Here is a 110,190-nt window from a genome sequence, read left to right as displayed (position 1 = left end):
AGTGAAAGGTAGGCCAGCTAACCTACCGTCATTGTCCACACTGTTAAGCTTGGGCTGAACAGAACAATTGTTTAAGCATAATTTGCATGCAGGCGATTCAATCTACAGCATTCAGCAAGACAACAAACATGTACTTGCAGAATTTACAATAAGGTATCACATTTTCCCTCTATAAAAGTTTGACATCTGCATACAACGCTCTTGAACAATATATGCACTTTACAAAGTAACTCAAAAAACAAATACCTTAACATAAAGCCTCGTGGGACAGCTGAAGTTGATGGATAAAGGAATTAATTGTGTGGGCCATCATGAACATAATTCACCCACGAGAAAACTTGTGTAGCAATTCTTCCAGTACTGCGAGCCGCAGGCACCCAAGCTCAGACACCTTGCCTGGGTCAGCAGAGTAACCATGATCCTGTAACATTGCTTCTGTGAGTGGTTCACTGGCTGCAGGGCTTCTCTGAGGGGCAGTGAGCTTAATTACATCGATGGAGTATGGTTTTTTCAGAGGAGCGTACAAAGAGAATTTCGATATGTTCCAATAGAAAGCAATTTCCGCCATCAATGTCCTTGACCTCATTACGAACTATCATACGCTTCAATGCTGCTGCAAACTGCTTTGCTGTTGGGTTGTCATTGCAGCCCCCAAATGATTTTATTGCAGCAAAAAAGTAACTCAAGGTGGTCCTGACTGAGCTTGGAAGTCGGAAGATATGCCAATAGGCCATTTTCTGTAACCAAGTGGTTGTATAGACGGTTGTCTAAGCACACCACAAAGCGAATGAAGCCTGTCTTTTGGTTGGTCCCTGTCATTAGTTTACCAGCTGCAGAGTCCCTAAGCGAGCAAAAGTAGGCCATAAGTTCTTTGACATACGCAGTGACAGGAGCCACATTTTCAGGACACAGAGGTCCTTTCTATTCTTCTTGCCTTGGATGTCTTGAATTTAAAATGTCAAATGCGTTGTTGACATGTCTGATAAACTCTTCTGTTGGCAAGGAATTTGAAAATTTTGAATTTTTTTTAGCTCTGCAGTCGCTAAGAGCATCTGCTACCGATTGACTAAACGTTTGAGCCAACAATGAGAGTTTCATGGGTTGGTTTTTCCAGGTAATATGTGCTTGTCTAAGTTTGTTTGCCAAATGTAGGCCCTCTGTGTACTGGATTTCATGCAGCTCATCAATGTGTTTCAACAATAAGAACTGTTTGTTCGTATCACAATAGCCTTTTTATCAAACAGGGTGTGCCGCAGTAGCGTCAACATGTGACAGGGATACAACATGGCAAAGGATGTTTCTTTTCCACATCACTGGATGTGGAAAAGAAGCATCCAGCTCAGTCAGGTCCATCTTGCAGCCAAGGGTGTGCAGCAATGACAAATTCGCTGCAGCGCCATCGCAGGTCAAACTCACAATGTGTGCACCTTTTTCGTGAGTGAAGCTAGCAGCTTGCAGCACCAAATTGCGCCTCTGCTCACCACCAAGGCCATGCACTAGAAAGTAGCCAACCGGCAGCTTCCATCTGCCATTGATTGCAACAAGCATTAAAACAAATGCATCTTTGGCAACTGGAAAGCTGTCATCATTGACATCAATGCCCATGTCAACATATCCATGGAAGCTTTTCCCATCCCACACTACTTCTCTGAATGGCCATCTCATCCACAACCAGATGGCATAATGTGGAGAGCCGTGCTTTACCTTGATAGCCAATGCAGTCATTGCCTCTTTTGAAAAGTCAGCAGCCCTATCAATGGGTTGATATCATTTACACAGTGTCTTTGGATGCGGGAGGCATGTGTTGAAAACAGCTCGTACATATCTGTATGCTCTAGGAGAATAAAAATGCAAAGTCAGTGCAAATGGCCTGAGCTCTGGCGAATAAGCGGGTGACATTGCTGGCACCAGACTTATGTGGCAGTTGCCACATGAGCAAGTCTTTTTTTGCTCCACCAAGACTGAAATATGGTGACATCCTCATTTCCTAGAATGCGATTGTCAGATAAATCTTCTATGACATTTTCGAGATGAGCAACCTTTTGAAAAAGCCGTAGATGGGATTGCCGTAGAGTCTTCATCTTCTTCTTGGTCGCAGTTTGTATTTGTTTAATGCCATACTTCATGCCTCAGAAAGGCCTTTTCAGGCGTGTCTTCTGCTGGCTGTGGATGCAAAATATCACGTGCTGTAGCAGGTGCATGAGCGACCAACATGACACAAAGCATGTACGCAGAACAAATTAATTGTTGTGGCATACACTCTTGTGCAAGCTATGAAGAATATAATGCTTAATTTTAGGTCATTACATTGCTCACGACGGTTTCCGTTTACACTTTTGTGAACTTAAAAACTGTGGGGGCATAAAACTGCCATCCACACGAGCTTGCTAGTGCCACTTAATTTTGTTTGTTTATTTATTTGCTAAATACTGCAGGCCCATCTGGGCCCAGGCAGGAAAGGTAGAAGTACAAAACAACTAACACAGAAGAGGCCAATGTAGCGTAGTTCAATGAGAGATGTTTTACAGAAGCCTTTTAGTTTGAGTGGGCAAAATATACTGAGCTCATATATCACGGCTCATTGTGACCGATCGAACATATAAAGAGCATAGAAAATTGTGAAAAACTTGTTGGTCTTCTAGTTATCATGTCATTTGAATGGAAAAGAAAAATTGAAAAAGGATTATTGGCCGATAATTGGTGTTTAATGCAAACCCTGAGGAAACTTATACCGCTGCGAACGAATATGAATGTTTCAGTATTTGATTAGATGGTTGCCATGATCATAAATGTTAGTGTCCAAGTGCAGTTCACTGAGTGACATTTATTATGCTTGAGCTATTAAACAGTTGCCACGAAAATATATGCCACTTCACTTGCAGCTACCTAAGGAAACAAGTATGTAAAAATTGTAGTGGTCGAGTATTATCCTCACCATAGTATGCCTTGCTGTTCGAGGTGTCGCTGGGTTGTGTGTAGGCAGTGCTGCAGAATCTTCACCCTTGAGCGTCCTGGAGGGCCTTGGACTGGGAGACTGGACAAAATACACCAAGTGCAATGAGGAGGGACTGCTTACTGCAACATAACTTGAAATTGCTGACCGTGCAAACGAAACACCAGATGGACAGTTGAAGCTAAAACCCGGGACTAATAGCGACACCATTGGCTTCATTTAAAATTTAAGCACAATAATGACCAGCAAGCAGGACATTGTTAGGGAGATCAGTGGCTGTGGCTATATACTGTATTTTTTATCTACTGTCCCAAAAAATGTTGATAAAGCTTACCAGCACAGTTGGCATGTTATAAATTTTATTACTGTTGTAAATGTTGGAGCCTAGCAAGGGTGTTAATTATGTGTGTAATGAGAGGACATCGCTGAAGTATAATTCAGAGAAGGAGTGTGTTTTCCTTATTCCAACTTAACTGAAAAAAAAAAGTGGTTTTTCATCTTACTTAACACTGCTTTGCTGCAGTTTGTTTTATTTTCCTTATCTTGTACTTATCCTAGATTGACTAAAATGAGATTATGATGTAGCATATATGATTTTCATTCATGAGCACTTGCTTTTGCCAGTGTTAACAATGAAATTTGAACGCAGTATGCTTGTCACCTGCGTCAAAAAAGGGCTGTAATGTAGCCAATGATAGGTTGAACAGTTCTATCTTTCTCTTCATTCTGAGCATTACTAATAGATCTTTTAAATCTGTCGAAAACATCTTACAAAAATCTGTATGACAGTCTCATATGCATTTTTTAAACTTAAATAATTACTTTAAACGTGAAATCCAAAATATATATTAAAGGGAAACACCAGATTTTTGCAAAGCAGATGAGAACATGAATGAACCAAGGCACACATGTGAGAAAATGTCTTAAGCAAGCTCTGTGATCATTACGACAATCAAACATGCCAGGACATGTTGGATTTCGGAAGGCTCATCAGCGATGTCTGAATCAGTCAAGGACGCGCTAGCAGATGTAGCAGTACCCTCTGCTAGCACATCAATCAGACAAGCCCTCAGAGATGTCCATATTCATTGTGGCTTGAGAGAGACCTGTCTGAATATAAGAAAAGCATATTTCACTTCAGGAATGCTGGGGGACATCTACCACAGTCATGAAAAAGGTATGATCAAACTGGAAACATGCATTATGGCTGCATACAGCTGTGCATCAACTTACTGGCTCAACTTGATGCTGTTATGTACAGCATCAAGTTACATACAGCTTATGCTGTATGTGTATTGATGCTGCTATGTACAGCATCAATACACATACAGCTAATTGAATCTCGGGGAAAATGGAGCTGTAGTAACTTTGCAGTGCATTTTTCACACAAAAATATCAAAGATATAGTTGTAACACATACATAATGTAACGTAATGCCCCCTCTGTAATGCCTCCAGGCCTTCAGGGTACTACTAATAAATGAATGAAAATGATGTTCACTCCTGTAATTTAAAGTAAAACTATGTTATTTCATCTCGACTGTCATTTACCTGTTGTTTAAAATATGTCAACCAACAACATATCTTCTGACAAAAAAAGAAAATGATATTTAGCCTCAACATGGGGAGTGATTGAACTTTGCAACATGATGTTTGAACTTTGCACTCACAAGCCAAGTTACTACGAGCAGAATATTCTCTACAAAATTATTGTTCTTGGCGACTATTGCAAAACTTGGTATGTTATGTGAAGACTAATCTTTCATGGTTTCTTCAATTAATTAGTTTTATTGCAATTTTGATTGTTTTCAGCCACAAGAAATACATACAAAATTCAGTCAATAATAATTCTTTTAGCAGGAAATGTAATTCTTCGACAATAAATAGTTTCACATCGTACCTTTTTAGGAGTGTACGCTAGCTGATAAAAGTACTTTAAAGAGAAAAAAATGTTTAACACTTAGTGGGAATTATGACAAAGTTGGAAAAAAAAAATGGCTTGAATAGTATTGCACCACTATTTCGTCAGTTATATAATTCACACGAGCACGTACCTAGTCACTAGCGATCGCGAATATTGCAGTTCCATTTTCATAAATAAAAGAAAAGTTAATTGTGCTTACCCATGGAAGGACAGACCATCCCGCCGATTTTCTGTTCGATTAGGGCATCCTGGCACACAACACTTCATCACGCATGTGCGCCTACTGCTGACGGGAGTTCTTGCCGGCCTGCTAAGAGGCCGAAGACTTTGAGCAGATCTCGAGCAACAGTGTCGACTGCGCTACCTTAACTACGGGCCGCCACGGCCCTAAATATGTTCGGAGTCTCCGGCTCGCCAGTCCATCCTTGGGCACAAGACGGGACGAATTTTTTTCCCGTAGGAAAACAGTCGCTTCGGACCCTGTACGCTCGCTTAATCGCGTGCACATTTTGCGGAGGCGAAAGGCATCATTGTTTCCCAAAAGACGTCGTCAAACGCAACGAATCGTCGTCGGAAGGGCGGCTTGGTTGCTTTCACACGTTTGCAGGGCGAAAGGGTCACTCGTTTCCCTGAAACCACACCGAAACGCAACCAGTCGTCCTTGAGGTGGTCCTCCCGGGTTGTTCGGCGCAATGCCGGTTAACCGACGCCTTCGTTCGCAACAGCCTTGGCGCCTGTCTGCCAATTAGGCGGCTAGACTCAACTGCTTCACACACTCGAATTCCTTCACTAACCTCGGCGCGCGTTTGCCACGCCGAGTATGTGCGCATATTCCGAAACCCCCGCAGCAGACGAAATCGAAGCCACCGAAGCGAGCCGAGTAAAATCTACCGCTTGCCTATCACGTGAGGGCCTATTTCCCATCATCCCATTCCTCTAAATTTTTTATGACTAGGCTTCAAGATTGTCACGTGACGCTCCCTCCTAGTTTTTTTCCTTCCTCCGTGCAATTAACCTTACCAGCCCTAATACACTTTCTTTGAGTGACAGCAACGGATATTCAATCTCTGATTTTGAAGTTGCTAACATGCTAAAAAAAATTGCCGTGGTTGAACGCGGTTAAACCAAGTTTGTCAGGCAATAGCACAGTTTTGCCTGCTTTGGGAAAGGACACAGACGCTGCTTGGCGCCATAAGCAACTACCGCATCGACAATTGCACCACAAGACAACACACAGACGCTGCTCGGCGCGGCAGCAGCAGGGAGCGAATTGACCTTCATGCTGCGCTTCAATGCCAACTAAGCGTCGAAAGCACGGCGCATACGAAGCTACCAGCGCTAGGCGCAATTTGTACACATCGCAGATCGCTTTGAAGATGAGGTCCACGCGACCGCGCACTTTGTCCACATCGCAGATCGCTTTATAGATATGGGTGCCCACGCAGCGTACGCAGCAGCCGCCGGCAGTGGCAGCCTAAGTCCCAGTTTGACCTTGGCTGAGCTTGAAGGTCAGATTTATGGAACCAGACACTTTCTGGGTTTGTACCTGGAGTAGTAGATTTATCACTGTAAAAGTCGCAGTTTTTAATGAAAGACGAAGCATCGATTGCGATAGTAAATTAGTGGACAGCTATAAGAAGGACAGGATAGTAGTTTTATCGGCCGTATGAACTTGTAGGCATAGGCATACTAACTTTATTAACGAGCATGGTGTCATGCGCACACAAGCAAACATGAACACATCTCACTTGATGACCATGGAAACTCACTGTCAAAATGGTTGAGTGAGGAAGCGCGGCAGCAGCAGGGAGCGAATTGACCTTTGTGCTACCCCCCGGAGTGTTGCGCGCAACGGAAGCCGGCGCGCTTCCTTCCTGCTTTCCTCCCTTGCATGCAAGAGATTGAGCTGGTGATGATGTGTCTGATCTGTCCTGATCTGCAATGTACGTGCCATGTTTACTACTCGTACTTACTCTAACACGAGACCTGTTGGCTTCTTATGCAAAACTACAACTTAGTGCCCCTAAAGAATGCCTTTATATTTGCACATTTCCTTACCGCACATCTTTTACTTGGAAATCAAACCACCTCGCAGCTTATGGCTGCTTAATAAAAGGTTTGGCATTGCACAGATGACTCCAATTTGCAAAGTTCGAACCCTAGATGACAAGAGCTCAGGTAAGAGCGACACACACACACAGGTGCCCTTCTGTGTACTTCGTTTGAGCACTTCTCCTCTGGAATTTGAACTATGCTACACCAACTGGCCCATGTTCCTACCCTACTGAAGTCCAATTTGCTCACCTGAACATAGACATGCAAGTGCAATAGATGTTACGCTGATGTCAATGTAATGAAAAGGTCAGATTTGACCTTGTCACAGCTAAAGAGAATGAAGAGGATATTGTGGAAACTGCCATGACTAAGAGAGGAAGGTGCCGTGCAGTTAGCACTTGCCTGGTTGCAGCAGCAGTGGAAAGAGCAGGTGCCAGCTGCTCTTCAGTTGTGTCCTTCGGCGCCTTGCGGGGAATGATGTCATCAAATGGGTTCACTAGAACCTGCAGACAAAATTCACAACTTATAGCAACTTACTTTAGTAAAAATATTTGGATCGGTGGCCACAAAAATTGATTAACAGCAGGTTAACAAAGAAAGACTTGGCTAAAGCCAACAAGAGCCTTCATCATCCAAGCTGATACTTGCTCACTGTCAATATTTAGGATGGTGTGGCCCTTGAGCAAGCACTCAAATTTTCCAAATGTCAATCTTCTACCAGAAAAAAAAACTGCTCTGCACTGGATCAGAACAGAAGCCACTGAGTGAATTCCAAAAACAGGGTTGCTCAGTGCGTTTCTATGGTTAGCGAAGTCCATAGTTAATGTGTTTTGAATGCATGACTTGTAGCCCCCGTGTGCTCAATGTAGGTGGTGAGTTTGCTAGAATCAGCACGGAAGTGCTTTTTTGGAACTGCCATGAACAGCGACTGCTATCAAGCTCGTTTTGCTCCTTCCACTCTCATCAACAGGCGGATGCACCCGCCCTTCAGGCCGAGGCCAAATCAGAGCAAGAGACAGTGCCGAGTGAGTTCATCCAAAACTACCACTGGAACATGTGAACCCACTCCAAATCTACCAGTACAATGTATGGGATATATGTGCCCTGAGATGTGCATCTAACAGTGGAATTCACACTGTTGCAGTGCTTCAGTCAAGCAGAACTCAACTTCTTCAGTTGCTCAATCATCATTGTAAGCCATCAAAGAGCTTTTTAGGCTGATTTTAACAAAAAGTTTGGTTCGCTTTCTGGCCAATGATGATCATGTGTGGCGTTTATTGATGCAAGGGCCAGATATGGGCAAAGAGCGCCATGCACGTGATGATGAGTTGACAATGAACGGTGACATGAAATGGAATAACGAAATGTGAATGATAGATGTAAGGTGGCTGTAAAAAGGCCTAAAGGCTATAAAAAAAGAATCACTTGCTGTTAACTGCATTATATATATAATTGTTAAGAAAATCACAATGATAAATTACCAACACATGGGTTTCATTATGAAGGCATGATGTAGCAAAATGCGTTGATGACACTAGCACTAGTGACTCAACAGGGCCTTTGAACGTAAGGGCTGGAAAGCAAGTGCTCTACAAAAGTGCTGTCGCAGCAGCAGCTTGATGTAGCAGCAGCAGCCTCTCGCAAGAAAAAGGGTATGCTACAAATACCTTGGTCTCATAACTCTTCATTTACCAATATCAGGTAAAAATTGTGGGGTCTCACACGTGCTCTTGGGACAAAGGAACGACAACACAGTAGTGTAAACAATCACAAGAGCATTTATTGCACCTTTCATAGACTAATACATGCTAGCCGAATTACTATGCATAGAACATTCACATGGGCGCGCGACAAATCAAGGAAGTCCGACTCACCGCGACCGGATAGCGAGCGAATATGTTCGCCCCATGCTATGACACCATCGCCTAGTCGTTCACGTGTAAGGTCACGCGAGCGGTGGCATGTTCGAACGATTCGTGTTCGTCCATACCGGTGCCCTGCTCCTAGCCACGTGAGACAGTCTCGCGAAGCATGGATCGGCGCACGCGTGGGGCATCCGCATCGCCCACCGATCCCAACCCGAAGAGGAAGCGCCTTCGACCTTTTTTTTCCCAAGTCACCCCACCGTTCTGTGGCGTTAGCATTGCAACACTCACGCCATCTCTCACAATGCGCCGCCACCACAATGACCGCCGGTGGCGCTTAGCCACGCAGAGAGGCTGAGCTATGCGAGCTAGGAGACGCGAGCTATGCGGAGAAAACAACATCAGGGGACGCGTGAGAGTCGCGCATCCCCACATCCCCCCCAACCTTAAATCACTACACATACTCCGGCGAAACATGTCACACACTGTCTAGCATCAACGCGTGCTTCGCAAACAAGAGGTAGTACGTGCCGCAGTGGCCGCACCGAGGAAATGTCCACGCGCTTTCCATAACATGTGAGCCGACATTGTGTCTGGGGTTCACCGCTGGCGTCCGTTGGTCACAGCACCAGGTCTGCAGATTCGATGGCACGACTCAAGCCCAGGACTCTGGAAACGGCTTCGCAGAAGTCGGCACGAGCAAGCGTCACAAACGCCGCCGCGCCTTGCTGGCGAGAGCCGCGGTAGTCGGTGACTGCCGGCTCTTTTCCCAGCCGCCGCGGATTGCGAGCCGGACATAGGCAACCGCCGCAGTCGCTGCGCCGAACTGGCCTCAGGCATATGATCTCCATCGCCTGGGGTAGCTCGTTCGTAGGCCGGGGCAGCAGCGCAGACATGAGCAGGTGACAGCAAACCAGGGGTGACTCTGCTCACGCTGCGTACACTCAACGCACTCGACAAACACTAAAGTAGTGCAAGAGAGAGGAATTCTGCATGCGCATCACCCACGTGGTACGATGTTCAATTTGGCTAGCGAAATTTCGGGCCTCTATTGAGATGCTAAGTTCACATGAACAAAGCTCGCTTGCTTGAGTCGAACGAGTAATTTCAATTCGTGCGAGGCGAACTAATGAGGGAAACAATGTGCGACACCTCAACACCACGGTCCACCAGGTTGTGCCCTCTAGTCAACGTGTGACAGGCGGCCTTGTAAAGCCTTAGGCCTAATGCATCGCTACTCTGACAACAACTGGCATCCCCCCCCCCAAAAAAAAACATCACCCAAAATGGGCACATCAGGCAGCCACAAGGAGATGTTAGCTCTGTGAGGTGGTCCTACCCCGCTCAGTGCACACAGCATCCGAGTTGACAGCGCCCAGCATACCAGATGGTGTCGGAGCGAACGGTGCCAGGCCGCAATACCAGTCAGTCCATAGCGGCACCCGTGGCTCGCGGCCACCGACTCCCTGAGCCGCGACTTCCGAAGTCAAAGAGATAGAAGAAGCTATTTACATAAGAAATTGGGACCACCCACGAGGCTTCCGTACTCACTCGCTTCGGGCTTGCCAATGCTCCGCGGAACCAAGGCTTCGCTTTCCCAGGATGCAGACCACGTCGCTCTCGTACCGATGAGTGTACTTCAAACACTCACGAAAAGGCTTAGTATGTTGAAAAGTTCAAACACGCTACAGCAACCGTCGCCTTGCTCAAGAAAGCACACCGCCGACGCTAGCGATCAAAATCCACGCTAAGAATACGTTTCGGTTCAAACAAATGTTGTCTCGAACCAAGCAAAACTGTCAACATTATCGTCCGATGTCCCAAGAGGTCCATGTTGGGCAGCCAGATGTGGGGTCTCACACGTCCCCTTGGGACAAAGGAACGACAACACAGCAGTGTAAACAAACACAAGGGCATTTATTGCACTTTTCATACACTAATACACGCTAACCGAATTGCTATGCATAGAACATTCACATGGGCGCGGACAAATCAAGGAAGTCCGACTAACCACGACCGGATAGCGAGCAAATATGTTCGCCCCATGCTATGACACCATCGCCTAGTCGTTCACGTATACGGTCACGGGAGCGGTGGCATGTTCGAATGATCCGTGTTCGTCCATACCGGTACCCTGCTCCTAGCCACGCGAGACGGTCTCGCGAAGCGTGGATCGGCGCATGCGCGGGACGTCCGCATCGCCCACTGATCCCAACCCGAAGAGGAAGCGCCTTCGACTTTTTTTTTTCCCAAGTCACCCCACTGTTCGGTGGCGTTAGCATCACGACATTCGCGCCATCTCTCGCAATGCGCCGCAACCACAACGACCGCCGCCAGCGCTTAGCCATGCGGAGAAGCCGGATTACAGGAGACGCGAGCTATGCGGGGAAAACAACATCAGGGGACGCGTGAGAGTCGCGCACCCCCGCAAACTCTCGAAACTACCTCAATGTCAAAAAACGGTTCTATGCCGAGAAACACTGCAGGGTGAAAGCGAATGTGTTGTCTATGCCGGTGCAAAATACATTTACTTTTGACCTTCTAATTGCCGACACTAACAAGATGTGAAGGACCACCAGCATCTTGCCCCATCTACCACAGGCAGGAGATGCATCACCGGTCAACAGGTAGGAGTGGCTGCCATGTGTGTGCCCTATCCTAAGACGACAGAAAATAACCTCAGTTCATTGTATTTTCGTTACAGGGGGGCAATTTCCTAAGTTTGGCTTAATAACATGGAGCTTATTAGTGTCCCAGGTGTGTTGCCCATAGCTCCTAATGTTTTTCCGTAGGAAAGGTTTCAAGTCTGTGGCAGAGGCCGCTATGGTAGAGCTGCTCGGCTTTGTTTTCATGGATGTCGCAATATGGTCAGCAAGCACTTTACCCTCGATGTTTCCGTGTCCAAGCACCCAGCATATGATGACACGCAGGTTAGACATACAAGTTGTGCACAGGACTAAATAAAGCTAATTGATTCTAGGATTCTTGAATTTATAAAATGTGATCAAGAATCTTAGGGAAAACATGGGGAAGGTGGGAGATGGAAATTCAAGACGATGAACAAAACGAGAACAAGGTGAAAGCAGGAGCCAACGTTTCTACAAGTGGACTTGTCTTTCTCAAGGCAACATATTGTGACGGAAGTGAGATGGAGGCAAAGGATATATTTACAAAATATATACAGAGGAGGCTAAGGCAAGAGATGTCCGATCTGGCCCAACTGCTAGCGTCTTCTTCGTCATCTTTGTCGCTCTTCCAAGCATCGCGTTGATCCATGCATGGATCGCTCCGTAACATCACTCTCTGGCGGCTGAAGCGCCGTCCTGGCGCTTGCTATGAAGACGAGGAGCTAGAAGAGCAGTATGGCTTCAGCCGGGAAACATGAACAACTTCAGTTGGCTGCGATGAGGTTGAAGAAGCAGGATCCAGGAGGACAATTTCGTAATTTACGTCACCGAGTTAACGAAGAACCTTGTAGGGCCCGGTGTAACGTGAGAGGAGCTTCTCTGTTAGGCGGCATGGCGACCATAGGAGGACCAGAGAGCCACGCATGAAGTGCGCACTTCTGTGTCGGATGTCGTAACGGGACTTCTGGATTGCTTGCGAAGCAGAAAGTAGATCGTGGGCAAGTTGACGAGCTGCACGGCTCAAGCTGCGGCGTCACTGGCGTATTCAGTAGGCGAGTGAGGAGCCGAAGGAAGGAGAGTCTCGAAGGACAATGCAGGATGTCGGCCAAACAGTAGATAGAACGGTGAATATCCAGAGGTGTCATGCCGCGAGGAATTCTACGCAAAGGTAACAAACGGTAACGTGCAGTCCCAGTCATGGTGATCTGGTGAAACATACATGGCCAGCATCTTGGTTCAGGCGCTCGGTCAATCCATTTGTCTGCGAATGATAAGCGGTGGTGAGTTCAGTGGAACAGGCACAAAGGATGTCATCTATCACTCATGATACGAAGTACCTCCCGCGATCGGTGAAGAGCTGCCGAGAGGCGCCATGATGTAGAATTACGTCGTGTAGGAGAAAATCAGCGACGTCTTTAGAACAGCTTGTCAGCAATGCCCTGGTAATTGCAAAGCGCGTGGCGTAGTCTGTCGCGACCGCAACCCATTTGTTTCCCGAGATGGACGTAGGGAGAGGGCCTAGAAGGTCAAGGCCGACGCGGAAGATTGGCTCTGCAGGGATATCAATAGGTTGTAGCTGGCCTGCAGGCAGCGCTGAAGGGCGTTTGCAACGTTGGCAGCGTTCACAAGAAAGCAGCGACGTAGCTGAGCACAGAACGGTACATGCAATGCCAGACAAACCAGCGTCGGATGCAGGCGTAAGTACGCGAGACACCTAGGTGACCAGCAGTTGGTACGTCGTGAAGCTTGTGAAGAACACTGGAGCATAGATGGCGAGGTAGGACAAGCAGAAGCTCTGGGCCACCTGAGCTGAGATTACAACGATACAGAACGTTGTCGTGTAGCTCAAACAGGCGAACAGAATGATCTGGTGATGGAGAGGTAAGACAGTCGATGATGAGCCATAAGGACACGTCTCGTCGCTGTTCGGTGGAGATATTGCCACATGCTATATCGTCGCCGCGGGTATGTGCCCGGCCATGGAAACGACGCTGAAGTAGCGCGCGGGTAGAAAAACAGAGACGACAACGACGTTGCGTTTCCTGCTCATATAAAGTACTTGTATACGTGCTGTACGCCTGCTTCCACGTCTCCAGCGAGGTCGTGACACTGGTGGAGGTGCTGGGTAGGATTGCCTCATGCTTAGCACCCCTTCGCGGAGCCATCCATCAAACGCGGAATCGCCTTGGCTCGTCGAAACTCCGGTTCACCGGTACAGCCGCCGCCTGCTAGGCCTGACGCCCGAGTTCAACCCCTTGCAGGATCCTGCCGGACCGCGTCTAAGTACTACCGCCATGGCCACTGCAACTCCATCGCAGGTGACGCTACAGCATCCTATGGTCCCAGAAAGTTTCCATGGTGACGCCATTGAAGATGCCCAAGATTGGCTGGACCAGTTCGAGCGTGTCGCCAGTCATAATGAATGGAGCTCCCGGCAAAAGCTGTCTTATGTCTATTTTGCTCTTCGAGACAGTGCGCGGACATGGTTTGTGAACCGGGAGAGGAGCCTGACCACATGGGATGCCTTCCGCACCCAGCTGCTAGACACATTCACTAGCAGCGACAGAAAAGACAATGCGCAGCGCCTTCTCGAATCTCGTGTTCAGAAGCCAAATGAGAGCGTTGCCATGTTTGCAGAAGATATGGCCCGCCTTTTCCACAGAGCAGATCCTGAGATGGCCGAAGAAAAGAAGTTGCGCTATCTCTTGCGGGGAGTGAAGGAGCAGCTGTTTGCCAGACTCGTGAGGAATCCACCGACGACAGTGGCCGAATTTACCAAGGAGGCTACCGCTATCGAAGGGGCACTACAGCAGCGGTACCGCCAATACGATCGCGCGAACTCGCCAACAAATGCTTCACTGCTACCTGAGGGCGGCGGCACATCTCTGCGTGAAGTTATCCGAGAGATTGTGCGAGAGGAGATCCGGCAGCTCGGAATTGCTCCCATGGCACCAGCGGTGGCTTCTGTCGCTGATGTCATCCGGGAGGAAGTTCGACAGGCCTTTTCTTCGCCAGACTGGCAAGCGGCGCCGCGACGATGCACATAAGCGGAAGCTCTTTGTCGTCCACCTCCCGCCACTTCGATGCTGCTGACACCGTCGACCACTCCGACGCAGCCACCGCCGCCATCCCCGACGCGCTATCTTCGACAGTCACAGCCGCCGCCAGCAATGCCGTATCGCCGACATCCGATCGCTGCGCCGCGGTCTTACGGAGAATTCCCTGGCGGCTATCCGCTACGAAAAACCGATTTGTGGCGCACCGCTGACCGCCGGCCGCTATGCTTTCATTGCGGTGAAGCAGGACATGTTTATCGAGCTTGCCACTACCGCGCAGCTGGGTTTCCCAGATTTCCCACCAACTATAGTTACCCTCGGTTTGACGCTCCACGTACATGCGACGACAATCCTTCCAACTTTCGACCGGAAGGTTCAACGACGCCTCGATCGCGTTCCCCATCACCGGCTCGTTACACCCAACCAACCCGTCGCGATTTTCCTGACGCCTCTAGGGGCAGGTCTCCTAGCCCGCGCCGGGGAAACTAGAGGCAGCGACCTCCGGGGGTGAGGTTGCAAACCGTCCAGCTTCCCAAGAACCCCCATCACCGACGATCGACGACTCTACGACTCCGACGATTCCAACCACACCACATGTAACAGACGCCGTCAGCGCCGATCTTGTCGTTAGCATTGACGGCCACCAAGTGGCCGCTCTCGTTGACACTGGTTCGCATTTTTCGATAATGAGTCTAAAGCTAGCCGACAGACTAAGAAAAGTGAAGACGCCCTGGACCGGGCCCAACATCAGAACTGCCGGGGGCCAGTTGATGACGCCGATTGGAAAATGCACAGCCAGAATCATAATCGCCGGTTCAGCCTTCGTTGCCACCCTCGTCATTCTCTTTGAGTGCTGTAAAGAACTTATTTTGGGAATGGATTTCTTGAGGGAGTACGGTGCAGTTATTAATGTCCGCGACCGCATGGTGACATTTGCTACGAGCTCCGAAGACGTCGACCCCGGTGGATAACCAGCGACCGCGTTTACGTATCGCCGACGACGACGTCACGCTTCCGCCGCGAAGTTGTTCCCTCGTGCCTGTCATCTGCGATAACTTGCACACCGGGCCTGGCGTCGCTGAACACATCAACGCACTAGTACTGAGTCAGGGCGTTTCCGTCGCCAGGGCCGTAATTAATGTACTCGACGGACATGCTGAACTCCTGCTGACGAATTTTAGCAGGGAACGTCGACAGATTGTTAAAGGCACTGCTGTTGCTTACTTCGACGAAATTGCCCCAATACAAAACTGCCTCTCAGTGCAGCACGCGGCGTCCACCGCGCCTATGCCTGCACCTGTGGTTGACGTCAGTCGAACTTTATCGTCCATCGAACGCAACAGCCTTCTTGAGCTCATCAATGAGTTTAACAGCTGCTTCGCATCAACGTCAAGAGTTAGCCAGACGCCGCTCACCAAGCACCGTATTATCACCGAAGACGACGCAAGACCCATCCGGCAGAATCCTTATCATGTAGCACCAAAAGAGCGGGAGGCAATCCAAAAACAAGTGAAGACGATGCTTGAGGACAGAGTTATTCGGCCATCTAAGAGTCCGTGGGCATCGCCTGTCGTATTGGTGAAAAAGAAGGACGGTAGTCTGCGCTTCTGCGTCGACTATCGAAAACTCAACCAGATCACAAAGAAAGATGTTTATCCGCTACCGCGTATCGATGATTCACTGGACCGGCTACGAAACGCACGTTACTTTTCGTCGATGGACTTGAAAAGCGGCTACTGGCAAATCGAAGTTGATGAGAGAGACCGTGAAAAGACCGCTTTTGTGACACCCGATGGACTTTATGAATTCAGGTGCTTCCCTTCGGTTTGTGTTCTGCGCCAGCAACGTTTCAACGACTCATGGACACGGTACTCTCAGGCCTCAAATGGCAAACCTGCCTAGTGTACCTCGACGACGTGATTGTTTTCTCCGCCACGTTCGACGAACACTTAAGTAGACTGAGGACGGTCTTTGAGGCAAAACGCTCAGCAGGCCTAACTTTGAAACCGGAAAAGTGCCATTTTGGTTTTGAGGAACTTCAATTCCTCGGTCACGTGGTTAGTCATGAAGGTGTTCGACCTGACCCTGATAAAATCGCTGCCGTCGCTAATTTCCCGACGCCATCTGATAAAAAGGCCGTGCGACGTTTTCTGGGCCTTTGCGCCTACTACCGGCGGTTTATTGCGGACTTTTCGCGCATCGCGTGTCCATTAACACATCTCACCCACGAAGATGTCCCCTTCGTGTGGGACGAAGAGCAGCAAAGGGCATTTGACGAGCTACGGCAGCGGCTGCAGACGCCTCCTGTGCTCGCACACTTTGACGAAGACGCCCCGACGATTCTTCATACCGATGCTAGCAATGTCGGCCTTGGCGCAGTGCTTCTTCAGCGGCAGGACGGCCCCGAAAGAGTGCTTGCGTACGCCAGCAGGACCCTATCCAGAACAGAGACTAACTACTCCACTACAGAAAAAGAGTGCCTCGCGGTAGTCTGGGCCATCCTCAAATTTCGCCCATATCTATACGGTCGCTGTTTCACCGTCGTCAGTGATCACCATGCACTTTGCTGGCTAACTAATTTAAAAGATCCAGCTGGTCGGCTAGCACGCTGGAGCCTTCGGCTCCAGGAGTTCGACTTCACTGTTGTCTACAAATCGGGGAAGCGGCACGCCGACGCCAACTGCCTGTCTCGGTCGCCTGTTGAGACTGCATTGCACGACGATGACGACGCGGCTTTTCTAGGCATGGTAGACGCTGTCGCCGTTTCACGCCTGCAACGCGAGGACGCAGAACTGGTTCCTCTTATTGATTACTTAGAGGGAAAAACAAGCTGCGTGCCGAGGTTATTCGCCAGAGCGCTGCCTTCATTTTTCTTGCGTCACGACGTTCTCTACAAAAAGAACTTTTCACCCAGTGGCAGCAGCTACCTACTTGTCGTTCCCGCATCTCTACGGAACGAAGTCCTACACGCCTGTCACAACGAGCTGACCGCTGGTCACTTGGGCTACTCCCGCACATTATCCTGAATTAGGCTAAAGTATTACTGGCCAAGACTTGCGCCGGTCGTGAAAAGTTATGTCCAGACATGCCTGGATTGCCAGCGCCGCAAAACCCCACCCCGTCAAGCCTGCTGGACTGCTGCATTCTGTTCAGATACCACAAGCGCCGTTCGCACAAGTTGGCCATGGACCTTTTAGGTCCATTTCCAGTGTCTTCTGCCGGCAATAGATGGATAATCGTCGTCACTGATTATTTTACCCGATACGCCGAAACAGGTGCTCTCCAGCGGGGAACAGCAGCCGAAGCAGCACGATTTTTCATCGAAGCCGTCGTCCTAAGGCATGGCGCCCCCGCAGTGGTCATTACCGACAGAGGTTCTGCTTTCACGGCTGCGCTTCTGGATACCGTGTTGCGATTAAGTGGTACAACTCACCGCAAGACAACCGCTTATCACCCTCAAACCAATGGGCTGACAGAACGTTTGAATAAGACTCTGGCAGACATGATGAGTATGTACATCGACGTCGACCACAAGAACTGGGACGCGATTTTACCATATGTTACATTTGCGTACAACACGGCTCGCCAAGAGACAACACGCGTGACACCTTTCAGCCTCGTCTATGGCCGGGAAGTAACAACACTCTTGGACGCGATGCTGCCACACGAGTGTGGTGATCACGAGACTGGTGCCGAGGAGTTTACGCAACGCGCCGAGGAAGCAAGGCAGCTTGCACGCTTGCGCATCCAAGCGCAACAGAACTACGATGCCAGACACTACAATCTTCGACACAGACCCGTCACGTACAACGTCGGCGATCAGGTGTGGGTTTGGACTCCTATTCGTCGGCGGGGACTATCTGAGAAGCTCCTGCGTACACAGTTCTACGCCGCATCAGTGACGTGAATTATGAAGTTGTGCCCGACAGTCCTTACTGCTCCAAACGCTGGCAGCATCTGCCCGAGGTTGTGCACGTGCTTCGTATGAAGCCATATTTTGCATCATGACCTCACTTTTGCACCATCACTGCACTTTCTTGGGCGCTTGGCGCATCGGGACGATGCTTCTTTCAAAGGAGGGGCAAATGCCATATGCTATATCGTCGCCGCGGGTACGTGCCCGGCCATGGAAACGACGCTGAAGTAGCGCGCAGGTAGAAAAACAGAGACGACAACGACGTTGCATTTGCTGCTCATATAAAGTACTTGTATACGTGCTGTAAGCCTGCTTCCACGTCTCCAGCGAGGTCGTGACAATATCATCCAAAGCAAGGATGGACAGTACGCAGGCGTCGGAGTGAGGGTCAATGAGGTCGGGAGCATCGACAGGGTGACATGATAAGCAATCTGCGTCTTGGTGCAATCGTCCAGACTTGTAGTGCACAGCAAACAGGTATTCTTGAAGCCGTAATGCCCAGCGGCCGAGACGTCCAGACGGATCCTTCAGCGACGAAACCAGCAGAGGGCATGATGGCCTGTAATTACAGAAAAAGTTCGGCCAAACAAGTAAGGTCTGAATTCGGTGACAGCCCACACTAAAGCCAGACAGTCGCGTTCAGTGATGGAAAAGTTTCGTTCGGACGAGGACAGAAGGCGATTGGCGTACGCGATAACACGTTCCTTGCCGTGCTGTGTTTGGCCAAGGACAGCCCCAATTCCATGACCACTGGCATCAGTGCAAAGTTCCGTAGGCGATGAGGGGTCGAAATGGGCCAGTATTGGTGGTGTAGTGAGTAGGCGGACGAGGGCAGTAAATGAAGCTGCTTGTTCGGGTCCCCACATGAAAGGTACGTCCTTCAAGGGTTCCGTAAGAGCACGGGTGATGTCGCCGAAGTTCCGGACAAAGCGACTAAAGTAGGAATGTAATCCTACGAAACTGCAGACGTCTTTGGCTGAACGCGGCACGGGAAATTGTTGCACTGCTCGCACTTTGTCGGGGTCTCATTGAACACCGGCAGCACTGACAAGGTGACCGAGCATAGTTATCTCGTGCCGCCCAAAACGGCACTTGGCGGAGTTCAGCTGAAGGGTGGCTCTTCGGAAGACGGCAAGAACGGCCGATAAACGGGTCAGGTGGCTCTCAAACGTAGGCGAGTAGACAATCAAATCGTCTAAATAGCATAGACAGATGGACCACTTATATCCCCACAGCAGAGAGTCCATCATACATTCGAAAGTTGCTGGGGCATTACACAGTCTCAATGGCATGACCTTGAATTGGTATAGGCCATTGGGCGTAATAAGGGCAGTTTTTCGCGGTCCATAGGGTCGACTGAAATTTGCCAATAGCCAGACCGAAGGTCGATGGAAGAAAAATATTGGGCTCCATGAAGGCAGTCGAGGGCGTCATCGATACGAGGCAAAGGGTAGATGTCTTTATGAGTGACTTTGTTCAAATTCCGATAATCAACGCAGAAATGCCAGCTGCCGTCCTTTTTCACGAGAACAACAGGGGAGGCCCACGAGCTAGATGAAGGTTCTATGACGTCTTTTGTAATCATTTTGTCGACCTCGTTCTAGAAGACTTGACGTTCGTGATGCGATACGTGATACGGATGTCGGTGTATAGGAGTGGCGTCACCAGTGTTGATTCGATGAGCCACGACAGATGTTTGGCCTAGAGGGCGACCGCCGAATTCAAAGATGTCACGATAGGATGCCAGGACCCGGTAGAGATCTTCGGCTTGCACCTGGGTCAGATTGGGAGCAATCATCTCGTTAATGTCGTCGAGAGATGAAGGCGCGAAGTTGGTGGAGCAAGAAGGTGGCGAAACATCGGCATCCAAAGCGGCAATCTTGCAGGGGTCAAGCGAGGAAATGGTGGCCAGCGACATGCCTTGCGGGATAACATGAGTCAACAGGCTGACGTTGAGAAGCGGCACGACCACCGTATTGTCGGCAACGGAAACAATGGTGTGAGCCAGGGCAACATCGCGGGCTAACAGGAAGTCGATAATCGGAAACAAGACATAGTCGCCATCGGGAATGTCGCGTGCTGACGTCAAAGTAACGTATGTAGCAGCTTCAGGCAGCAAGCGTACGTGGTGGCGAGAGCATAAGCGTGGCGTTATGTCAGCTGAACTGTCGGGAGGATGGGGCAGCTCAAGCTGAAGAGCACCGGTCGCACAATCAATGAGGGCAGAATGAGTGGACAAAAATCTAAGCCGAGGATAAGGTCATGGGGGCACTTCTCGATGACGGCAAATTCGACGGAAGTGGGATGACCAGCAACACAGATGCGGGCGGTGCTCATCCCAAGAACGGCAGGAGTCCCTCCATCAGCGACGCGGAGGATGTGGGAGGCAGCAGGCGTGAGCACTTTATGAAGGCATCGATGAAAATCTTCACTCATTACAGAGATGTGCGCTCCAGTCGATGAGTGCAGGAACAGCTACGCCATCAACATCAACGTCTAACAAGCTTCCTCTTGTCGGCAGCGTCAGAAGAGGATTTGTGGTGGCAGTCGTCAATGCAGCATCACCTCTGGGTGCTGCATTGCTTAGTTTTCCTGATAGGCCCGAGCAGGGCTGAAGGAGGGACGACGGGCGGCGAGTCTGTGGTGAGCGAGACGACGGGCGACAGCCTGTCGTCTCGCTCGCGACAGCCGGGGTTGCACGAGCACGACCGTTGACGTGGCGGGCGCTGATGTAGACACTGTGTCTTCTGCCATTGCAGACAAATGTCCGAAACGACGGCCACTGAGAAGTTCCGTTGCGAAGTGAGACGTACCCCGCACCTCCACCAAAGTGTGATGGAAGCGAGATGGAGGCGAAGGATATATTTACAAAATATATACAGAGGAGGCTAGGGCAGGAGATGTCCGATCCGGCCCAAGTGCTAGCGTCTTCTTCGTCATCTTTGTCGCTGTCATGAGCCAACAAAGGAAGAAAGAAAGAAGAAAAAGCAGAAGATAAAAAGAGAACAAGAAGACATGAGGAGTCGGTGGCAGAAATAAAGAAGAAAGAAGTTAGAAAATAAGACCGCCCGAATAAGAATACAATATGAAAGCAGAAGAAGCGCAAAAGTGCAGGCGCAGCTACGTGGCCAACGGGAGAAAGGACATGTAGCAGAAGAGAGCAGCCAAGCTACGCTCTGGGACGAAGGCAGGCAGAAGGAGCTGGAGGCCGAACAGGAAGGGTGGATCGCGGAGACGGCGGCAACCCAATGGAAGCTGTGCTTCAGCTGCCGCGGCTACGACCCGTGAGCTGAGCAAACGCCCCACCGGAAGCCGCAGCTACAGGCTGATGGCGCCGCTTCCCAGATTCCCTGCGGCTACGATCCGCAGGCTAGCGGAGTTGACCAGGCGATCCAGGCGCCTCGGTCACCCCACCATCCTGACCGCCTGACCAGGCCAAACGGGGACCGAACGTCGGACACAGCGACTTCGAGTCTATGACGAATCGGCGGGCCCAACGACGTGTTGTCAGAAGCCGCGACGACGACGTGACGTCGCCACGTCGAGGGACGCAATGCAAATATTTTGGACTTATCAATTCAAGATAGCTGAGGACTTTGGGGAACTTGTAGAATTAACTTGTGCTGTAAATTGTTTATTTTGTGTTGTTGTCTTTGCCGTTTGTTTTTACGATAAATGTTTGTCTTAAACGTGCGACTTGTCCCTGCCTGTCTTTAGTCTACCGAAATCCATGACAATTTGGCGAGCCTGCCAGGACATTCCAGCATTTGCGGCCCTGTCACATATTTTGGTGGTCTGGAGATGGATTGGGACAGCATATTAGCTACTGTTCACGAGAAAAAGCTTAGCAAGGAGCAGGGCCTCAAACTAATTGAGGATAAAATGAACCGTGTCCATGCCGCTTGATCTTTAGAACTTGAGACACTTCGGCAAGCATATGAGAAGAGAGGACAGTTCCAGGGGAGGAAGACAGAGATGCCAGAGGCAGTCAAAATAATGCATAGCAATCATAGTATAACTGAAGAGGGGCCTCGCACAGGTGAAATGTTGCGACAGTATAGTTGTCACTATAAGACTATCGATAGCTGCGCCACCGAGCTCTATTGTGCTGGGGAGAAAGTGGTACAACACCCGAATGATGAGTGTGGTGTCGGTAGTGCAGTGTACGCGCCGGAGGGTCGTGCTCATGAGGGCGAACGGTCCGCAGAAACAACGATCCAGGGGGACACTGACGAGAGGGGGAATAGCGCACCGCTGCATACGGTGTGTGTTGAGAGCAGAGCAATTGACGATGTCATGCAGGAAGGGAGAGTACTCAACCGCGGCAAGGCTTTTGAAGAGATGGGGACTTTCGACTGCAGAAACCCCTGTGAACACAGGCTAGTGACCTGCAAGCAAGACGTTGCTGATCCAGACGACCACACGTGCACAAGTTTTACGAGTGACGAGATAGTAGTGTGCATTAAGCAGGCGATGACAGCAGACAGAGGGATAGAGCGAGGAGAGAAAACAGAGAAAGAGAAAAGAAAGAAGCATAAGAGAAAGAACAGATCGAAAAAAATGTCACAGTTTCGCCCTAAGGGCGAAGCAATGAATGCGATAGCAACACAGCAATGTCATACGAAGTAAGGTGAGCGGCTTTGGTAGCAATATGAATTATAGTAAACATGAGCTGATTAAGTAAGCAGGTGTGCTGCGGCGTAAGTAGACCGACATGAAGAGAGACTCGATGACCACGAGAAGGCGCGTGTGAAACGGTGATGTTGATGAGAAGCACTTCCCGTGGGCAGCGCGTGCAAAGGGACACACCTGTAGCGCTGCACTGCCGATCCGGGCAGCATTGCATGTGTAGCGTGCGTTGGAAAATGTGGCCCAACTATTACTAACTGAATGAACAAGCGTGGTGTGAGCGCGCACAAATAAACATGAATAGATCACACTGAATGACTGCAGACAACGACTGTCAAAACGCTGGCAGCAAGCGCATAGGCCGCAGCGGGCGAAGGTACGTACGTGCGGTCTATCGCTTCAACGGAAACTGAGCGGCGAATGCACAGCGCATACAAAGGTCAGAGCCGTGTGGAGATAAGAGACGGTGCGGGCGAGCGACGAGCACGGTTGTTGGCAGACTAGAAGTGCGCCCCCCCGCTCCCTCCGGCGCTGGCTTCCCACTTCCTTGCTTGCGCGTGGGAGATTGAGTGCGTTTGCTCTCCGTAATAGCACGCGTCCCCGCACGCTTCCGCTCGGGCATACGGCGCACGGCGAAGATTTTATCTATACGGAACCTTACGGCGACGCCGACGCCGACGGCAGAAATCCGGTTGAAGTGTCCATATAATTGCTATCGCAATAAAAGAAGAAATCACCACCCAAGAAGAAGACGCGAAGAAAGAACCGATGGGCGTTGCTTTATGGTATTGCTCATTGAAAAGCAACCATGAAAGCGACCTGAAAGAGGCTGCAATAAGCAGCACAAAGACCCTTTTGTTCACTGTACTACTAATGTAGTCTACAGTATCCCGCTAACATGTGGCAAGCAATACATAGGGCAGACGGGGAGGGAGATGTTTGAATGAACGTTTGAAGGAACACGCGCTAAACGTAAAGGAAACGGCACATGATGGTTGGTTGGCGATGCACTGCAGTTCCTGTCAATGTAGACCTCTTTTTGAAAAGTGTGCTGTTGTCAGCAGAAGTGACCATAGGCTCACCCGGGAGATAATAGAAGCTGAAAAGATATCTTCATTAGGTTCAGCCTGTCTCAGCACTCCTTCTGTACACCTGTCTGATAAAGAGCTGTCCTTTCTTAGAAGGCACTGTGCGCATGTGCAGCGGTAATGGGAACATAGTATAAACCCGTGTGGTGGTCAATAAACCTTGTTGGTAGTTTGCGCTCGTCTGTGTCTCATGTGCTCTTTTGTGTCTGTGTATTCGCGCTTCAAACTATTTCTGGTGTAGGATTGGTGTTGACATCTTCCAGTACACTGGGAAATTGTATCTTTGCGCGTATGATGCATTATCTAATTTTCCCGAGGTTGAGCAGTTGCAGTACACATCTGCAGCTGGTGTCATTGATAGACTAAGCGCAATATTTGCTAGATACGGCATACCAATGGAAGTATGCAGTGACAACGGACCGCAATTCTCCAGTCGTGAGTTTCTGCTATTCTCAAAAAGATACGATTTCCAGCATGTTACTTCGAGCCCGCGGTTTCCATGCTCAAATGGCTTAGCTGAGGAAGGGGTTCAGGTGGTTAAAAGAATCCTTAAAAAAAACGAAGGAAAAGACGACTTCTGGCTTGGATTGCTCAGTTACAGGTCATGTCCTCTGGAAGACGGCAGATCGCCAGGTGAACTGCTGTTTGGTCGACGGCTTCGAACGCCATTGCCAGATTTCGCGGAGGTGCCCAGCACGTCTGTGTGGAAGCATCGACAGACGGAACAGTCGAGACGCTCCCTGGCTTATTTGCGGAAAAAGGACAAGTCGTGCGAGTGCGCGGAAACCGATGGGATACGAAAGCCAGAGTGATGCGAGCGGAGCAAGCAAGGTCGTACCGAGTAGCGACAGAAGACGGCAAAATGCTGCGTCGGAACCGGCAGCACCTTCTTGTGACAGCCGAACCTTTCAGCATGGAGTCATCACGATTTCACGGACGACGAAAGCGACGACCACATTGTAAGCCAACATACGTCGTGAACCGGAGGTGCACCGGTGATATCAAATGAGACAAGTCTGCTTTTGAGGAGATCAACATGGCAAAGAAAACCGCCACAGTGCCTCCAATACAGCAGCAATTTTAAGCAATGTTCGTAAACCCTCGCAATGCCGTTCGATAATATTATCACTTTGGTGTTTGTACAGAAAGGAGGATGTATCGTGTTTGATAAGCGCATCATGTGAACATCTTTTCAACTCAGCATTATTGCGCATGCCCACAAACGATGGAATCAACAAACATGCCCTTGAAAGCCATCTTTAAACATGTTCCCTCTCCTACCCACAGCACATAAATAGTTGAGCAAATAAAGCAACGGCGTTGTGTGTTGACTGACACTTGGCTCGATCATATTCTTTGCGCGAGCGGCACGAAACAAGTTTTTCATCCCCTGAATACGAAAATTATAGTTTAACAGGCTAGAAGTTACCAGTAGACGCTTAATTTAGCAAAAACAAGCCACAGCGTTGTGGGAGACGCTGCAGGTTGGTTAACAGGCTCTGATGGCGAAGACGTCACCTTAGGTATCAGCGAGGTGCGTGATTCGATCAGAGCGCTCAGGTGACCCCTGTATTGACTGTCATCCTCGCACCCGGTCTATCACCACTACGCTCAGCGCGCAAGGGGGGCGGAGCTTCAACTAAAATTTAAACGGCAATTGCAGCGCTGCTACACGCATACTCGAGAAAATAACTGCAGGAGTTGAATTATACTGTGTCAGCTTTCCTTATCCCCATAAATCTTCCAATTATAAAGCCTTTCCAGCTTCCCTTTAAGGTCATTTAGGTGGTGGATATTATCGTTGTGTTCGCTACAGATTCTTCTTATTCGTTTCACTTGTCCGACAAGAATTCCTTGCTTGGGTGATGACTGGTGTAGTCTAAATATAGATGGCTATCCGTAGGCTTCCGGTAAAGTGTTGTTCTCAGTTTTCCCTTTTCTATGTAGACCTTCATATCGAGGAAGTTGATTTGACTAGAAGAGTGGTGAGCAGTAAATTTAATACTCGGGTGAAAGCAGTTGAAATTTTTATTTCAACTGCTTTTAACAATGGCAACAATGGCTAATTAGGTCAGTTAGCGCGCTCGTGCCGCGTTCCCATATCATAAGTATGTTGTCAATGTAACGCAGATTTGTGTGGGTAATCACCCAGTCTCACTATCGCTTCATGATGCCCAAGAACAAAGAAGCAGGGCTCTTTTATCTTCTTCCTGAAATACATAAGGTTCCCGTAGAAGAAATATTTACAGCAGAAGATTACTAGTGTAGATTGTAGATGATTACATAGAACGTAGATGATTACTTAGTGTTCGTTCATGCCTCAAGCATTCACAATTTTGACTATAATGTTTCAGTTATAATCTACAAATTTTCTTGAGCTTCTGGTGGTCTCAACTTCACTCATGAGAAGCCAGTTAACAGCAGCCTGCAATTCCTTCATTTGTGAGTATTTTATGCCCGGACACATGTGCTGGATCTACAGTCCAAGAACACGAAAGGATCTGCTACCGTATAGAATCGCCCATTCAAAGATTGCAAATAGGGCCATTGTGATGCTTTGTTGTCGTTCCGCAGTTGAAAAATTGTGCCCGCATATAGGGTAGATGAACGCCCAGGTAGCAACAGGTTGAGCACCTCAGTAATGCTAGCTACCCTTCACAAGTTCCTGTGAGCGTGTTTTGCCGAGCTTGAAAGAGATTGGAAAGAAAAAGCAGCTTGGCGCTGAGAAAAAGCCACTTTATGTAATGCCCTACATGCACCGTGTTTCACACAATGTTAAGTAGCCAATCGGTGTGGGGTTTTTACCACTCCATGCAAGTTGGCTAAAGTGTGTGTAATGATGCACAAAGAAAGGCACATTGCATGCAACAAACGGCATGCCAAACGCTTCACAAATTGTGCTTCAGGTGTCGTTTACAATATTCCCTTCTCCTGTGAAAGAGTATACATAGGGCAGATGGGATGCTGTTTTAATGAAAGGGCCCGAGAGTATAGCTTGGCTGTATGCAGCAAAACTGGTGGCCACCTCGATATTCATTACAGGCGTTATCATGGTTGCAAGGCAATTTTCGAAGACACAGTCTCCCTGTCCAGATCAAAGGACAAACTGGGAAGAGAGGTCATTGAAGCTTATTTTATTGCTAAGAATACTGACAAATGCATGAGCATGCCTTCTGCGAATTTACTTGCAAAGGAGCTGCAATTTTTAGATGGGTTGGTTTAGCTTACACACAGGAGAGTGAGTAAACGTATCATAGCTTCATGTCTGTTTTCCAGCCTCTCGCATTAGATCTGTTTTACGTATCCGCACATGTGAGTGATGCGATTAATTACGTGTTTTACCCCTTCTCAAGGAAGCGTTTCGCATATAAGATGTCAAGAAGTGCTGCTTTCCACGTTTGTATTTTGATTTAGGAGTGCTCAATTTCCCCGGAAAAACGCGTCACTGAGTGTCCAAAACAGTGACTGGCGCACTTGTTTACATCGGCATGGTACAGTGACTGCTCCTTGTTCACTTGAAATATAATGCAAGCCATGCATCAAATAATGTCAGAACATAGCAAAATACACAGATTCTGTGCATGTAAGCGCTATCCCATCACTCTGAGTTGCACTGGTATGAGCGACCGGAGATTTTCAAAACAACAAGTGGGAGACTGTAGTATGCTTTGTTAGTTATTCTGACTACTTATCTTTTCTCGTCCCGTTTTAGTGCACACAATTCATCTGTTTCATAAGGTAGACATAGATTAAGAATTTGCACGTAATATTTTTCATTTAGGGAATACATAGTTTTTTCGCAGAAACACCGATGCAGTACCAATACTGTTGGCAGCTAAACGAGGTGGTTATTTAGGCTGCGGTATCGAAGCTCTGCTTGCTCTCCATTTGGAATGGATGAGAGGCTCAACGGGTCAACGTGGCCTCAAACTGATTGTACGGCCGGCAAGGACTGAAGTTCGTGCCGCCAACAATGCAACACCACTTGCCCATCCCCACAGAACATAACTTATTGCAACAGAACCTTCTCGTGCCAAACACTAGCCGGCTCCTCGGAAGCGACTCCTCGGCAGCTCCTCGATGCTGTCATCTGCCATTCATTCCCAGCAATCTCTGCGTATGCCGCCCTTTACGTCGTGACACAATGTGGTCAGTAGCCGAGGAGCAGGCAAAGCAAGTCGTTCGAGGAAATCAACAAAATTAATTTGTAAAAAATCTGCCAGCTCTCCAGCCTGCTTTGTTTGAGGACATGACGGAAGTGTCAGCGAACTTTATTGACATCCATTGACATTGAAAAGTCGCCAGAGTTGCCCTTCAGCGTCATCTAAATTATGCATAAGCCCTCCGACATTCCACAGGATATTATTTGGGTGTCCATTTTCACAATAAATAAAGTTCTCTGCATACAAGGTTTACGAGTCTTTTTAGGCAACCAAGCAGCTTCTTTTTATTTATTTTTTTAATGGTGACAACACCAGGGGGGGGAGCATTTGGTGGTGTCCATTACCTCGAGAGAGGGGTACGAGATGCCCGCGTGCGCAGGCTTTGCGACAGCCCGGAGGTTGAAGGGCCCTGTTTGAAAGGCAGCGCAGTAGATTTACCCACTGCCGCCATGGGGACAGGTGGCACAACTGGACATTCCCTCCTTCATGCTAAGCAACCATATGGCCTAAGGTATGCACGTGGGCCGAGAGGGTTTCTGTTGTGGTGCTGCCCTTTTAAGCACCGCATCTCGTGCCTTTCAGGAATGACGGACATTTCCATGCTTCCCTGAATAACATTTTTTGTTTAACCTTCAGTGCAACTACGTCTTTTTCTGTAATCACGAGCACGAGTACGCGACAAGCCTGCCATCACAGTTCACACAGTGGAGTGCATTTTCACAGCTTTAGGAAGAGTGGTCATTCAATCCGCACTTGGGACAGGTGAGCTGGCATGCTTGTGAATTATGACCATACATCTAGCCGTGGAAACATCGTCGGGGATTATTAATATATGGGCGTACTTGTAACTTTATGTAGCCTGTTACGAGCATTTCAGGAAGAATGCTGGAGCCAAAAGTTAATACTACTTGCTTGGTCAGTGCTTCCTTCTCTTGTTTAATTTCAATTCTCCGAACGTTGAGGACATTCTGGTCTTTCCAGCCCCCAAGCACAGTTCGGCATCGCTCAACACGAGCAAGTCATCCTCCGATACCACCCCTCGAACAGTGTTCATCGAACGGTGCGCAGTCACAGTGATGGGAATGTCCCCAAAAGATTTCAGGCTGGACAGTTTTCCATACTGAATGGTGTCTCAAACATCAATAAGGAGATCGCTGCTTGACATTTTTGTGACCTTTTAGCCTCACCCTAGTGTTTCTGCTAGGCATTTCACAACTAAGAATGGGGACAGCTTTCTTACTGGTTTTCTGGCATGTTGCTGTGTACAACGTCGAAGCACGGAAACATTTCCTTGCGCTGTACAAAAAAAATTACACCATCTTCCCGTAGGGGAACCCTGAGTAGTATGCGAAGCAGCCATGGGGTTGACTCAAGTTCCCATTAGTTTTCAGATTGGCCTGTCGCCGCTCCGTTTCGTGGCAGCGGCTCGAGCCCTCTTCTCCGCGGTGCTGTCCACGGCGCTGACAGTGGCGTTGACGCTGGCGCTGTCCGTGGCACTCATCGCGGCGTTGCGGGAGGAGAATGAGAGGACGAAGTGAATGATGATGAGTGGGCGAAGCACCGGGGGATCATTCGGGAAAAATGCCGGAAGTGTTCTCCGGAAGCCGGAAGCTGGCTTCCGGAACCGGAAGCAGAACAGGAAGCCAGCTTCCAGTTCCGGCTTCCGGAAGCCGGCGCATGCGCAGTAGGGGTGTGGACGCCGCACGGCGGAGGGAGGGAGGGAGTGAGGTAGCCCCAACCATAAGCTGCTTCGCATCTAAAAACTCCAGGTTCGCTTCAGTGTGCCCCCTCTTCAGAGAACGATCAGGTATCAAGGAAGGAAAATGTGTAGCCATAAAATATGGTCTGTGTTTGGCAATGGTGGCAGCCGCCCAACTGGGTGGACGCTTGCAAGCGCCAGCTGTACACCGCCGCTATAACTCAATGTGATAGATTCCAAGGTTGGGTAGAACATAAAAGGTTGACAAAGGCCTCCAGGAAATGGGAACGGAAGTCATGGAAAAGAGGAGGTGACAGGAAAGTCACAAAGAAGACAGGAAAGCAAAAAGATCAAAGATCAATGTTCTGTGGGTAGTAATTCCACTGGCAGGTATGAAAGGTGCAATAAATGCCCTTTTGATTGTTTGCACTACTGTGTTGTGATTTCTTTGTCCAAAAGCCATGTGAGATCCCACATCTGGCACCAAACGTGGGACTCTTGGATGCATCGGATGATAGTTTTTATAGTTTTGCTCGGTTTGAGACAACCTTTGTTTGAATGGAAGTGCAGGCCTACCTTGGATTTTGATCGCTAGCGTCGGTGGCGAGCTTTCTTGAGCTGTAGGTTGCTGTAGTGTGTTCGAACTTTTCAACACGTTATGCCTTTTCGCAAGTGTTTTTGAGCATTCGTTGGTACGAGAGCCACGTGGTCTGCGTCCTGGGAGAGCGAGGCTTAGCGCCCGCGGCGCATTGCCAAGCCTCATCAGTGGTCCGAGTTTCGTATGTAGATAGCTTCTTCTATCTCTTTTACTCTGGGAGCCGAGTGGCCACGGGTGCTGCTATGAGCTGTCTGGTCTAGCGGCCTGGCACAGGGCGCTCTCACACCATCTGGGACGGTGGGCGCCATCAACTCGGCCGCTGTGTGCGCCGAGCAAGGTCGGACCACCTCACAGAGCTGACGTCTCCTCGCAGCTGCCTGTTTTGAGCCCATTTTGGGCGTTGTTTACGGATGCAGTTGTTGTCAGGGTAGCGATGCATTATGCCTAAGGCTTTACGAAGCTGCCTGTTGCACTGGCAGGACACAACCTGATGAACTGTGGTGTCGAGGTGTCACACTTTGCTTCCCTCATTCTAGGTTAGCCTCACACAAATTAAAATAACTTGTTTAACTCAAGAAAGCGAGCTTTGTTCACGTGAACTTAGCATCCGAGTAGCTGCCTGACCTTTGCTAGCCGAATTGAACTTTGTACCACGTAGGCGATGCACATGCAGAATGGCTCTCCCTAGCACTACCTTAGTGTTTGTCGAGTGCGTTGAGTGTACGCAGCGTGAGTGGAGTCATCCCTGGTTTGCTGTTACCTGCACATTGTCTACGTTGCTGCCCCGGACTACAATTGAGCCACCCCAGGCAACGGAAACACCTGTGGCCAGTTCGGCGCAGCAACTTCAGCGGCCACCTGTGTCCAGCTCGCAAGCCTTGGCTGTTGGAAAAAGAGCCGGCAGTCATCAACGACTATTGCGACTCTCACCAGCAGGGTGCACGGGGGGCGAGCGACGCTTGCTTGTGCCGACTAGTATGTCGCCATTTCCGGAATCCTGGCCTGGAGTCGTGCCTTTAAATTTGCAGAGCTGCTCTTGTGACCAATGGACATCAGCAGTGTACCCCAAAGACACTGTCGGCGCATGTTATGTACAAGAGTACGTGGACAATTCCTCGGCACAGCTACTGCTACATGTACTACCTCTTGTTCGCGAAGCATGCATTGATGTTATACCGTGTGACATGTTTTGGTGGAGTATGTATTGATTTAAGGTTGGGGGATGGGGGGATGCTCGACTCTCACGTGTCCCCTAATGTTGTCCCCGCATGGCTCGCATGTCTCCTGTATTCCTGCTTCACCACGTAGCTAAGCGCCGGCGGCAGTCGGTGTGGTTGCAGCATTTTACGAGATGACGTGAGTGCTGCACTGCTAACACCACCTATGGGAGGGGTTGCTGGGACATGAAAGGGAGTAGGCTCTTCCTTTTTGGCTTGGCCAGCTGTGTGGACGTTATATTGTGTAATCACCAGCCGTTTGCGGGACCGTCCTGCAGAAGGCTTTGGAGCAGGACACCGCAATGGACGTGCATGATCATTCGAACGCACCATCATTCGCGTGACCGTCCATGCGAACAATTTGGCGTTAGTGTCCAGTATGGGTGCGAACATATTCGCTCGCTATCCGGTCGTGATGAGTCGGACTTTCTCGATTTGTCGCGCAGCCATCAGCATGTTTTCTGAGCAGTAATTCAGCTAGCAGGCATTATTGTATGAAAGGTGCAATAAATGCCCTTTTGACTGTCTGCACTACTGTTTTGTCGTTCCTTTGTCCTAAGAGCCGTATGAGACCCCACAAATGTCACTGTAACTTTTTTTTCCTTTTGCACTTATTGTGCGCCTCGAGTGTGCAGTGAGATGAGCCCCACCGAGTTGTTTGGCTAGCCCGCATGCTACCTTGAACGTTAACATTCCTTCTTTTCGATTTTCGTGGCCGCGTCATGCGAGTTGAGTGTCTATCGTTGTGTCTGCAGCGATATGAAAGGCACAAGGCTTTTGCACCTCGACAGTTTTGCCAAGATCGAGAAGAGTATCTACAACTTCATTTCGCAGAAGAAGCAAACCAGGATCAGTAATCCGAGTTGCATGCAGTAACTTTATGAATTTTATATATCGAATTACCTACATATATAAATTTTTTGTGATCCCCTTCAGATTCGATATATCCGGGTTCGACTGTAATAGTTCAAATTGAGGGGTGAAACATTCTGGAAATTGGAAACTGTCATTCACTGTGTCTAATTTTTGTAGTTTGCTAAGCAAGAAGGACACCCTTACCGCACTCAGAGAATGCTGTGAAGGAGACACTATCTTTGAAAAGGAAACATGGTTGTATCCTGATAACAGTAACAAACTTTCAATGTCCCATAACTTTTCTTCATTTAGGAAGGATAGGTGCACCTCATGCAGTGGTGGCGTCATTATAGCTGTGAAGAAACATCTCCAAGCAAGACAATTCGTCCTGCATAAAAATTATCTGAATTTTAATGCAGCTGTGCAATTTTGCAACCTATATTGCCGGCGTATGTTATGTCTGCCGGATTTGCGTGGTGAATTCATGGAAAACCTGAACGAATCACTCAGTTTCATTTACACAGTAGCGCAAAAGCACATGGACGACGAAAGGAACAGAAAGGACACAGCTGTAACTAACAATTGAGTGTCTTATTGCACGAGATCAGATATATCAACCCGGCAAGGTCGACTAACACAGGGGGCTACCACGATAAAAACAACATTTCTTTTTCTGATAAGGAGACCGACGGACAACTAACACAATTTCTGTTCCTAATCTCTGCCACTGGTGAGCTGGTCAGGGTTTTTGGCGAGCGAATGAGCACGGTTAAACAGAGGTTTGCATCCGCAGTGCGCGCAATGCACGGTGAGGTGGCCTGACAGGGTTACACCTGTGCTCACACAATCGCTCGTTGATGCCTGTCGGACCCACACACTCTAGCACAGGTCAACGGAATGCAGTAAACCACTCCTTCAACATAAGAAACAAACGGTTCGCGGTGCCTCTTGCCACACCCACGAGGCTTACAAGCACCTGAATTTATCCTCACACACAAACTTGACAACTTTAAAGGGGCAGAGAATGGCACATCTACCATGACACATTTCCCTATCTTTTTCAGATTGTTACCAATTTTGTCTAGGTAGGACATGACAATTACTTTCTTTTTTCCCTTGCGTTACCTGGTCAATGGCATTACGGTTATCACTGTTACTTTTCTTGAGGAAGCTGCCCACCACAGCAACAGGTGGCAACAGATAGCCGGCGTCTAACAGACATGAAACTTGGTACCTGTGGACCAAGTGCGAGCAGGATTTCAAAAGATCGTTTTTGAAGCCAAAATTGATGATGCCTCGCTTCACTAGTTTTGAATGAGCTGAAGAATACGCAAGGATGAGTTTTTGCCTCTCGGCTTGAAAAACCAACATAACTATTTACCAGAAAAAATGATGGCGATATTCAAAAGTCTGATATCCCCGTTAACCAGTGCTTCAGCAGTTACAACAAGGGGCCCGAGGCATTCATTGAAAGCCAAGCAAACAGCGCATGTCGTGGCGACAGGCAAACCATTGCGAACGTCTAATAAAATCAAGTAGTCATCAACATACCGGAATATTCTTGCTTTTCTTAATCCCTCCAAAGGAGAGCACACCCTTTCCAGTCTTGATAAGCCAGAAATAGGTCGCTCAAGCAGGGTGCGATGCAAGAGCCTACGCAAGCGCCTGTCTTTTGAATAAAGTTGTTGCCCCAAGAGGCAAAAATCGAGGAAAGCTAAAAGTTGAGAAGTTCTAAGAATTTTCCAGAAGCGAGACCTGTTTCATTCTGGAACTTCACTACACCATGAGGGTCAATAGCATTTCCCACACACAGGAGGAAATCTGATCGCGGTATGTATCCAATAGGTATCCAGCCTCAGTAATAATTCTTGCAGTCGACTTTAACTACCCTGTTATAGAATGGCGGACGTGCACACCCAAAGGCGATACTAGAAAAAAACAAATCTAATTCCTCAATCTGCTTTCCCAGTTTTGTTTGCCATAAACTGTTTCTGCCCCGACATGTGGCCCGTCGATTTAAGACCTCATGCTGACAGCTACATCCTGAAAATATGACTGCACATTTTAGACTGTATTAGTGATCACAGTGCTCTGCATTGGGAATACGTGTTAAATAGTACGATGCCTCGTCCATGTACGGTTTCGCAATGTCAGTGTCTTCATCAGCAGAAATAAAATCATCCCAGCCAATGTCATGGCCTCCCATGTCCCAGTCGACGACGCGTTGCCACAAATCGCCGCCGAACTGATCTGCTTCGGAAGCGTCAGGCTCGCCATCAGATACAGTGTCGACCGCTTATAACGTAAGTCGCCGGAGTAGCGAATATCTGCACTATAAGCGGTACCAGACTATAACCAACGCAACAATTTCCAAGGCCCGCACCTATGCAAAACATGTGCACCGAGCCGCCACGCATATGTGACTGTCAAGGAATGCGGCTAGAACGTTTGCATTCAATTTACAATTGAATCTCGTTAATTTCTAACCAAATCACGTGGCGGCGCCTCCGACCGGCATTGCTCCGGCACCGCCATAGAGTAAAAGCTTAGGAGAGACCCCTCAAAGTCGCATGCGAACAAAACAAAAAGAAAAAAGAAAGAAAAATGCGGCGGAAATTTCACCCTCTCTCAAATGGCAAGGCTGCCGATTCTGCGTTGCGCCGGAACATGCGTGTACGTGCTGACGTCTCAGCCACGATACCATAGCCACGCAAAGAAAATGGCGGTAAACCCTTCTTTCTCCTTTATGCTTCCTCTACTTTTTAGTCACGTGTTGACCTTGCACGCTGCAGCTACGGCGCAGAGGGAAACAGCGGTGCTGTCCCAAGCCGGCCAACGAAACTGTCCACGCCGGCAAATGCCCGCTTCTTGATAACGGCAGAAAACGAAACTTGTGGGGATTGAGGGTTGCGCCGGCATGATTGCGCGGGCTTCACTGCTCTGCCATCCCTCGCCATCGTTCCCCGCTGGCCTCCTTCTCCGCCCGCGCCGCCTAACCGATTCCCGCGGTGGCGCTGCGCACGCAGCGGTTGGCGGTGAGGGCAGGGCGCTGACGTCACTACGCGGCCGGTTGTCGGCTGCTAGCGGTAGAGCGTGCCTCGGGACTTCTCTCCGGGACCAGCGCACGGTACGTTCATGCTTTCCTCTCGTCCGCCGACACCTTTGTGACTAGGACTGGAGCTCGCGCACGGTGCCTTTGCCCGTGCTCGGAGCGCGTACTTTGTGCTGATCCTTTCCCGACACTAAGCCGACGAGCGGTGCCATTAGTGCTCGCGCGAGGTCGTACCTCGCCGAGCCACACTTGCCGAAAGCCTAAGCCGAAGGATATTGCCCGTGCTCTCGCGAGTTGACCCATTGGTTATCGCCAGAGCAAGTAGCATAGCCGCCGGGACTTTTCCTAGCGGCGTGTCCCAGCTTGAGCCTGTGCTCTCGCCGCGACGTGCTATAGGCGCCTGTTATTGTATTTTCGCCCTGGTGCGGGACCCCATTGGCTCCCCGCCGCGCGGGCGTTTGTGCAGTGCTGGTGCCGACGGTTTCAGTAAACGGTTTCCGTCAACTCAGGGCTTTACTGTGTTTTTGAGTGCGTCGCTCGGTAGCCCCTTGCGGCCTCTGAGCTCGCGCGCGCGCGGTGCTGGAGGCGACGGCTGACGCGGCCCTGTGGCTCGCTAAGCTCGAACCCGCGGTGGTTGGTCTCCTGTGAGACACCAAGAACCCACAAACTTCGGGGAGCTAGCGCCGGGACGGCTGGAGCGGCGGCGCTTGCATGGCGGCAGGCGCGCACGGTGACAGTCGAAAGTGAGGGAGCTACAAGGGAGGGCGAGAGGAGCCACAGAAGCGGCGGAGTTGCCGAGGCGAAATCCGCTTCCCTGCCACCCTCCTCCCTCACATTCCACGGTCTCCGCGTGAGCCCTTCGCCATGCCGTGCCGGCGCCGCCCGCTCCCTGAAGTTTCGTTTACTGCCGTTATCGTGAAGCGAGCATTGGCCGGCGTTGGCAGTTTCGTGGCCCTCGCTCGCTATGCGCGCCGTGATATTTTCTCGTACACAAGGTTCTGGTTTCAGCCTCACTGGCTGTTCGTTTGCACCACGTGCCCTTCTCCTCCACTTCGTCTTTCTTCCTCGAGCACTACTTGGGGCACCCGTTTGAGAGGAGCGTTCATCGTCTCCGCTGACTTGCATACTCCCAGGTAGCTGCACTGTAACCGGTATTTCGTTTCTTGCAGCTGCACTATAAGCGATACGTGTATACATGCAGTGCTATGGGAGAATTAACGGGAGTCTGAAAAGACCGCACTATATCCGGTCCTGCACTATAAGCGGTTACGTTATAAGTGGTCTATACTGTACTATGTCGACGACTTGACAAAGCCGGCCTTGCGGAACCGCATGCAAGTGGCCGTCACCTCCGCCCTGGCCGCCTTCACCATCTCAACGGCTGAATACAATGAAACTCAAAGCGGCAAGTTGGTGGCTGGGCAAACAGCGATGAGCAAGCGATCCACAATGCCGTGCTTATACGATGCCTTAAAGGCATGTATTATGCCTAAACCAAGCGGCTGCCCTTTCAAAGTCGTATTGGGCAGCAGGAAAAGTCGAGTCTGCCATCAGAAAAGTTGGAACGTGGTGTGCTGAGCAGTTAAGCACGAGCAGCACATGCATGCCTTGCCTCTGCATGTCGCGCTCAAACTTGCCCAGCCACTCTGCGAATAAATCACGCGTCATCCACGCCTTCACATTGTGCCTGTCGCAGGGGCACACAGTTCCGAAAGCAACGCAGCTTCTTTGATTTTCCGACGATTACATAGGGCACGCGCCAGACGATGCTATCCATATTAGTGCACAGAAGTGTTGTAACGTGCACTTTACTGTGTTTGTCGCCAGCGCATGAGTCGCCTTTCAGATGCTGTCCGGCAGCATCTGATAAATAAATGTCACAGTTTCGCCCTAAGGGCGAAGCAATGAATGCGATAGCAACACAGCAATGTCATACGAAGTAAGGTGAGCGGCTTTGGTAGCAATATGAATTGTAGTAAACATGAGATGATTAAGTAAGCAGGTGTGCTGCGGCGTAAGTAGACCGACATGAAGAGAGACTCGATGACCACGAGAAGGCACGTGTGAAACGGTGGTGTTGATGAGAAGCGCTTCCCGTGGACAGCGCGTGCGAAGGGACACACCTGTAGCGCTGCACTGCCGATCCGGGCAGCATTGCATGTGTAGCGTGCGTTGGAAAATGTGGCCCGACTATTACTAACTGAATGAACAAGCGTGGTGTGAGCGCGCACAAAGAAACATGAATAGATCACACTGAATGACTGCAGACAACGACTGTCAAAACGCTGGCAGCAAGCGCATACGCCGCAACGGGCGAAGGTACGTGCGGTCTATCGCTTCAACGGAAACTGAGCGGCGAATTCACGGCGCATAAAGGTCAGAGCCGTGTGGAGATAAGACACGGTGCGGGTGAGCGACGAGCGCGGTTGTTGGCAGAGTAGAAGTGCACCCCCCCCCTCCCCCCCACCGCTCCCTTTGGCGCTGGCTTCCCGCTTCCTTGCTTGCGCGTGGGAGATTGAGTGCGTTCGCTCTCCGTGATAGCGTGCGTCCCCGCATGCTTCCGCTCAGGCATACGGCGCGCGGCGAAGATTTTATCTATAGGGAACCTCACGGCGACGGCAGAAATCCGGTTGAAGTGTCCATATAATTGCTATCGCAATAATAACACAGTTCCATCTGCATACACGCCCTGCTCCGCGCAGCTTGCAATAATGGCTCGGTTTGTTACAAGCCAAGTGTCAACGTTTTGATCACCTGCCGATGCTGTATTGCCGACAATCGATCTAAAAAAGTCGCAATTTCGCCTAAAAGGCGGCGCATCGATTGCAATAGCAAACTAGTGGACATCTATACGAAGTAAGGATGGTAGTTTTATCGGCCGTATAAACTTGGCAAACTAACTAAATGAACAAGCATGGTGTCACGCGCACAGAAGCAAACATGAACACATCTCACTCCATGACCACGGAACCTCGCTATCAAAACGAGCGCGGCAGCAGCAGCGAGCGAATGGACCTTCGTCTTGCCGCTCATATCAATGCGAACTAAGCCGTGAAAGCACAGCTCAGGGAAGAATGGCTCTGCAGCCGCCGCAGATGGCTTTCAAGATACAGTCGCCTGGGCGGAAGTGCACGGTGTAGTACGCGGCCTCCCCCCTCCCCTCCCTACCCTACCCAACACTACCCCCCCCCCCCCCCCCCCCGAAGCCTTGCTGCCCGGCGGTTGCATGTGGTCGCTCGGGCAGTGTGGAGACAGCCCGTGTCGCCTGGGATAGGGTGTGTCGGCTGGGAGAGGGTAGCTCGCTTGAGAGGGGAACGAAATGGGTAGTTCACATGCGCGGAGGCTCGGGAAAACAGTCCGTGCGCGCAAAGCGGTCGGAGGCCGTCGTTATGTCTCGCATCGCGGCGCCGGGTTTACGCCGTTCGTTCGCTGTAACCGACCGACAGGGCTCAAAGACGTTTGTTGTATGTGCGATTTTTTGCCAAGGGAATAATGTATATTTTGCTGTCGCGTGGGTTTCATTCATTTTAAGCGAAAGTTTATCTTAAGTGGGGCCGTTATATGTGGGCTTGACTGTATATCCAACCTGTGTGTTGGTCGGAGAACTCAAGCTGGATATCTAAAAACTGCAGTGCTCCTTTCACAGGCAATTCAACCTTCAATGTAAGTGGATTAAGGGCTTCTGTAATAACTTTAAGGAAGTTTATCCACTATAGAGTGTACGCCAAGATTAAAAAGAACTAAATAGTCATCGACATACCTGAACACCTCAAAAACTTAACTCGACATATGCAGAACGAAATTATGGCATTTTTATTCAGAACCAAGGCGTCTGCATCGGCTCGTTTTAGGCGCTTATACTTGTGGTGATTGAGGAATGCGCCAGTGCCATTGTGTGGGCTCTACCTGTTCTGCCATCCCTATGCCTCCCACCACCCCGCCCCATTCCAGTCACTACCGGTTTCAGCGGTGGCGCTCCACTCGTGACGGTTTGCGGTGGGGGCGGGGCGCCGACGTCACGAGTTGGCCACGTTTGGCTGCTGACTGCCGAGTGTGGCTCTCTGACCTCCGGGAGAGCGCAAAGTACATACATCAGGGTTCATACAGGTTTCCAAGGCAAAAATTCAAGGATATTCCAGGACTTTCCAGGACCTGTCACAGGTTTTTCAAGGACTCAAAGCGGCATCCAAAGTATGATTTCTTTACTCTAGCATTTCCAAAAATGACTAGTTTTATTGAAACTGCAATAAATAACTGTATATCACAATTAAAATAAAAATGTCTAGCCTTGATAACTTCTCAAGATCACAACACAAAATGAATGCTTACAACAGCAGCTGAGATTTCTCAAGTATAGGCTGGGTAAAGTTCACAAAAATATTCAAAACATTCAGCATAGGGTTATTGCACTAAAATAAAAAGTCAAGCGAAGAGAGACGTTATAGTGGGTCCAGCGCATTTGCTCGGCAACAGCGCTCGTGCTTGAAAGCAGTGTCTCATTTGACTGTTGCCGCTCCGAACTCTAATAAACCCTTCACAAAAGAAAGAAATGTATATCCCAACAATGTTAATAATGTCTAGCCTGGATCACTTTGCAAGTTCACAACAATACCAAAAAAAAAAAACACACACACACACAATCAATGCTCCCAACAGCTACTCTGACTTCCCCAGTATTAACTTGGCAAGTTTATCAAACATTTTCAAACCATTCAGTGTAGTCTTGCTACACATCCATTATAACAAATAGATGTGTATTCCAATTTTGTGAAACATGTCTTGATCATTTATTAAGTCCGTATTATAAAAGTTAACACAACGAGCACTCACAAGAGCACTCACAAGATGGAGCAGTAACGCAAACGGCGGTAGGCCGACCGCGAGTCGATCTACCGCGAAGTCGTCACATCTGCAGATAAGATACGGCGCGCGCCGCTGCGCAAACTATGCAGTTGCTGCGAGAGTACAGGCAGCCCCCCCCTCCCGGGCTGCCTTCCAGCTTTCCTCCCTTCTGCGCGATTCGGCTCGCCGTCGCCCGCTTTCATTCGCACATACAGCATATGGCGCGCGGAGATGATGTTCTCGCTCTTGGACTTTATACGGAACATCGCAGCAACGATTACGGCAGAAATGCGCCTGGAGTGGAAATATATGGCACCCATACGCTTGCGTGTGACCCGCGTTCATGGAGCGAAACATCACAAACTTTTTTAAATCGATTACTGAAAGAACAGGTGCGCCTTATACACCGATGCAACTTATATACTCAAAAAAAAAAAGAAAAAGCTGCCGTTTTGAGGGTGGTGCGTCTTAAACAAAGGTGCGGATTATAGACTGGAAAATACGGTAATGTTACTATACTTATATTATCATAACTAATATTATAACAAACCGCCAACGAAAGGCACTGAGCATCAGTGTTTAAGTTGCTCCCACTATACTCTCTTTAGCTTCATCTCGCGCGCAAGAGTAAAAGTAGGACAAGGCAGACCGACGGGCGAGGAGTGAAACGAACGATAGGGTGAGGAAAGCAGCGTAAACACTGCCAGCCGAGCAAGCACCGAAGCGCGGCACGGGTCTCTCGCTCCGTTTGCGGTTTGATGCAGCGAAGCCTTTAATTTTTTTTCCACGCAGTTCTGCAAAATGGAACCATGTGTGCTCGCGCCGGCGCATTGTTTCTGGAATGGGGAGTTTGTCAGATCGACGCCGATCTACCACAGAACGGAGGTCGCAATGTCAAGTGCATTGCTCACGAAATTCAAGGATTTTCAAGGAAGCAGAAAAATTCCAGGACTTTCAAGGGCCTTGAAAACACACTTTGCAATTTCAAGGGTTTTCAAGGATTTCAAGGACCTGTACGCACCCTGATACATGCTTTCCTCTCTTCCGCCGACACCTTTGTGACTAGGACTTGAGCTCGCGCACAGTGCCTTTGCCCATGCGGGGAGCGCGTACTTTGTGCTGATCCTTCCCCGACTCTAAGCCGAAGACTGGTGCCTAGTGCTCGCATGAGGTCGTACCACGCCGAGTCGCACTTGCCAAAGGAGATTGCCCGAGCTCTCCCGAGTTGGCCCATTGGTTATTGCGAGGGCCTTTTCCTAGCGGCGTGTCCCAGGTTGAGCCTGTGCTCTCGCAGCGACGAGCACCCCTTTTTGTATTTCCGGCCTTGGTGCGGGACTCCTTCTGTTCCCACGCCGCCCCAGGAACGGCCGTTGGTACAGTGTTGGGTGCCACTGGAGACAATACTGTTACTCAGGGCAATACTGTGTTCTTGCGTGCATCGCTCGGTAGCCCCTTGCGGCCTGAACACAGCGGTGCTAAGGCCGACAGATGACGCGGCCCTGTGGCTCGCTAAGCTCGAATCCACGGTGGTTACTCCTGTGAGACCCACATACTTAGCAACATATTTTTAGCCCATCATAACAGAAGCTTGTTGATTCATTGATTGATTTTAGCATTTTCAATCACCACCCCACATTTATTTATTTACATTTGTTTATATGTTTGTTTATTTATTATTCGTTTGTTTGTCTATTTATATATCTATTTATTTATTTATTTATACAGTATTGCTAGCCTCCAGATGAGGCTGTAAGCCAGAGTGGGTGACATAAAACATAAAAAACAGAACAAAGTGTTCATGCATAAAAGAAATCAGGACACAACAAGCATGTTACACAAACCGACAAGTAGTAGTTAGGAAATGCACTCACGAAAATGTGCACAACAGAAGCTTCGTTTTGCGCAATAGAAGCTTTAAGAGGTTCATTGTTATAAGATGTTTCGTCTTCAGATATTTAATATAGAGAACAAACATATAGTCTAAATTGATTCCTAGGAATTTATGTTCGTTACTCACAGAGAGGTGATCTCCCTTGATCGCAATACTTGGCACTAGTGTTACACCGCTCTTTTTGTTAGAAGAGCATGCAAGTACTTTACTAGGTGTTTATTTTAAACCTATTTTCATTAGCCCATTTGGACAATTTGCTTATTCCAACCTGCACATGGCATTCGCAGATGGCAATATTGCATGGTTTGAAGCCTATGGGCACATCCTCGACATGAAGACAATAAAACATTGTGCGTGGCATGACTGCATGCAGGGAATTCAGTTTTAGAATAAAGAGTGTGCAACTAAGCACGCCCCTTTGCGGCACACCAGTCTCTTGAAATAATAGGCTAGACAAAGCTCTGCCCACTCTTACGCAAAATCTGCGTTTAAACAGAAAAATTTCGATTGTGTTTAACATGTGGCCATGGACACCCAGCGCGGAAAAAAAGCACCACGTCATATCGTTAGCTTTCTCTAGGTCTAGAAATACTGAGAGAAAGAACTGCTTATGTATAAAAGCATCTCTAATGTATGCCTTGTGTGCTCGGCACGAGGCTAGGCCTGAAGGCAAGCTCTGGAGCTACACACAGTCATTCCATCTTACCCCCAATCCGTAGCGCGTGCAATCGCAGCTACGTTGGGTTCGGGCAAATAAGACAACCAGCTTTGTCAACTCTAACAATGTTTATTGCTCAAGCAATAAGCAACACTTGTAGAGGGAAAGTTCACTCTGTAAATAGGCAATAAATATTGGCTTTACTTGTTTCGTATGATAGTCAGGCAACAAGCTCACTCACGGGTTGCGGCAGGTATCCATGAGGTCGATGGTCAGGTTCGAGGCCGGGGTGCCGGAGGGTGACGCTCTTTTATATCTGTTTGCCTTCGCGGGAGAAATGTCCTCCTCACACGCCGATTACCTTTTCCACAAGTCTGGAAGGGAAGGGCACACGCTACGAGAGCTGAGGGAGAACCAGGAGAGGGCAGCTTCTCCATGTCTTCGCCGGCTCTCGACACATGTGTGAACGCGAGGAAATGGGTGCGTGTGCTACCCACAGGCTGAATGCTAACAAGGTGGTCCATTGTAGACACAGCTTCCCTGAAACTACATTGAAGGGGGTCCAGCATTTTGTTGCTTTCCAGAACACAGATCAAGCACCGTTTTGCCATTACTTCAAATGGTTTGCACAGACAGCTTGTCAAAGCTATTGACTGGCCTGTAACTACTGGCTGATGATAAGTTCTTGCCTTGTTTAATACTGTTCTTTCAAGAGGATAGAATATAGCCAGGTAAAATCAAGGGGAAATTGAAGGCATGCCTGGGAGATTTGCATGCGCTGTGACGCACAAGGGCCGGGGCAAGCGAGCCCAAGACACACGATGAGGAGCCACGGTTCTCGGAGGCCAAGCGCGGGATCAAGAGTAGTTGACGGAGCGGAAGAGAGGTGGCGCGAGTGCGGGGAAGAGAGCGGTGGGAGTGAGTGACTGTGTGCGCAGCAGAGACGAAAAGGAGGGAAACGTGAGTAGTGTGGTGCGTTTGGTTGGTGTGGATAATAAAGGATAAGTTCGGGACGAATGTGTGGCGTGTCGTCGATCGTGACAGCGCAAATTGCTTGTATACTATTGACATATAGGTCCACACCACATGAAGTCCCTGGATGTTGCCCAACTGAGCTACTATTTGGGCGAAGGCTGAAGACTGCAATAGATCTTCTGCATCCTGATTTGCGATCAACAGTTCTACAGAAGCAGTTGAAGCACAAAATTGGGTGCGACCAGAAAGCGACGCCTCGAATCTGCAGTCAACCTGGCAAGCAGGTGTACGCCAGGAACCTCCGTCCAGGTCCTATGTGGGTAACCGCAGTGGTTGCACGGCAGCATAATTCTGCAGTACACCAGCAACTTGAAGACGGTCGTCAGTGGAGCCGTCATCTAGATCATGTCCGACCTGTAGGCTAAGGGATCCGGTCAGCTGGTAGCAACATAGGTCCCCACACAGAGTCGAACTCTGAATTTGACCCCGAATCAACTCTTACGCTAAACGATGGTCCTCAACAGGAAGCACATGCTGCGAGCACTCGCGATGAATCGCAGCCACAACAAGCCCAGAGCTTGCAAGGCCCCCCAACCACCAACATCGACGAAGAACTTTCAGGGTGCTGTGACGCCTCACCGTAGTCCCCGAACAGACAGGTCAGCGTTGCTCTCCGTAAAAGTGGAACAAGATGAAAAAAAAAAAACACCTCATGTTAACTTTGTTTTTTTTGCCGAGTTAACTGTGCCTTACGTTTTTCTATTCCTGTTTTCTTTTTCTACTTTTCTTTTTTTTCCTTTTCTTATTTATGAGGGAAGGATGATGTGATAAGTTATGACATCATTGTATGCGCAGTGGCACAACTATCACCACTGTTCTTGATAATAAATTGGCACACATGACGCAAGTTGGTCAGTGCAGTTTGCGCCCCCTACTACAATGTACGTGTGTTTTCTGACCCGTCTATGTGCCTTGAGTCGGGCTGTCACAGCATTATGTGGCCAAAAGTTTCAAGAAGTTTTTAATAAAACAGATCGATAATGTGCCACTACAATGTATTTCTTCTCGTCCGCCGGCACCTTTGTGACTAGGGCGAGGTGTTTCTTTCTACTCCTTTCTTTTTGCTAATTCCCTTTATCCTCCTTTGGGAGCCTGTGAGGTAACTTAACTGAAAAAGTGTCTCATGTACATTCCTGATCGAAGCAAAGAAAAAAAACGCTTAACCTTGCACTCAGTCACGCAACGCTTGAAACAGCGAAGCTGGGCAATCGTAGCCCAGCATTTTCCGGAAGTGCGCACATTCTTTTCATCTTATTACTCATGATGATGATAATTTCTCTTCGCGCGTCTCAGACTTATGGCCGTCACTGCACGTTGCATAGCCCAGCTTGCAACAACGACACCATTTCCAAGAGACCTGCTCCGTGATCTCGCTCTCATAGCGCGCAAAACCTCTTCACCTAGCAAGGCACGAGCGTACGAACGCACCAGCTGTGCACGAAGACGACGTCGCTCGAACGCAATAATATGGTTTGCATAAATGCATACTCTGCAAGCGTGGCTGTATAGCCTAGTGGTTACGACGCTCACCTTGGGACCGGGGGTACGCAGGTTCGAATCCCGCCTCGGCAAGAAAGTATATTTTATTTTCTTTCTTGGTAGGTTCTTGTTATGCACGACAAATTACGGCTGGCTTAAACAGCTTCACTATTAAAAATTGATGGCACAACCGGACTATGATCACATATAGAACAATGATTGATATCAAACTAGTGAGCAAGAAACTAACGTATCACTACAGCTCAGACCTCTTGTAACCGCCTATAGTGCAGGACCGGATATAATGCGGTCTCTAACATTTATCTGCTTCCCATGTATATACGCACAAAACAATCGGCTACATGCGCTCCGGACAGAGGTGTTTGCCGGCGAGCGCCGTGACACCTCTCGCAGCAGAAGCACAACTATGGATGGGATGGGGAAGACAACAGCTTTGAAACCGGTCGGGGCACAGGATTAATTCCATAAAAGAATTAATCCTTTTGGAACACGAGAGCCTAAGCTTACGGTTTCCGTTCCATGTCGTGGCCCTTGCTTAGTTGCCAGTCCTCAAATCACGAGCACCTGCGTTTTCAGTGCTCGTAGGTTGACATTTCTAATGGCATTGCCGGACGTTTGAGTTATTCTTCTGCCTGTCCGTACAGAGGATCGGTTTTATGTTTAAGAGTATAATAATGTGTTTACGCTGTCTAAAGCTTAGCCTATACAAACTTTTTTTTGAACTTTGCTTTACCCATCTTGTGACGGCCTGTATTAACATTTATATTGTTTACTCCTGTCGAAACACTTACTCTGTGTCCCCCCTTACCCTATGCCCTTAAATGGGCCTGTAAGGTATTTTAAATAAATAAATAAAGATGTTCTCGTCGGCAATTTTAAGGCGCAAAAGCTGTTTAATAAATTGACATTAACATAAAATACGTGTCTTCTCTAAATCCTCACTCGATTCCCCCCGCCGATGCTTCCTAGGCTTCTTCGCCTCTCTGCTCTCGCGCTAGAGGCCAGGGCAGGCTCCTGTTACTTCAGCTTCCGGTGAAGATATGCGCCTGGGAGGTGCTATTCACATGGAGCGGCGGTGTCTGGCTAAACATTCACTCCGATATGCAACTCGAGCCGAGTTAATTCCGTACGTATTTTTCAATTACGTTTGGATAGCGTGATGCATATCACAGACTTGCGATAGCGCTGAAATGCATAACAATAATGCGCCAAAAATCTATCATGAAGCAGCCCTATCGCAAAAATCCCAGTTTGGATTTTTGCGATAGGGCTGGAAAATGCCCCTAAATCTTAGTTTGCCATTTTGCTTTCTTCAAAATGTGGCCACATTAGCAGTGATCCAGCGAAATGCATGGACATTTCAGTGGCATGAATATAATGGGCACACTTCATCATTACCTCTGCGCATTAGCTCCAGAAGTGGCGATTGAGTAAGCGAAGATTGAGGGCTCACTAGAGCATCAAAGCAGTGCCACAAAAGAGCGAGCTACTCAAATACCGAGCCAAGTCGTGCTTGCAGACTCTATTAAATTACTATATCAAAGCATAACTTCATATACAGCCTGGCGACATCAAAAAAAAAAAAAAACTTTTTGTCTGTTTCCATTGCTTCCAATGTCGCTACTCCAGCACACACTGGGGGGATATGCTCTGCATCAGGCTAGGGCTGAAGGCAAGCTGCGGATCTATCCACACACAGTCGTTCGGTCGTACTCCCCCGTAGGGTCTGGGCGAATAAGGCAAGCAGCGGTATCAACTCAACAATATTTATTGCTGCGGGCAATAAGACACACTTGCAGAGAGAAGTCCACTGTGTATTAAGTAATTGTTCTGATTCCATGGCGCGTGTTGACGTAGCGGCCACTCTTCGGACAGATGACAGACGGCGACAACACTATAAAAACTTCAGATTTAGTGTATGTCAACCGTCGCAAAAACGCGGTGCTGCCACAATGATGCAACGCCGGCGGGACAGACAGCGAAAAAGAGAGTGAGAGAAGAGAACGCAGAATTCTGGACGTACAAGGTTGCTTGGCTATAAGAGCGAAACAGAAACTTGTAACAGAAACTGCAATCGCGCCGGTTCAAAACACAGGGTTACGCACAGTAATAAATAGGCTTGCCTCGTTGCGTGTGATAGTCAGGCAAACGAGGTCACTCAGGGGTTGCAGCAAGTAAAATCCTTTCCGGCAGGTTCAAGGTCGGGGCGCCAGACACAGAGGGTCTCCCCTGGTGGCGCTTTTTTATGCCCTTTCACCTTTTGCGCGGAGAGGGAGTAAAATGTCCTCCTCGTCTGTCGGATGCCATTCCTTTCCCCGCAAGCTGGGAGGGAAGGGCACGCGCGTCGCAAGAGGCGACAGGGAACCGGGAGAGGGCACAGTGCCGCTCTTGCGCGTCTACGCAGTCTTCCAACGCATCCACAACGTGCGAACACGACGACATGAGTACGCGGGAGAAGATGGTTGTGTGTGCTCCCCACAACACACACACAAAAAAAAGACCTGTTCTTTCCCACCAAGAATGTGTCCAGGTCCAGTGGCATACAAGATTTGTTGTCCGTGAAAGCAAATATTTTTTTGACTTGAAGTAACAAAGCGAAATTCGTGCCATTTCTGTTGCGCTAAGAAAGAGCATGCATGCAGTTTCTATGCTAGCACAACGCTGGCAGACCTCCGTGCCAGTGTTGACTCAGCTTTGTTCGAGGCAATGATAGTTCTTGCTTCGACGCACTGCTTGGGCAGTGTCAGGAGCCTATAATGCACTTGCCGCAGACAAGCGAGCCCGCTTCTCAGTAAGGCTTAGAGGAGACGTGGAACAAGGCAGCGGGTGCGTGAGGGTTGCCTGGGTGATGGAGAAGCCTTTTGATCCGGCCACTTGTCAGCGGCATGCAGTCCATGCCGAACGTGTGCACCTTGTCGCTCTTTGGCTCTTAAGTTTATGTGAGGACAGTAAATGCAGTCGCCAACCGACACGATCAGGGTTGCAAGGATATATGCATTATCGGGCAGACCCAAAAAACAAATCTCAACGGTAAAATCAATTTGTGTTTACAACTCCAACACCACGACAAAATCAGCCAAGGCATCAAGTGTGTTTTGCGTTTGCCCGTCACATTGCACGTCGTAGCGAAGTGCAGATATTGCACGTGTGACACTGAAACTCCGCGAAGGTGTCAGTTTAAACTGTGTTCCGCAAATTCATCAGTTTGAAACGTCCACACATGTGCTTTCACCGTTCCTGCCAGTATGCGCAAGTACAAGCTTTTGCTATACTTTGCTATATTTATACTTTGGCTTTTTTAAGTAGAATGGGTCTGTTATTGCTTTCTTTTTTCTTTTTGCTAAAATCCTCGCCTTCTAGGTTTGAGTGCATGGACTCCCTCGTCTAGCATTCCTTAGAATAAAAATTGTGGTCGCAGTCGGCGCTCATCCGGTGTGGTGTGCTTATTTTAGTCATGTTGTTCCGGCTTATAGTAACGACACTCACCTGTGTGGCGATAACCCGGTGCGGGTGCAGGGGCCGGTCCTCTGAATCCACCAGGCCTTCCTCGAGGCGCAGCATGTTGTACAGTGTTTCCCCAACCACCTGGGAAAATAACCAACCATCATTGAGGGTGTGCCCAGCAGTCAAACTACAGTAAACGTGAGCACAGTAATACTTCCCAGTGATCCCAAGTGAGTATTGAACTGTTTGAGGGTTTTTGCCATACACGTATGGCCGATCCGTCCCGCACAGTTTTTGACGTACACATTTGTAGCACCAATATTATGTTTAATATTTCGTGCGTATTCAACACAAATGGTTGTGGAGAGGTGCTGCCATCTTTATGGAAATGCCCAAACTCATTTGAAATTGTGTTTTTGCTTAGCGGAGTGCACAACTCGACTTACAGTAAAACCTCGCTAATGCGGATTTCACGGGACTGAAAAAATTTCCGAATTAACCGAATGTCGAATTATCGAGGATATCTAGAAAACAATAAGCAAATGCTTACTATGTCAAACGCCTTTATTTAGTGAATGAATGAGCAAATCCTGTTGCTATTTTGCACAAAAGCAGAGTGGAAGGTGGAATTCTCGTCATCTCATTGGCTCTCGCAGCGGCAATCGAGGCCTTGCGACTTCCTTCGCAGCACAGCCGCGGCACGCACCTTCATTTGCGACATGCTTTGCACTACCGCGCGCACATCCCGATGATGTTTTTGCCACTGAGCTGATGGCCAACAGATAGTCCATCTATCGCGATGTAGCCAGTGCTCTTCATCCTCGACAGCTTTGCACCGAGTCAAAACGAAACAACTGTTTGCCGCAACCACTGCGGAGAAAACCGCGGCCGCTATTGACGCATATATGAACAGCGACTTTGCAGTGCTGAAGGCACGCGGCCGATGCACGCACCAAGTCGGAACGAAACTACCATTCACAGCAACAAGTGCAGATGAAACCACGCTCTCTATCCATGCAATCATGGATGGCGACTACGCAGTTATTTAGGCACGCGGCCAACGTGCATACAGAGTGAAAACGAAACTACTATTTGCCGCAATCGTTGCGGAAGAAGCTGCAGCCGCTATCGGCACGTTCATGGATGGCGACTACACAATTATGAAAGCCCATGGCCAATGTGGTGTTATGCGCGGCGGTAAACACAAGAACAAAGGCTTTAAAGGCACAAATAGGCACGAAGCGTTCCAATGTTACTGTCATTCACATACGATTTCCGCTGATGACTATAGGCTGTTTCACATGGCGCGATTGGCACGAAAAGAAAATGGCTGTGGCTTAACTCGGTTATGCCTGGGTGTGCGTAGCAAGAGGTACGGTTAATGTTATTGTTTAGCTTGGTTCGCTGTACGGTTACATCGGTTACCACTATCGCCTTGTCCTCTCCTAACAAGCAGGATAACTGTTTCAGCATTTCGTCGGTGTCGACCGGCACGTTCACCACGGGTCCCTTGATGCAAAACTGTCCGTTTCTCCAGTTCATGAGGCATCGGAATGCGTGGCGAAATCAAACGTTCCGCCACGTCGTTCAACACCGGTAAACCTGATGGCATCGGCGGGTAACGATACCCGTTACTCACGCTGTAAACCGGAATCTTCTGCTTCTCTCAGGTACGGCTAAACCAAGTGTTTCACACATTGCGCTACTCACCGGACTCAAATCTCACATATGTCAGTCTTTCACAAACGTCACATGCAAATCCAAAGGGATTGTCTGTAAAGTCCATTAGGAACATGCGCGTCGCACTTGAACTTTCGGCCAGCCAAATCACATGGTCCGTCACACGGTGAGCCGTCACGTCCCCCAACTGCGTTGTATCGGCAACTAGGTGCGGCGCTCTCCGAGCTGCATCACTCTGCCGTCTCTGTTCGATACACCAAGCATGTTCTTTTTCTGTCCCCGCAGTTCGTTGCCTTCTCCTGGTTTCATTCCGTCGTTGATCCGCGACCCTGACACGAGATGCCGAACTAGACGACGACGAACCATCCTCATCTGAATGCACTCGCCTGGCCACTTCATACATACAATGCGTCTCGAGGCGTGCGGCTCGTTCTTCCTCCGGCTCCTCGGCTCGTTGCCTCCTCTTGGATTCATTCCGACGACGAAGCCTATCTTCTTTCAGTCTCTCGGACTCACTTTCCATATCTGCCGATGAATACCACTGAGCCGCCCCTTCTATGCATACTGGGGTGGTCCGATAAGTACTTAGCCTCAAGGCGAGAGCGCGACGCTATCGCATGAGACATATACTGACGTTGAGTACGCTCTCTTAGAGGGACACATGCAAAGGTCCAGTCGAATCGGGCTTGCGGTTTTGTTTTTGGCTGCTTGAGGAAGAGGAAGCAGGTGATTTTTCGTGTGTCCGTTAAAAAAATTGAAAAAGAGCAATATCGGTCGCTGATTCGATGCTTTTTTTTGGAAGGGAAATCGCGCAGCGAAATCAAAGAGCGACTGGATGCTGTCTATGGTGAGTCTTCGCCTTCGATGGCAACCGTCAAAAATTGGTTCAACGAGTTTAAACGTGGTCGCACGTCGGTTTTTGATGAGCCTCGCCCAGGGGCCCCGCAAACAGCTACCACGGCCGATAGCGTGGCAAAAATCCACGACCTCGTATTGGCAGACCGCCGACTGAAGGTGCACGAGATAGCTGAGACAGTAGGCACCTCAAAAGACCGCGCGTGTCATATCCTGCATGCAATTTTGGGCATGAGAAAGCTGTCGGCGCGATGGGTGCCGCGTTTGCTCACTCGGGACAACAAGCGCGTCCGTGAGACCACTTCAGAGCAGTGTTTGAAGCTGTTTAAGCGTAATCCGAAGGAGTTCCTGCGTCGTTTTGTGACCTAAACTTTTTAGACTTCGCCAAAGCGTTTGATAAAGTCTCGCATCCTAAACTCTTGTTAAAAATAAATGAAATATTTAGAAATCCAAACATTACTAAGTGGTTTAGATACTACCTCCACTCTCGTGAGCAGTATGTCGAAATAAATAAATTAAATCCACGTCCAAAGCAGTTTTGTCTGGAGTACCTCAAGGCAGTGTTTTGGGGCCTCTTTTATTTCTTATCTTTATTAATGATTTGCCTACTGATATAACCGTCCCGCTAAGATTGTTTGCAGACGACTGCGTAATATATAAAAGGATTGAATCTTTAAATGACCAGTTAAACGTCAACACCAATTTAAATAAAATTTGACAATGGTGTAATGAATGGCAAATGTCACTAAACCCAGTAAAATCAGTTTGTATGACTATAACACGGAAAAAGACGCCCCTGATGTATAAATACAGTATCGGTCCCCATGAACTAATAAGAGTAACAGAATATAATTATTTAGGATTAATATTTACTTCAGACTTGAGGTGGAACATATACATCAATGAAGTTTGTAGAAGGGCAAATAAAGTTCTTTTGGGGCCTCAGGCGAAGATTGTATAGCGCAACTCCTGAAGTGAAAAGCCTGGCGTATAAGATATTAATATGGCCAATCATTGAATATGCTAGGATAGTATGGGACCCCCACACTGCTACTAACCGTCATAAATTGGGCAGAGTTCAACGACTAGCTTCTAGAATTATATTTAATAAATATCAGCGCATGCACTCTCCTACTGAACTATGCAGTCGTGCAAACCTTTCCGCGTTAGAATTAAGGACGAAGTTTGACCGATTAAAATTTTTGTTTTTAATTATTCATAACCAGGTTAAAATAAATTTATCTGAATACTGCATAATTTTACCGGATCAACGCTTTAGACACAGGCACAGCTTATACATACTCCGGACAACAAGCGCGTCTGGACGACTGCATACTATACCAAGATATTCGCAGTCTGAGTGATCATGAATCTTTAAACACAGCATTAGCCACACTGAACACATGGTGCATAAATTGGCAAATGACAAATAATTAGAAAAAAGCAGTCGCAATGAGAGTGACGCGAAAAAAACAACCGTTTCTGTTTACTTACCACATTGATGGTCATGCTCTATCGGAGGTCTCTGCACATAAATACAGTAAAAGCTCGATGATACGATCACGGCTAATACGAATTTCCGGATGATACGAATTTTTCTGTGGTCCCGGCCGAGCCCAATACTTTGCAAGTGCTAGAGAACGGTTGTTACGAATCGATTTCCGGCCTGCGTCGGTTGATACGAATAAAAACGCCGCCCCCACCGACGGCCGCGAAAGAGAACAGCGCGCAGTCACGCGCTTTCTCCCGTTCTCTTTTGGTGCGGAGGCGCGCACGCGGCGCCGGACAGCGCGGACTCCGCGACTGGGCGCGAAGAGTTTGAAGCGGTGGCGCTTTTGTACTTTTCCTCCTTTTCGGCGGCCGCCCATCGGACGGAGTGGCTGCTGTGCTTCGGGCCGCGTTCTTTGTGTTTGCGCCATTTTACCTAGTCGCAGCGAGCTATGTCTACCGAGATAGGATTGTCTACCGAGATAGAAGGACATTTGAGACTTTTTCTTCAAGAAATAAATGCTTTTTACGTACATATGCCTGAGTGAGTTCACCTCTGACTCTTTAATTTAGCTACAGTCGAATCTCGTTATTTCGAACATACCGCGCACTGACAATGCTCTTAGCAGCGCGCCAAATCACGCGGCGGTGCCTCCGACCGGCATTGCTCCGACACCGCCGTAGAGCAAAAGCTCAGGAGAGACCCCTCAATGCCGCGCGCGAAGGAACGGGAAAAAAAAGAAGAACCCGCGGCGGAAATTTCACCCTCTCTCAAATTGCAAGGTCGCCGTTTCTGCATCGTGCCGGAACAAGCGTGTACGTGCCGACTAGTGTGTTCTAGACAACCGTATTCTAGCACACACTAGTGCCGACGTCTCAGCCATGCGGATAAAATGGCAGTGAACCCTTCTCCTCTATGCTTCCTCTATTTTCTAGTCGCATGTTGACCTTGCACGCTGCGGCAGCAGCGCAGAGGGAAGCAGCGGCGGAGGCGCAGTCGGGCCAACGAAACTGCCCACGCCCACACACGCTCGCTTCCCGATAACGGCAGAAAACGAAACTTCAGGGAGCGGCTAAAATAAGCTGGCGCCAGCACGGCGGCAGGCGCGCACGGAGATGTGCGCACGGAGTCGAAGGTGAGAAAGCTACGAGGGAGTTGAGAGGGAGGGAGGGAGGGCGAGGGGATCCACAGAAGCGGCGGAGTTGACGCGGCCAAATCAGCTTCCCTGCCGCCCTCCTCCCTCACCTTCGACGGTCTCCGCGCGCACCCGTGTGCCGGCGCTGCCCGCTCCCTGAAGCTTCGTTTTCTGCCGTTATCGGGAAGCGACCGTTAGCCGGCCTGGGCAGTTTTGTGGCCCGCGCTTGCTATGCGCTTGCTCGCTGCGATATTTCACGACTCGCACCGTTCGTGCATTGTGCTATGGTGCACGAATACTTCAAAAATATGTCCTTTTAATTCGAACAAATTTTCGGGCCCCTTCGAGTTCAAATTATCGAGATTTTACTGTAGTTTTAATTGTTTCGATGATACGAATTTCGGCTAATACGATTTTTCGTGACCCCGTGAGATTCGTATCATCGAGCTTTCACTGTACTTGGGAATAATACTCACATCTGACCTAAAATGGAATGACCATGTCGAGTACATCGAAAAAAGGGCCATGAAAAAGCTTGGTTATCTAAGGAGGAGGCTTGTAAATGCCACGCCGGACATAAAACTTGTAGCATACAAGACATTTATTAGACCATCGTTAGAATACGCAGCAGTAGTATGGGATCCCTTTACTGCGTTCAACATAAAAAAACTAGAAAGGGTTCAAAGAAAATCTATTTGATATGTATTTAATAGTTATAGCTGGCAGACGTCACCCTCACTCCTCTTGCAAAAGGCGGAAATTGAACAACTACAAAGAAGAAGAAATACGGAAAGGTTGAAATTCTTTTATTTGGTTTTTCATGGAAAGATTGGACTTGACAAGATATTATATATAAAACCTGCATCTGAAAGTGCAGTGCGCTTTTGTCACTCTAAGAAAGTCATAGATTTTATAAATCGCACTGATACGTTCAAAAATTCTTTTTTTCCAAGAACAACCCGTGAATAGAATTGTTTACCAGCTGATGTTTTAGGATGTGAAACAGTTGATTTATTTATAAATGCACTGAGGAACCGATCCTGATTTTTTGTTCCGGTAGTAAAAATTGTATAATGATGCATTTCATTGTAGAAAATGCAAGGTTTTTCTCTGTGTGCAGTTGCTTTTCAATTTTTTTTTTCTTCGCTATGTCTTTGTGATGTTTTATGTTGCAACTTTTTGTCATCAAAAATTATGTATGCCCACTCCTGCTTAAGGCCTGGTACCCAGGCTAGCAATATGAAATAAATAAAATAAAAATACAGCCACCAGTTACACGAAATGATACATTCAAGTATAGCTTTTTTCCCAAGGTGATTAAGGAATGGAATGAATTACCAAATTCAGTAGTCGCATCTTCCTCCGTCAGTGATTTTACTGCTGATTTAGAGAATGTCATCTTCTCTGGTATGAATGCGTCTTAGTATGTATTTTTGTTTCTGGTGCGCATAAAACAATGTATTTTGTCTTTGTATACTGCATGTCACTTTTTTATAGATATTGCCATTATACTGCCTTGTAATTTTTGTTTCTTGCTCGAGATGTAGCAGAATATTGTATCTTTTCCTCTATTTTTTTCCACTCTTGTAAAGGGTTGACAGTATAAATAAACAACAAACAACAACAACACACCAGAGACCAAAGAACAGTCGAAACAGTGGACTGCACCCGGAGAACCTGCTCCGAAGAAGGTGAAGACTGTCGCATCGGCCGGAAAGGTGATGGCCACCATTTTCTGGGATTCTCAAGGTGTGATCTTCGTCGACTACCTTGAGAAGGGCAAAACGGTGACAGGACACTACTACGCCGAATTACTGGGCCGATTCGACACTGAATTGCGAAAAGAACGGCCACATTTGGTGAAGAAAAAGGTGCTCTTCCACCATGACAACGCGCCAGCTTACACCTGCGCCGTCCAAGTTGGTCGAACTGGGCTACGAAGTGGTGCACCATCCAGCGTATTCTCCAGATTTGTCCCCGAGTGATTTCTTGTTTCCCAACTTGAAAAAGTCACTCGCCGGACAAAAATTTGAGTCGAATGAAGAAGTTATCGCCGCCACAGAAGCCTACTTTGCAGCCCAGGAGAAAACATTTTTCTGACGGGATCAAGAAGTCGGAGGATCGCTGGGTCAAGTGTATAGAGTTGAAAGGGGACTATGTTGAGAAATAAATCGACACCATTCCAAAATTTTAGTTTTTCTTTTGAAGGCTAAGTACTTATCGGACTGCCCTCGTACGATGCAACGGCTCAGCTCGCGGTTTCAGCGGCTCCTCCTCTGACGTCATGCCAGATGGCGCGGCGAGCGCCACTGCCAGCTGCGGCAGTTGCTAGGCAACGGCTCAGCTCGCGGTGCAACCACCGACCACAGAGAAACGACGAGAATACGGCCATTGTAGCTCTCGCTACAAAAGTCATTCTGCTGCGACGTCGCAGAGCGATTTTCGCTCACAGCTTTCACATGCGTCTGCGACAGCGCAATTTCCGTCGCAGCGACGCCGACGGTTGCCCCTTGCTCACGAAGCATCCATCCCTGCATCACTAAATAAAAACATGGAAACTAATCAAATAACACAATTTTCTTACTTTTTGAAAATAGAACAAGCACACCATTTTTAAACGTTTAAGAGCATTGAGACTTTACGATCGCTTAGTGTGCAGCCGCAGCGAGTGCACAACACCGCATTGTATGAGCGTGGGGCTAGTGCGGCGTCGGTTGGGTGGTTTCGTTTAGTACATTCTAGTTTCTTTCTTTGTTGTGGTAATATATCGAAGCCACAACTCTTCTCCTGGAGGAGTATTTGCTTTGGCAGAAGAAGCTACGACTGAGTGTGCAAGCACATGGCACAATTTGTAGCGATGAAGACGACGGTGAATGGGTACGTGCCACATGTTGAAGGCGGCTCACGACCTGCATAGCGTGCAGCGCCTCCTGTTCAAGAAGCTACTGAGCCACAAGTGGGTACGCCCTGTTTTAAAACATAATTGAAGCTAGCGCACGACATTGCTCCGCTGAGCTTCCAACACGCGGTAAAACAAGAAAGCGCCTGCTCTTACGTCACGTTGCTCTGCCCACATCGCACTGATCGCTGTGACTCAGCGGCGGAGCGACCAGCATGTTGGAATCCCGTCGCAGAGAGCCCGCGACTTCGCGGCGGTAGCTAAGCGACGGAATTCGCTGTGTCGCTAAGTGAAAATTGCGCCATGTGGAACAGCCTTATGGCGACGCGGACTTAGACACTTCGTCTTCGTTTTGGTTGGGCGCTAGCACCATTGTAGCTCTTTTGCGACGCACATTTGTGGCGCTCCTTGCTCACCGAGCTCCGAAAGTTGTCCAAATTAACCGATGTGCGGCCAAATACGTCCAAATTACCAAGAGTTTGATTGCATTGAATAATGCATACGCCGGCCAGGACCAGAGGACTAGTCTGAATTATCCTATTTTCCAAATTAATGCTAGTCGAATTAACAAGGTTTTACTGTATTTACCTTTGAGCACTACCTGCTCATGTGGCCACGCGCACGTTGTTTGCTGCGTGCGTGGAGGCTATAATTTCTTACGGTGGCCATTATCATGTTTCCAGTAGCTTAAATATATCCCCGCACAGCTGACGTTCAGAGATACTAATAAGCCTTCTTTTTTTTTTTTTTTTGCCTTCAGTTGCGTCTCACCTTTTGGATGCGCTTTGAGAATTCCCATACACTGGGGTGCGTGCAGTGGTGATTCCGGTATGGCAGCACACAGTGCATCCTCTCATGGTGACTGCTCAAGCATTCCTTTTTCAAACTTGTTTTTGACGTGTTCCTTCTTCTGATGAAAATATGTTTGGGACAACAAATTGATAAAATCAAGAGTTCGACGAAAACTTGTCTGGTCGCGATTGCTCAAAGTCAAGGGTAAAACGGACGCCAACCAAAAACAAAGAAAAACAAGACATTTCAGCTTCCATAAGGGGGCTTTGTTCACAATACAACAAATTGATAGTCATAAATTTTGCTAGAAATCTTTCCTGATCTCAGCATGTTTGTGTGCATACAGTAGAACCTAGTTGATAGGATCCTATTACATACGATATCCCAACGGTAATGTTCGCCATCAGGAACACAAAAACTAACCCAGTACAGTTAAGCTCATTATTTACCGGTTCATAAGTTCCTGGAAAACACAATCTTTCGACACCAACGCTCAATACAATGCCAAACTGCGGTATTATGATATGTTTTCCAGCCGCTTGTTCCCGTGTGAACAAGAAAAGGCCCGAGGCACGTGCTATCGGGAACAGTACCCACCTGCTGCAGCAGCTTCCCCACAATACTCGCCCGCCAATCTAACGTGAAAACGCCACCGCGCACTCTGTTTCCAATTCCCTCCCGGGTCGTCGCACACCGCATTCAGAGCGTTCGCCGCCAACCCTACTGCGATCTTCACCTATCTGTTTCACAGCCCTGCTGGAAGCACACTGCATGCATTTAATAGGCTATAACCCAAATGTGCATTAGTAACATCTTGATGAGGGCTAGTTGATTCATATTTAGAAGTGAGGTTGAACAGTGCAAATAAAACAAGGACACGAAGAAACAAATATTCCAGTTCAAATAGTACGGAGTTCCTGTGGCAATGCACCAGGATCACCAGTACTAATTTATTCACCAGGCTTGGGGAGGCTACAATTCCAGACTAAGTTAAGAGGACCCTGGAAAAAGGCCCAAAATACAGTTTTGAGCCAAAGCTCCCTGCTCCACAGCTCCTAACTGTGGGGAGAAGCATAGTAGACCGAGCTGAGGATCAGGGCCGTGAAAGAGTCGTCGGTGAAGCTGTGGACTACTTCCTAACGCACACACCATATGGACAATCAGGTACACTGCCCATACTCCCTACAGGTCCTAAGAATGAAAAAACCAAGCAAGCTCTTATGAAGAACTTGAAAGCTGTTTCTTTCAGACCGAAAAAGCAAAAGAAGGCCACCCTAAAGCTACTCAATGACTTCTACCACGACTCATTACAGCAGCTTTTTAACAAAGCTGATACAGAGTTTCTTGAAGTTTTTTTCTCTCGCAAAACCCACAAGCTTTTTTACCTCTTTAGGGTTATTGTCTCCAAGAAGATGTGGCAGTGCCGCATAGGAAAAGTTCTACGAATCCATCTGAAGAAGTTGCAGATAAAGGACCCTTTTCTTGTAAGAAGTGTGGGGATCGAGGTGCCTTCCCACGCCTCGTCCTACAGCTCGCACGAGGCGCTCAGCTCGATCTCCAGGAACCGCCGCCGTAACAGCAACATGGCGGACATGGCTAGCGCGCCGCAGCTACTTTCCCTCGCGAACCGTGCTTCTCCCCTCCCGGGATTGGACTTGCCCCGTGAGAACACGTCACTGGGACGCGCCCTGATTGGCCTCCCGAGTGGTGGCCCCCGAGCATCCTCTCCAGCCGAGCTCTCGTCCACTGAGCACCTCCTCACCGCGGCAGATGCTCACAGGGCCGCAACGAGGTGGTTACATGAGACCTTTGTTCTTGTGACTCCTCGTTCTCGCGCTTGGTGGACCGTTACCCAGTTAGCCCTAGTGCAGTCTTGCGGTGAGCCTTTGCCCGTAAGTGCCGTGACTGTCGCACTGTGTTGTACCTTGGGTGAATAAACCCGTGTTTGTTGGCGAACTGACTCCGGAGCCTTCTCTGCGCCGAGTCGGAGAGTCGACGAACCTTGCCGTAGCGCCTAGGTGCGTTACGGAGTGGAGGAGCGTCGTGCCCTTTCCTGACCGTCGCTCGTAGGGTAAGCCTTGTGCAAACCCATCTCCACATAACTGGCGCCCAACACGGTTTCTGCATGACATTAGAGCAGGCCCCTTCATGGCCCTCGTTCCTGCTTGAGCTCCTGGCTATGGACTTATGGTCCTTCGAAGCGAACAACACCGATAGCACGAGGTAGGTTCGCCTTCGCGACCCTCTGCTTTCGGCCACCGGGAGCGATCCCTTCCTTGGAGCGCCCTAGGTGATGTCAACCACTTGGATGTGTACGCTAGTCCTATATAGCCACGCCAGTTACGGGTTTTCTCAACTGCTTGAGACGTGCAGAGAGCAGGTGCCTGCTAGTCCCTCCGGCGTGCTGTCTCCGCTCGCTGTCTTTTGTCCTGAGCGCAGTTGTACCCAACGTGCCGCATAGGAGCCACCCTGCTTAGATGCCCGCACGAATACACTCGCCGGCCTCCCTTTGTCACGAGCGCCGCTCGCCGTGCCATGTGCCGCGTCAGAGCCACACCACCCTGCCGGTGCGTTTGCGGGCCTTGCCCTGCCCAGAGCACAGGCTGGTGTCGCACTGGAGCCATACTGCTTAGGTGCTGGCACAAACTTGCTCGCTGGCCTCTCTTTGTCCCGAGTGCAGTCTAGTGCCCAAGGTGCCGCATCGGAGCCACCCCGCTTAGATGCTGGCACGCATACGCTCGCTGGCCTACCTTTGTCCTGAGTTCGTTTCTCGGACGAATGCACCTTTGCCTGGGACAAAAAAAGGCCTGCGAGCTGGGCCGTATGCGTGAGCTCGCTCACTGGCCTTTTTTTGTCCCAGCGGAATTCGGCGTCCCATGCGCTGTAGCTGAGCTTCCCTGCCTCGCTGTTGGCACAAAACCGCCCGCTAGTCTCTCCTTGTCCCAAGTGCAGCTGGGAGGCAATGTCGAGCGCGAGACACCCCGCTCAGCCAACAATGTCGCCGCGTTTTCCGACAACTGCTTGCCTCATGCGCAGCTGAGCGACATTTTCGACGCGCGTGAGACAGCCCGCTTTGCCGTCGATCCGCGCGCCGGTTGTGTTAGGCATCATGCGTCTGTCGCAGCAGCAACCCAGCTCTTCTCTTTGCCGTTTACTGCCCCGTTGGGTCGGGCGCGCATTGAGTGGAGTTGGTTCTTCGTGCTCTCCAGAAGTTTGCTTTAGCGAAGGAGTACCGTTTGCCGTGGAGATGTACAATCCGGCCTGAGCGCTTGTGCGAGCCATCGGGCAGCATTGCGCGCTGGGCGGTGACATAGCAGCAGTACAACTTTGTTGTGCGCTACCGGAAAGGGAGTTCTAACGTGGTGGCGGACACCTTGTCGCACGCCCCCGTTTCGGCGTCTGATCCTTTGGTCCGCCGCTCCCGCGAGCATTCGTGCCAAGTAGAGACCGGAGCCTCAACCTCTAATGACTCGAAAGGCGCCAACATCACACACTCAGTAGAGACCGGAGCCTTTGTCTCCAATGGCTTGAACGGCACGAACCCCAACGGCGAAGCGATCCCCAGATTGCCAGGCCTGGGAGAGGATGTATACACACGGTGAACCCTATTACTCCCGCTGGTATCGTCTTCAGCAGGCAAGAGCTGCTAAAGGCTGAGCACAGCGATCCATTTTGTAAATAGAAATCGTTGACAGGCTCAAAGAGCCGAGCTCCCAAGAGGAGTGGGGCGGCAAAGCCGTCGGGCGCACCCGGACAGCTGGTATTGCTGTTGGCGCCGAGTGCGATGCAACTGGTATTGCTGCAGACACGTTGGATATGTATCTGCTTGACGCCGATAAAGTTCTCCTGCGCTATATCCCATCTGAGGAGGCTCCCCAGGAGTCTTTCATGGTAGTGATACCCCGCTGACTAAGGACAGCCACCTTGAGCTATTTCCACGACTTGCGGTTGGCCAGACATGCGAGTGGCCTTAAGACTTTCCAAAAGTTGTGCCGCCCAGCTTCCTGGCCAGGCATGAAGTGTGGCGCTCTTCACTACGCCTGCTCATGCCGCGTGTGCCAATGTGTGAAGCCTCGCGCAGGCAAACCCCCCAGGCTCATGCAGCCAATTGACAGCCAGCTACCCTGGCAAATCGCCTGCGGCATTATGGGACCCTTTCCCAGAAGCTGCCGAGGCTACGCCTTTCTCCTGGCTGTCACAGATCCCTTCACGAAATGGGTTTTTTCCCATTTTTCCTTTTTCCGCTTCGGAAGATAACGGCACGCGCAATCTGGGACAAGTTGACCGAGGTCTTTAACTGCTTCGGCTTTCCGGCAGAGCTGATAACGGCCAACGCGTCCTACTTCACGGTGCGGGGATGCGCGACTCACACGCGTCCCCTGACGTTGTTTTCCCCGCATGGATCTCGTCTCCTGTAACCCGGCTTCGCCACGTAGCTTTACGGCGGCGGAGTTGCAGCGTATTACGAGAGATGGCGCTAGTGTTGCGCTGCTGACGCCACCTGACGGTGGGGGGTTACGCGGGTGCAAAAGGGAGAAGGCTGTTCCTCTTCAGGTTGGGGTCGGTGAGCAATGCGGACTTTCCGCACGTGCACCGATCCACGCTTAGCGAGACCGTCTCTCGTGGCTAGGAGCAGGGCACCGGTATGGACGAACACGGATCGTTCGAACATGCCACCGTTTGCGTGACCGTACACGTGAACAACTAGGCGATGGTGTCATAGCATGGGGCGAACATATTCGCTCGCTATCCGGTCGCAGTGAGTTGGACTTCCTTGACTTGTCGCGGGCCCATGTGAACGTTCTATGCATAGTAATTCGGCTAGCGTGTATTAAGTGTATGAAAGGTGCAATAAATGCTCTTTTGAGTGTTTGCACTACTGTGTTGTCGTTCCTTTGTCTCAAGAGCACGTGTGAGACCCCACATCTGGCTGCCCAACGTGGACCTCTTGGGGCATCGGACGATAATTTTGACAGTTTTGCTTGGTGCGAGACAACCTTTGTTTCAACCGAAGCGTAGTCCTAACGTGGTTTTGATCGCTAGTGTCGGCGGCATGCTTTCTTGAGCGAGGCGACGGTTGCTGTAGCGTGCTTGAACTTTTCAACATGCTAAGCCTTTTCGTGTTTTGAAGTACACTCATCGGTACGAGAGCCACGTGGTCATTCTGGGAAAGCAAGGCCTAGCGCCCGCAGAGCATTGGCGAGTGAGTACGGAAGCCTCGTGGGTGGTCCGAATTTCTTATGTAAATAGCTTCTTCTATCTCTTTGACTTCGGAAGCCACGGCTCAGGGAGCCGGGTGGCCGCGGGCCACGGGTGCTGCTACGGGCTGTCTGGTATTGCGGCCTGGCACCGGGCTCTCTGACACCGTCTGGGTGCACTGAGCGGGGTAGGACTACCTCACAGAGCTAACGTCTCCTCGCGGCTGCCTGTTCTTGTGCCTATTTTGGGTGATGTCTTTTTTTTTTTTTTGATGCCGGTTGTTGTCAGGGTAGCGACGCATTAGGCCTAAGGCTTTACAAAGCCGCCTGTTGCACGTTGAAGGACACAAGCTGGTGAACCATGGTGTTGAGGTGTCGCACACTAAAGGATGGTGGTAGAAGTCATAGTCATGAGCATGACTCAGCAAAAATGTCAATGACTCAGCGAAAAAAGGTTAATACTCAAAAACCACTGAAATGGGTTCGGACGTCGGCAGTAAGTGAAGGAAACACTAAAGGATTGTGGTAGAAGTCATAGTCATGACCATGACTCAGCAAAAATGAGAATTACTCAGCGAAAAAAGATTAACACTCAAAAACCAATCGAATGGGATGTGGTACTAAGTGACGGAAAATGCTAAAGGTTGATGGTCGAAGTAATAGTCATGAGCATGACTAAGGCTTTCGCCTTAAGGTCTCTTAGGTGTCGCTAAAGGGACTCCTGAGGACTAGTGACATGCATGTCATGTAGGGCATAAAAGACCCACCTACGTCTTAGTGCTCTCATGGTCGTTTCGTTAACTTGGTCTTCGCATGACATTTATTCCCACCGGGCGGGGGATCTGCCGGCTTTTTTCCAAGAAAATGAAAGGTAAGCACGCTTTTTATGCACTTGTTATAGCAAATAGCCACTAAACTTATCGAACGACTCTAAGACAAACGCAAGGGTATTCCGTACGTGGTATATTTCTTTGTCGTGTGTAACTACATTGAAGTTATCTATCGACAGTAGCTCCTGAGAGGAGTGAGTGCTAGCTGACCTGCTGACGGAAATTGTGTTTCGTTATATCTCAGCGACTGCTGTTCGCTTTATGAAATAAAACACTGATAACTTATCTTTGAATGCTTGCTGCACGGACAAAAAGGGTTAAGTTATAGATTTCTTTTCTAAGATGTTTCTAACTGTGTGCCCTATTGCAAAACCCAGTATCCAGTGCCCAGTGTCATGCCTGATTGTGGGTCCAGTGTCGCGTGCTGAATGCTGGGACGCTGGCAAGGCATGGCATACTGGGAGGCACTGGACTCGTGTGGAATATGCGGCGCCTTGCTACCATATATATTTTTTTTAATGCAGAAAGCAACAGAGCGCGTTTTAATGCAATAAAAAGAAAGCAAAAGAAAAGTAAAAAAAATGTGGTTGATCCCTCTTATATAGGAATCGGTATAGAACACGAAAGTGAAACGTGTCTTCACAGAAGTAGTGTAATGTTTATTGCACATTGATATATAATGTCTATTGGTGTTTTGTGGCTAAAGCGCCCTTAGGCGTTGATGCACCCACGCTGACGCCTGGTGGCACGTCTCCTCCATCACGACTACCAACGTCGATGACCATGAGCAACCGTCGTGCATATGGAAGCTGCACTACGCTGCACACGCTAGCACAACGCGAAAGACGAAGCACGTAACTGACACACTAATACAACGCGCAAGACAAAGCACGTAACTGAATCGTCACCGAGTCAAATCAGCGCGTACAGCGCGTCGTAATTGCAGCCTCCGCGATCAACTTCAGTGCTGAGACCACCGAAGCGTTCACTGTCGGTGCGCGTTAGTGTCATAATGCAGTACTTCTCTTTTCTGCTCGTAGGCGGCGGCACCGCCCCGAGCAAGAGCGCGGGTACACGGAGGAGTGTTAGATATATAAGGCGCGTCTGTGTAGCTCTCTGCAAATGCGTTTGTGGCGCAATGGGTTAAACGCTCGGCGATCTATCGTCGCGGACCGAGAGGTCGTGGGTTCGATTTCCAAATTTTCCATGTTTGTGGAACTTTTTCTTCTGGTTTCTTTCTTTGTATTATGTTCGTGTACATTGTAAGCTGACGTATTTCCGTGACGGAAATACGTCAGTGAAGTCTTGGTGGACCCCGGCATAAAACACTTTCGTGTTAAAAAAACATAACACCAGTAGGATTCGATAGTCCGGCCTACAGATCCCAAGCCTAGCACCTTACCACTACGCCACGCTGGTATGTGGTGAACAATGAATAATTTGCCATGTCAACACGAATACGCCGTTTTAGTTCCGCACAGACATGGGAGATGCACTATCACCCCGCAACTAAACCTTACGCCTCTATCAGAAAGAAGAAGTTGTCCGTATTCAGTAGCAGCCTGGAAGTGCTGCAACACTGACTTGTTTTTGCGATTGGTATTTTAACTTCCAAAAAAGTCTTATATAAACTGCCGACCCGGGACTCTGTACGGGCTCCGTTACTACCGATTTTGACAGCTGTTTATTGTTCTTTGCACAAGGGAAATGCAACATTTCCTTATTTCGACAATGCGTTTCAATCGACACATCTGTGTAGTCACATATCTCCGTCAGAGAAGCGTCGGTTAGTGTGACCAGCAGCCTTTGGCGACATCACATATATGTATGTTAGGACAGGAGCCCTGCCCATAAAATTGTATCAAGCATTTAATATTTAACAGCGCCTATACTCCTTGAATACTGGAAGCAATGCAACACAAACCCAACCAGCACAGTTTTCAGTACGAGCCAGCGAACTCCAGCAACAACCAGCGTGTGTACAGCGCACACCAGTGCACCCCCAGTGTCATGGCAGTGAAACCAGCATGTTGTCCAGTGCGACCGAGCTCTTATCCGGTGATCTCACCGGTGTCCCAGTGACTCCCAGCGAGCGCCACTATCCCCAGTGCGATCCAGCGTAAAAAAAATTCGCTGGTTGTGATGTGTTTTGTGTGTCACTGATCTCGGAGGCGTGCGGGTGTTATGAGAGATGGAGAGGGAAGAGGCATGGCAACACAGCAAACAGATTTTTTAATTCTCACACGAAAGCCAAAAAACCTCAAACTAAAACTCAAGTGCACACAGAACTAAAAGACAATGAATAAAGAAAGGTTAACAAAAACAACCTAATGAATCACTAAATATCCTTAACTTCACCTCCGTTAGTCTTAGGCCCTTCCTACCCCAAAGTCTGGCATCACTGGCCTACTGTAGCGACGATAGAGGAAAGTCTTTCTTACGGAAGTCCGTCGATGCGCGTATTTTCCCGGCCGGAGTCTTGTCAACTCTTCAATGTGGTTGTTTGGCCGACCGTCGCATAAAGGTTGCTGCGTAGAAGTCGGTCTCTCAACTGGCTCGTCTTGGAAGCCTAGGTAACCCGGTCGCTGTTGCTGACGTGGCCGGGAGAGGTGACGGGTTAGGCCTAGCGACGTCCTCGGCCGCTGCTTCCGTCTCGCTCCTTTCCCGAGTACCGACGTGGCGTTCCGGGGATCATCGAGCGTGCCGGTCTGCCTTGGAAGAGGGGTCCTTTCTGGGGTGCCCGGTCCTGCCGTGAGAAGCTGCAGCCTGTCCAGGAGCCTCACTCGAACTTGCCGAGGTCGACGGCCACCCCGTGGACGGCCAACGTCACGGACTCGGCCAGACCCCCAAGTCTCCCGTCACCAGTGCGGTGCTGGCGATGCGACCTTCCTGGCCCGGAGCCACGTCGATAATACCAGCTCAGCCTCGCTTCTGCCTCGATTATGGCTCGGTTCACGCGCCTCACGCGCCTCGCGCCGTTCCGAACGCTCCGATCACATCGTCCTCGTCTTCTTTTATTTCGCCTCCGGCGTCTTACTCATGACATGGCTCCCCTCTTCAAGAGTTTTTTTCCAAAAAACTGCTTCCTCTTGAACTTCTTTTTGGCGGCGAACTTGACTTTTGTTGTGGCTTGAGTGCTCTTCTGTGCGTCGTCTTCGCTTGCCACTCATCACCACACTTCACTGCACTGTCGCGCACGTTTCACCACTTGTTCTGTTCACACAACACTGCACTCAATTGTTCGTAATGCTTATCGTCCCAAACACTCTATAAGAATAAACTTGGTATCTATACACATTTGTACGAGCTGACAATTCCACTGTCCGAAGGCATTCCTAAATAATATTCCTTTAGTACCCTACCGGTTATACCTGTTCATTTTTTCCGCCTTTTCCTAAGCTCCCACGCTTCTCTACGCCCAGCCTGCCTCCTTCCCTTTCTTGCTCTGGCACATTTCTCGTGCAGCTTGGAATGCCTGTGCTTTAGCTCTAGCTTCCTTTTCTTTCTTACACCTGCATATCGCTCGTACTGCTTGGAATGGCTCTGCCTTAACTCTGGCCTCTTAATCCTTTTCCTTGACGTCCGCCTCTTCTCATGCATCTGCGTTTTAACACGCTGTTTTCTTTTCCATCTACTGGGAGTTTTCTTTCTACCTCCATGCTTTGCGCGTTTTAGGCGACTAGCGCATCTATCCTCCCTCTCATTTCTTTCGGAGTTTGGCTGATTCCTCATTTCTGATGCCTGTCGATCACTGAAATCGTTTTCGATTATCACCTCACTGTCATTCCGAGGTGAATCTACTTTTTCCTCTACTACGCCCTTACGCGTTCTGTGCGAGTTCTTCCTACCCTTGCTCGTTGTCTTGCGTCTCGAGTGATTCGGGTATCTGCCAGCTTTCTCATTTCTCTCTGAGGTTGGCTGACTTATCGATTCTGATGCTTGGCTATCCTTGGAATCATTTTTCATTACCAACCCACTGTCGTTCTGGGTTGAAGCTACTTTCTCTACACCGTCATAGGCGCTATCTATTCTGCCAACGTCTTCTGACAGATTTCTGCTGTCCGGCGGCTCTGCTACACTAGCGGGCCTACTCTCAATCTTAAGCTCAGCCTCACGCTCTTTCATTTTCAATGCCTGTAACTGCTCTCGCAGCATCTTAAGCTCTCTCTCCTGGAGCTGTTTTCTTTCCTCGTAAGCTTTAGTAACTGCAGCAAGTTCTGCTAATCGAGCGGCCTCTACGCGTTTCCTTTCATCCTCAATTAGTTTGAGGCCCTGCTCCTTGCTGAGCTTCTGCTTGCGAATAGTGGCCGATATCGCCTCCCAATCCATCTTTGCAACTTCCGAGAATCAGTGACTGGGCTGGATAGAATCCGGGACGGATCCTGGCAGGCTCGCCAATTGTGATGTGTTTTGTGTGTCACTGATCTCGGAGGCGTGCGGGTGTTATGAGAGATGGAGAGGGAAGAGGCATGGCAACACAGCAAACAGATTTTTTAATTCTCACACGAAAGCCAAAAAACCTCAAACTAAAACTCAAGTGCACACAGAACTAAAAGACAATGAATAAAGAAAGGTTAACAAAAACAACCTAATGAATCACTAAATATCCTTAACTTCACCTCCGTTAGTCTTAGGCCCTTCCTACCCCAAAGTCTGGCATCACTGGCCTACTGTAGCGACGATAGAGGAAAGTCTTTCTTACGGAAGTCCGTCGATGCGCGTATTTTCCCGGCCGGAGTCTTGTCAACTCTTCAATGTGGTTGTTTGGCCGACCGTCGCATAAAGGTTGCTGCGTAGAAGTCGGTCTCTCAACTGGCTCATCTTGGAAGCCTGGGTAACCCGGTCGCTGTTGCTGACGTGGCCGGGAGAGGTGACGGGTTAGGCCTAGCGACGTCCTCGGCCGCTGCTTCCGTCTCGCTCCTTTCCCGAGTACCGACGTGGCGTTCCGGGGATCATCGAGCGTGCCGGTCTGCCTTGGAAGAGGGGTCCTTTCTGGGGTGCCCGGTCCTGCCGTGAGAAGCTGCAGCCTGTCCAGGAGCCTCACTCGAACTTGCCGAGGTCGACGGCCACCCCGTGGACGGCCAACGTCACGGACTCGGCCAGACCCCCAAGTCTCCCGTCGCCAGTGCGGTGCTGGCGATGCGACCTTCCTGGCCCGGAGCCACGTCGATAATACCAGCTCAGCCTCGCTTCTGCCTCGATTATGGCTCGGTTCACGCGCCTCACGCGCCTCGCGCCGTTCCGAACGCTCCGATCACATCGTCCTCGTCTTCTTTTATTTCGCCTCCGGCGTCTTACTCATGACACTGGTTCCACACTGAAAGACGCTGGTTTTTGCAATAGGGTGGTTAATCTGATGTATGTTTACTGCCTCATGTTGTGCTGATGATTATGCAAGATGTCTGCACCTGTGCCATGTATATGTACACCCGTGAGCAAAAGTATACGGACCAGGGGTTGCGCAATAAAGCCGATTTTTTCCTCTGAATGTGAACGCAACTTGAAATTGAGAACTGCAGTCCAAACTTGGCATTGGGAACTTTTCAGTGTACTCGTCAATTCCAGTTTATGCTTGTTAATCTTGCAGAAATTCAGTTTTTTTGGTAACCCTGTGGTCCGTATACTTTGCTCACAGGTGTAGATATAACACTTTATAACATGTGACTGGATTCTTTTTTGTTTAAATGGTGCCGCTCGCACCGAAATAAACGTTTCTTCAGTCATGAAAGCGCTGTGTTCTTGCATGTGTTGTCGTTCTTTTGCACATTGTCTGCAGCAACTGTTAGATCGCCAAGAGATTACCTTTCCAAAAATGGTGTGCTTGTTCTGCAAGTCAGGGCAGGAGCCAAGGGTGAAGAAGAACTGGCTGCCATTGTCGTCGGCACCGCCCGATGCCATGGCCACCAGGCCACGACGGACAAAGCGCAGTCGGGAGTGGAACTCGTCCTGTGCACAACAACGGCCCATGCATCAGGAATCCACCTTTTCCATATCATTTTACAATGCACTGCATTCTGCTGCTTGGACCTATGTTGACATGCATCGGCTGAGCAAGTGAAGAAAATATGTCACGAGTTTACTACTTGGCCCAACAAAGGAAGACAAATCGCACATGTATGTGAAGCGAGGCCCTAAAACAAGTCCTATATACAGTTAAACCTGCTTATAACGAACCTCCATATAACGAATTCCTGGATATAACGAAGTTTTTCTATTCCCCGCCGTTACTCCATAGAAGCACATGTATTTGAGACCTCTACGTAACGAAGTGGCAGCGGGAAACCCCCTCGAAATAATGAATTTTCCCCGCCGACAACCTAGAGATTTCGCCCCAAATTTTGTCATTTTTGCGCGAGCATCAACCGGAAGCACCTTCTCCGCCGTGACGGAATGCGAAGTGAGCGCACGTGTGCGTGCATGCGAGCGTGTGCGAGTCGGGCCTGCACCCCTCGACCCGGCGATCTTGCCGCCGCGGACATGACCTTTCCCCCTCCCTTCATTCAAACCTGATCCTGCCACTTGCTGCAGCTGGCCTAGCCCGCCAAGTCGGCACTCTCCTTTTCCAGCTGATGTTGCCGACGCGCTGGCAGACCCTGTGACACATCACACTCGATGAGCGCCGACACACGCTGTCAAACGCTTGTGACGTGTGGAAGCGCTGCTGCAGAAGCGAGCGAAGTGACCTTCGTGCTGTCGTCTATTGCTTCAACGCAAACTGAGCCAGTGTTGCCAACCAATTTTTGGGAAATGCCCTACGTCATAGTCAAAATTACCCTACTTTACCCTACACAATTTTTTTATTACCCTACATTTTACCCTGCGCCTAAAATAGCACAGTGTAATAATAATAAGTTGCAGACTATGCTTCACATACAACATGATAGATGTGCGGAGGCGCTAAAGTCGATAGCGACTCTCATCGAAATAATTAGCAAAAATAAGCACATATCAAAAGCGAGCGTACGGGCCTTAGCGCACATCGAGCGACAAAGAGAGATTAAAGTCTTTATTGAGCAAAGTATTGTGGTGTGGCTTGCTAGGCCAGTAGGTTGCTGTGTTGCATATAGGAGGTGGCCATAACAAACACAAAATGTAGCAAATCAAAGTAAGCAAAGCAATGCCACAGGATCGGCGCTCTGCGCCGTGCTGTCGCGAACAGCTCCGATTCTAACGGCTCCTAAACTGTATGTAGGAAAATAATTGAAAGGTGGGCGAGGTGGTTTGGTTTCATAATGCAAATGACAGCTAGCGCAAGCAAACCAGAGATAAAGTGAAGAACAAGACAATAAAATGCAGTTGCGAGTTCAGCGCTCGTCTTGATCTTTCTGAAAAAAAAAAAAAATTGCTAGCACAGAAATTTGTGACGTCTGATCTTCCGGCCCTGCCCTATGCTGGTGAGATGTGAATTAAAACAGCTGCAATTTTATTCAAACAAATATTTAGTTTTCGGATCTCGGAGTGTCGAGGATAGCACCGTCGGAGATGTCGCGTCGATCGGCTAGTTTTTAAAATCACTCGTCAACTGTTCCTTTTATTGCGATAGCAATTATATGGACACTCCAAAGCGGATTTCTGCCGTCCGCGTCGCCATGAGGTTCCGTATGACGTCAACGGCGATGAAATCGTTGCCGCGCTCCGGATGCTGTATGTGCGAGTGAAAGGGCACGAGGGACGCGTGGTTTCACGGGGAGCGAACGCACGTCGAAGAGCAAACGCGCGTTCAGCGCCCTGAAGGCCTGCAGAATTGAGCGTCTCTTTCCTCCTTTACAATCACCACATATAGAGAGCAAATGCGACTTCTTCCGTCGCGCAAAAGGCCGTGGGGGTCCGGAGGGGAGGGAGGGAGGGGAGGTGACGTTTAGCTGCGGCACCAAATGCGTATTTATATAAAAACGTTGCGAGGCGAGAAGGTGGGTAAGATTTCCGACGCTGCTCGACGAGTGTCCCATTCTGATCTCGTCGAAAACCTCCGAGCCGCCCCCAGAGGCACTGGCAAGAGTCACCAACGCCGCACGCATTCGTTGCGAACGCGGGCAAAACGCCAATGCCGTTGACAACAGTTCTGCGCGTTGCTGGTGCTGCTGCATGTCCAAGTTTATACAGCTGATAAATCTACTATCCTTACTCCGTATAGCTCTGTGGGAAGACGTGATGGCGTTTGGTTGCCCACATTTATTTATGCACTATCACGGACCCTGTTGCTCTTGCCGCCGTTCTTGCTGTCTTGTCCCCGTTCTACTCTCACGCTCAGCTCGGACGTGCGGAGCAGCCGAGGCGCAACATCATCATCGTCGTCGAGACGCTGACGGCTCACCATAGGGCCCCCCTCTAGCGGGGTAACCAGTGTGCGACGGAGCGATCTCTATGAGCAGCTGGTAGGTTCTGCTGTTGCGAAGCGCATTCGTCTGGTGTTTGTAGATAGCCTGTCGTCTTCAGGAACGGCGTCGGTGTCGAGGAAGGCCGGCTTAATGCGGTCAATGGAAACACTGTCTTCACGTCCATTAAGAAGCAGAACGAAATGCTTCGGGCAACGCTTGACGACTTTAAAGGGCCCGTCGCAAGGCGGCTGCAGTGGTGGTCTGACTGCATCGTGCCGTACGAATACGTGTGTACAATCGCGGAGAGCACGACTGGTGAAAGATGGGCGTGAGTGTTGACGCGGCAGAATAGGAGACAAGTCTCTCATGGCATTCCCGAGGTGGCTGGCATAATCGGCAACGTCCAGTGGTGGTATCGGGGACGCATTGAAAAACTGGCCAGTAAGCCTTAAGGTCGTGCCAAAAACGAGCTCAGCTGAGGAGCAGGACGCATCCGTACGTATCATGCTGCGAAGGGCGAGGAGAACGAGTGGTAGTCGCTCCCTCCAGGGTATCAGTGATGGTGAGGCCATGAGCGAGGCTTTGAGTTGGCGGTGAAATCGCTCAACCATGCCGTTCGACATCGGGTGGTAGGCCGTCGTCTTGATGTGGTTGACGCCAAGCATCCGGGACAAAGTGCGGAAGAGCACGGAGTCAAATTGACGACCTCTATCTGTTGTGATGGTCTTGGGAACTCCGTAACGGCTTATCCACACGGTGATGAGTCCGCGGGCAACTGACTCTGCCGTGATGTCGGTGAGTCGTAGTGCCTCAGGCCACCGCGTGAACCGGTCAATGCACGTTAACCAATACCGGCTGTTGTTTGATGGGGGCAAAGGGCCTACGAGGTCCAGGTGCACGTGACTGAACCACGAGTCTGGAGGCGTAAAGGTACCCAGTGGGCTCACTGTGTTACGCTGGACTTTGGTTTGCTGGCATTTGAGGCAAGCACGTGTCCAGTGACGGACGTCGATGTTTATTCATGGCCATAGATATCGCTCTGTGACGAGGTGTTGAATCGCACGTATGCCGGGGTGCGACAAGGAATGCAAGGCGTTGAAGATGCTGCGGCGAAATGGCGCTGGAACATATGGGCGAGGACATCCGGTAGAGGTGTCGCAAATGAGTGGAATTGCGCAGCCTGGAAGTTGGACATCTTCGAACTTGAGGGAGTTCTCTTAGAGTCGTAGAACTTGAAGTTCGCTGTCCTCGCATTGTGCAGTAGCCATGGCTGCAAAATCGACTGGCGGGCGCTCATCCACCGTTGCATTGATTTCTATTCTGGGTAGTGCGTCAGCAACAGGATTGTCTTTGCCATTGATGTGTCGGATATCGCTAGTAAACTCTGATATATAGGCAAGTTGGCGGATCTCATGTGGCGTGTGGGAAGAGTTGGTAGCGGTCGAAAGACACGTGAGCGGCTTGTGGTCGGTGAGGATATGGAATTGCCGACCTTCGAGGAAGTGGCGAAAATGCTTGACAGCCAAATAGGCCGCCAGCAGTTCGCGACCGAATGTGCTGTAACGGCGCTCGGTCTGTGAGAGCTTCCGGGAGAAGAAAGCGATCGGCTGCCAAACTTGTGGGGATTGAGGGAGGCGCCGGTGCCATTGCGCGGGCTCTGCCATCCCTCGCCATCGTTCATCGCTGGCCTCCTTCTCCGCCCGCGCCGCCTAACCGGTTCCCGCGGTGGCGCTGCGCACGCGGCGGTTGGCGGTGAGGGCGGGGCGCTGACGTCACTACACGGCCGGTTGTCGGCCGCTAGCGGCGAAGCGTGGACTTCTCTCCGGGACCAGCGCACGGTACGTTCATGCTTTCCTCTCGTCCGCCGACACCTTCGTGACTAGGGCTGGAGCTAGCGCACGGTGCCTTTGCCCGTGCGGGGAGCGCGTACTTTGTGCTGATCCTTTCCAGACGCTAAGCCGACGAGCGGTGCCATTAGTGCTCGCGCGAGGTCGTACCTCGCTGAGCCGCACTTGCCGAAAGCCTAAGCCGAAGGATATTGCCCATGCTCTCGCGAGTTGACCCATTGGTTATCGCCAGAGCAAGTAGCATAGCCGCCGGGACTTTTCCTAGCGGCATGTCCCAGCTTGAGCCTGTGCTCTTGCCGCGACGTGCTATAGGCGCCTGTTATTGTATTTTCGCCCTGGTGCGGGACCCCTTTGGCTCCCCGCCGCGCGGGCGTTTTGCAGTGCTGGTGCCGACGGTTTCAGTAAACGGTTTCCGTCAACTCAGGTCTTTACTGTGTTTTTGCGTGCGTCGCTCAGTAGCCCCTTGCGGCCTCTGAGCTCGCGCGAGCGGTGCTGGAGGCGACGGCTGACGCGGCCCTTTGGCTCGCTAAGCTCGAACCCGCGGTGGTTGGTCTCCTGTGAGACACCAAGAACCCACAAACTCCATCGACCAACTGCTGCAGGACTGCTCCAATGGCAACGTCCGAGGCATCCACAGTGAGTGACGTGCTGGCGTCACACTTTGGGTGCGCGAGGAGTGTTGCATTGGCGAGCGCTTCCTTGATGAAACTGAAAGCTGTCTCGGCGTCGCTTGTCCAGGAGATGGAAGCGTTCGGCTTCGTTTGACCGGACAGAAGTGCATGGAGCGGTTGCAAGATAGCAGCGGTAATAGTTGGCAAGCCCGAGGAATTCACGCAGTTTCTTTGTAGTTGTTGGTCGTGGAAACTGTAATATAGCTTCCATGTGCGCGGCTGGTGGAGAGATCCCACGGGAATCCACGCGATGGGCAAGGAAGTCCAGTGAAGAAACTCCGAACTCGCTCTTCGGTCCGTTGACGACTAGTCTGTACTTGAGGAGCCGCGTGAAAACCTGATGCAGGTGAAGTTCGTAATCCGCTTCTGAGGTGCTGAAGACGAGGATGTCGTCGATGTACGCGAAGCAGCACGTCAAACCACGAAGAACCTGGTCCACGAACCATTGAAAGGTTTATGCAGCGTTTCGTAGACCAAACAGCATACGTATGTATTCAAACATGCCCAAAGGTGTTATTATGGCAGTCTTCGGTACGTCGGAACGCTCGACAGGTATTTGGCAGTATGCCTTCACTAAGTCGATCTTGCTGAATACGTTGCAACCGTGCAGCAATGCCGTGAAGTCCTGGATGTGTGGTATCCGGTAGCAGTCCTGTACCGTCACTTTGTTGAGGGCGCGATAGTCACCGCACGGTCTCCAGTCACCTGATGACTTGGGGACCATGTGTAGCGGTGATGACCGGGCACCAGAAGAGGGGCGGACGTATCCGAGCTCAAGCATATGCTCGAATTCTTGCCTTGCGATCTTGTAACGGTCAGGAGCGAGACGACGAGCACGTGCAAACACCGGCGCTCCTAGTGTCACAATGTGGTGAGTGACATGGTGGCGTACCGGGTCTTCAAGAGATGGAGCACGGAAGAGATCGGAAAATTCTTCCAGAAGTGTAGACCACGGCGGAGAGACTTTGGCATGAGCTTGCACGAGACGCAAAGGTGGTAAACTTGATGTCACGCCTTGAACTGTTAGGTGGGTCACAAAATCCAGGAGACGGCTATGTCGTAGGTCTACCACAAGCTTAAAATGCCAAAGAAAATCTGCACCGATGATTGGTACACGCAAGTCAGCGACTAAGAAAATCCATCGAAACGTGCGTCGCAAGCCAATGTCAAGCGTAACGGACCTGTGTCCGAAGGTCCTTATGGTTGAACCATTGACAGCAGTGACAGGCGGCGTGGTCTGACGTCGGCGGCGGTCCTCGAGCGTAGGAGGAACGACACACACTTTGGCACCTGTGTCGATGAGGTACCGGACTTTCGTGATGCGATCAATGACGTGGAATAGGCGGCTGTATGGCGGGCCTAAAACACTGGCCGCCGTCAGTGCTTTGCCCGTGCGTTTCCCGCAAACTGGCATGGCCGATTGCACTGACGAGCGCGTGCTCCATGTCGGCGGTGGTACCAGCAGATGCCGCGAGGCAGACTTGGTGATCTGTCGCAGCTTTGGTGTCGCTGTCGTGACGCACTGCCTCAGTGGTCTGCTTTGAGCGAGCCGAGTTCAGCGGCCAGCTGGTCCACTTTGCGGTTGAGCTCCTCGTTAGCTTGAAGGAGACGGTCCAAGCGGTCATCGCGGACCGGCGCAAAGAGGGAAGAGTCACGTTGTCTCTCGATTCCAGATATGGCCGGGGTGCCGACATCCATAATTTTGTCGGCCATTTGTGCCAGTGAATCGAGGGTTTCTGTGGAGGTCACACTCAAGATCATCCGCACCTGCTGTGGCAGTCGCTGTAGGAAGAGCTCCAGTAGAATGGATGCGTCCAATGCAGCAGACTGGCCCCCAATCAGATGCCGCATGCGACGCAGAAGCTCCGTGGTCTTTCGGTCACCGAGCTCCTCCGTGGTGAGTAGCTGCTGCAGCCTACGCTGTTCAGACTAGGTTGTCCGGCGTATAAGTTCTGTTTTAAGGGTGTCGTAGGGTGTGTCAGGAGGCGGAGAGCGCAGAATGTCCCTTACGATGGCGATGACAGCAGGTGGTAAAGCTCCGATGACGTAGTCGTACCTTGCTGTTTGCGATGTTACTCGATGTCGTCGTAAGAGAGGCTCGACACTCAGAAACCAGAGTTCCGACAGCCAAAACTCCGGTAGCTTGAGAGTAGCAACGACAGGTTCGGGTACCGTGGGATTCGGTGTGACGTCGCTGCTGGGTGTGGTGTCCATGATCAGCCGGAATGAACGAGGCTGAAGGTGTTTACCGTGGACACTCGGTGCGTTGGCGAAGGAACGAGCAGGTGGCGCGTTGCCATCGGAAGTCCAGGGTCACCACTTGTGGGAAGATGTGATAGCGTTTGGTTGCCCACATTTATTTATGCACTATCACGGATGCTGTTGCTCTTGCCGGCGTTCTTGCCGTCTTGTCGCCGTTCTACTCTCGCGCTCAGCTCGAACGTGCGGAGCAGCCGAGGCGCAACATCGTCGTCGTCGTCGAGACGCTGACGGCTCGCCATAGCTCTCTACTAATTTGCTATCGCAATTGATGCTTCGCCTTTCGGGTGAAACTGTGACAATTTTTTTCGCTGATTGTTGACGAGCAAAAAGTGGAAATTACTCTACGCTTGGTATGAAAATCGCATTAACGCCCTGCTACCCTACCCTGCCTGAAAAATTTCGAAAATACCCTACAAGTAGGGTAAATACCCTACGGTTGGCAAAACTGAACTGAGCGCTGAGAACACACAGCACGCACAAAGCTACGAGCTGCCGACGCACCTACACTGCCCAGACTGCCCCAACGCAGATCGCTTTCAAGATACGGCCAACGTGACCCGCCGCGCAGTACACAGTTGAGTTGATGCCAGAGTACAGTACAACGTCGCCCGCTATCCCTCCCCCCTCGCTCCCTCCCTGCTTTTCTTTTTTGCGCGTGCGAGATTTAGACGCCGTCATCCAGCTGCCCTCGCACGTTTTCACTCGCACATACAGCATACGGCGCACGGCAACTGCGTTATCGCCCTTGGACTTTATACGGAACATCTATGAGCCAAAAACAGTTTTAGGGCCACAACACGTCATAGACACCATCTTTAGATAACAAATAGGGATCTCAAGGGCCATATTTTGCTGGCAGAAACCCAAAATATGTCATAGTTGTCGCCCCTGGCACTTTGGGCGGCCAATGCCATCGTCAAGCCACCAAGCCAAGTGACATGAAAAGTCAAAATGGCTGCTCGGGCCGGCGCGGGGTAGCAGTTCGCAACGTGTAATGCGGGAACGGTCCCACAGTTGCGACGCAATAGCGGGGTTACCAATGCGTTGGGTTCTATGGGAGCTGTGCCGGGACCGGGCGAAAACGACGTAACAGCCCGAAAACGCAGCACCCGGTAACGTAACAGCGGGGTTTTACTGTAACACTATACGACGCTACGACGCCATCGTGACGCTTGCTATTCGTTTCCGATGCCTCGCGCTTGTGCTAAACGACACGCGTCCACGCATCCAGTACCTGGTGTGACATTCCAAGGATGAGTGTTTCAACGAAAACGGAAAACGGGTGCGCGTTACAATCGAGGGCGCGTTACAATCGAGTAAAGACGGTAAGCGTTTCTTTTTCGAATTTTCGTGCCAAACCTGCATATAACGAAATCCTCTTTATAACGAAGTTTTTCGGGAATTTGTCAATTTCTTTATATCCAGGTTTAACTGTAGTACAACCAACAGAGGTGCATACAATGTTGTTTACTTTCATCCTGTGTAATCTTCTAGCGACAAGAATAGGGTGATCTAAGGGGCTTGATATTTTGTTAGTCACAACCATACAAAGTAACAGACATCCAAGTCCATGAAAAAAGCACAGGGAAAGTTAACTGTTATGCTAATGTGAAATAATAAAGTAAACGAAAATGCAAGTGGTGGGGAGCGTTACCCATGTGCCACCACACTGCCATCCTCCCTGCCACTTTCTTGTGTTCGCCCACGAACAGTGTTCACCAGTGCCACTCCCTTTAGCTGCAGGCATCGCATTGGATGTAGCACTAGCAGTAGCAACTGCTACTGCCAAACTTAAGGCCACCAGTGTTTTTTTGGCTATTACATTGCTCGTTATGAAGTGCTATTTATTAAAAGCACAAATGAAAGTAAGCAGTTCACAGGACTTTTTAGGGAGAGTGCGAATGATTGCTTAGTCAGTCATGTTTGGCTCCCTGAGCAACGTAGCCTGCTCCAGATTGTAGTTTCTGATATTTTATGCTGCAACCACCCCAATTTCGTAATTGTTTTGTTAAAAGCGAATCTTCCCCTGCCGTGACTTGCAGCAGACACAGAACTGTGAAAATTTATTGTTACAGTGGTCATAAACACCAAAAGTAAAGCTGTCATACAATACACAGTGGTGGAACCTTTTGGCAGTGTCCAATGTACAACTGTATACCAGATATGGTATCAATTATAACTGAGACAGTCATAGCGGAGCCAGCTTTATCACACCATGATACATTTTGGCCAAACTTGTTTAATTAATTGTTTATAAAATGGCTTTCCACGTGCATATATTGCAGTATAAATGCACTTCTAACATTTATATACTTGTAACAGGCATTGTGCATTTGGCACGTTTCAAGCGAGCAAGAAAAACATAAGGTTGCTGAAGGAGCATGTCAACAAGATCCTGGGACGTGCGTGATTAAACCTAAGTTACAATACAGTGAAGAAGTCCACAGGTTTCATTGCAGCCTTCTTAAGTGATATCTTTTAAAGGGCTCCTCTCAAGGCCACACAGCAAGTTTTGGGCATAAACTGGAAGCTGTTACATGCCCTCTAGGGAGCTTTCTACTGCAAGAATTTTAACACGAAAGTGTTTTATGCCGGGTTCAGCGATGAACTTCCATTACGCATGTAATGGGTGTGGCAGTAAAATACGTTTTGTTGACAAGGATGGCACCGCCATCTAAGAGCGATGAAGCGCAGTACTGCATTGTGACACTAACGAGTGGTGACAACAGTGCAGCGGAGGCTCCATCACGGTATAGCCTGGTGTTGGCACTTTCCGCACATGGTTTGTCTTTTGCGTCAGATTAAAGCCTTATGTCGGATTAGCCTGTGGCGCCTCGTCACCTACGAAGTGCAGCTTCAACATGCATCAGCAGTGCTTACATGCTGCCTACTGCTTCACCTGCGATGGCACCAACTAAAAAAACTGCTGCGCTAAGTGGCACAAAGAGCCAATGGCGTCGACAGGCGAATCTCGCTTTGGTCCGGCAAGAGACACACCAGCGTGAAGCACATGGCGCACGCTGCAAACTCTGCTGCTCGCATTCCTGAAGCTGAGCGTCTCACAACTCGACTGGCTGCCCAAGACACTACGGAGTTCGATCGAACTGCACGTGCCGTCACCGAAGCGACTCGGCAGCTGGACGCCGCTCAACGACAGGACCCCAGGCTCCAAGCAAACCTGCAGCACAATCACGAGCCCGCAAATCGTGCCCCTTTCGCTGCAGCAATTTATGAGTCACGAAGCAAACATGCAATAGCTTCTGCGAAGATACCTTTCACTTTCGTGTTCTACAGATTCCTATGAAAGAGGGATCCAACCATACCTTTTTAACAGCAAAGCTGTTTAGGCCAGCCATTATTTGTGGTTCGTATCAAGAAACTATCAAGAAATAAAAGAAAATAAAGTTTCTTGCCGAGGCGGGATTTGAACCTGCGTATCCGCGGTCCCAAGGCGAGCGTCGTAACCACTAGGCTGTACAGCCAGGCTTGCAGAACATGCATTTATGCGAACCATATGATTACGTTCGAGCATCATCGTCTTCGTCCACAGCTGGCGCGTTCGCACGCTCGTGCTCTGCGAGGCGAAGAAGAGGTTTTGTGCGCTTTGCTCAGGAGAGAGACAAAGAAAATGAGAGCGAGAGAGAGACACACTCACGGAGCGTGTCTGCCGGAACGCGTTGTCAGCTTTGCAATGCGGTAGAATGCGGTGCCAGTGTTGCAAGCTGCGCTATGCAACGCGCAGTGACAGCCGTAAGTCCGAGACGCGCAAAAAGAAATTATGATCATCATGAGTAATAAGATAAAAAAGTTTGCACGCACTTCCGGAAAATGCTGGGCTACGATCACCTAGCTTCGCTGTTCCAAGCGTTGTACGGCCGAGTGCAAGGTTAAGCATTTTTTTCAAAATGGTTCACTAATAGCCGAGATGGAAATATTTCAGTGTCGTGAACCCTTGATTTAAGGAGCCGAGCGTCACCACCAACATAGACACTCTCTCCACTTGCTTTGTCTAGCCTTCGCAAGTGAAATGCCTTCCCTGCGTTCTCCCATACCGGAGATGGAGGATGCATATGCCACGGACCCAACTTTGCTTTTTTTTTCTCATTACTTTTGCCGAGGGGCGCACTTCCGTTGAGGGTCTCACACGCGAGCTGTTGCATTTGTCTCGTTTCGCGCAGTGCACGATTTTGTGCACTGTGCATGAGAACACATGACAAGCGGAACAAGTCAGTGCTACAACACTGAGGCAATATAGCAGTAGATATAGCAATATAGCAGTAGATAACGTCCGCCGATGAATCGCCAATTAACCATGAAGCCACGAGCCTCGGCAGAAACCGCACTTTGCCGTCGAGCCGCCTTGCAAGGCAGACGCCGCGTCGGCGCCGTGCGTGGCACTGCTAAGGTCACTGGAACCTGGAACTTTGAAAGTACCGCAACCACCGGAGCGAGCGCAGGCAACACTGCGCGGAAAAGACGAGCAGCTCTTCCTCGGGTTTTCTAGGCTTGCTACAGTGAAGAACAGCACGATGGCTGCCGCAGTGGGCCCTGTGAAATCCACAAACAAAACCGCATTTCGTTTAGCTAGATACGATGTAAATTACAAGTACAGTAGCCGACGGATTTTTTGGACTCCAAAAATTCGGACTTGCTGGATATTCCGGACGTCATAGATGTACCGGCAGGATTCCCATAGAGCTAATGCATTTTCGCGAGCGATTTTTCGGACGAATCGAGGAGCCAATGTTCGATTTTCCGGACTAAATCGCTAGCTCCGAGCCACGCTACCCGATCTAGGAGGCCGCCATGTTGGATTTTCCGCTGGCTTGGTTTCCAGTGCCCCCCTGTATAGCCTTCAAGATCAGTAAACGCACGCTATCCCCTCGTCTCCGAGGCCATGCGCGCTCTTCCTTGGCCGACAAAACATTTGAAAAAGCTGCACTTGCTTTTTTTCTTTTTTTTTTCTTTTGTTCGGTCCGTACGCTGTGTGCGGGTGAAAGCTTGCGAGGGTCAGCCAGCAACCGCAATTTATTCTCACGCACGCGAGAGAGGAAGGCGGCCGGAGGCGCGCGCGGACTTCGTTCGCTCGCTGGGCACGGGGAGACGGTGGGGAGTTGCATTCTGCTCTTGCGGCTGCCGACGGAGCTGCCGCGCAGGCACCGTATCTTGAAAGCGATCTGCTATGTGGCCGAAGTGTGCGCCCGCGATCTGCGATGGGTAAAAAGGGCGTGCGCCGAGTGCCACTAGCTTCGTATGCCCCGTTTTCTTTTTTTTTTTTTCTTTTTTTTTTTTCGACGTTCGCGTTGAAGCGAGAGAATAGACAGCGCGAAGGTCAATATGCCCGCGGTCATCGAGCGAGATGTGTTCGTGTAACCTGTGCGCGCGTGACACCGTGCTTATTTAGTTAGTAAGCGCATATTTACAACTTTATACGGCCGATAAAACAAACATCCTTACTTCGTATCGCTGTCTATTAATTAGCTATCGCAATCGACACTCCGCCTTTTGGGCGAAAGTGCGACATTTTTCTTATGCCGTTCTAAGCCTCATAATTTTTTTCTCTTGGTAGGGGGGGGGGGGGAGTTTTTTGGACTGCTCGATTTTTTAGTCCCCGCGAAGTCCGGAAAATCGGTCGGCTACTGCACTCGGAAAGTGAAGCTTTCAACTGTGCGCCACCCGTTGTTCTAAATGCAAAGCGATCCCGATGCTCGTGTGTCACACAATATATATTTATTTTTTTTCGGGTGACTAGGTATCAAGCGCTGCCACAAAATCGTTTATACGCGCGGATATTCTCGCTTTCTAAAGTGGCTACTGATTTAACCTCCCACGAAATGTTTCATACAGATCGACTTCTACGAAAATAAATGGTCGCTGACTGCACTACAAGAAAAGGGATGCTAAAACAGAATTAACCAGGTCATGTTCGTATTGTTTTAAACACACGAGAAAATCTATATTTTAATTTTCAACATTGACAGGTCGATGGTCACTACACTTTGTTATTTTTGACACAGTATTCATTCCGTCGCTCTTCGAGCCACATTTTGATCGGTTCTGCATATTTCTGAGCATCTCCTCGCTTTGTTTACTCAAGGCAAACCGCAGTCTTCAAAGCAAATGCGCGAAGAAGCTTTTCCATCACATTATGGCATTTAGGGAGTTCGATGAAATACCGCAAGGAGCTTCTCAGCTTTGCGATATCGACAAGTTCACCAGGTGGGAGTGAACTTGTCGCTCTTTATCCGGTGCAGCCAGAGATAGCACGGCGCTTGCTGTCGCTCTTTCCGCTTAACTAACCGGTATCGCGAAAAGCGCTTTCCCGGACTCCCGGCGGTTGCTGCACCCGAACGTGCAGCACCCGGGCATTTCCTTTCGTTTTGTTTTAAGTCTACGAAAGTTAAATATACACTAAATTATACAAAATGCAAAATCTGACCTCGTTGATGACTCGTACGCGCGGCGTGTGCGAGTGATGTCTGTCTGCTTATCTCCTCCGGCGCGGCTTAGATCCGCCATCTATAGCGGAAAGTGATCACCTGACGGCAACTGACCAATCGGCGGCGCGGCGGCTAAGAGAAAAGGGCTGCGGTATTTTCCAGGTTCCAGTGAACTTCATTGGGACGTACGCGCTAGAGCTTTCTCGTCTCCTGTTTGCAGCTAAGGTTGCAACTAAGGCTCGCCCTATCGTCACGTTGAACGTTTTAATTCCCCGGTGGTGCAATTGGCGATAGACGCCGTCAAATTCGAGATTGTTTGGCGCAGTTAGGCGCAATTTTTGTCGATTGTATCAGGATGGCGCAGTAAATTCCAATTGGCGCACTTTGGCGCAGTTGGCGCAGGAGTGGAATCACTGCGTTTGTCCCCTCTTCTTTTTTGGTGCAACCCGGTTACAATAATTATCAGTTATCACCATAGAATTTCCTAGGCACTTGAATATTGTTAGAAGTGGGTGCGAATGTACCCAAATACCAACTCTGGAAGCAACTTTCCTCTTTCACTGGAGTTCCATTACAAGAATCTTGCAAGCCATACTTGTTTCAGATCCCGGAACAGCACCAAAATTCAAGACGGCAACAACAAAATTTTCCCGCCAAAAAAAAAAAGGCGCGGTGGGAATGGCATTAAAATTTTATTGAACATGAACTTTATTAAGGGGGTAAAGCGGCAACGACGGTAACAAAACATTGCTGCTTGGGAGCGTCGGCAGTTCGTTCTGAAGCGCCATCTGCTACAGATTCGAAATGAACTTTAAAAGGCCTAGCGACGATATCAGTGGCGAGTGATTAGCAGCGGCAACGCCAAAGCATAGCCGCGACCACTCCTCTGTTGCTGAGTGGTCACGTCGCTGTGCCGCAGGGAAATCCTTTGTGCCGTGTGAGAGGCAGATCTCGCCGTCGGACGGCGGTCCGTGAACTACAGACTGCCAGCCGTAGTTCGCCCCGATGCGTACGTGTGCCCACTGGGGCGCCTAAAGTCCCTAGAAAAAGATATCTAGGGACTTTAGGGGCGCCGGGTGCAACCATGATTCGGTGAAATGGCTCATTGGGGCACCCCGATGCGCACCGGTGCGATTTGCCGAATTTGCCATTATTTTCATGCACTGGATGTGGCAGGCCAGTGTTGGTGCAGACCGGCGAGGGGGGGGCGCTTTCCCGGAACCATGCGAAAATTTGAAGTTGGCAGTGAAGTTAGGGGGGGGCTCTTGCACGAGTGGGGGCTCTTGCACGAGTGGGGGCACTTGCTCGGAATTTTACGGTACATTACATTTGTTTGTTTTTTTTTCTTCTTTTTCCTTGTTTTTTTATCGGAAGGTATCATGAGTTACTTAAAACTACAGATCTGTTTCAAGCTGGCAATCTGGGGGATATCAGTGTGTTCTAGCAAATACTCCAAAGTTCGGCGTTTGTTTGGAAATTAATTAATAATGACAGTAAAGAGCATTCTAGTAAATGAAACATTTTATTCACGAAAAGCTGGTTCATCAACGCCTATTGTCTTTTTTCAGCCGGCCTCCGTAGAATGTCACGGTTCGTCACGTAGTGCTGCACGTAGCTTGTCAAGTCCATAGGTCACTGGATTTCATTAGTTCGGGGTGCGAAAATCGAGTAAAATCGGGTTTTACCCGAAAACGAATAACCTGAAATATATATTGCTGTTAGGCGGGCTAGTTAATTGCTGGATTCGTGTTCGAGCGCAACGGTCTGCCGGAGAAGGGACTCCTCGGACTAGGCCATCTTTGTGAAAGTGTAACAGCCTCAGAAAGGCCTGTGCACGCCACCAGATATCAGATGCTACTACTCCACGTGACCTCCCAGCTCAACAATGAAATGCCTTGCACCGTGCAACGCTGGTAATCGTAAAAGACCATGACTTCCCACCATTTCGGACAAGCCTACCAGAGCCAAAGCTGTTTAGTACAGTGTGGCACAATTACAGTCCTTTTTCAGCTTTTGGTGCAATTTGGTGCAGCAATTCGTGCGAGTGTCAAAATGGCACAGTAGTCTCACCCCTGTGTTTATTGTACAATATATATACATATGTCGCTCTGTTCTGAGTCAACCACACTGAAGTTCGTTTCAGGCTTTCAGCATTCATTTGTGAAAGGGATTTCTACCCTTTGCACTGCTGGCTCAAGATATGACACCTTTATATGGTTGAAATACTCTGCAATTTGTTGAGGCTACTGCAGCCCAGCATTTAATTATATATTCAGTGAAAACAAAATGTGTGCTCACCTTAAAGGGTGCACCATAAATGGACTCCCCGCCATCTCCAGTGCCTGTGGGGTCGCCTCCCTGTACAATGAAGCCCTTGACCATGCGGTGGAAAATGGTGTCATCGTAGTAGCCCTCGAGGCAGAGCTGCACGAAGTTGCGGCAAGCACGTGGTGCCTCCTTGGACCACAGCTCAACTTCGATGTCGCCAACAGATGTCACCAGCAAAACCTGCAGGTTTTAAAAGAACTATTCATAAATTGCCTTAGGACTGGGTCAAGCAGAGCTTTCATTCCATTCTTTCTGCATACAGAAACTGCAGCAAAAGGGGAAAGTGCTTGACAACGGCTTCTGCATCACATACAGTTTGGCATCAGCAGTGCACCTCCACGCGCAGATGATAGAAGCCTCTAGGGTTGGTAATAATGATGAATGATTAATCGATTAAATGCACGCCCCAAAACGATTATTCTTCATCGATGTCCACCTTTTGTTTAATCGACCATTTTCTAACATTCGACAGGAGTGGCGCGAAAATTGTGCAAGCTCTACTTTACCCCCTCCTACGGCACATGCATCGCCCTACTCCCCTCGTTGCACGTGCAAAAAGCTGGCACGCACCCTTTCCACCTTACTCCCTTGCCCGTGCGAGAAGATGCTGCCACACCAAGCCACCATTCTTCCCGGATCACCCTCGCATGCTTTCCTTCACACCTACAGCTTGCAGCCGTGATCCTACCACACTTTATACGGAACCTCACACCAATACCGGCAGCAATATAATTGCTATCACAATAAAACCTAAACAGAAGCCTGTCACAACACATATTAGAAAAGAGTGAACAGTTCCCCTTACAAGGACCCACTATGGGAAGCAAACCCTACAATTTATTGTCCCTGTCACACTGCATGTGTTAGGCCAGAACATGCAAAGTTCACAGGAAGAACTGTCAACTATAGTTACATGGTGCTGTTGCGCTTTCACTCTGGGTGTCACTACGAAGCAAACGAGAGCTGCACTGATAATCGTGATAGCATTGCACGCACTACTAAGAAAAAATGCTGTCTCTACAGTTGCTCATTGGTCTGGCTTGTTGTTAAATGCGTCGACGCTGTCCCTTGGCTTTCGTTGTTCCTTGTGGTCGGCCAGTTAAATGCCGCATTGCTCGACCAGCTCTGATTTCGGAGGGAGCCTCTGCTCCACCCTCCCTTGTTCGATCTAATTATACGGGGCTTTTTCTTTAATCGTTAACTGTATGTTTAAAATTCACCCAAAAAGGCATTGGTGTTCTAGTAACTTTTGAGTTTCAATGCATAAAAAGATTTTCTTCAGTGTTTAGTGAAAAAAATAAGTGAAATAACAGTGTGAAAATAAAACAGCGCACAAGCAACAACGGGGACCAAAGAAAGACGGCACCATGACATTAAGCTTACAACTTTACTGGGAAACACAGTACATATTGTATTTGCACTATTCTGACGTGCACCTTTTTTTGAATAAGAAGTGCATTCAAATTTGCATGTGCGTTACAATCGTAACTAATCCTACTCAAAACAAAAAATCAAACCGATCTTCACTAAAAAAAAAACAAAAGCTCAATGCAACCTAGCTAGCCACACTGCCATCAAACTGATGTTGGTATTTTTATGCCTTGGTTCGCAGTCTCCATTTTTCACTTTGCACCAGCGGGTCGTCTGAAGAATGCAAGGCTCTGAGACATCTCAAGGTGAGCTGATGGAGAGTGAAGTGCCCTCCCGCAGACAACAGTTGCGCGAGCCTTTCAGAAGTGTGACATTAATGCGATAGCATTATGCGCCCCATGTCGCAGAAAATCCGGCGTCAGTGTGAGCATGCGGCATCAGCGACCTGAAAAATAATCCCAGCCCCCCCCCCCCCCCCCCCCCCTGCAGGCCCTCCGCAGAGTTGGTAGTGAACTAGTTGAATTTCTCAAAGTAAAATCCGTCAGAAAAATTGTAAAGTACAACTTAACCACAACCTTCAGACATGATAGCGTCGTATTGTAATTTGAATGTAAGAGGAAACATAATTAGGTTACGAGCAAACTCAAACCCCTTTTCCAGCATTTATACCATACAACAGCGGCGCGCCTGGCTAGATTACTTGCAAAAACACCATCCAGATGGCGCTCACCTCCTCAGCAGCTCAAACTGGGACTTACCCCCGTAATCAGAGATGCAACTTGACGCCCATGCTTGACTTGATGTAAATGACGCCTGTCGTGAAGGAAACGCAATGAGCGTCTTGGGCACACCAGGCGTCCTTTATATCAAGTCAAGCATGGGCTTCAAGTTAAGATGCATCTCTGAATACGGAGGTTAGCCTGCCTAATGTGTCTTGGACATGCGCGCGCGTCGGGGCAACAGCAAACAATTAACCATGACAAACAATTAACAAAATAACACAAAAAGTTCCTAGGGCCTTCACATTTTGATATAGGATGGCTTATACTGCCCCTGTAAAAATGTCTTCCAAGCAATGCATTTGTGTTTAAAAGTGAAGCCTACTGATAAAGAAAAATGCGATGCGGATGGAGCCCGATAACGCTAACGCCTTGCACTCTTAAAGGCACAGCTTAAGCATCTTCCAATTTTTCCTAATGGATTAGATGGAACTGAAGATGACTTTCTGTAGTCGGTAGATAGCGAAAAGGAGCTGTCATCGGACTACGATAGTGACGAGCCACTAATGCTCAGCTGTGTGCGCGTCTGTGTGCCTTTCTATGTTCCATGAAATTGTTTCAACGCGGTATGTGTCTACTCAGGTTTTGTTACTTGATGTGAACTGTAGAATCGGCGTTTTTGGGGATATTGTTTGGAAGTTATTTTTTTAGGGGCGGCAATATAACTGCACATTACAATAGGGGGCACGGTAGAATCGTGCAGATACAGTATATACATGCTTATAAACCACATCCAATTTTGACATGTCTGTAGCCTAACACATTATCTTCAGCGTCTGAAGCTTGATTTGAGGAATTGCAGTTTTTTATTAGATGATAAAACCGACGTTGGGCTAACACACTGATCATCCACTCTATTGATCACTTCACGCACGTGCTTGCTTTTATGTTTACTGTGGCTTCGTTGAAGAGGGCTGACATGCGCACTTGTCAAAGTCTAATGCAAGAAAGCCACTCCTCTCCATGCCCCATCAAGATAAAGTTTTGTCTCTCTATCTCACCCTTTCTTACATTGTTATTATGCTTCCTGAATCTGTCCCACTTATTGCTTGCCACCACTTAAAGGAATCTTGTAGACTACACCTTCAACTCAATCATGAAAAACAGTTTTGCGCTTCTTTGAACATTCTTTTTGGTTATCACAGTCCCTGTCGGGCTGATTCGGGCTGCACAATGAAGACAGTTCTTGGGTGGCCAAGAAAATAACTAATACTCGCTATCTTTGTGCTATTCTCTTTAGATTATGAGACACCATGGTACAACAGCTTTCTTATTACTAGATTCTGTGCATGATTCTAGTAATAAGAAAACTGTTATAAAATATACAGGGTGTTCAAACGTAAGCTTTACGAAATTTTTAAAAATCACCTGTGGCAGGGAGCATAGTTCTTATCGTTGAGCAGGGCTATTCGAAGCGGCAGACATTAGTAGCACGAGAAATCTAAACACATTCAACTAATTAACAAAAATTGACTAATGAACTCCTTAGTGAATTACCTTATGACACATCATGCAATTTACGAATTGTAGCCAGTGAGTTTCCAAGACTTGAAATGAACTTCCAGGATGACACCAGTTTCAAGATACTATTTCCCAAAGTGTGGGACGAAATACATGGGCGTTCCAGTTACTTTTATGCTTCAATGTATAAACAGCCCCCCATTTTGGTAAAAAAGTGCAACAACACTGCATTTTTACAGCGAGTTTGATGGCGCATATCTCCAAACTGGTGTCATTCTGGAAATTCATTCCAAGTGGATACCAATGACAAGCTCACCGGCTACAATTCGTAAATTGCAATATGTGTCATAAAGTAATTAACTAAGAAGTTAATTAGTGAATTTTTGTTAATTAGTTGAATATGTGTTTCGATTTCTCGTGCTACTAATGTCCGCCTCATCGAATAACCCAGCTCAACGATTAAGAATTATGCTACGTGCCACAGGCTATTTTTTAAAATTCCGTAAAGCTCAATTTTGAACACCCGGTATATCCACTATTACATTAACAGGCCAGTGGGCTCATGAGATAGAAGGTTTGATGTAGAAGGTTTAAGGTAGAAGATAGAAATTTTATGGCAATGGACACTTGAGGCGAATGTTCGCCGTCGGCGTTGCCGTGGGCCTCCGCATATATATCAGGATATGTATATGCATGCAGTACATGGATTCAACTGCCAAGTTGTTTACACCAGTTCTTATGTGCTCGACTAAGTTATTCCTCGAATGGCAAACAAATGTGATGGACCAAACATGGTTTTTATCTTAAATCTTATCAGTGCAAAACGACACTGCCGGACATGTGGGCGCACCAGCGTATGTCGCATCCGCGTGACCTAATGTCCCGAGCGTTGCTTAAAAATAATTTCATAATGACTGCGTATTTCTTGGTTCTCTGTGTATTGATCGATAATCTTAACTGTCATTACCAGTCATATATATTTGATGCATCGTGTTCCTACTTTAAAAACTCGCGTTTCTGTAACTCCTTAAAGGTCCCGCGCTTAAGGAACTATAAATAAATAGAAGAATAAATGCGATAACTCCGATCGAAACCTACACTTGTTAAAACCCAAGAAACCTATGGCTCGCGGTGGAAGGGCCCAAGATAACAGCGACCCGAGTTAACACGCAACGAACTGCGAACAATCAATAAACTGTGAATAAACGTCACAGCGCTGGCTCAGGCGGCACGTACTACAAAGTGGCGCTGTTCCCGCCTGGAAAAGCAAAAATGACGCCGCAATGCACATCAACCACTCTTCACATTCGTGCCCTACACGACGTAGTACAGCTTCCACGACGTACAGCTTACCTTTCCGCTGGTTGGTGGTTCTTGTATGTATATGTTACTCATTGTAATCCATGCAAGTGAGTTCACACGCCAATAAGCGCTACAACTATAGTGCCTAGAATATTGGCTAGTGTGTCGAACAACCTCCCTGCGCCGTCTGCAATGAATACCCACGGTGGCCGGCAGGGGTCGCAGCCATGTAGGAGGGTGCTACATTAACATGCAGGGTCGAGTGGAGGGCCGAGTTACAGTGGCTAAGCCGAGTGGAGCTCAGCGCAGCAGGAGCAGTGAATAAGTTCAATTTTTGTTTATTCTTATTTGGTTGATAGAAGTGTTAGGGTACCCGAGCTATCTATATATATATATTGTTTTTCATGCTTTTTTAGTTTCTTGGCTAGTTTGGTAGGACGTTAGTAGGTAGCGAATAGTTCAACTTGTTTAATTTTTTTTTCTTTTTTTTTTTCTTTTTTTTTTTTGGAAGCGGGTTGTGGCGCACGTGTTGCATGGTGAAAGCAGTGTAAAGCGGCAGTTTTAAACCGCGTTAGGGAAGCTAGCGGAGGTAGCCGGATAGCGAGTTTGCCGTACGGCTTACCGTGGGGCCTTGTTCAGGTATTTTATTGGGCTTTCTCGTTGGGTGGACGGGTGGACAATGGCGCGGCAGGCTAGGAAGGACAGGGGTGATGACGAGCTGGTGCAGTGCGAGGAGTGCAAACGTTGGTGTTATTTGGACGAGACGCACTTCGCCAGTTTAGCCGACGCTGAGGAGGCTAGCTTCGCGTGCAGGTAGTGTGAAGGATTTAAGAGGCTGTGCGGCGGATGGAAGGGGAATGGGCAGCCAGTGTGGAAGAGCTCAAAGGGGAGCTGAAGGTGGAGCGAGAGCGGCGAATTGATCGGATCGGAAACTCGGATCGGCGAGTTGCTTCACAGGGAGGGGGCCGAGGCCGTCCTGGTAAAGCGAATAGCTGGCGAGCTACAAGAAGAACGGGAAAAGCGGGCCGTGCTGGAAGAGCGGGTGGAGGCGCTAATGGTACAGGCGGCGCGTAATCCCGGGTCAGCTCAGGCGGGCGGCGGGGACAGCGCGGAGACTCAGGCAGAGGCATGCCATGAGAGCAGGGAGGGACGCCTAGGGGCCGTTGAACAGCAGGCGAGAGCCGGCGGCAACACGGCGGTTCCACAACTCTACAGCGAGGTAATGCGGCAGGCTTCGGGTGGGAAGGGACGAACGGCAGGGAGCACATCGTCACGTGTCAGTGGCGCAGGGCGGGTGGAGAACCAGCTAGCGCGAACTGGAGGACGACAATCGCAGGCGGGAGGCAAACGTGTAGAGCGAAGGGTCCTAGTGGTGGGGGACTCCAACGTAGCTAGGGTTAATGAGGGCGTCCTTACAACAGTGAAGGCAGACGGGCGGGTGAGGGTGGAGGCCCAGTCAGGGAAGTGCATGGTTGACGCAATGGCAAAAGCTCAGAAGGTGGTATCGGACAACCTCGAGCAAGAACATCTGGTCGTTATCCATGCTGGTCTCAACGATGTGCTGAAGGGAAGGAGCCATAACCTAAACGGACAGTTAGAGGTTGGGTTGCGTAAACTCGGAGAAACCTCTGCGAAAGTGCATGTGACCATATGCACAATCCCACATGTCCGGGGCCAGGCTAGCGCGATGGAATGGAGGGTGCTTGAGGCTAACCGGGTCATTATGGGTCTGAGCAGACCACTTGGGTACGGCATAATGGAGGTAAACCGGAAAGTGTACGAGTCTGGCTCCCAGCCTTTTGCACAGGATGGCATTCACTACAGTGGTGCCACGGGCGGGAGCGTAGGTAGTAGGATAGGGCGCCAAGCTACGGCTTTTTTGGGGGGACCCAGAGCCCTAAGACCACCAGTGTAGACGAAGACGGACCCAGAGAGGCTCCAAGATTCACGAAACGTAGAATCGGTAGAAGAAATAGACGTAAGCACCAGGGGCAAGGTCATTCTGACATAGGTTACATTAACATGCAAGGTGGCAGGAATAGGCTGAAGTGGGAGGAGATAGACGAGCAACTAAGGCAAGAAAAGCTGATGGTATACGGGTTTGTGGAGACACATCTTAGGGACATGGAGCAACCTCCCTGTAATCCTGACTATGCATGGGAATATTGCAATAGAACAGAGGGCAGCAGAAAAGGGAGTGGAATTGGTGCATTCATTCATAAAAGTATGAACTGGCAAAGGGTCAAACAGGAATGCAAGGAGCATTTATGGCTAAAAGGGAAAGTTGCAGGAGAGCAGACACTCCTTGGCTTTGTATACCTGTGGACAGGAGCAAATGCCAAAGAGGAAAACAAAAAAAATGCTGGAATGCATATCAGGTGACATTAATGAGCTAGGAAGAGGGTGCGAGATTATTATACTAGGAGATATGAACGCACACATAGAAGACATGGACGGGTACACAGACTCAACAGGCAACATGATGCTGGATATGTGTGAAATGCATGACTTAGTTGTATGCAACAGTACTGAGAAGTGTGAAGGGCACATAACATGGGAGGTAGGGAGCCTGCAGTCGACGATAGATTATGCACTAATGTCACATAGGATGCACGATAGGCTAAATGTAATGAGCATAGATGAATATGGCTCCAGAAGTCTAGGTAGTGATCACAAACGTATCAAGGTGAGTTTTAGAAGGGAAATGAAAGTAGGTAGGAGGCAAGATGAACAACCAGGTGGGATATTTTACTCGGAAAAGCAGCTTGAAATAGCAACCCAGCAAATTGAGGAAGTAATTTCAGAGGATACAAAAACAGAATGGACATATGCAAATTTAACAGGACTATTTGAGCTAGAGCTTACTAAGGTACGAGTCAGGACAAAAGGGAACAGAAGACGTAAACCCAAGAGCTGGTGGGATGAGGAGGTTAAGAAGGCCATAGAGAAACGCCAGGAAGCATCCAGGGAACACAGATATTCAAAGCAGAGGGGTGAACCAGAAGCTGATGTAGGCAGAAAATGGAACAACTTCTTAAACTGTAGAAGGGAAGCATCCAATTTGATCAATGAAAAGATCAGAAGAAAGGGGAGCCAATGGTTGTCAGAAGTAAACAAAACGGATAGAAAAGCAGCGAAGAAATTTTGGAAACATCTCAACTCCTTGAGTAATAAGACTAGCCTAGAGCAGAGGTTTATAGTTACAGCTCAAGGTGTTCGACTAGAGGGAGATGAGGCAATGGAACATATAAGAACAATGATGACAGAAAAATTTAAAGAACGAAACATAGCATGTGCTCAATCAGGTGAGGATGGACTAGTCAGTGCAGTGGCTCCACTGGCACAAAGCGAGTGGGAAAGGGCAGAGAAGAGGGTTCCTAGTAGCACGTCGACAGGTCCTGATGGCATCCCAATTATGTTGATAAAGACATTGGGCCCAAAATCTAAGAAAGCATTAAGAGAGGCAGTGAGCAAAATGATAATGGACGGTAAAGCCCCTGACGGGTGGAGACTGAGCAGGATGAGCATGATATATAAGGGAAAGGGGGACAAAGCCGACATAAACAACTACCGTCCTATAACAGTGACGTCAGTGGTTTACAGGGTGGTGATGCAGATTATAAAGGACAGACTGCAGGCATGGGTGGAGAGCGAGGAGGTGCTGGGGGAACTACAAAATGGGTTCCGAAAACAAAGAAGGTTAGAAGATAATCTGTTCTCATTGACACAGTGTATTGAAATAGCAGAAAAGGAACACAGGCCCCTATGGCTTGCCTTTCTGGATATCAAGGGAGCCTATGACAGTGTAATCCAAAAGGATTTGTGGGACATACTGGGCACTCTAGAGGTGGAAGATGGAGTAAGAAATCTTTTAAAAGATATCTATAAAAGTAACAAGGTGCTTATAAAATGGGAAAACAAGGTATCTGGGCCTATAGAGATACAGCAGGGGCTTAGGCAGGGGTGCCCTCTGTCACCTCTGTTGTTCATGCTGTATTTACAAGGATTAGAGAAAAAATTAGAGAGGAGCGGACTTGGCTTCAACCTTTCCTATTTCAAGCAAGGAGAATGGATTAAACAGTCATTACCAGGACTGATGTATGCGTATGACATTGTACTTATGGCTGACAGCAAGGAAGACTTGCAGAGATTAATGGACATCTGTGGTAAAGAGGGAGATAGCTTAGGTTTGAAGTTTAGTAAAGAAAAATCGGCAGTCATGACTTTTAATGATAATCAGGGCAGCGAGCATAGGATACAGGAGGTTACGCTGGAGGTGGTGGATAAGTACAAATATCTTGGAGTATGGATAAACAATGGGGCTGAGTACCTAACGGAACATGAAAAATATGTGACGGCTAAAGGTAGCAGAAATGCAGCTGTGATGAAAAATAGGGCACTGTGGAATTACAATAGGTACGAAGTGGTGAGAGGGATTTGGAAAGGGGCGATGGTCCCTAGTTTGACTTTCGGCAATGCGGTCCTGTGCATGAGATCAGATGTTCGAGCAAGGTTGGAAGTTAAGCAGCGAGGGGTAGGTAGACTGGCTCTGGGAGCACACGGAAATACACCAAATCAGGGGGTACAGGGTGACATGGGATGGACGTCATTCGAGGGCAGGGAAGCCAGCAGCAAGATAGAATTTGAGGAGCGACTGAGAGAAATGGCAGAAAAGCGGTGTGCAAGGAAAGTTTTCAGTTATTTGTACATGAGGAATGTTGATACAAAATGGAGGAAGCTGACCAGAAAACTGTCAATCAAATATTTGGACTGCAGGAGGGGGGCAAACCAGGAAACAGCGGTTAAGAAAAAGGTTAAGGAAACAGAGAGGGGTCTGTGGAAAACAGGGATGCAGACGAAATCAGCACTGGGAACATACCGAACTTTCAAGCAAGAAATTGCCAAAGAAAATATCTACGATAATTCTAGGGGAAGTTCTTTGTTGTTTGACGCCAGGACGGGAGTATTGCGGACTAAGATGTACCGAGTCAAGTACCAAGGTATAGACACGTTGTGCTGTGCGTGTGGAGAAGAAGAGGAAACAGCTGAACACCTCATACTTTTCTGTAAGGGGCTTAACCCTACAGTGCAAGGCAACGGGGCTGATTTTTTCAAAGCATTGGGGTTTAGGGACAGTGAAGGCAAAATAGACTTTAAGCGGGTAGAAATAACCAAACAGATGTTATCTGTTTGGTTATTGGATGGGTATAGTGCGTATTCCATCCATCCATCCATCCATCCATCCATCCACCCATCCACCCATCCATCCATCCATCCATCCATCCATCCATCCATCCATCCATCCATGGATGGGTACAGTGTACTGTACAGTACACTGTACCCGCGCCGCCGCTGTCTCGCTGCGACGCCATCTTGAGTCACAGCGAGCGGTTGTGAGTGCTTGGTGCCGGTGCTTAGTTCGAGACACAGTGCGCGCGGATGCTTCGCTGACGCTTCTACTTGCTGGACAGTGTTCAGCCGCATAAATGACAAGCTTGTCAAGTGCATCGAGTCGACATGACGGGCTGTTGTGTTCCCAAGTGCACCGGATCGACGCGTAAAGGGCTTCGTTGCTTACGCTTCCCCCGGGACCCAGAGCGAAGGAAGAGATGGGAAGCCCAAGTAAAGCGGTATCACTGGAAGGCAACGGATAGCTCCTACATTTGCGAGGTAAGTGTTAAGAAAGTTTAGACGATCGCATCGTGTTTTTCATAAATAAGAAAGTATTCTCTGATCCTCGCTCACGTACCTACGTTCGCTCACGAACTAAGCACTGCACCGATGCTGAGTAGCCTATGGTTTGCGAGCGCGCGTCGCATAGGCTTTTGCCGTTTTGATCAGCGCAGTCTATGCGAGTAGTACCCTTATTTTAAGAACTGACGAAAATGCTTCGCCGCGAAATAGCCTTACATTAGCTACAAATCGTCATGTAAACCACCTATTTTACTTTTTCACGGGAAGCACACACCGTGTGTCTCTTATTTCTTTTTTTTTTTCCCTTAGTTTCTTTTTTCGCTACTGGTTATTTGGGACTAAAGAACGCAGTGCTTTTTCTGGGGAGAGCGGCTGTTGTGTACGTGGCAAGCGAAGCATTGTGATTTTCTCTATTCTCAGCAGATATCTTGCGGATCTCAGGTTGTTACGTTATATAGCTGATTTTTTAGACGAATATATTTGTAGCGTGGTGCTCGTAAGCCGATGGTCATTCGTGCTCATTCCTGATCGTAGTGGGTACTGTGACGGTCTTTAAATGCCTGTGCACGGTATGCCCAGGTGTAGTAGAGTTAAGGGGCATCATGGGACCAAAATTTTTCGGCGCTTTCTGGCATGGTGTCTGTTGTAGCCTGTGCATTTCTTCGAAACGTGTGAAGCGAGGTAATACAGCATTACTTCTGCGAAAATTTATTTTTAAGCACTGTAATGGGTTCTCTGTATTTACAGGGCAACTTTTCATATCAATAATCACTTTTGTTGTTTTACTTGTACTTAGAAACACTTTGAAGAGGACCAGTACGAGGGAAATCGACAGGATGGGCGCCTTCTGTTAAAGTCAACAGCCCTACATCATCATGGACTATATTTTCAAAGTGAAAAACATTGCTAATCTGTATTTGACTGTCTTAGTTTCATTTACGGTTTTTGTACGCGATATGTATGCAGTGTTGTTTATTTTTTCAATGTAGTTATCAGTGTTCTAATGGTTATTTATAAAATGTTCTGTACTCGCCATCGATGTGTTTGGCTGATGCGACGTATTCGATGGTAGCTGATGTATTCTGGCTGGATATCTTGATTAATATTACCCGCGGTTGCGTTTTCTTGTTTGCATTTATGTTTTCGATTTATATTGTGTGTAATAAGGTTGATGTACTCACTTGAACCCCCCCCCCCCCCCATGTAATGAATAAATAAAAAAAAAAAAAACTCTCACTATCCCGAATTGTGTGTCGAGCCACCTTGCGATTTTTTTTTTTTATCTCGTCTTTCAACATAACCTTCAGGCGCCACACAGTACATATAATTTTTCATGTACATATCTTTCATGATTGATTGTACTAGACATTATAAGTAAATGTATTTTGTGCATCGTTTGGTTTCTTGTGTGTGCTACGCAAGATTGACACAGACAAGTTACGTTACGTGTTTATCTACAGCACTAACTAAACCTTATTTTCACATCGCAGTTATTTTTACACCAGCTTAATCCTGTCAGCACACAGTTTTGTGGGCCAAAAAAAAAGCAAAATTGCGCGTAGATATCGTCAAATAATTGCAACGAACGCGAAGAGCACGAGCAAACCAAGGGAAACTAACCGCCGTGCGCGAGTGCCTGGCTACGGTAAAGGAGGCGTGACGTGTAAACCAAAATACAACAGCGAAAAAGAAAAACTTCCACACACAGGGGGTCGCAAACCTTATATACCAAGCATCGAAGCGCAAAAAAAAAAAAAATAGTGCGTATTTCAAACATACACACGGCATGTTAAATGTAAATTGATTTAGGCAACTTGGGGCATGTTCCCGGCGCCTTACATTTACGTCTTGGACCTTCGACGAGTTCACGACTATTGGTTATAAAGATGTGCAGATGCGATACCAATAAAAAAATCCTCATCAAGGCAAAGCACTGGGAAGTGCGCCGCGAGTAACACTATTTATGAACGCAAGCGTAGCTGAGTCTCAGCTCGTGTGACTCAATATGGCGGCGCCAGTGGGGTTGTCTCCACCCTGGACTGCGGCGCTGGGCATCGAGGCACCCTATTCTGCCGTGCAGAAGAGGCCGTGGAGGAAGAGGTCAATGAAGCTGGCAACCAAGTACAGGATAATCGAAACTGTAAATAGACAACCAGGGGTCATCAGAAAGAAAGTGAGAGAAATAGAGACCGTGAATTGGATGAAAAGAATGGAAACGAAAAGGACAATGGAGATTTACAAGAATGAGAAGAAAGAAATTAGAAGGGAAAATCTGTACAATAACACAAAGGGCAGTGCCTTGCTATTCGAGGCTCGAGCCGGTTGCCTAAGGACGAAAACATATCGGAACAAATATTCGGAACTAGATGAGACATGTGTATGCTGCAGTAAAGATCCAGAGACCACTCATCACATCCTAATGGTATGCCACGGGATCCACCCAGCGAGAACCGTAGGTAACGTGCAACTCCCAGAAGCGCTTGGGTTTAAAGTGGAAGGAAACATAACCAGATCAGCCGTAGAGATCAGCAAGAGTCGATTAGAGTACTGGTGGAAAAAAAGCAGGGAAAAGATGGATACGACCTGATCTCTTAAAATCATAGGCATCTGACCGACTGTGATTAGAACGCTCTTCCGGTGCAACGAAAATATCGCACACCTTCTTTGTGAGTGCCCTCGTTTTAACCCGCAGAGAGCAGCTCTCTCAGCCACGATAGGTCAACTGGACAAACGCTTGATAACGCAAATCAACATCCTTGTAAACTGGCCTACACGAAAAACAGCGCGAGCCACCTTGAAGGCACTGCTGCGTTATTTAAAGGCACCGAACTCAGTGACAAATTGTGACTGTACACTGTGTGACGTAGGATGGGACGTTGACACTATTCAACACTAGAACGCCTTCGCAGACTGACAATGCCCACAGAAACAGTTCAGTTGTGTGTGTGTGTGTGTGATTTTTTTTTTTTTCCTTTTTTCCCCTTTTTTGTATTTATTTTTTCTCTCTCTCTCCTGTCGAATCCCTTTACCCCTCCCCCGGTACAGGGTAGCCAACCGGAGATAATGTCTGGTTAACCTCCCTGTCTTTCCTTCACCTTTTTTTCTCTCTTTTCTCTCTAGTGCATCTGCTGTTGACAGAGCTGAACTGACATGAAGGTGAAAAGACATACCTACACATATCAACACAATGTAAAGATATGGCTTTTTAAAGACATGTTGCACTGCAAAGGTGAATTAAAAGTCGGCAGGATTCTCTGGTAATGTGGCACACACAATACAGCTAGGATACAATGCAGATTACTTTGCATTTACTCGTATGCTTTTTTGGTGTTTTGTGGCATAAAAGAAAGCTGCAGAATAAGTCTGCATGCTCTAGTGTCATTTGTATAATATCATCAAAACTGATTTAATTACAATTCAGTGGTCCACCAAAGGCACCATCAGCCAGCTAAGCCATTCTTGTGAGATAAGGCTTCTCGGCTTGGTCTGTGCATATGTTAGCTTTGGAAATGTCCTTTCACACAAACTTGTTACAGGAACTGTGGTCAAGAAGGCAACAGAAATTTTTGGAAACTGATTTGTACACCCCAGTATTTTTTTTTATGGTGCTGGCTTTCTTGATGCTAGTTTGAGACTTAAGAAGTTACATCTCAGCATGCAAGCTGTCAAATTACATGTATTTCAGAGGAGCTAGACAGAAACAGCCATTTCATTATTCCCCACATAAAGGTCCAAAAGGCTCTACATGAAAACTATGAGATAAAATTGTGTAAATCCCATGCAGTGTGGGAATTGATGTTATGCAAGGTGCTTTGCAGGCTACTTTGCAGGCTATGCAAAGGTGGAGCATTGCTGTCGGGTGTTTCGAAATCAACACTCGTGTGAAACTTGCTTTTGAATCGCTGTTCATACGGAGGCGACCAACAACCGGTGGGTGTGCTGCTGTTGGGACACCCGGATCTTTTCATGTGAACCACCTGGTTTTAGCGCAGATAGTGTGAGATTTGGATGACAATGCAACGACCACGATGGCATCACGAACACAACCACATGTCTAGTGGCATAAGCTAGGTAATATAAAACTTGGGCCACTGGTTTGGCATAAAAACATGACAAGAGTAACAACCCGCATTATTCAAATCTTTTAATACTAACTATAACAAAAAATTCTATGCTTTGTTGCACCTATAAAACGACGTAAAAAATCACGTACTAACATAAGCATGCAAATATACGCAATAAAAAGCACATCGCAGCATAAGCAAAATTGTATTACTTATGCAATCATATTTTATTGCGGAAGCCATGAAAGCAGAAATGCCTGATAACACTTTGTTAAAGCTGAAGCAGATGTCTCGTTTAGTCCATTTCCTTCTTGGTGGAGTTTAATTTGCTGGTCATTGACGCTTGTACATATTCACATATAATTCCTGCCAGTCACAGCAAAAGCTGATGTCATTATGATTATGGCATGCAGTTTTTCAGCTCAAAGTCTTGCTGCTCTTTTTTTGGCATAGCTTCCTTCAGTTGCAGCAATAATATAAAGTTAATACGTGCTGGGCCAATGTGTAGACATCTCTGAACTCTTGCACGTCATCTATATGTTTAGTTCTCCCCTTTCTGCCCAGAATGATGCAGTTGATTTGATTTCCAAGGTTGCTTTTACATTGCTTGGAATTAAGCTTGGAAGGCAGCATTCTTCGCTCTTTTTCTGTCCTTCCCTGATTAGGCAACAAGTGAGAATACTGCTTCAGGTGGCGCAACGTTTGCTTTATTTTGTTCTCCAAAGTAATAGCACTTGCTGGTGCTACGAACTTAGCAAGAACCTGGTCCAGATGCCAGCAGTCCTTTCTTCGCCCTTTCTTCACCTTGGTCACAGATGTTTGACAAAGCAAATAATTGGCAGAGAATTTGCAGCTCATGCACCAGCTTCAATGCATGCAGTTTTATAACGCTTGCAGCAGTTTGCCCAGGTAACGTATTCCAGTGCCAACAAAACTTGTGTGTCCATATCAGCATCACTCCTTTCTCTGGCGTTTGGTCGGATGAAGTTCTGCAAGAGAATGATCTGCCTAATCATTGCTTGGATAGAAGACACAGGGTGTCTATAAGTGTCTTTTCAGATTGATTTATTTTAGAGTCGTTAGAGCACGTATAGCTTTCTTGGTAACTGATATGGCCAAGCACCCAGGATCATAGCCTCTGTAAAAGGTCACCTTCTGGTACACTCCAGAAGGGCTGACACTGGACGTCAGAGTGGGTGCACTGCCAGAGGAGCTGCTGAATGGTCTTTTCGCGTTTACAGTGGTCACATTTAATAAAGAAGGACTGTGAATTTGTGAAGGCTACACCGAGTCGTAGGTGGCACAGCAGTGTATTGTAACACCAGGAGAGGTTTGACATCGTAATCGCAGCTGCAGTGATAGATCAAGCCTGCACAAATGATGGTTGAATACTCTGGAGTCTTCCAAAGAGCCAGCATGATGTCATTAGAAATTCATTGAAGTTCTCTGACTGTGTCCATTCTAGAAAGCGGGATCGTGTGGGATGATATGGCAGCTTCATCAGTAAGATGCTTGCCAAAAACGCTGCAATGACCAGGCATCCACTGGATAATAACATCACATGCATCCTTTTCCAGTTATTGTGATCCTAGATTTCTGGTTTGTTTGAGATAAACTGTTCATAATTCCCATGGTGCAGTGTCACCTTGCAGGCTTTCAACAGCCGTTTTGGAATTACTGAACTCTGTCCATTTTACATGGGGGTTTTCCGTTCAATATATGCAATAGTGGCATGAAGGGCGGGATGTTCCGACCTTGTAGACGTGGTCATATGCAACATTTGGAATTTAGCTTTGATCGAGCCACAACAATGACAGTGACCGTTACATCAGTGGACGCGACCAAACCATCCATGTAAATGTGAATGAGAGGTTTGCATGCACTTTGTGTAAAAGGGGTAGAGTAAGCTCCATTAAAACTGTTGATGACAGCTGGGCCTGATGATATCTGAGGCTTTTGCATACACCGTGCACGGAAGGGAGATGGTGATCTTGCAGCAGGTGCAAACATCTTTTTGAAGGGACGGCTGGGGAGTAACAATGGTTCTTGAAAATGTAGCCTGAGAGCTCTTCACTTGCAAGCAAATGAGATGGTGGAAAAGCGAGATGGTAGAATGCCAAATATGTCCTCTAAGCACTCTAGTATACATAGCTACGTAGGTCGCGATTAGGTCTCTCTGAAGATGGCAATTGTGACGATTTATCTGTCAACAATTGTGATTGCGTTCCACACACAGTAGATTCAAGAAAAGGCTACCTCGACCTGGCTATATCGCCAATTTAACCAGTTGAGAGTTAAAGCTTTGCTTGCAGCTGCCTCCGTGCATGTACATATATATGGTGTTTCCCCTCCCCCGGTACAGGGTAGCCAACCGGAGAAAATGTCTGGTTAACCTCCGTGTCTTTCCTTTACCTTTTTTTCTCTTTTTTCTCTATGGTGTTTCAATTCTTCTGATTTCACTGAAAGCAAAACCACATTGATATTGCAGTAAAACACACTTTTCAAAATGCTAAATGTCTCGTTAATGGCCATGTGCTCAAGAGGGTTTTATTTAGAATTTTTTGTCCAGCATGCCATATATGTATCCCCCTGTTGTATATTGACCAGGACAAAGACCATTTATTTGCATTTGCAGATGCTTTGTAATAGGGAGGCCTGTCCTTGGAAATTTAGTAGCCACACCACACATGACTTATGTTGCAATTAAAAAAAGACGTGTTCTCGGACGAAATACCTGAGCTGTGCGCACCCCACGAAGGAATGAGAAAATAACTTTTGTGGTAGTGCATTTCGCTCGCGTGTATGTGTATGTTTGTGTGCTGTTTCTTCGTTTTTTCACTTCCTTGCCATCTCACACTGAGCAGCAAATTTGCGAAGCCTGTGGCTGGGACTTCTCCAGATGCCATTAAACTTCCTCTCTCGAGAGAGGGAGTGGAGCTAAATGTCAAATATGTCACAGCCACGGACAATCCACTGTAGTCATAGCTCATATACATCCACACGTGGGCAAGGGCCTTGTACGCGTTTCATAATGGTCGACAAATTTTTTTAATTAGCTTCACCGCAATACAGACCTGTTATGCGGTGAAACATATTTGCCGTGCAGTGAAGCATACCGATTGAGATTGAAAGGGCGCACTGTTCAACTGTCACGAGGCCTATAGTAAGAGTTCCTTCATTACACACGCGTGTACACGTTGTCTCCGGTCATAGTACGCGCACTGAGCCATCTAATAAGTGTACCGGCAGCCATTGAGAGGTGTTTCTTGCGTGGTTGTGGTGTTTCAAGCCTTACATTGTTTCGGCGCCTCATGAATCCTCTTCGTGTTCGCGCCCTCGATCTACACACCCAGGCCTTCTTTTTAACACACCCACGCGCGGACAACAATAAAACTGACTAATAAAGCCAGCTATTTGCTGCAATGCATAATTGTTGTCTGCAAATTGGCTTTACTGTGTTCAAAATGCACGATAAACATGCATTCTGAATGTGGCTTCGGTTATATGTGAAAAAGGCAGGAACTGCTTTCTGGTTATGTTCTTGGTCGGAGCGAAGGCTGCATAAATATAGCCGATTTTGTAATAGCTTTACGATATCTCTGTGCCGCAGTTCTTTGATAGCGCAGTACCAAACATACAAAATGCACTATATAGGCACGTCTTTTCCGAACTCAACATCTACCCTTTTGACGGAGTGTTTACACCCGCGAAATTCAGCTGCGAGTTGTGTTTTGTGGCTGCTTATTGTACACAATTAAGGCATGTTCGCTAGTATAGGAAATAAAGGTGGCAGTCAAGAACTATTCTGCTTTCTTTTTCCGCGATCATGTCAGTGTTCTGATGGTCTAGCTATGTTTTAGGTATACTCAGAGTTGTCAGTTTATATTTCTTTGCCTAGCTGTCATCGAAAGCTTCATAGTTCGCCTTTGTGGAATATAAAATCGACGATTTATTTAATTGCAGCGTGAAACAATGACTCAATACAAACGAGTGATTCATGCATATGGAACAAAAAATGTTAGGCCTAACGTTGAGACAGGAAGAGCCGGGAATAGCCGGGAATACACACGGGAAGACAAACGGGAATAGCCGATATTCTAGTTGTCATTTAAGTGGGAAAAAAGGAGCTGGGCAGGCCATGTAATGCGTAGGATGGATAACCGGTGGACCATTAGAGTTACAGAATGGATACCAAGAGAAGGGAAGCGCAGTCGAGGACGGCAGAAAACTAGGTGGGGTGATGAAGTTAGGAAATTTGCAGGCGCAAGTTGGAGTCAGCTAGCGCAAGATAGGGTTAATTGGAGTTCACAATACTTTAAAGAAATACAACACCGCACAATTAAGTGATCGACAGTGACTCAACAAGAGAAGCCTTTGCCTGGAGTCAATGTTTGGGCAAAGGGACTTGCATTCATTAGGCCCAACAACTGATTTCCACATAGCTCATCACTCCCAAGGGTCGAGGAGGATAAGCTGGTAAAGAGTAAAATGAAGGATATAGGTAGAGGAATAAGAAGTGCTTGAAGGCAAGGATTAGCTTGGGATAGTAAAAGGGGTGTGCTAAAGGTTCTTCCAAGTAGAGCCAAAAAAAAAAAAAAAAAAAAAAACAGAACTGGAAATGAACCATTGCATGCAAGTAGGCAGCAACCTATTGTGGCAGCCCTTTAGGAAGACCTTCTAAGGTAAGGCTTGCCCTGTCACCTCTGTGGATGGCTGAAAGTATGTCTTAATTGTTGCCCGTAATGTCCTGGCCATAAACAAATATAATCTGGAGGTTCTACTGTTTCACTTGCCTTTTGTATTTACTATGATATAATGTTACCTGAAAAGACATCTGCCTTGATGGACAGCTTTTACACTCACAAAGCCTTTGCTCACCTTAACATGCTCAGGCTTTTTAAGCACTGTGTCAATTTTATGAGCTTTTTGTCGATGAGTAACTGTTCTAAGATTTGTTATGTGCAAAATTCACTTATCTCTTGATCGTGTTTACTTGTGCAACATCTCCCGATATTACACAGCATCTAATATTTAAGACAATAGCAGTTATAGTGGACTAAGGATGACTGTAGCGACTGGCGAAACTAGCCACATGAAGATATTTCACTTTTTCCATTCATAATTTCATTTCAAATTTAAGTGCTCAACGAGAGAGTTCAACATTTGAATTGGTGAAACATTAAAATATGGTCAAATACACTGGGTTACACTTATTATTGGATTGTGCCTGCATTGGAAAGAAAAAAATGAAACTGCTGCAGTATAGTAGATGGAACATCTGGCTCATAAACGAAGTCATGAACTCAAACCCTTTTTTTTTTCTACAACAAAGGTTCTTTTGTAAGATCCTTTCTGATGACTTAACTCTGCCACGCTAGCACCTATGAGTGATATATATGACGGCTAAATTAGTTTGTGGTACGTTTTGATATTTTAAGCTTGTGGTTTTTTAAATATATGCATTTGAACAGACTTAAAAACTTACGGTGGTGCAGCTTTGCTAATGTTCACTTTAAAAAGTTATTCCGTTTCAAGGGTTCATGGCAACTCTATTTTTAATAATCAGTATGTTGTGGCAAGATAAGTGTATCAACGACCATCATTCTTGCCCTCATTTCTCTCCTTCCAAGTTGAAAAAGACAAAAAAAAAGAAAGAACCATGCTCACTAATAAAAATGTGTTGCTTTTAGTGTATACTTATAACGAAACACGTCTTCTAAACATACTAATATGACTAAAGACATTACATCATGGAGCCCTTCTGGTTGCCTGAAATTTTCGAGAACTATATCAATATGAGTGCCCTTTCCTTTGTATATGTTCGAAGTAGTACTTAATGAACGGAATTGTGGAAATTAATAGGCCAGTGCTGATTGATGCTAGTAAGCTAATAGTCTGCAGCTCCTTTTTATAAATTTTGATGTATAAAAAAAAGGGTAACATTATGAACCTGATGATTAAGGAGTCATTCTAGAGAGAACCTGGTTCATATTTGTTTGTTGGTCCGAACAGGAGCCAGAAATTTCAACGATGTCACTTGCCAATTCTTAATGATGTGTGGGCATGTCCTGATGTGAGGGCATGTCCTGATGTGAGGGCATGTCCTGATGTGTGGGCATGTCCTACATACATTATTCTTAATCTGCAACTGGCACCATTAAATCTATCTTCAAACATTAAAGATAAAACATGCAGGTACGTGGCTGTGTCAAGACTTGTTCATTATTGCCTTTCATTGAAAGCTATGACCTAAACTCTTAACAGTATTTTGTCTAAGCATGTGACTTTGTATTGAGTTGAATTATTAAATGAACTAGTCTACCAAAGGCTTTTTTTTATTATATTCTACTAAATTATTTATTGTTTCTTTGCAAAAGCTACCCAAGATTTTTCATTGCATGCCTTGCATTCTTAGACTTTTGTCCTTGCTGTCTAGTTTTGGAATTTCTGGCATACATTATTTCAAGGGTGCTTTCTAGCAAGATTGGTAGACTTGGTTTTCCCTCAATTGTACAAACAATACTTACCAGACGTGCAGCTTGTGTTCTCCTACTTAATTCTGAAATTAAATCCTTGTACACTTTGTGTGGGGTGTTTAACCCTTTCCGTGCCTTCAACGAGCTGAGTTCATCCATGACTTTTTGGTAAAAATGGCCAAAGACGAGCTCAGCTTATAAGCAGTACTTTGCATATTCTAGCAATGCCATGGATAAGCCAAGATTTGTCTCAGTGCTTAATCAGGCTTTTGATTGATGGCAACGCATAATCCATGGAACAGCGGAAGCAGAAGCAAATTCTTTCCGAGGAGGTAAAACATGTTGGCAACTGGGGTTCTAAAAATACTTTGGTCCCCCTTTTGGTCAGAATCAAAAAATAATTCTGGGGTTTTATGTGCCAAAACCAGGTTAGAATTATGAGGCCCACCAAAGTAGGGTACTCCGGGTTAATTTTGACCATCTGGGTTTCTTCAGTGTGCACCAAATGCGCAGTACACTGGTGTTTTTGCATTTCACCCCCATCGAAGGTCAGAATTTGGGGTAATAGCATGGCATGGAAGGGGTTAAAAAGGTGCTAGGTAGCACATACTGCACGAGTGTGCTGAACTGGGCTAGTTAGTGCATGTTTAAAATGGAATCGAACAGCGCTGAAGATGGGTGGAGAGAATACAGACAGCGCTGTGTTTACTGCTTTGACTTCACGCAATCTTTAGAGGGGCAAAGCCTCAGAACGCTATAAATAATGTAACATAATAGGTTTTCTAGAGCCAGTTTCGTCTTCCAGGAGGATACTATCTCCTGATGTCACGACACAGTATATGGTCACGTGGGAGCAGCACATTGCGATGTTACGACACTCATTCGGTCATCCGCTAGAGTCTTAAATTGGCCTTCACGAGTAGCAGCACACGAGTCGACTGAGCTAGCTGGAGGCCCCAAGAGCATGTCAAAACATTGAAATGTCCGGCTCCCATGTGACCACATACTGTGTTATGACATCACGACACAGTGTCCTTCTAGAAAACAAAACCGAAACCGGCTCCAGAAAAGCTATTATAGTAAATTACTTACGGCACTCCGAGGCTTGTCATTTCTTCTAGAGCTTTCACAAAAAAACAAAGAATAGTTCAAAAAATCATGCCAGTACCTCGTTAATAGGAACTTTGCCGAAGATGTCCTACCTGAAATGTATTGGGTGCTTTGAATATGCATGTATAGTCTCAGGAAGTGTTGTAAATGCCAAAGAAAAGTGGAAGAGGGATAGCCCCGGGACACAGTTTTGTTGGTAAAGTACTTTATTTGAAAAATCTGAGGGAGCTAAGTAACATTTTCTCGGTGCAAATATTAGCTTACATAGCTGTAAATGGCAGAGGAGTTGTTGAAACTTGAAGCAGCATCAACTCTGTCATGGGCACTCAAGCAGTAGGCCTTCCTTCTCTGGACAAAGACCTAGAGGGGTAAATATTATCACTGTCCAGCATGAACGAAAGGACATACTATACATTATGCACAACATATGGCACCTGTAAACAATAAATTTGCACACCATCATGACATACAGGAATGCCTGCTGGTGCATACATACATGGCTGCCTTATATATATGATACTTATCACATAAGCGCATGGAACCACCTGAAAATACACTCTGCAGCCATCTGGCCTTGCTGAGGTATGCACTATTGCAACAGCAATGCACATGTTGGAAAACTGTATGACAAAATCTAAGCAAATAAAAGGGGAGGCTATTGCTTTTTGTCAAAATAACCTGACTTGGTGCAACGCCATAGGAATTTATATCTTGGTGTTTCAACCCAAAATACACCCCGTTTACACACTGCACTTCTGCCCACATTAACTATCACACTACTGCACTAAACATTTTTTCCTCCCATTGTTGGGTCACCGCTATAGAAGTTTAACTAATTAACAACCTTTTTGCAAAGTCAAAACTGCACACGTTCAGCTTATCCAAGCCACACATCCCGATTTGCTCACGAGGAACAAATTTTGTTCCACTTATTTCAGGCTTTAAGGTCGAGATTGCACAGTTATGCAATTTTGGAGCTGTTTATAATGGTTTGAGTAATGTGTGGTTAGGCAGTTTTATTTTAACCTTGTGTTAAAAAGAAATCCTTCTTTTTTTTGGCACAAAATATAATTTTCACTCTTTTCTTGCATTCAGGGGTGGGTGGGTGGGTAAACTTTACTGATTCATGAGAGAATCATGTGAGGGGGGGGAGGGGAGAAATGGAAGCAGGACGACGATGGGCCCTCGGGCCACTTTATATGGCCGGGCACATTTGTGCTTTGGCGACCCCTCTGGCCCAGCCCAGGGTCCGAAGGTGTAACTCCGGATGCGAGCTGCGCAGAGCAGGCTCCCATCGCTCCTGGTGTTCTGACCCTCGCCACAGGGGCTTGGGCTTGTTCGGGCAATTTAGAAAGATGTGGTCAAAGTGCTAGGACACAAGTGGCAGTGAGGAGAGGTTTCACCGTGGGTAATAATGGACAGAAGAAAAGGGGTCGTAACTTTGGCCGTTTGAAGGCTGCGCCACAAAGCCTGGTCACTTCTGGGAAGAGATTTATGCGGTGGGGGGTAGATTAGGCGGGAATTTCTGTAAAACAGGGTGAGGTGATGGTAGCTGAGGAGTTGATCTCTGGCACTGCGAGACGAAGGCGGGTCGCTCTCAGCCCGGTTGACGAGTGCTCGGGCCTGGGTGTGAGCGGCCATGTTGCCTGGTTGTTCGCTGTGCGCAGGGACCCCAAGGAGGGTGATAAGGCGATTTGGAGGGGGAGTTGATTCGAGTTGCATTCAGGGGGTTTGAGTTATTTCCCGCAATATTTCTGCATTCGAGTGCATGATTCTGCCTTTCCAAGCTGCCAGGTGACTTCGCTTCATCCTTGTGCCCATCTTGACGCATTCGGTATGATGTCTGTCCGTTTGATCGCACACTAAAATGCAAACTCTCCTTTGACTTTATCATTCTGCTTCTTGTGGCTGATCCTGAATGCTGCACCTTATCTCAAACAATCCTTGTCTCGTTTTTCCGCGAACTTCATTTTTTCCACCTTCGTTTCGCTTTTTTGTCTTCGTGACACATGTGTAACACCTCTTTAGCAGTGGTGTCCGATAGATGGATTATCAGTCCCAGTTAAAGGACAGCTGTGGGTGTCTTCAGGGCAGAGACAGTACCCACTGATCGACACACAGCC

The 110,190-nt window shown here is 48.3% G+C and overlaps 1 protein-coding gene across 1 annotated transcript; it reads right to left on the bottom strand.

Annotated features, from left to right (window-relative positions):
- Positions 1-7,206: 7,206 nt before the first annotated feature.
- Positions 7,207-90,892, bottom strand: LOC119449308 (spliceosome-associated protein CWC27 homolog). The gene is made up of 5 exons (XM_037712479.2): positions 90,775-90,892; positions 85,781-85,990; positions 69,747-69,890; positions 49,109-49,207; positions 7,207-7,434 (listed from the first exon to the last, which is right to left on the bottom strand). Exons 1-5 carry the CDS (start codon positions 90,814-90,816, stop codon positions 7,222-7,224), a joined length of 708 nt encoding a protein of 235 aa, XP_037568407.2. The 5' UTR covers positions 90,817-90,892; the 3' UTR covers positions 7,207-7,221.
- Between the last annotated feature and the right edge of the window lie 19,298 nt (positions 90,893-110,190).

This window comes from Dermacentor silvarum, chromosome 4 (genome assembly GCF_013339745.2).
Source record: "Dermacentor silvarum isolate Dsil-2018 chromosome 4, BIME_Dsil_1.4, whole genome shotgun sequence".
Classification (NCBI taxonomy): Eukaryota; Metazoa; Arthropoda; class Arachnida; order Ixodida; family Ixodidae; genus Dermacentor; species Dermacentor silvarum.
This window is presented reverse-complemented; position numbering and strand designations above follow the sequence as displayed.

What these genes read in the sequence shown, in the direction of transcription:
- LOC119449308 (XM_037712479.2), bottom strand. Translation starts at nt 90,816, where the DNA reads ATGAGTAACATATACATACAAGAACCACCAACCAGCGGAAAG. An exon ending in TTTATGGTGCACCCTTTAAG is followed by an intron (nt 69,891 to 85,780) that starts GTGAGCACACAT and finishes TGTTGTGCACAG; the next exon opens with GACGAGTTCCACTCCCGACT. An exon ending in ACCGGGTTATCGCCACACAG is followed by an intron (nt 7,435 to 49,108) that starts GTGAGTGTCGTT and finishes TTTTGTCTGCAG; the next exon opens with GTTCTAGTGAACCCATTTGA.